The sequence below is a fragment of the Papio anubis genome, chromosome 5 (assembly GCF_008728515.1).
Source record: "Papio anubis isolate 15944 chromosome 5, Panubis1.0, whole genome shotgun sequence".
NCBI lineage: Eukaryota > Metazoa > Chordata > Mammalia > Primates > Cercopithecidae > Papio > Papio anubis.
In genome coordinates this window covers 166,506,355-166,638,661 of record NC_044980.1, presented here as the reverse complement: position 1 = coordinate 166,638,661, position 132,307 = coordinate 166,506,355, and the positions used below count along the sequence as shown (strand labels likewise).

Sequence of the window (132,307 nt, the reverse complement as noted above, 5' to 3'; positions counted from 1 at the left end):
AGAGAATTCTTAGAGACTATTTTCCTGTTAAATGATCCATTCATCTGTCTCTTCCAACAAAACGCTTCCTAGTTTGTGCTGTAAAACAAACCACAGTTGAATGGAAGGTTTTCAGTTACAGGACAGATTCCCCAAAAAGCGAGCTCTGGGAAGCTGAATACAGGATGTTGATTAGGGTGCAGTTCCAGGAAGAAGAAGGGAAGACAAGGAAGCAGGGTTGGTCAGAGGAAGATGGTGGGGCGTGATACAGCCTCAGTGAACTCCTCAGCTGACCCCACAAGTAGCTATGAAGCTGGGATGGCCCTTCTTATAGCCGCCTCATGTTGAGATGCAGGTGGGCCCTCTTCCCCAAGAAGGCATAACCCTGGGCAATATGGCTGTCTTCAGCGAAGGCCAATTCCCAGAGAGGGCTAATAGCTAAGGGTTGTCAGCTAGCAGCCGAGGGACAAAAGTCTTTCAGTCCCAAAGGGAGATCTGTCCCGGCTGCTCAGCATTCACTGCAGGCTCTGTCCTGGCTGTCCTCATGCCACACTCTCTCGCTCAGCACTCGCACCCCTGACTGCAAATACCATCACTATACAGATAGCTCCTAAATGTATACCTTCAGCACAGAGATTTCTTTAGGACTCCAGACCCATATATGCAACTATTTCCTTGATATCTTCACTTGATGTTTCAAGACACCTGAATCTCAGCATGTCCAAAACTGAAAGACACCTGAATCTCAGCATGTCTAAAACTGAATTCATGGTCTCTGTTACGAACTAAATGTTTGGGTCTCGCTGAAATTAATATGTTGAAATCTAACCCCCAAAGTGATGGTATTAGGAGGTAGGGCTCTCATGAATGGGACTAGTATCCTTATAAAAGGGACCGGAGAGCTGTCTACCTCATTTTTCCCCCACGTGACAAGGAGAAATCAGCCATCTGGAAAACCTGGAAGAGGGAATGCACCAGAACCTGACCGTGCTGGCACCCTGGTCTCTGACTTCTAACCTCTAGAGCCGTGAAAAATACATTCATGCTGTTTATCAGCCACCCAATCTGTGATGCTTTGTGGAAGTGGCCGGAACAGACTGAGGCAGCCTCTGCGCTCCAACCTGCTGCTCCTCCTGCCATGCCTGCTTCAGGAATCTGTCCCATCATCCACCCATTCACTGTTCCAGCCAGAAACCTGAGAAGAATTCCTGCCAACTCCTTCTTCCTCCTACATCCAATCACCAAGTCCTGGCAACTCTCCCTCCCAGATGTCATTTAAATCAGTCCACCCTCTGTCTCCACAACTCCACCCTGCTCTGCTCTGTCGCCTGATCGAATAGCTGTGCTTTCCTCCCCACCAATCCTACAGCCCACACAGTCTGTAAGATCACAGTCTCAAACCTAAAGTCAGCCCGCAAGGTGCTTTATGACTTGTTCTCTTCCTGCTCCTCTCTTCCCCATAAGCTTTCCTGGCCTCCCAAACACCCACTCCCTCCCAGCCCAGAGACTCTCCCCTGATGCTTCCTTTCATGGTTCCTCTTCAGGGAGCACTTTTCCCACTCCTTTAATTAATTCCTTGTGATTCTTGAGAGCCATTTAAATATTACTTCCTCAGAGAAGCCCCCTGAGGCCCTGGACTCAATCCAATTCCTTAGCACCCTGTTCATTGTTGAAATACCTTAATACATAAAACTACATAGTTAGTTGTGTAATTGTGACTTAATGAGAATGAGGACTGAGTTTTTACAATCTAAATATCAGTAAGCAGGGGTAGATGGGTAAATCTTGGTTCACTGCATATGATGAAATATTATGCAGTCATTAAAAATGATGACATAGTATACGGAATAACATGGGAAATGATTATGACATAATTTTGAGTAAAAAGAGGAATCAAAGTTGTATAGACATTATATAATCTCAACCTTGAGAAAAAATTAAGATTAAAAAAATACAAAAAACATTTATCAGATTTTTTTCTGGATGATGTTATAGGTGATTTCCACTATTTTTTAAATACCTTTTGTTCATGTCCCCAAATACATGCTTTTTTTTTTTTTTTTTTTTTTTTTTGAGACAGAGTCTCACTCTGTCACCCAGGCTGGAATACAGTGGTGTGACCTTGGCTCACTGCAACCTCTGCCTCCAGGGTTCAAGCAATTCTTCCACTTCAGCCTTCCAAGTAGCTGGGACTACAGGCGTGTGCTGCCACACCTGACTAATTTTTGTATTTTTAGTAGAGACGGGGTTTCACCATGTTGCCCAGGTGGGTCTCAGGCTCCTGACCTCAAGTGATCCACCCGCTTCGGCCTCCCAAAGTGCTGGGATTACAGGCATGAGCCACCATGCCAGCTACTACTTATTTTTAAACATGGGAAAACCATGAATAATTTTCTGCCAGAAAAAAATCCACTGAGGTCTAGAAAATATAATTTTTTAAAAAACAGTGCGTTTATCGCATACTAGGAAGCCAACATGATAAAACCAAATATTTGAGTATAAGTTTATTGGGTGTAATGAAAGAGTCCACGGAAAATTCCTTTTATGGGCCTGAAAGTCTCTGATAAACCAGAGAGGATTTGCAGAATGCAAATATCTATTGCTCTGAAACCAGGTGCAACAGGAACACGAGTGTCCCCTCCCAAAAGATGGACCATACCTCTCCACCAAAGAAAGACAACATGTAGTATTTTCAAATTCCTCATGAAAAGTTTCTCTTTGTAGAGAAGGTATGCTTTTTTATATTTATATTAAAGAATAAGGGGAAAACAATAATCCCTCACTGACTCATACAAGGTAAGATGGCCCTTGCCTAACAGTCGCCAAAATAGTTACATGTTAGTTGGCTCATGTAAATTCACTGCTTAAAACTCTCCAATAGTTTTTACATCTAACTGAAGAAAGGGAAAGTCCTCTAACTAGCCCAACATAACCCAATTTCTGTCACTCACGCTCCCGTCTTCCCTCTCCTTCTACTGGACTGCTGCTGCTGCTTTTCTTTTCTTTCTTTCTTTTTCTTCTTCTTCTTCCACCTCCTCCTCCTTCCTTCTCCTTCCTTCTTCCTTCCTTCCTCCTTCCTTCCTTATTCCTTCCTTCCTCCTTCCTTCTTCCTTCCTTCTCCTCCTTCTTTTTCCTGTTCTTCAGCCCCAGGACCCTGCCCTTGACCCCAGCTATCTGCATGTCTGGTTTGCTTACTTCTGGTTTTTATGTAAACATCACTTTCTATGTGAGGCCTTCCTTTGCCATTCTACTTAACACTGACTCCCCTGACACCCTCATCTCCTTCTCTCATATATTGCTTTAGTTCTCCATAGCGCTTATTTTTTTAAACATACTGTATACTTTAGTTATTTTGTTTATCACTTGTCTTTCCTTAAAGATTGATTTTTTTTATGTTTTGCTCACTTTTGCTCCCCTGGTACCTAGAAAATAATTTGGTACAGGATATAGACTCAATAAATATTACACGAATGCAGGAATGAAGGAATGAATGAGTAAGTGTCTCACTTGAACCTGACTCACATAAGTAGGAGCCTTGTGCATGGATGTCACCCCTCCTCCACAAGCTGTGCCCCTAGACCAGAACTGAAGACTCCCACCTTCAGGCAGGAGTGGGTAGTACATGTTTGTAACTACTTGGCATTGTCTTTTGTTGAGTTGAGGTAATTTCAGTTTTAAGTTGGTCTCTGCCTCTTGATCTCTGGAAGATTCAATTTCATAGAAATTTTTTAAAAGAAAAGAAAAATGTTCACACAAAAATCTGCACATGAATATTTATAGCAGCGTTATTTGTAGTAGACAACAATGGAAAACAACCCAAATGTCCTTTAATGGATGACTGAGGAAACAAACTGTGGTATCTCCATGGCATGGAATACTACCCATCAATACAAAGAAACCAACCGTTGATACATCCAACACGCCTGGATCTCAGGACTTATGCAGAGTGAGAAAGCCAATCCAAAAAGGTTATATAGTGCTTGATTCCATTGATATAGCATTCTTGAAATGGCAAAATTATAGAACTGTAGAACAGATGAGTGGTTGCCAGGGGTTAAGGAGAAGGTTGGGGACGGAGACAAGTGGTTCAGAAAGGAAATATCTCAGTCACGTCCAGCCTAGGCAACACAGCAAGAACCCGTCTTGGAAAGAGAAAGAAAGAAAGAGATGAAAAGAAAAATGAAAAAAGAAAAAAGAGAAAGAGAAATGAAAGAAAGAGGACAGGAGAGGAAAGAGAGACGGAGGGAAGGAGGGAGGGAGGGAGGAAATGTTCAGAATATGGCATATAGTAAATACTGAGACTAATGAAGTCACCCATAATCAAACTAGGCTATTCCCAGTTGTTAAAAAAAAAATTCACTAAACTTCATCAGATTCCAAGAATAATGGGGTCCAGTAAGAACACATTAAAGTCAGAGAAAGAACAACATGACACCTGACATTCTGGAAATCTTAGCCAGTGCACTAAAGCAAAGAAAATAAGTAAAAGGTATTTACAGGTTGGAAGGAAGAAATAAACATCTCATTTATAGATGAAATGATTGTAGAAATCCCAAAAAATTCTGTATACCAGCAATTAACAATGGAAAATTCAAGTTAAAAGTGCCATTCAGAATAGAACCAAAAATCACAAAATATTTGGTATACATTTTACAAACTATGTGCAAGATCTGTAGAGTGACACCACAACACATTCAAAACCTAACAAAATGTAAAAAGACCTAAATAAATGAAGACATATCCCACGTTCAGGAATCAAAAGATTCAACATTGTTACAATGACAATTTTTCCCAAACTGATCTATAGGTTTAATGCAATTAAATAAAAATCCCGAGTGTTTCTTGCAGAAATCGACAAGCTAATTCTGAAATTTATATAGAAAGGCAAAAAAACTAGAATAGCCAAAACAATTTTGGGGAAACACCTTATGCTGTAAGACATGATACTTAACTTCTAAAATTACTATAGCCAGTCATAGGCCAAACTACCCCAAAATTACTATTGCCTCAAGACAGTGTGGTATTGGAGAAAGAACAGATACCTAGATCAAAGGAACAGTATTAGAGCATCCAGAAATAAACCCACAGACATATGATCAATTGATCTTTTAAAGGAATCTTTGTTTATTATATATTATTATAATAAGTAATAACTTAGCCTAAGAATTAGGATACAGTTAATTTTTTTTAGATAACTGTAGATTCACAAGCAATTGTAAGGAATAATAGAGAGATCGTGTGTACTCTTTACTCAGTTTCTCCCAGTGAATATCCCAGATGTGATTTTGCAAGATGTCATTTACAAAACTACAGTGAAAAATCGCATCCAGGATACTGTGATTGATATGTGCAAGACACAGACCAGGGATCTCTCACGTTGCACTTACATAGCCACATGCACTTCTCTCCATCCCCAACCCTTTCCTTAACCCCTGGCAACCACTCATCTGTTCTACATTTCTATAATTTTGCCATTTCAAGAATGTTACATAAATGGAATCATATAGTATATAACCTTTTTGGATTGGCCTTCTCACTCTGCATAATTCTCTGGAGATCCAGGCATGTTGGATGTATCAACGGTTGGTTTCTTTGTATTGATGGGTAGTATTCCATGCTATGGAGATACTAGAGTTTGTTTCATCAGTCATCCATTAAAGGACATCTGAGTTGTTTTCCATTGTTGTCTACTACAAATAACACCACTATAAATATTCGTGTACAGATTTCTGTGTGAACATAAATTCATTTCTCTGGGATAAATGCCCAATTGTCGGGTTGTACAGTAGTTAAATGTTGCATTTTTTCAAAAATTGCCAAACTATTTCTCAAAGTGGTTGCAGCATTTTACGTTCCCACCAGCAATGTATGACAGCTCCAGCTGCTCTGTATCCTCACCAACTTTTGTTATAGTCAGTACTTTTTAAATTTCATCCATTCTAATAAGTGTATAGTGTTATTTCATCATGGTTTTAATTTGCATTCCCCTAACAACGCAAATTAGGGAATTTGCATTTGTTCCTCCTTAGATCTATGATCCATTTTGAATATTTCTTTTATATAAGATGTGAAAGCTGGGCATAGTGGCTAACACCTGTAATCCCAGCCCTTTAGGAGGCCAAGCCTGGCAATTGCTTGAACCCAGGAGTTCAAGACCAGCCTGGGCAGTATGGTGAAACCGTCTCTCTACAAAAAAACAAACAAACAAACAAACAAACATTGGCTGGTCATTGTGGCACATGCCTGCAGTCCCAGTTACTCGGCAGGCTGAAGTAGAGGATCGCTTGAGCCTGGGAGGTCAAGGCTGCGGTGAGCCATGATCACACCACTGCACTCCAGGCTAGGCCAGAGTGAGACCCTGTCTCAAAAAAAAAAAAAAAAAGTGAGGTTTAGGAAACGTTTACTTTTTCGCACATGGATATCCAATTGTTCCAACACCATGTATTGAAAAGACTACCCTTTCTTTACTGAATTGCATTTGTACATTTCCTTTATAAAATATCAGCTAAGACTTATGCTTCCAGGGAAATTCAGTAGACATACTTTTCCCTATTCCTGTCTCCAAGTATTAGAAACTAAAAACTTGGAACACTATATATAAAACAAACATAAGAACACTCTGAAAGCTATAGAGAACAGGCCAGTTAAGAACCTCAAAGCCCAGGGAACAACACAGGAGTGAGTTCTTAGGCTTTCTTTTTCTTTCATATATTCCAGACTTGAAGCTTAAGAAGCCAGGAACCTGGAAATGCCAAAAGGCATAGACAATTTAAAAAGGCCCAACAAAAACCAGCTCTCTCTATGTGAAGGACCAGGAAAGGAACAGCTGAGCAAGACAGAAAACTTTATGATGATAACCACTCAACTAGCCAAATACCACAGAAAAAACTGGGGCCCCAACCACCTTAACAGCAGTAAGGGCTTAGTAGGAAGCCCAGGCTTTCACACTCATGAAGCTGTGCCGATGTGCCCCAACACCCCCAGTGGGGTGAAGCCAGAAAAGGCAAATTAGAGGGCCCAGAAGTTTACCCCACTAACCAGTAATGAGTCTTCTTTTTCCTCTTCATTCTCCTACTCTCCCCACTGACCCAGTGTCAGTGGACACCACATGAGAAGCCAGAAGGCAGGAAAAAGAAAACAGAAAAACACAGACAAAAAATAACAAACAGAAAAAAACTAAAATAAAATGGAAAACTTAAGTACTAACATTAACTACATTAAATGTAAATGATCTAAATATATGCATACCAATAAAAGACTGACATTGGCAGAGTAGATTCAAACATGACCCAGCTATACGTTATCTATAAAAAACTCATTTCAAATATAATGATATAGGCAGGTTGAAAGTAAAACAATGGAAAAAGATATAATAAAATGAAAGCAGGAATATTTATGTTATTATCAGATAAAACAGACTTAAGAACAAAGAAAATTACCAGACAAAAAAGGGCATTATATAAAGGATCAATTACCAAGAAGATTTAGCAGTCCTAAATATGTATGCACCAAATAATAAAGCTGCAAAATATGTGATGTAAAAACTGTGAGAACCTAAAGAATAGAAAAACATATAACTGGAGACATCAACACACCTCTTTTAACAACTGTTAGAATAACTAGACAGGTAATCATCAAGGATACAGAAGAACTCAGCATCAACCAAGAGAATCTAATAGACATTTACTGAACATGTTGAACACTTACCAACAGTAGAATATATATTCTTTTCAAGTGCCCATGAAACCTATACCAAGATAGGCCATATCATTGGCCATCAAACAAACCTCAACAAATGTAAAGGAACCGAATTCATACAGTGTGTGTTCTCTGAGCACAATGGAATCATGCTAGATATCAATAAAGAATAACAGGAAAATCTCAACAATTAGAAAGTTGAAACAATGTATTTCTAGATAATCTACAAGTCAAAGAGGAAATTTCAAGGAAAATCAAAAAAGACATTTAAGTAAACCAAAATGGAAACACTTAGAATCTGAGCTATTCCATCAGGAAGAAAAAAAAGAAAACACAATGTATCAAAATCTGTGGGATACAGCTAAAGCAGTGCTGACAGAAAAACTTGTAACACCAAATGCATATAGTAGAAAAGATGAAAAGTCTCAAATTAATAATCTAGGCATTTCTTTTCAAGAATATAAAAAAGAAGAGCAAAATAAAACCAAAGCAAACACAAGAAGGGAAATAGTAAGTAGAAATGAAAGAAACTGAAAACAGAAAAACGAGAGTTCCTGGGTAAATGAAGGATGGCAAAATCATCTGGCCATCATTCTGTCTTCTTAATTGTCCATTGTCTCTCCAGGACACTGGAGGCTTTCTTTCTTTTTTTTTTTTTTTTTTAAGACATTCGAGTCTTGCTCTGCCACCCAGGCTGGAGTACAGTGGTGCAATCTCGGTTCACTGCAACCTCCAGGACACCGGAGGCTTTCTAGCGGGCATTTCTAGCTAGTGCAACCGAAGTGGATGATATGGGGATTAGACTACCTGCTCAAGTAACTTGCTTGTGCTCTCTGGTCCTGCTCAGTCTTCAATCCCAGATGCACTATTTCCATTTTATGATAGTCTACTGCTAGTACTTCAATTTTTTTACTTGATAAGTCTGATAGAATCCTATTTATAAAGTGAAGTCTCAGATCCATAGTCATTTGGTGCCTCAAGGCCAAGCAATCTGTCTCTACCAGAACCCAGAATCATGTCAGAAGCTGTTTTTCTTTTTCTTGTTTTCTTTTTTTTTGAGACGGAGTCACCCAGGCTGGAGTGCAGTGACGTGATCTCGGCTCACTGCCAGCTCCACCTCCAGGTTCACGCCATTCTCCTGCCTCAGCCTCCTGAGTAGCTGGGACTTACGCCCGGCTAATTTTTTGTATTTTTAGTAGAGATGGGGTTTCACTGTGTTAGCCAGGATGGTCTCCATCTCCTGACGTCGTGATCCGCCCACCTTGGCCTCACAAAATGCTGGGATTACAGGCTTGAGCCACCGCACCTGGCCCAGAAGCTGTTTTTCAAAAGGCATTTAATTCTATGCCATGGACTGCATGACCCTGATCCATAATCCCATTACAGGGCCCGTGTTAGGCTTTCCATAAGCAACATACTACATCTTTTCTCACTACTGACATCTCTAACATCATAAGGTCTTTCAGATAATATGACTCCAGCAGCAGGACTGCTTACAACACAGCCTGAACCTACTGCAGAGCTCTTTCCTGCACTGTGTCGCACTCACGCAAAGTTAACAACCTTCTGTGTCATATATTAGGTGTAATATATGCGCCAGATCAATATTCCTAGATGAGCAATATATTACTTACAGAAATACAAAGAGGCCTACCATGCATGTGCTTCAGTTTTTGTGGTGAGGGATTCAAGATGTGAGCAACGATTTTTACTCTGGAGGGTATATCCTAGCATACCCATGGCCATTGGACCCCTAAAAATATCACTCAAGCTGTCTACATCGGACTCCTAAAATCTTCACCGAAAATCCAGGCAGGTCCCTGAATCTTTGTAGCATTTATCTTCCACCCTTGGGAGCACACACGTCTTTTACCAAGGCCTCCAGTGTATGAGCCACCTGTTGCTTGTTCTGCTGATCAGCATAAAGTTACTAATGTAATGATCAGTATGAAATTCTGTGGGATGAAAAAACAGTACAGATCTCTTTGGACTACATTCTTATGAAAGGTAGAAGAGGGCTGGGTGCGGTGGCTCACGCCTGTAATCCCAGCACTATGGGAGGCTGAGACAGGAGGATCACCTGAGGTCAAGAGTTCGAGACCAGCCTGGCTAACACGGTGAAACTCCGTCTCTACTAAAAATACAAAAAAATTAGCCGAGTATGGTGGCACATGTCTGTAGTACCAGCTACTCAGGAGGCTGAGCAGCAGAATTGCTTGAACCCAGGGAGCAGAGGTTCCAGTGAGCCAAGATCGCATCACTGCACTCCAGCCTCAGCAACAGAGCGAGACTCTATCTCAAAAAAAAAAAAAAAAAAAAAGGTAGGAGAGTTAACATAGCCCTGAGGCAAAACCTTAAGTAAATATTGTCTGCCCCATGTGAATACAACTGTTTGACCTTTTCTGATTGAAATGGAAAAGCATGCATTTGCCGTATCAATTGCTATATACCATGCTACGGCTCTAACAATGGCATCTGTCTAGCAAAGCAGCTGTGTTCAGGGCTACTATTCAATTAACTCTGCAGTAGTCTACAGTCCTTCGGATCTTTAATGGTAGCAATAATCTATCACCCTCCTCCCATTCCACAGAATGTGATCTTGTTTTATTATTATTATTATTGTTATTATTATTATTATCTTGGCTGGAAGAAAGGAGGCAGTTTTAGGCACTTCTACTTGTCCTTCCTCACTGTGATAACTCTTACTCCACCAGACAAGCATCCAGTGTAGGAGTTACTCCAACTGCCAGGTATATCAATTCCAATTATATACACAGGGCCTGGGGAGATGGCTATTGGGTAGGTTTCTAAACCTGGTGGGCCCATTGTGAGCCAGACTCTAACCAGGATTCCATCTATTACCTGGTCCCTAGAAGCTTCCACTCTAAGAGGGGTGCCATTAGATATTTTGGTGCTCTAGGTATCAATGTGAACTTAGAATCTATGTCCAATAATCCTGAGTGTTCTATTTTCACAAGTTTCCCAAAAAAGTGCCCCCAAGTCTAGAAATCATTGATGATCTACAGTCTTATATTTTATCCCCTTTGATCAAGCACCTCACCTCAAAATCCAATATCTGATCAGACTGGCCAACCCCCTTGCTTATGCCAATATATGCTAATTCTTAGAGCTCTGTGTATTCGCTCTCTCCTTCCTTATCTGACCCAGGCACTTTTCCAGTTGGGTTACACTGGGATTTAATCTTAGTTGAATGCCTATTGGCCAGGAAAGGGGGTGAGGAAAGCTACTGAGGAGAGAAACGGTTGCCTTGAAGGTGGGAGGGCTTCCGCAGTACCTTCCAACACAGGAGAAGAGTGGGCCAACTCTGTGAACTTGAAGAGCTCATGGGAATCCATGCAGAAGTTACTTATTACACATTCCAGTCTCAGATTTCCCTAACCTGGGCCCTGATTTTGGCATAGCAGATGTGCCTTGACTGACCTTTTATACATCTCTGGAGCTCTGCAGCTCTATAAGATGTTCTATTTGCCACTCCTTAGGTCTGATCTCCCACTGCAGCTTCACTAGCAGAGTGGTTCTCCCATTTACGCTGTAACTGCTTGCTAATGGATATATTTTTTTTTACTATCCTCTCAGCAGCGTGTTAATACAACTTAGCAGTAGCTAGTGCAGTGAACTATCTTTGAAGGCATTATTCGCCCGTATTTTTCAAATGCCTACATAATCACACCTGCAAAAGCACTGCCCTCAACTAGGAAGTTTTTCCAAATCATGTCAGATGAAACCTTTAAAAACACGACTACCGCTATGTGCCAGGCACTATCCATACCACACAGGAAGGCGTCTCTGACAGCTGGATGGTGAATATGCCAAGTCAGTGTCCCATCTCACTGCCCATTATCTCAGACCATTCCTGACATTGCCTGTGTTAGTTTGGGTCCTCCAGAAGCCAAAACCAAGAAAGAATTAGATGCACAACATATTTACAGGGAAAATGTCTGTGAGGAAAACTGAGAGGGAGCCACGGGAGCCTGGGAGAGTCATCACACCATGATGAAGAACTAGACGCTTAGTAGAGAAGAGAAGGAAAGAGGGTTGGGTAAGAAAAGTCTCAGGCTATCTCTGGTGCAGTTCTAAGAAATTTTCAGGAAGACAAATGGAGAACCTTTGAGGCCTGTCTTGCAGAAACATACCTGCCTTAAAATCCTTACCATGCTTAATCACTGGCTTGGGAGCAACTTGTTGGGAAGAATGGCTTCATACAAATGTAGCAGAATTCACAATACAGCACAGCTGGGCTATCAGTCAACTATGCCCCTGTGGTGGGAAATCTGAGAAGCACATTTTCATGGTTGCCATAGGTACAGTCCATGAGTCAGGAACTGCAATACTACTGCAGCAGCATACCACCACCTAACCTGGCATTCTCCCTAAAATAAAACGCTGCACTAGTAGTGCTGTTCCCCCTCTACTCCCAGGCTGTCCAGCCACCCTACTCGCACAGACCCACTCCTCATCTCAAGACCATTATTTCACTATTTTATAAATTTACTCCCATAAGATTCCTAGATTACCCAAGACTTTTCCCAAATTGTAACATTTCCTCAGCTTATACTGGATGTAAAAATACCCTGAATTTAATTAGTTCCTATGCTTAAAGATTCCACTGTTTTTTGTTTTGTTTTGTTTTGTTTTCTCATGAAAGTTCACCTGAAATCTTTCAGGTGACCTGGAATAAATGGCTGAATGATATTTTGAAGTATTGACGTTTCTTCTCTATTCTGCACTCACCAAAATTTTTCATTTAAAACACGAGAAGATCTCTTTCCTCCCCTCCCTGCACAACTAAGCATGAAACAATCACTGCAGAACCCAAAACATAAGTTGCAAATATTAGACTACTGGGCTAAAATAAAATGCCTTTCATCTACACAGAGGAAGGAGTCAGATATAGATTTGGTGAGTGAATGTTTCAACTCATGAAAACTAGACAAATGACACTATGGGCTGGAGATGAAGACAAGGCAGGACCACAATGCAGTCTGAAGTCTTTAACGTAGTGGGGGTGGGTCATTAGCCCCTACCAAAATTATAGAACAGAAATAAGTTACACTATTGCAGCTAACGTTCAGTGATGTATCAGTAAAGTCTTATGTTTATTATCTATTTAACATAACAGATTGAACACATATTCACTAGAAATTCTTAAACAAAAATTAAAAGACTTAGAACAAATATTTAGAACATTCATTTCAGTGACAGTCTTCATTCCTCCATGGTTCTAGAATAGCAAAATAAACTGAGTTTGTATCCAGTGCTAGACTCTTATTTTAAATCTAATAAATAGTGATATACCTAATAAATTAAAACAGACTACTATGCCAAGTTGTATAAGTCACATAAATGTAAACATACATTGAAGCAAACCTAAAATCCTCATTCGCATTCACTACAAAACTTTATGCAGCATAAATTACAGTATAAACAGTGTAAATATGTCTCATTTTGCAATAGACTTCAGTTGCATAAGGTAAAACTTGAAGCTTCACCCAAGGATTTAGCAGCCTGAAATTTACCCAGCATAATATAAAGAAGTTGTGTTACCCTCCATGCAGGGAAACTTGAGAGCCCACATGGCAAAAAAAAAACCCTAGGCCATTTCCCCAAGCAATGTGTCCTTCCATCTGGAAACAGGTGGATTTGATAAGTAGTCACTAGAAGATCATGTTACCACAAATTATACACTGTTGTAGCCTCCTGAAGTAATTAAGTTATAACTATTAGAGGAAGAAACAAAACTATTAATTATTTTACAGTCCTTACAACTTGTACTATTTCCTGAGAATTTTGTATATTAACACTTTGTAATACCTTTGTAAATAATTTGGAAGCCCACCCTCTCAATGCCCCCCAAAAAGAATGGATGTCATCACTGTAATCATCCTGGATAAAAAAGCACCTGCCACTCCAGGGGGAAGAAGCAACTACAGCACACAGAATTTGATCATGAACAAGCCTCATTTTGTCTTTCCCTCCTAAGTTTCCAGTTCCACCTAGGCCTTTGATTCAATTCAGAGAGAGAGACCATACCAGCAAAAAAGCAGAAAAACTGGCGGAGGTGAAAGTTGATCACTACTTAACGTTGAGCAGAAAATAAGGACTTATTAAGCAATACTTCTAAATGATTTTCAGAATTCTAATCCTCTCATTCATTGACTTAAAAATAATGTATCTATTACTTAGGGGTCTGGCAAGGTAAAGGGCATCTCCTCTGATCTTTGCCCAAAAATTTTCCTAAAATACTCCATATTATAATATAGTCCATTATAATATATCCATATTATAAATGCATATATTTACTAACTTTCCTTAGGATGAAAAGATGGCTTAAATAATCATTCGCTTAGTTTTAACACTCAAAATAATGGTTGCTATGTAAATTCTAAGGTTTTTTCCCATAAAATAATAAAGAAGTTTACAGGAAGCCAAAAATAATTTAAATGAATCCAAGTTTAATTTAAAAGTTACATCTAAAAGAAGAGATGTACAAAGCAGCAGTTGTAGACTCATTAATAAAATGGAAAAGCTGGTAATTAGAAAATTCATGTAATTGCATCAATATGCTAATCTAAATTTTATGTATAAAGTTAATTTAAAGGTATGTAGAATAAGTATTAATTCTGACAATAACACTTGCATGCATATGGTAACAATATTTAACTAAAGGTATTATTAAATAGCAAAGAAATACTATTAATTTATAAAGAAGGTAGTTTTTCTATTCAACTACTAAAGTCCCAATTCTAATAAAACACATCAAAATTAACATACATTGAAGCAAACCTAAAATCCTCATTCACATTCACTACAAAACTTTATGCAGCATAAATTAAATAATTATGATTCATTTAATGTTTCATCTTTAGGTTCTTCATAATCTTCTTTGGGAAACATCCAAAGATAGGTTAATCTAAATTAAAAAATGACAAAATTGAATTCTTGTTAATATAAAATATCATCATCAGTAGTCACTGAAATTTTTTAGCATTTCTAAGGCTATAAAGCAACAGTTAGAAACTCCCTGTACTTAATTGTTTTAATGACTTTTACTTTCTCTAGTTGAACATAAAAAGTTTCCAACACACTCAGTGTGTAACTCATATTCTTCTTTTCAACTCCAACTCCTGCCAATACCTTTGGTGACTTCAACAGTCCCATTTACAAGAAATGTGTCACAGAAACATTGTATCACAGGCCTTCACCTCCAGGCCACTTACTCACAACCAAGGCCATTGCCTAGACAGTCATCACTGGAACCTGTGCTTTACCTCTAGGTGCTGAAACTTTTCAAATGTTCCTAGATAACATATTTTTATGCTCCTACCTTTTCAGACCCCTATACTCTCACTAAGCAAGGTCTCTGCCCTCCTTCGAACTCCCAATCCCGTGATCTTCTGCAAGTTTCATTTGTCTCCCTTCTCAGCCCCACAATAATCTCTCTCATTACTCCTGACTCCAAATAATCCCTGTAATCCCTATAATCCCTGACTCCAAAACCGAAAATTCCTCTTTATCCTCAGCATTGCCTGATACCCTGTACTCAGTCCTCTCCTCTCTCTTCATCTTCACATTAAAGTTTTCATCTACATCTACTGTTAGAACTACATATGACCTTTATGCACTGCAGATATCACACTACCTCCCTTACAACACTTTCAATAACTTGCTTAGCATTTTTGCCTGGGTACCTCACTATTACCTAAAATTCAACATGCCAAAAGTAAAACTCAGTACCTTCATGAAATGAGTCCTTTCTCCTGACTTCCTTATTTCTTATTCACTCTCAAAACTCAGTATCATCTTATCCCCATACCTGATCATTTGTCTTCTCTCTGCACCCTCTGCAACCCTCATTTAAGTGCATTTTACTTTTCACTTGCATGCTATTACAATCCCCAGATTTTCTTTTTCACCTCCTATTTCACCTCCATTCCAAATATTTCCACAAATGACATCATATTCTTTCTAAAATGCAAATCTCATAGCTCCACTGCTTTAAAATGTTCTTTATATTCATAAAGAAACAAGATATTTGCATACCCTTATTATCTTCCTATGAAATACTTATTAATTACAAAAGGAAAAATAGTAACTATAAATGGGTAACAACTTAACCAAGAGCTCAAAGTTAACATCATCAATAAGGGATCAGTGAAGATCACGTAACTCAAGATGCGATCCTTTGGAAAGTTATATTACATATACAACGTTCCAGCCAAAAAATGCATAACATGAATCAAATCATAAGTAGGCATCAGCAAGTCTTGAGAAATAGCCTGAAAAAATGACTGGCCTGTATTCTTCAAAAATATCAATATCAAAAAAGACAAAGAAAGCCTGAAAAACTGCTACAGATTACAGAAGACCAAAGAGACACGACATCTAAACACAATACATGATCCTGAACTGCATATCTAGTAGCAAAATTTTAAAAAAAATTCCTACTAAAGACACTATTAGGGGCAATAGGAAAAAAGTGAAATGTAGGTTATAAATTATGTTTCATATTGATGTTCAATTTCCTGAATTGGATAACTGTAGTGTGGTTACACAAAAAGATACCCCTGCTCTTAGGTTACACACACTGAAGTATTTATACACAGAGAGAGAAGAAGAATGAGCAAGCAAATGTGGCAAGATGTTAAAAAACCGCATATCTTAGTAAAGAGTATATTGGAGTGCTTTGTATTAGCCTAATAATCTTTCTGTAGATTCGAAATCATTTAGAATAAAAGATTAAGAAAATGGTCCATTTCTTCATTCCCTACTGAATGAAGTACAAATCCTCTGCCCAAAATTCAAGTTAGACTCTTAGAAATACTATCTCAGTATACTTTTATAACTTTCTTAGGTTACTGTGTCAAACAATCTTTAATCAAAGTGTACATTCCCTACACGTACATTCCCTAAACGTTTTCTTGACTCCATGAATTTGCTCATGTTCATGTCTAAAATATACTCTCAGCTGGACACAGTGGCTCATGTCTGCAATTCGAACACTTTGGAAAGCTGAGGCAGCAGGATTACTTGAGGCTAGGAGTTCTAGACCAACCTGGGCAACATAGCTAGATCCCCAACTATACAAAATAAAAATTTAACTAGCCAGGCATGGTGGTGCATACTTGCAGTCCTATCTACTTGGGAGGGAATGCTGAAGTGGGAGGATCACTTGAGCCCAGGAGTTAGAGGCAGTAGTGAGCTATGATCAAGTGACTATATTCCAGGCTGGGTACAGAGTGAAACCCTGTCTCTTTAAAATAAAAAAATTTTTAAAAAAGGATAACTGTGTGTAGATTTCAGTAGATCAGTAGAGGTGACAAAAAAGAAAGTAGTAGTAGACAGCCAAAAGAAAATCAGAGGTACATGACCAGAGGTCAAGGGTAGGATGGAGATTTAAGGGTAATATACCCAGGAAGAGTAGTTGAAGCTATAAAAATCTGTGAGTTATCTCAGAGTGAATATGTAAAGAGAGAATGGGGACAACAATTACTCCTAGGACAGCATTTGTTATTAGGTGGTAGCAAAGGTAAATATGGTAAGTGAGGCAGGACAAGGGCCATAACACAGCCTGCAGTGCAGGACACTAAGAAATAAAAAGGAGCAGTAGTAAGATAGCATGAAATACGACAATATACTCAAAGGAAAAGAGAACTAAGTAGAGGTATAAACAAAAAGAAGAAGATTCTGCCCTCAGAGGGTACAATAGGAAAAAAGAAAGAAGAAGGAAAAACATGGAGCATAACAGCATGACGGACATGGGGCCCAAATGAAGTTTTAAAGGTCAGGAAGTATTTTAACGAGCGCCTACTATGTGCCAAACATTGGATTTAAGAAAGGAAATTGGCTGGAATTAGCAACAGTTGGTTATACACTAATGTTTGGAGAAGGGAGAATATAGAAGGGAAGGGGAAAAAATCTATACTCTATAATTATTACCTAAATAGAGTCTTACCAGAAGATAAGAAGATTCATCTTGTATAATTTGAGCCTGCAAACAACATAAAGAATAAGGAAAATTTAAGATGGCCTCTAGCACTGGTTTTCCCATTAATAAATACATATTATGGAATACAAGTTATAATACATTTTTAAACATAATTATGAGTTTTATAAAGAAGTTCTGTAATCTAGTTTAACACTGTAATGTAAAATAATGAACTTGTTTGGAAGAGGCTATTTATGGAAAACACAGCATATCATTTTAAGTTGTTAAATAATCCTTACAAGATTACATTTAAGAGAAGGCCTCTTGCTGAGGCAGAAAAGAATCCAACAAGTTCACAGTTATGCAGTGATCTGAACCAGCACTCAGAAGCATGTCCAGGTTTTGTGCACACTGCTCTGCCTATTCAAACATCCTTTTCGTTTAAGACACCTCTGACTACTTTTCTTTTTCCTATCCACCCCCCACCTCATTCTCCTCCTTTCTGGATAAGAAAAGTGAAACACATTTTCACTAATCTGCCATTATTGCAAACAATTCATGCTACCACTGATGCAATATTATATGAACCGTAAGTTTCCACTGCTTGCAAAATGGCATTCTGTTTTCATGATTATCTTATGAAAATATTCTTCGTGAAATTAAATATTGCAGTTTTACTGACTATGAAACAGAAGTTGCCATAGAATGACTGTACTAAGAACTCACAGAAACATTCATGATAGCATGTGCAGGAAAGAAAGACATGTTAAGGAAAGAAATGTATGTCAAGGAAAGAAAATAACTTGTGATTTATCAATTCACATGGCATTATTAGTTACATAAATTTTATCCAACTTAATTTTTTGAAAATCCAGAACTACAAATTATTTTAATAAACACACCAGACTACATCTAATTTTGCTCTGACCACGATATCAACTCAATAGTGATGCAGCTTTAGAGCACGGTTTAATTCATGAGTTGTTTTCCAGGAATGAAATAATGACATCAAGGCCATAACTCAAGGGCAGATTTTGTAAAATGCATTAAGCAGGAGTGTAGCTTCCATGGATAGGAAATGACTTCACCAAGTGACACAATGTATAATTTTATATTGTAGTTAAAATGTTTTTCTTCATCAATACTGATGAGCTTTGTAATTTCTATTTTTTAATTGCCATTAAGATTCACATTTAACAGAAAAGTATGTTCCCTTTGCTAAGTAAATTCCAGTCATTCCTTCTACATTCCTCCACTCACTCCTATACCTGTGCTCTCTGCACTCACTGCTTCTAGGTACTCTATACTTGTAATTATGATGAACAGTGATAATATGCTAGTCTCATTTCTATAGTTCTGTATATTGAATGTGACAATTAAGAAAACTGCTGATCTCATGCGATCCCAGGATAACTAAACTGTTACAGAGGCCACTCTTTTTAACACAATAAAAATTATGTTAACTTACTTTCACTAGATAACCTTTGGCATTTCAGCCTGTGTCTATATTTTTCATTTTCTTCAAGCATTCTTGAAATGACTTTGTATACTCTATTCCATACTAAAACCTTAAAAAGATAAGCACAGTAAAAGAATGCTGAGCAGAAAAGTAGGAATATATTTTCATGGAGGCAACCAGGAATGACTCAATTGTGTTGTATGTCAATTGATATCATCATTATAAGGCTATATCAGCATTTAGAGAACTAAAACCTAAGTGTAATTGTTTACCCACAATCACTGAAATATCTGTTCTCTTCTTTGAAATTCCTAGAATTTCCCCCCTGTAGTATTTAAATTAACAGTCCTGGATGAAGTTGCCTTTCAAAGGCAATGACTATAAAGTCCAACCTAATTGATTCTAACACATTCCATTCTGAAAGGCAATTTTTAAAAATTGTGAATTTATATTCCCATGATTAAACCATTAGGCAATGATTTTATTTTTAAATGTATTTTATTCCAGTTAAGAACTAAGTATTTCTCCTAGGACACACCAAAGCAATAGGACTAGAGAACGTAAATATACTGGCAGAGAAAGAACAAGGATTATAGAATCAAACAAATACATCTAGGCTCAAATTCTGGCTTTGCCATTTTCCAGTTGCCTGACAATGGGAGAGTATTTTAATCTCATCTAGGAATAACTTCATACACTGGATTATAAGAATTAAGGAAAAAATATTTAATACATATGTAAAGCACTTACCCCAGTATCTGGCACACACTAATTAAAAGGAAGTATTGGTTATTGCTCTTTTCTCCTCACCTAAAAGGAACTGGTTCTCAGAAGAAACATCTCTTAGTACAGTAGGAAAATTAGATGCTCACTCAAAATATATTTGGTACAAGAGTTAGTAACCTCTAATGCTCTTTTATACCATACACAGATATCAAACAACTCAAAGCTCAGAAACAACACAACGTTATGTGTCACTATCAACCAATAATTTCTTTAAACTGAATATTAATGATGCTGTGAAGTATAAACATACAGTGGCAATCAAAGATTTGCAGAGCATCTGATCTTGAATATGTTCAAAACACTCAAGTTACCATGACATTTGGACAACTAGCAGCGAGAACAGTTCAGCAGCAGTGGATCATCCTTCTCAGATTGCCTGCTAGAAACCTATTACATATTCCTTGTCTTTAAAAAGACCACTACAGATACATTATTACTTTCTATGAAATCTGTGATTTTCTTCTTATACTACATTATCTGTCACAGTTTATTATCTTCTATGGAACATATATCATGCTTTGAAAAATCCTCCAATGGGGTTACATTTTGATTAAAATGTGTTTTATACCTTCACTGGTATAACACTGGAAGGACAATTCTTTATGGTTAATAAATATTTCCAAACCCAGTTCCATTTCTGCTGAATTACTTCTATTTCTCATTTCAGAAAATTAAATTATTCAAAAGATGGAACTATTTTCACTGTCTTGAATATCTTTACACATTTGTATTTAGCGAGGATGATCTAAAATTCAAATATTGCTCATTCTCCTTCATAGCAATATACCTTTTTCTTTTTCTTCATTATTTTGGAAGCTTCATTCAATGGTATGGGAAAATCAAACTTTTTAGCTGCATCCTTCTGGATTAAACCTAATATTTAAGAAGAAAGTGAAAAGGTCAACATATGTAAGGATTTACTATTTGAAAATAGAGACCATATAAATGTTTCCTGAGGTCTCTTTGAGGATTTTTATACTTGTTGGTACATTTCTGATCACCAGGTAATACTGGTTTACCAGTTCACTAACAACATGTTGAAAACAACCAAGAAAACTAGACATAATCTGGCAAGTACCTAGAAAATCATCCAGCTAGTTCAGTCTTCTTTTTCTGGTTTGTAAGGCTAGTCCCAAAAAGACCAACAACAGAATGAACAAATACCAGATAACACATCTTGCCCCAGTGTATCTCTACAGTCTCCATTCTTCTCAGTGCAACTCCAGACAGACACTACACGTCCAACTACACAATACTACACAATACCTTGTGGTTCCTCAAATGTATCTAATTCCTAAGACTTCCAGCGCGCGCGCGCACACACACACACACACACACACACCTCCCAGGCAAATTTCTACCTGTTCTTCAAGACTCAGCTCACACGTACCTCTTCTCTACAGCCTTCCCTCAAGCACACGCAGCTCAACACCCAGCACTAGCTCCCAGAACACCTTCTTCACAGCACTCAGCCCACCTTTTTATCATGCGTTTCCTCCACTAGGCTCTGACCTCCTGGAGGGCAGTGGTCATGTGTGTCTTACTCATCTTCCCACTCACACTACCACGCACACAGTAGTATAATAAGGGTTATCCAGAGTGAATGGGCTTCCTGAATACTCACTAAACCATGCTGCCTTCCCAAATGTTAACTGTTAGAAGAAAACCCAAGGGTTTGTTTTTCCAAAGACAAAATTATAAAATAATGAGCATGTGTTCCCCGAAAGCCTTTCTATTGGCTCTCATTTTGTCTAGAATATTCCCTCACCTCAACCCTTCCCCACCTTGTTCCTGCCCTACCACTGCTCTATATCTTACTTGCTTCTACTCATTCAATACTTAGCTTTCCAGGGAGCCTTCTCTGATCTGACAAAGCACCCTCTGCTCAGGTATCATAGTATTTATGACACCGTTTACTTGAGGAGTGTGTTTTATTCTTCACTGGAGATCCAGTATCCAATTCCATAGATATTGGCTATACAATAAGTATTCCATTTATTGAATAAACTAGAATATGTTCTAAAATGGCATTTCTGAATTTGTGAGAAACATGCCACTGATTTGGAGCAGGTCACAGACATACAGACATAGCACTAAGGAATATTAACTCGTGGTGAGAAACTCATTCCCTTTCCAGTTTTTTTCAATCTTCTGATTACCTTTGGGAGAAAGTCTAAGTTTGGTACCAGCATGTCATTAAGACTTCTCTAAGACTTGTTCGTCTCCCTTTGTGACCACGGACAGCTCTCAGGAGACAACCTACTTAGCTAGAATTTAATAATACTGTTTTGCCTTTATTATATTTGTTTCTAATTAATTTCTATTTATAGCAAATGGTACAGGTTTTCCACTGAAGTAATGATTTAAAGTGTTCTAAAAAGAAATTTAATTAAAAGGGAAAATGTACCTATTTAAATAAATATATTAAGTAAATAACAGTACAGATGATATGTAGGTATGCCATAGGAAAATAAGTTTGGGAAACTCTGCTCTCCACATACCCATATCTATCGTTCCCTCTAAATGCCTACAACCTTTGGAATACTATATTTGCATCATTCCCAAATGCTTCTTGTTTGTAAGCCTTACCCAACATAAACCTATACTCCTTGAGAAAGTACAGGAGTCATCAAGTCTACCTGTAATTACTTGGGGATCTAAAATACAACAAGTACAGAAGATATGAAAAAGAAAAAAGACATATTTCTTCACTCATTTTGTGTATTGTACTGAGACTAGCTCCATTGTATTTCATGGATTTCGTCCTGACTTATGTTTCAAATCTTTCTCTAGTCCTCTTTCCACCCACTCTGACCCAGTCATTCTTCCTAATCGCTGCCCATCACTGATCCATACTCAGCACTTTGTTCACATGTTTTCCCCACCTAATTCTCCTATCTCAGCCCCACGTGTAAATCTCATGGAGCTTCCACCACCATGAAGCCTTCCCTGATTCTCTCATTCCCCAAATTATTCACCACTTCCAAAGCATTCATTTGTACTTCCACAATAGCATTCATCATCTTCCATTATGTATAAATTATAAATGTAGCTTTCAAGTTCTGTAAGGACAGGGAACTGGCCTGATTTATTAGTCTTATTTGAAATGTTAGAAGAGTTGATTTGCCTACTTCTGAATCTCTAAACTTCAGTACATTTTCCAAACAGCTTATAGTTTATCTTCCAAAAGTGCAGCTGTCTCTGATAACTTTACTCCACCCCACCATTCAAAAATCTTCAGTGACGATAAAAATGACAGTCTTCAAGGTATTCCATAATGTGGTCCAAAACTTACTTTTCATTCATTCAATAAACAGTACATGTCCACTGTGTGCTAGACATGCTAATCACCATCTTCCCTTCAAGCCATCTCTGTTCAATGTGCCAGCATTTACTGGGCACTTATTCTGTGCCAAACACTGTGCTAGGCACTCTGCAGGTATTACTTCATTTAACCTTCACAGCAACCCTTTAAGGTAGGAACCATTACCCCCATTTTACAGATAAGGACACTGAGAATAATAGTGGTTAACTAACTTGGCCAATATTATCCTGCTGACAAATGACAGAACCAAGGATTATGTCTTTCTGACTTCAAAGCCAATGCTCTTGATAACCTCTACTGTCCCACTAGTGATTTCTCTATTCATGTCCCCTGATTTTCTGCATCTATGCCTCTTCTTTCCTTGAACTTGACTATCAAAGCTATTCTCAGCTCACTCTTACAACACTCATATCTACTAGTTTATATTCCCATTATTCATTAATAAGTCCCTTGAGAGCAGACTACTTGTCTGACACATCTGTGTCACTAACACCTGACCTAGGGCCCACAACATGGTAAGTTTTAAGTAAATGTTACTGAAAAAATAATTCATTTTTCCCCCATAGAGGGTGACACATTTAATTAATGTCTACTTAATATTAACATTAAGGGCTGGGTGTGGTGGTTCACACCTGTAATCCCAGCACTTTGGGAGGCCAAGGTGGGTAGATCACCTGAGGTCAAGAGTTCAAGACCAGCCTGGCCAACATGGTGAAATCCCGTCTCTACTAAAAATACAAAATTAGCCGGGCATGGTGGCATATGTCTGTGGTCCCAGCTACTTGGGAGGCTGAGTCAGGAGAATCACTTGAACCTGGGAGGCAGAGGTTGCAGCGAGCTGAGATCACACCACTGCACTTCATCCTGGGAGACAGTGCAAGACACTGTCTCAAAACAAAAACAAACATTAAGTACACCCAAGACTGAGTAAAACCTAAGCACTTAAGCACTTTCTGGCTTGGTTTAAACATAAGTCTACCCCAGGACCCCCTTCCCTTGACTATATCCTTGGCTTCGCAAGCAGAGCAGGGTGGTCACTGACGTTAGTAGCTCCATTATCCATCCAGTTGCCCAGCACAGAGACTTCAGACTCGACCACAATTCTTCCTTCTCTCTCAGTAAGCTATGCGATCCTGTCCATTCTGCCTCCACTGCCAATGCCTTAGTTCAGGCCTTCACTCTTTCCACTGGACTACCGTAACTGCCTCGTAACTGTTCTCTGGCCTCCAGTCTCTCCCACCCCCCAATTCCTTTGTGGCAGGGGTAACATGATCAGATCCAGAGGAAGGAGAACTAGGAGGCGGGAGTGGCTGGACCGAGAAGAAGCTCCAAAACACTTCCCAAAGCCAAACTTGCACCTAAAAAAGATCATGGTTACTGTTTGGTGGTCTGCTGCCAGTCAGATCCACTATAGCTTTCTGAATCCTGGCAAAACCATTACATCTGAGAAGTATGCTCAGCAAATCGACGAGATGCACCAAAAACTGCAATGCCTGGGGCAGCACTGGTCAACAGTAAGGGCCCAATTCTCCACAACGATGACAGACCATACACTGCACAACCAACGCTTCAAAAGTTGCACAAATTGGGCCACAAAGTTTTGCCTCATCCACCATATTTACCTGATCTCTTGCCAACGAAATACCGCTGCTTCAGGCATCTGGACAACTTTTTGCAGGGAAAACGCTTCCACAACCAGTAGAACACAGAAAATGCTTCCCCAGCGTTCATCAAATCCCGACGCGTGGACTTTTATACTACACGAATAAACACTTATTTCTTGTTGGCAAAACTGTGTTGATTGTAATGGTTCCTATTTTGATTAATAAAGATGTGTTTGAGCCTAGTTATAAAGACTTAAAAGTCAAGGTCCAAAACCACAATTACTTTTGCACCAACCTAACAAATTATCAAAGTAAATTTAGTTCTGAAAGAATAGCAAACAAAATATTTACATAGTTTTCAATTTGAGATTTTTTTTCAGTCTAACCTGCCTCTAAGTCAATCTCTCCTGTACAGCATGGACTAATAAATCTGACCCTATCACTTTTCTTTTTTTTTTTTTTTTTTTTTGAGACAAAGTCTTGCTTGTCACCCAGGCTAGAGTGCAGTGGCACGATCTCGGCTCACTGCAACCTCCGCCTCCTGGGTTCAAGCCATTCTCCTGCCTCAGCCTCCTCAGTAGCTAGGATAACATGCGCGTACCACCACACCTGGCTAATATTTTATTTTTAGGTTAGAGACGGGGTTTCACCATGTTGGCCAGGCTGGTCTCAAACTCCTGACCTCGTGATCTGCCCGCCTTGGCCTCCCAAAGTGTTGGGATTACAGGCTTGAGCCACCGTGCCCGGCTCCTATCACTTTTCTTATTCACAATCTTTTAATGCAGGGCTTCTGGGTAGCTGAAGACAACAGCAAGCAAAAACCACACCCTCAGCATTACTTTAAGACAAAGGATGTTGAAGCTGCAAAATAACTGTAAGTAAAATGAGAGAAAAACATTAAATTGCTGCTCTATGATCCCATATGCCCTAGACCTACAGGGGCTCTGGCCAGCGGGAAGAGAAACTAGAAACACTACAAAAATGCCTCAGAAGAGCTGAAGTGACCAATATTAAGATTACATGCATTCTAAATCTGAAAATACTCAAAAAATTACTAGGCAAATCAGAGTACAGACTATACGGAAGAAATTTAAAGAGACAGGCACAACACAGAATGCCAAGCATGCAATATAATGGACAGACTCAGTTTAAAGGGGCAAGCAAGATTTAAAGGAGCAGTCTTCCAATGGCATGGTTTCTGAGGTGAAAAGAACAAAAAGGATGATAAGTTAGGTCACAGAGAAAACACCAGTAACATCCATAAAATGAAGGCATCACAAACAATACTCTTGATCACAAAAACCTACCGTTTACTAGCAAAATTTAAAAATAAAACTCTGAGACGCTCTGAAAACTTAAAAATTTTAAATCTATTAAGTAACTCTATGGAAAAGAGTTAAAAATTACAGAATTTCTTTTAAAAATAGTGACAATGAAAACACTACATATTGGAAACTATGGGATGTATTTAAAGTAGTGGTTAGAAGAAAATTCATTGCACTAAACACTTAATAACAAGAATAAAAATAAATGAATTAAATGTCCTACTCACAAAAAAAGTATAAGAAGAACAAAGTAAACCCAAAGAAAGAACAAGAAATAATAATATTAAAAGCAGAAATTAATGAGAAAGAGACTAGAGAAACAAAATATCTAATTAATAAATCAGAACTTTGATTTTTCTTTTTTAGAGACAAGTTCTCACTCTGTCTCTCCAGGCTGAAGGCCATATCATAGCTCACTAAAGCCTTGAACTGCTGGCCTTAAGCAATTCTCCCGTCTCAGCCTCCCAAAGTGGTAAACTTAGAGGTGTGAGGCACTGTACCTGGCCAAAATCTTAGTTTAAAAAAAAATTTACAAAACAGTCAAAATGTTGTCTAATTTGATCACAAAAAAGGGAGAGTGCATGTATATACAGGAAAAGAAACGACAAGAGGGAAATAACCATTAAAACGCAAGAAAATGTTTAAACATCGTAAGACACTACTTTGTAGACATCTATGCAAACGAATTTGGAAACCCAGATGAAACAGATAATTCCTTAAGGAAATACAGGTTACTAAAATTGACCTATTAGAGTTAGGAAGCCTACAAAGGTCAATCTCCATAGAAAATATAGAGAAGGTTATTAAGGAATTATCCCACAAAAAGCACTAGGTCCTAATAGTTACAGAAGAATTCTACCTAAACTTCAAAGACAAGATAATCCCAACATTCTATAAATTATCCAAGAGTATAGAAAAGGAAAAATTCCTGATTCCTTTTATGAAGTAAACACAGCTCTGATACCTAAACCCGATAAAAGAGTACAAAGAAAAACTAAAGATCACTATCCCTTCTGAATACTGATGCAAAAATTATAAACAAATTAGCAGAGTCCAACACTATATTACGAAAATAACACACTAAAACCAAGTAGAATTTACTTCAGGAATGCAAGGTTGGTACAATAATCAGAAATCCATTTATATTACATTCCATATTAATGAATAAATCTAAAGAAAGAGAGTATCTCCATAGACCTGAGAAATCCTCTGACAAAAATCAACGCCCATTCATGATTAAAAAAAAAAAAACTGAAAAAATAAGTATTGAGGGATACTTTGTAATATTTGAAATATATAATCCTTAGACAGATAGCCAGTACCTTATTTAATGGGGAAACACTATAGGCATTTACCCTACGGTCAGGAACAAGGCTAAGGTGCCCGCTATCTCCAATAGTATTCAACATTGCCCTTGAGGTATTAGCAAATGCAATTAGACAAATCTATTGCAGGCAAAGAATGGGTGAAAAAGAAAATTACATCTCTTTACAAATAATATATACTGATACCTGGAAAATCCTGAGAATCAAGGATAAAACTAATAATAAAAGTGTCCAGTGAGTTAATAGGATCTAAAATTAGCATGCAAAAACCAATAGGCTAAGTGAAAGAAGCCAGTCACAAAAGCCCACATACTCTATGACTCAACATATATGAAATGTCCAAAATGGTTAAATCTATGGAGACAGAAAACAGATTAGTACTTGGTTAGGGCTGAGCTTATGCATAAAGGAGGGTAAATAGGGAGAATGGTGAGCAATGTTTAATGGATACAGGGGTTCTCTTGGGGTTAAAAATATTCTAAAATAGTGGTGATGGTTACACAACCATGAATATGTCAACTATGCATGCAAAATGGGTGAACTGTATGCACTGTGAACTATAGTTTAATAAAGTTGTTATTTTATAAGTACAGGTGATGGAAATGTTCTATATCTCGATTATGGTGGCAGTTACCAGGGTGTGTATAAATCTGGCAAACCTCTTCAAAACATATGTAAATTAATCCTCAGTAAAGTTGATTTAGAAAAACCAAGAGAGGGCTGGGCTTCGTGGCTCATGCCTGTAATTCCAACACTTTGGGAGGAGGCTGAGGCGGGTGGATCACCTGAGGTCAAGAGTTTGAGACCAGCCTGGTCAACATGGTGAAACCCATCCTACTAGGCCAGAAAAAAAAAAATTAGCAGGGCAGTGGCAGGTGCCTGTAATCCCAGCTACTTGGGAGGCTGAGGCAGAAGAACCACTTGAACTAGGAGAGTGGAGGTTGCAGTGAGCCAAGATCATGTCATTGCACTCTAGCCTGGGCAACAGGGCAAGACTCTGTCTCAAAAGCAAGGAAAAAGAAAAACCAAGAGAGGCCTGGCCCAGTGGCTCATGCATGTAATCCCAGGGCTGGGAGGCTGAGGCAGGAGGATCACTTGGGCCCAGGAGTTCAAGACCAGCCTGGGTAACATAGGGAGACCCCCATGTCCACAAAAGATAAAAAAGTAGCTGGGCATAGCGGTGCCCACCTGTGGTCCCAGCTACCCGGGAGGCTGAGGTCAAGGCTTCAGTGAGCCTGTGATTGGACCACCACACTCCAGTCTGAGTGACACAGCAGGAACCCGTCTCAAAAAAAATAAATTGGCTTCCTATACACAATAAGCATTTAGAGGGCATTACAGAAAAAGAAACTCCATTTACAACAGCAAAGAAGATTAAATATTTAGGAATAAATTGATCAAGACATATGCAAAACCTATGGGAGGCTACTTTTTGAATTTAAGACATTTCCTGATTTAAACGTAAAGCTCATGCTGTTTTTAGTCAGGCTGACTCAACAGCACCCAGAGTCAGTCCTCCAGGTGAGGGGGGTTCACGAAGTCAACCAATCTCCCTCTGCCAGAACGGCAACACGCAGGACAAAGCCTCCGTGAGGGGGCCGTAAAGGCTCCATTCAACGGCCTCTCCTCTTACGTCAGGTGCCCGTCCCGGCTACCGCTAGTCCTCTGAAGGGAATTACTGGGTTCACTTTGTCGCGCTTGCTGCGCCCAGCTCGGCCCGGTAGGGCGGCCCCGGCCTCCCACGTGCCGCAAGATGGCGCCCAACAGGTGACCCTGCCCTGCCCGCCCGCCCGCCCCTCCCCGCCCCGCCCCGCCGCGCCCCGCCGCGCCGGTCCCGCCAGATCGCGGCGACCCGTCCGCGCCCGCGCCCGTGCCGGTCCGCCCGCCCAGCCCGCCGTGCAGTCCGCCCGTCCCGCCCGCCCGCCGTGCCGGTCCGCCCGCCCGTCCGGCCCGCTTGGCGCCCGTCCACTGTGCCACCTGCACTGGCCGAGGGTCTGGTGCCGCTTCGCACGCTCGACGTCCGCAGCTGGGAGGAGGCAGGGCCGCGGCCTCCACACCAAGGGTCGTGGCGACCCTGGGCCGGGAACCAGAGGGCAACTCACTGCCACCCTGGACTCCATGCGCCGGCGGTGCTTCGCCGGCTACTCCTGGCGACGGCCAGCCCTGGACCCTGACCCCAAGGCCTTGGGCTCGGCACGCCCAGCTGCAGGGCCAGCCACGCTGAAGTCTGCGAGCGGCCAGCGTCACATAGACGAAGCGCGCAGAGTCCTGCCCCCGACCCCGGCCTGCCGCCGCCATCGCAGCCTCAGTCAACGGCTGCCCGGTCCTCAGCTAACACGATGCTCCAGGCGCCGGACGGCCCACTGTGCAGTCGAGGGGTGCGGGGAGCGGTTAGGGCCAGACCACCCTGCGGGGATTGCGGGGAGGGAGTTAGGGCCGGACCACCCTGCAAGGATGCGGGAGGGGGTTAGGACCAGACCACCTCGTGGGGATGGGGGAGGCACAGGGTTAGGGCCAGACCATGGCGCCGGGATGAGGGGGACAGGTTTAGGGCCGGACCACCCCGTAGGGATGCTGTGACGGGGTTAGGGCCAGACCACCGCATGGGGATGCGGGGGAGGAGGTTAAGGCTGGACCATCCCACAGGGATGGGGGGGATGGGGCTAGGGCAGGACCACCCACTAGGGATGGGGTGACGGGGTTAAGGCCAGATCACCACATGGGGGTGGCGGGGACCACCATGCAGGGTGGGGCAGGGAGGTTAGGGCCGGACCACTGCTGGGGGCTGGAGGGAGAAAGCTGGGCTTGAGGAGCGAGGGAGCCGGTCACTGTGTGGGCTGCAGGAGTCGGGGAAGGGCATGCTGCTGGGAAGTGAGAGGCCCAGGAGAGATGGAGAGAAATGGAAAGAGGGCGGGTGCTGGGTTGGGGACGATGATGAGGTACAGACCCCTCAGAGGAAATGAGCTACTCCAAGAACAGGGTGGGAGAAAGGGACCAGGTCAGTACTAGGGAGACACCCCCATGCTTGGATACAGGAGGATTTCAGAGTGAGGGACCCACACAGGACTTGAGCAGCCTGGAGCATCAGCCACGTGAATCTGGGAGCCTCGGGGAGAACACAGAGCCCTTGGCTGCTGGAAGGTTCCAGTATGCCCTTGGCCTGGCAGGTGGTGGTGATGGAGCCATGATCCCCAAGAGACACAGGGCTGAGGGGACAGGGATGTGAGGCCCAACCTCGTTAGGCACTGGCCAGCTGGGTTATTTGGGCAAGCCCTTTACCCTCTCTCTCTCCTTTTTCCCGTTTTTTTTTTTTTTGTTTTTTTTTTTTAGATGTAGTCTCCCTCTGTCACCCAGGCTGGAGTGCAGTGGTGCGATCTCGGCTCACTGTAACCTCCACGACCCAGGTTCAAGCGGTTCTCCTGCCTCAGCCTCCCGAGTAGCTGGGATTACAAGGATGAGCCACCACACCCCACTTATTTTTGTATTTTTAGTAGAGATCAGGTTTCACCATGTTGGCCAGGCTGGTCTTGAACTCCTAACCTCAGGTGATCCGCCGGCCTTGGCCTCCCAAAGTGCTGGGATTACAGGTGTGAGCCACCGCGCCCAGCCGCTTTCCTTTTCTGAGCCTCCAGTGTCTTCAGATGTAAACTCAGGAGAACTGAGTTGTGAGGATGAATCAAAATAAGGTGTATATTCAGCATCTGGCACACAGCGAGAGATAGTTGTCCATTCAGGACATAACCTGTGAGGTGCATATTGTAATTTCTTTACATTTAAACTACAAAATGAGTTTCCCACTAGCTGCTGTTCCCGCCCCCCACCCCTTTGTCAGGGAGTCTTGCTCTTGGGGCTGGAATCCAGTGGCAGGGCTGGAGTCCAGTGATGCAATCTTAGCTCATTGCAATCTCTGCCTCCCATGTTTAAGCGACTCACCTGCCTCAACCTCCGGAGACTGCAGGTGTGCACCACCACACCCAGCTAATTTTTGGCTTAGCTAATTTTTGTATTTTTAGTAGAAATAAGGTTTTGCTATGTTGGTCAAGCTGGTCTTGACCTCCTGGGCTCAAGCAATCTGCCAGCCTTGGCCTCCCAAAATGCTGAGATTAGAGGCGTGAACCACTGCGCCCACCTGACCATCTCTTTAAATTCATGTACCATTTTATGCCAGAGGAACTGGGACTCCAAAATGTGAAGTTACTTCCCCAAAGTAATAGGCAGTGACAGAGACATACTTTCTTAAACATTTGTTATTGAATTATATGCAGAAAGCTGCACAAATCATCACTATGGAGATGGCTGAATCTTTACACAGTGAATATACTTGTGTAAGATCCATCAAGGTTAAGAAATGGTGCACCGCAGAAACACCTCATGTCCTCACCCAGTCACCATCCTTTTCCTTTTTTTGGTTTCAGATGTCATCAGTGGCCAGATGCCAGTAATACCAGGACTTTGGGAGGCTGAGGAGGGCGCTTCAGCTATAGAGGTCAAGGCTGCAGTGAGCCCTGATCACACCACATCACTCCCCCCTGGGCGATGCAGCAAGACCCTTTCTCCAAAAAAAAAAAAAAAAAGTCGTCAGTTAGGTTTATCCATTTCATTTAGTTTTTTTTGTTTGTTTTTTTTTTTGAGACGGAGTCTCGCTGTCGCCCAAGCTGGAGTGCAGTGGCGCGATCTCGGCTCACTGCAACCTCCACCTCCCAGGTTCATGCCATTCTCCTGCCTCAGCCTCCTGAGTAGCTGGTACTGTAGGCACCTGCCACCACGCCCGGCTAATTTTTTGTATTTTTTAGTAGAGACAGGTTTCACCACGATAGCCAGGATGGTCTCCATCTCCTGACCTCATGATCCGCCTGCCTTAGCCTCCCAAAGTGCTGGGATTACAGTCGTGAGCCACCGCGCCTGGCCCTAATTTACTTTTTTCACTCAAGTTATGTCAGTGAGATACATGTTATTGTGAAACCGAGAGCTAACCTGAATAAACTCACAAAACTTAACCTGCCTTGCTTGCTTTACATTGCTTGCTTCTGGTTCTTAAAACGAGGTGGGCAGATCACTTGAGGTCAGGAGTTCAAGATCAGACTGGCCAACATGGTGAAACCCCATCTCTACTAAAAATACAAAAATTAGTCGGCGTGGTAGTGGGCACCTGTAATCCAAGCTACTCGGAAGGCCAAGGTGGGAGAATTGCTTAACCCCAGGAGGCAGAAGTTGCAGTGAGCCAAGATCATGCCACTGCACTCCAGCCTGAGTGACAGAGCAAGACTCTGTCTCAAAAAAGAACAACAACAACCAAAAAAAAAGAAAAACAAAAAAAAAACTAATGCTAGCTATGACCTGAGTCCATGGATGAGAAAGAAAAAAAAAAAAAATCCCACTATTAAGTCATGTAGCCAAACAATACATAACTAAACTCCTACAAGCTTCCTTATAGATAACATCTCTGGATGTTGGTCGCTATAGTAACAGGTGCTTAAAGGTTGTTTTTCAGGAACTGGAAGGTAGCTCTTGGTCATTTCCAGTAGGTTAAGACCACCAGCCCTTCAACTGGGCCTGCATGGATGCCCGAAGAATGACCTTTTGATGTCAGAGGCCCAAAAACCTCACCCTCAGATCACGCCAATGCAGCCATTTTCTGCACACGTGTGAAGAATGATGTAGCTTGATTACACTCTTGCAGAAACCCCAATTACCTCACCTTTCCTCCCTACCAATCATCTTTCCCCACACTTTAAACCACCCTGCTTTCTATTCCTTAAATACCCTCAAGCCCTGTATTTGGGGAGGTGGATTTCAGGTTTGTTCTCCTGTCTTCTCACACAGTAGCCTTGCAAATGAAATCTTTTCTCCCTTGCAAAACCCATCACCTCAGTGATTGGCTTGCTGCCTGAGGGCAGAATGAACTTGGTTAGTTAACAACTGTAGAAGTTTGCATATCATTTGACTGTGTCACCATTTTTTATCCTTTCCACTTATTGATGGACATTTAGTTGTTTCCAGTTTGGTTCATTATTAGTGTGGCTAAGAAGAATCTCATACATACCTTTTGTGGAAACAGGTTATAGGCTAGATATGTTAGTGTGGAGTTGCTTAGGGTGTTCATACGTCCAGCTATAGGTGCTGCTGACAAAACAGGTATCCAAAATGGTTGTACCAATTTACACTCCTCCAGCCAAGTATGAGGGTTCCACTTGCTCCGCTTGTTCACCCCCACTTGGCATTGTCGTCTTCATTTTAGCTATTCTCATGGATATGTGTATTAGGGTTTTCCAGAGAAGCAGAAGCAAAAGACTGTATGTGTGTGAGAGAGAGAGAGACTACAAGGTACATCAGCAAACTCAGAGATCTAGGGAAGAGTTGATGCTGCAGTTCCAGTCTAAAGGTCCTCTGCTGGCAGAATTCCCCCCTCTTCAAGTGAGCCCAGTCTTTTTCTTCCAGGCTGATATGGTTTGGCTGTGTCCCCACCCAGTCTCGTCTTGAATTGTTGTTCCCATGATCCCCATGTTGTGGGAGAGACCCAGTGGGAAGTAATTCAACTGTGGGGGAAGTTATCCCCATGTTGCTTTTCTCATGATAGTGAGTGAGTTCTCACAAGATCTGATGGTTTTATCAGGTCCTCTTCCACCTTCTGCTCAGCATTTCTCTTTGCTGCTGTAATGTGAAGAAGGACATGTTTGCTTCTGCTTCCACCATGATTGTAAGTTTTCTGAGGCCTCTCCAGCCGTGCCAAACGGTGAGTCAATTAAACCTCTTTCTTTTACAAATTACGCAGTCTTGGATATGTCTTTATGAGCAGTATGAGAATGGACTAATACACAGGCCTTCCAATGATTGGATGAGGCTCACACATATTATGGAGGGTAATCTGCTTTACTCCAAGTCTACTAGCTTAAATGTTAATCTCACTAAGAAAAAAGAAATACCTCACAGAAACACACATCACTGTCTCGTTAGGGTTGGTAACTGGCACTTTGCTTTGTCTGTCTGAGAAGGTCATGGTTCCCTGTTTGCTGTTGTTCGTTGTGGATGTGCATCCATGTCTTTGCATGAAAGGTTATATTTTCCAGTCTTCACATCCAGCTTGTTTTTGTCTTTCTAGGGTATGTTTGCTTAGAGATTCTTTGCAGTCCACCTGTTGAATCCCGTTTCCACTAGGACACTGCCGCCTTTTCCACACTAGATGGCCCCTTAAGCCCAGGTTTGCCTCACTTTCACAAGCATTAGTAGCGCTGCCAGACTTGGATGGAGGGTGATGGGTCCCAAATGAAACACCCCAGCCATGTGGGAAGGCTGGGAGGGGGTCGTGCCCAGGGACCTGTGGAGCATGCCTCTCACAGGGTGGTGCTGCTGGAGAGCCACTGAACTGCCATCCTCCCCTCTTAGTCTCAAGCTGCCCTCAAGGGTTTTTCTCCCTTCAGGCACTCATGCCACTTCCTATGGGTTGATGCAGGAACCCAGGATAATGTGAAAGCTGGCATCTACTTCACCAGTGGAGCAAAAGTTCATGATGTGAGTGTCCACATGCTGTTCGGTTCATCTGAGTGGCAGCTGCAGATTAATCCTGCCTTCTATCTGCCATTTTCCCCCAGTAGGTATTTTTCTATGTGTCCTATAATAATATTGACAATAACTCTGATCAACATATTCTACAAAATATTCTGAAGAAATTCTGAAAGAGAAAACAGCAAAATGATTCTCAGGGCAATTTTCTGTGTGGTGACTGGCAGCTTGGGGCACAGTCATCAAGGATAAAGAAGCCCATTTCTCTTACCCTCCAGTTGGAGGTTTCTTCACTTCTCTGTGGCCTTGGGGATCATTTCTGCTTCATGTTTGAGTTCTAGGATATTGTTGGTGATAACCTTTGCACGGATATTGGTTTTAATTTTCTGTGGGGCAGAGGGAAGCCAGATTGCTTCTACTCTGCCATTTTGGTGACTCGACTCTCAACTTTTCTTCCTTTCTATGTTTTATGTAAGCACATATAGAGTTTTTGGTAATTTTATAGTATATTCTAAGCATCATGAGACATCAGTATTACTACTGTTGTATACGGTCAGGCTTCATTTAGGTTTACTGATATATTTACTCTTTCCATTGCTTTTCATTCATTTTTTTTTTCATTTCATTCATTTTAAACTGTATATGTATGTGTGTGTGTGTATACATACATACATATATATATATATGTATATATATATATTTCTGCTGAGTATTGAACTCGTGTTGCCAAGTATTTTCTTTCAGCACTTTGAAGATATTCTGTTGTCTTCTTGTTTCTGGTATTGCTTTTGAGAAGTCAGCTATTAGTCATATTACTGCCCTTTTCAAAGTAATGTGTCTTTTTTCCTCTGCATATTTTTCAGATTTTCTTTTTTCATTGCTTTTCAACAGTTTCACCATGAAGTGACTAGGTGTGGAGTTTTTGTCTTTACTGTGTTTGGGTTTATTGGTGCTTCTTGAATATGCAACTTGATAGCACTTGTCAGCTTTGATAAATTCTAGGCCATTTTTCTTCAGCTATTGCCTCTGTTCCATTCTTTGTCTTCTTTTCTGAGACTCCACTACACATACGTTAAATATTTTTACTCTGCTTCATAGATGTCTTCTGCTCTTCTGTAGTTTCCACACTTCTTTCTCTTAATCTTCTGTCTGATTATTTTCTACTGATTTATATACCAGTTCACTAATCTTCTCTTCAGCACTATCTAATCTGCTATTAAACCCTCTATTAAGTTCTTTTGTTTTGTTATGTTTTTGAGACAGGGTCTCACTCTGTCTCCTAGGCTGGCATGATCATGGCTCACCACAACCTTGAACTCCTGGGCTCAAGTAACCCTCCAATCCTGCCTCCTGTGTAGTGGGACCACAGGCATGTGCCACCATACCTGGCTTAATTTTTGATTTTTTGTAGAAACAGGGTTTCACTTTGTTGCCAGGTTTGAACTCCTAGGCTCAAGTGGTCTCCTGCCTTTGCCTCCCAAAGTGCTGGGATTACAGGTGTGAGCCACCACACCTAGCCTAAGTTCTTAATTTCAGTTATATGTCCCACTGCTGGAATTTCCATTTCCATTTTGCTAAGTTTCTTTTTTTTTTTTTTTTTTTTTTTTTGAGACAGAGTCTCACTCTGTCGCCCAAGCTGGAGTGCAGTGGCACGATCTCAGCTCACTGCAAGCTCCACCTCCCGGGTTCATGCCATTCTCCTGTCTCAGCTTCCCCAACAGCTGGGACTACAGGCCCCCCGCCACCACGCCCAGCTAATTTTTTCGTATTTTTAGTAGAGATGGGGTTTCACCGTGTTAGCCAGGATGGTCTCAATCTCCTGACCTTGTGATTTGCCTGCCTCGGCCTCCCAAAGTGCTGGGATTACAGGCATGAGCCACCGTGCCTGGCCCACTTTGCTGAGTTTCTTATTCATAATTCCTTCAGAATATTTTCTAGAATATATTGATCAGAGTTATTGTCAATACTATTATGGGACACACAGAAGAAGACCTACTGGGGAAAAAATGACAAGTAGGAGGCAGAACTAACTTGCAGCTCCCACTTAGATGAACAGAGCAGCATGTGGAGACTCACATCATGAACTTTTGCTCCAAGAACTACTGCAGGAACATACCAGGAAAACAGAATTCACAGATCCTTTGAAAGAAGCGCTTGCTGCTGCAAACTCTGTGAGACGGCTGAAAAGCTGTGAGTGCCCAACGTGTGAGAGGGGGAAAGTCCACCTCCAGACACACATCCTCACCGGGAAACCTGGAAATCCAGATCTCAGGAAAAGGATATAACCTTACCTAGAGCTGGAATGAGTTTAGGGAGCTGAGCAAAACTTAAAAGTAGAAGCAGCAGCAGAAAGAGCCCTCAAGGTACTCCTGGTTCCCCGGGAAGCCATTTCTGACTTTCTCTCATGGGGTCCTTGGGGAGGGCTGCCAGTGGAATTGGGGAAGGACCACAGGGAGAAGGAAACTTCCAGCTGAACTTTGTTATACTTTCGACCAAGCATGAATTTTCCAGGGCAGAATCAAGCAGGGAGGAGGAGGGCGAATGGGAAGTGCAGATAGGAGCACAGAAGCTGCAGCAAGCAGAGAGGGGTAAAGCCTCAAAGCCCTGCTTGTTTTCTTAGCAGAGAGGCTTGCAGTCTGGGGTAAGATATCAGCCCTGCTCACTGGCCGCCTGGATATAAACTTTGTGTGTTGTTGGTGGGGCAGGCAGGGAGTGACACTGGCCTTGCTGACTGCATGGGAGCTGAGTGAGGCCTGTCATGGCCAGCTTTCCCTGACTTCCCTGGCAACCTGGATGATGCAGTGGAGGCAGCCATAATCCCCCTGGGAACATAACTCCATTGGCCTGAGACCTACACCCAATCCCCACAGCAGCCACAGCAAGCCCCTGCCCAAGAAGAGCTCAGACACGCAGGCCCTGCCCCCACCTGATCGTCTTTCTCTACTCACCCTGGTAGCTGAAGACAAAAGACCTTAACTTGTGGGATCTCTTTGACCCCGCCCATTGCCTGAGAAAGCCGAATACTTATCCAGGTGACTTGAGGGCAAGCTTGCATTCCCCTATGCCACCTCCTGGCTGGTAGTCAAGCAACTCATGCTGTTATGGCAACTCATAAAAACCCTTCTCCAAGAAGAGAGAAGACAACAGCTAATTCTACTGTCTGCAACATACTGGATAACCAGAGGTCTTGAGTCTGTCCATGTGACAACTTCACTGCTAATACAACCAGCATTCAAGAGGGCTAGCACACTAAACGAAACTACAGCTAAGGATCCTCACCAAGGACCCTCACCAGAGCAGGAGCTGGTATCCACAGCTGAGAGACCTGAAGACGGATCACATCACGGGACTCTTTGCAGACACTGAGCCTGGCAGCTCAGCTGAGTGGCTAGACCCAGAAGAGCAAAAACAATTACTGCAGTGTGGCTCTCGGAAAGCCCCATCCCTAGGGGAGAGAATACCACATTAAGGGCCCGTGGGACAGAAGAGTCTGAACAGCAGTCCTTGAACCCCATATCTTTCCTCTGACATAGTCTATCCAAGTAAGAAGGAACCAGAAAAACAATTCTGGTCATATGACAAAACAAGGTTTTTTAATGCCCCCCAAAGATCACACTAACTCACCTGCAATGGATCCAAACCAAGAAGAAATCTCTGAATTGCCAGAAAAAGAATTCAGAAGGTCAATTACTGAGCTACTCAAGGAGGCACCAAAGAAAGGTGAAAAATAACTTAAAATTTTTTTAAATAAATAATACAGGACATGGATTTTTAAAACTCCAGGGAAATAAACAGCATAAATAAAAAACAATCACAACGTCTGGAAATGAAAGACACAGAGAAATGCAAAATCCACTGGAAAGTCTCAACATAGAATCAAACAAGTAGGAGAAAGAACTTCAGAACTTGAAGACAGGGCTTTCAAATTAACCCAATCTGACAAAGAGAAAGAAAAAAGAATTTTTAAAAAATGGACAAAGCCTCCAAGAAGTTTGAGCTGATGTTAAATGACCAAATCTAAGAATAATTGGTGGTTCCAAGGAAGAAGAGTAATCTGCAAGTTTGGAAAACATGTTTGAGGGAATAATCAAGGAAAACTTCCCTGGCCTTGCCAGGGATCTAGACATCCAAATACAAGAAGCTTAAAGAACACTTGGGAAATTCATCACAAAAAGATCACATAGGCACATAATCATCAGGTTATCTAAAGTCATGATGAAGGAAATAATCTTAAGTGTTGTGAGGCAAAAAGCATCAGGTAGCCTACAAAGGGAAGCCTATCGGATTAACAGCAGATTTCTCAGCAGAAACCCTACAAGCTAGAAAGGATTGGGGTCCTTCCTATCTTTAGCCTCCTTAAACAAAACAAATATCAGCCAAGAATTTTGTATCCAGCAAAACTAAGCTTCATAAATGAAGGAAAAGTATTTCTCAGACAAACAAATGCAGGGAGAATTTGCTACTACCAAGCCAGCAGTACAAGAAATACAAAAAGGAGTTATAAATCTTGAAACAAAACCTCAAAATATGCCAAAATAGAACCTACTTAAAGCATAAATCTCACAGGGCCTATAAACAGTAACACAAAGAAAAACCAAGGTATTCAGGCAACAACTAGCATAATGAATAGAATAGTACCTCACACCCCCATATTAACATTGAATGTAAATGGCTTAAATGCTCCACTTAAAAGATACAAAATGGCAGAATGGGTAAGAATTCACCAACCAAGTATCTTCTGTCTTCAAGAGACTCACCTAATACATAAGGACTCATATAAACCTAAGGTAAAGGAGTGGAAAAAGATATTCCATGCAAATGGACACCAAAAGTGAGCAGGAGTAGCTATTCTTTTAGACAAAACAGACTTAAACAGTTAAAAAAGACAAAGAGGGAAATTATATACTAATAAAAGGACTAGTCCAAAAGGAAAATATCACAATTCTAGATATATATGCACCTAACACTGGAGCTCCCAAATTTATAAACAATTACTACTAGACCTAAGAAATGAGACAGACGGCAACACAACAATAGTGGGAGACTTGAATACTCCACTGACAGCACTAGACAGGTCATCAAGACAAAAAGTCACCAAAGAAACAACAGACTTAAACTATACCCTAGAACAAATGGACTTAACAGATATTTACAGAACATTCTTTCCAACAGCTGCAGAATATATATTATATTCATCAGCACATGGAACATTCTTCAGAATAGCCCATATGATTGCCCACAAAATGAGTCTCAATAAATTTAAGAAAGTCAAAATTATATCAAGTACTCTCTCAGACCACAGTGAAATAAAATTAGAAACTCCAAAGGGAACCCTCAAAACCATGCAAATACATGGAAATTAAATAATCTGCTCCTGAATGATCACTGAGTCAACAGTCAAATGAAGATAGAAATTAAACATTTTTTTGCACTGAATGCTAATAGTGACACAACCTATGAAATTGTCTGGGACTACAGCAAAAGTGGTGCTAAGAGGAAAGTTCTTAGCATTAAATGCCTACATCAAAAAGTCTGAAAGGGCACAAATAGACAATCTAAGGTCACCTCAAGGAACTATAGAAACAAGAACAAACTAAACCCAAACCCAGCAGAAGAAAAGAAATAACAAAAATCAGAGCACAACTACATGAAATTGAAACCAAAAAAATACAATAGATAAATGAAACAAAAAGCTGGTTCTTTGAAAAGATAAACAAAATTGATAGACCATTAGTGACATTAACCAAGAAGAGAGAAGATCCAGATAAGTTCAATTAGAAAAGAAGCAAATGATATTACAGCCTATACCACAGAAATACAAAAGATCATTCAAGGCTACTATGAACACCTTTACATGCACAAACTAGAAAACCTAGAGGAGATGGATAAATTCCTGGAATATACAACCCTACTAGATTAAACCAGGAGGAAATAAAAACTCTGAACAGGCCGGGCGCACTGGCTCATGCCTGTAATCCCTGCACTTTGAGAGGCCAAGTCAGGCGGATCACTTGAGGTCAGGAGTTCAAGACCAGCCTGGCCAACATGACTAAACCCTGTCTCTACTAAATATACAAAAAATAGCCAGGCATGGTGGCAGGTGCATGTAATCCTAGCTACTTGGGAGGCTGAGGCAGGAGAATCACTTGAACCTGGGAGGCAGAGGTTGCAGTGAGCCAAGATGGCACCACTGCACTCCAGCCCGGGGGACAGAGTGAGACTGTCTAAAACAAACAAACAAAAAAAATGAACAGACTAATAACAAGCAGAAAAATTGAAATGGTAATTTTAAAATGGCCAAGAAAAACAACAAAAAGTCCAGGAGCAGATAGTTTCACAGCTGAATTCTATCAGACATTCAAAGAAGAATTGGTACCAATACTATTGACACTTCCAAAACATAGAGAAAGAGGGAATGCTCCCTAAATCATTCTATGAGGCCAGTATTACCCTAACACCAAGACCAGAAAAGGACATAGTAAAAAAAGAAAACTACAGACCAATATTCCTGATAAGCATAAATGCAAAAATCCTCAACAAAATACTAGCTAACCAAATCCAACAACATATCAACATGATAATCCACCATGATCAAGTGGGTTTCATACCAGGGATGCAGGGATAGTTTAACATACACAAGTCAATAAATGTGATGCACCACATAAACAGAATTAAAAACAAAAATCACACCATCATCTCAATAGACACAGAAAAAGCATTTGACAAAATCCAGCATCACTTTGTGATTAAAACCCTCATCAACACTGACATAGAAGGGACATACCTTAAGGTAATAAAAGCCATCTATGACAAACTTACAGCCAACATTATACTGAATGGGGGGAAGTTGAAAGCATTCCCCCTAAGACCTGGAACAAGACAAGGATGCCCACTTTCACCACTTGTATTCAACATAGTACTAGAAGTCCTAGCCAGAGCAATCAGACAAGAGAAAGAAATAAAGGGCACACAAATTGGTAAAGAAGAAATCAAATTGTCACTGTTTGCTAATGATATGATCATATACCTAGAAAACCCTAAAGACTCATCCAACAAGAACCTAGATCTGATAAATGAATTCAGTAAAGTTTAAGGATATAAAACCAATGTACACAATTTAATAGCACCGCTATACACCAACAGCAACCAAGCTGAGAATCAGAACAAGAACTCAACCCCTTTTACAATTGCTGTAAAAAATAAGTAAAAAATACTTAGGAATACACCAAGGAGGCGAAAGACCTCTACGAGGAAAACTACAAAATGCTACTGAAAGAAATCATAGATGGCACAAACAAATGGAAACACATCACATGCTCATGGATGAGTAGAATCAATATTGTGAAAATGACCATACTGCCAAATTCAATGCAATTCCCATCAAAATACCATCATCATTCTTCACAGAACTAGAAAAAGCAATCCTAAAATTCATATGGGACAAAAAATATATATATATCTGGAGGCATCACATTACCCGACTTCAAGCTATACTATAAGCGTATCGTCACCAAAACAGTATGGTACTGGTAAAAAAAATAGGCACATAGACCAACAGAACAGAATAGAGAACTCAGAAATAAAGTCGAATACAGCCCAGCTGATCTTTGACAAAGCAAACAAAAACATAAAGTGGGGAAAGGACACCCTATTCAACAAATGATGCTGGGATAATTGGCAAGCCACATGTAGAAGAAGGAAACTGGATGCTCATCTCTCACCTTATGCAAAAATCAACTCAAGATGGATCAAGGACTTAAATCTAAGACCTGAAACCATAAATATTCTAGAAGATAACATTGGAAAAAACCCTGCTAGACATTAGCTTAAGCAAAGACTTCATGACCAAGAACCCTAAAACAAATGCATCAAAGATAAATAGATGGTACTTAAGTAAACTAAAAAGAAATAATCAGCAGAGTACACAGACAACCCACAGAGTGGCAGAAAATCTTTACAATCTATACTTCCAACAAAGGACTAATATCTGGAATCTACAAGCAACTCAATTCAGCAAGAAAAAATAAACAAATAATCCCATCAAAAAGTGGACTAAGGACATGAAGAAACAATTGTCAAAAGAAGATGCACAAATGGCCAACAAACATGAAAACATGCTCAACATCACTAGTGATCAGGGAACTGCAAATCAAAACCACAGTGCGATACCACTGTAGTCCTGCAAGAATGGCCATAATTTAAAAATAAATAATGTTGCTGTGGATGTGGTGAAAAGGAAACCGTTTTACATTGCTGATGGGAATGTGAACTAGTACAACCACTATGGAAAACAGTGTGGTGATTTCTTAAAGAACCAAAAGTAGATCTACCATTTGATCCAGCAATCCCACTACTGTATATTTTCCCAAAAGAAAAGAAGTCATTTTATTAAAAAAAAAAAAAAAAAAAAAGACACTTGCACATGCATGTTTATAGGCATACAATTTGCAACTGCAAAAATATGGAACCAGTCCAAATGTCCATTCAACAATGAGTGGATAAAGAAAATGTGGAATATATATATACCATGGAATGCTACTCAGCCATAAAAAGGAATAAAATAATGGCATTCACGGCAACCTGGATGGAGTTGGAGACCATTATTCTAAGTGAAGTAACTCAGGAATGGAAAACCAAACATTACATATTCTCACTTAGAAATTGGAGCTAAATTGTGAGGACGGAGGCATAACGATGATACAGTGCACTTTGGTAACTCAGGGGAAAGGGTGGGAGTGAGGGTGAGGGATAAACTACTACACATTGGGTAGTCTACTGCACTGCTCCGGGGGTAGCAGCAACAGTGTACACTGCTTGGGTGATGGATGCACCAAAATCTCAGAAATCACCACTAAAGCACTTATTCATGTAACCAAACACCACCTGTTCCCCAAAAAACTATTGAAATTTAAAAAATACCATTATGATAACTGAAGCCGTTTGTTTCTCTTATTTTTTAGTCATTGGATTTTGAATTCTGGTGTGCTGGAAAATTCTTTAAAATCAAATACCAGATGGTGTGTAATAAAAATTGTAGAGATTATTTGAAGCTCCAGATAATGTTACCGTTCTCCAGAGAGAATTTACTTTTGTTTCTAGTGGGCAGTTGAGGTAGAGGAAGTTCATCTTAATTCCCTATCTGGGATCAAGCTGATTTACAGCTGGGTTCAGACTTTACGAAGGCTAATGTATGTCTTGTTTGGTCTGACTCTCTAGACTCTAGCTCTTAAATGCCCCAATTTAAAGTCCAGGGTGTTTATCAGGGCCCTCTCTGGCCCTGGTCTTATTTTTGTCCCTCACACCCCATGAGGCCACCTGCAGCTCAGCGTCTTAGTCTCTAGGCTGCCACTCACAATCAGCCAATGTCTGGAGGAGAAGTCATGCTGAATATTGCATCACCCTGGTGCTTGTCTTCTGCCTAGACTTGTGCACCACCCGCCTCACGGTTTTACCACCTCAGTAGCTCTTCAGTCCTTTTGAGTATATATTTTTATAAATATAAAATATCTATTTTTTAATCTAGTGTTCTTTTTTATCTTGGTAGGAGAGACATCAAATCTGATATAACTCTTGGTAGGAGAGACATCAAATCTGATATAACTCTTTCCCTTTAGAAGAATAGGGAAGGAGGAGATGTAGGGAACAGAGGAAACTGAGGCTACTGTGCCTTAAAACCCTGTTCTGGCCTGTCCATGTGGAACAATCACAGCTGTCTCACCGTCCCTGTCACCTGGGGCCTTCCCTGTTCTCCAGTCAGCACGCGGGGCTGCTGTAACATCCCAGCAGGATGACGCAAGAGCCTCATGAGCTTGATGCACCCAGCTCACACCTTCTCACGATTCCGATCTCAGCCTAAAGGCCCCTCCTGGGAGCTGCCACCTTGGACCCGTCTCCAAAGCAGCTCTGTCCTCGCACCCTCCCTCACACATTGACTCTACCATGCTCTGAAATTCTCTCTTATTTACTGTTTACTTCTTTATTGTCACCTTGCCCCACCTCAGCCTCATATCAGCACCCGCCCCCCAACCACCAGCCTCTTGGGACTCAAGTGTTCTGGTAAGAGGGGGAGAGGACCGTGGCTCATCTCAACACTTAGACATCATCTCCAGCATCTCCTTCACCTACAGCAAGGGGCCAACCCTCAGTGCCAGGTGCGCCACCTCCACTGTTTCCCCGAAGTCTGCCCACTCCCCAGGTGGGACAGCTCCTGCGGCACTGAATCCCATCCCAGAATATGCTTATTACAAATTCTAATCACCTGTGTTCAGGTCTCCCTCCCCAAAGAGACCACGGGGGCAGGCACCAGCCTTTTCTATTCTTCATTCAGTGTTCATGCCTGTCTCCCTCACCTGATGAGGCGAGAAGGAATGTTTCTGCTCACTAGTTCTTCCCCCCACTCCCGCCCCCGTGGGCCGCAGAGCACCTGACACCAGCCAGAGGTTCCCGTGGCTCCAGGCTTCCCGCCCTGCTACCAGCCAACTTCTGAGCCTTGTCTCTGAGCCAGACCCGTGCTCGGTGTGTACGTGGAGTGCGTCATTCCACCCTTACGACCTAGGAGACAGGGACTGCCATTCTGTGAGCCGGGAGCCGTGAGCCTCATTTTACAGCTAAGAAGGTCCAGGCACAGGAGAGGTTAAGTCCCTCAGCCAAAGTCACTGCAGGGAAGTCCCGGGGCAGGGACTCAAACCCAGGCTGTGTGTGGCTGCAGCATCCACACCCGGAGCCCCTATTCGCGAGCGCGCCTATCACAGCATCCATGACGCTGTGTGTGGCTGTTTCTCTCTTTCCCTCCCCCGAGCCTCTCCTGAAATGCAGGACGGCTGATTGGAAGGAGGGCGCCTTTGTCTTGCTCAGCTGACATCGTCCAGCAGGTGGCAGTCACAGCTCCCGGATAAAGTCGTCCCCTTTCATTCCCCGCTTCCCCTTTAAGAAGCAAACCCTTTTTTTCCCCCGACGCCGCCTCCCTGAATTTTTATTATTACCAAGAAATGAAGTGAGTAGCCTCAATTCAAAACACGGCTCCCTGCCTGAGCTTTTTGAAAACAGCACTTGGAGAAGGTACGTCTCCAACCCCTTTGAGCCGCGGCACAAGCGGACCTTGCGGGTGTTTGGGGATGCGCAGCCCGGGAGCCCAGGATCCATGACGGGAGATGGAATTTCAGCCCACAAATGAGGTGACTGGCTCCTCCCTCGCGACCCCTCATCAGACAGCTGCAGGAGCCCAGAGTTAACCAAACGGTGCATATTCCTAGTCATGAAATGCATTTGGCCAGCAGCAGGTCTGGGACAAATGGTCGTCTGAGGACACCTCGGGGATGGCTGTCAGGAAAGGGCCTTCCCGCCTCATCTGCCTGAAATGCTGTTCCTTCACCCTCCGCTGGTTCTGCCACGGCTTCTGGCAGCTTCCAGTGTGTTCCCAAGAGTGGAAAGGGGGCTGATTCCGGGGGGGGGGGGGGGGGGGAGCTGGAACACACCTTGCTCCTAAGTCCCCCAGCTTGCAAAATGCTAACCCCAGGACTGCTCTGTGAAGGAAGGAGCCCCAGGCCAATTCCATGGGTTGAGGGGAAGAGAGATTTCCTTTCTTATAATAAAGAAATTGAGGGCCGGGCGCGGTGGCTCACGCCTCTAAATCCCGGCGCTCTGGGAGACCGAGGCAGGCGGATCACCTGAGGTCAAGAATTCGAGACCAGCCTGGCCAACATGGCGAAACTACGTCTCAACTAAAAATATAAAAATTAGCCAGGCATGGTGGCACACGCCTGTAATCCCACCTGCTCAGGAGCCTGGGGCGGGAGAATCGCTTGAACCTGGGAGGCAGAGGTTGCAGTGACCCGAGATGGTGCCACTGCATTCCAACCTGGGCGACAGAGCAAGGCTCCATCTCAAAACAAAAACAAAAACAAAAAAACCCAGAAATTGTGATATATTTTAAATGTGTATGTTAAACAAATAAATAAATGCTATTAAGCCTCAAAGTACAATGTAACATCATTGTGCTCTTCTTGAGGATTAGGGGAAGACCGGATTCTTTGTGGGTTACCGGAGAAGGTGTGATAATGGTACCGCGTTTAAAGGTGTTCAGGGCTCAATTCTATGACACTAGGCAGTGGAGCTCTATGGCTATTGTTTAATGCAGATAATGTCAGCTGTCTCCATTTTCAGTCCTTTGTAATGAAAAGACTCTGGGCCCAGGGGACCTGGTTCAACCCTGAAGCAATGGGAGGGCCCCACCCCTACGGGGAACTGAGATACAATTCTCTAGACCTGGTAGCCGGAAAACTGAGTGTTTCCTCCCTCCCCCTGCTGCCTCCACACCACTAAACCAACACAGACACACACCTTGGCTCCTGGGTTTTGCGCCCAGTCTCTAAATTAATTAAATTGCCTGCATCATCACTTCTATCTCATTTTCCTTCCAGAACCACCCGCCGCCCCCGCCACATTAGAGCAATGCTTGATCAGAATTAGAGTCTGTTTCATGCAACTCAGTGTGAATACCACTCCTTACTTGTTGAAGCAGGATCTCATACCCTTTCAGATAAGCAAAGAATTTCAATGAGACTTCAGAGGACAGGGAGGGAACTGGGGTAACAGTCTCCCTTTGTAATCGATACCTTCCTTTTGAAGGTTCTGTGTGTCTAGGCAGGATTAGAACTGGCCTTGTTTCCTTCCGACTTCATGAAGGTTTTGCCTTTGCTGAAGTGTTCCCAGGGAACGAGATGAGTAAGCGTTGTAAATCGTGTTTCCTCCCAAAATAGTAGGGCATGTGGGACTTTGCCAACTCTCAAGTCACGCGCACGTGTCTTCCTCACTGCCCACGTTCTCTCTGACAGGAAGAGCTAACTTGGCCCGGTTCTGCTGCCATCCCCCACTGACACCAGCGACACCAGCGCCACTGCTACCCCCTCCTGAGGGTTTCTCCTGCCCCACTCGGACTCCTTTACAATCTATTCTTCCCACAGTTGTCCCAGTGATCGCAAATCAGTCCTATCCCTCCCCTTGCAGCTACACTTCACTGACTCTCCCTCTATGTAATTAAAAATAAAATCTTAAGTCTCTACTGGGCTAACAAGGTCTTGTCTTGTGCAGCACCCCCCACCACCCCCCCCCCCCCCCCGCCCCTGACCTCTCTGAGCTCAGCTCCTGGCGCCCCCCTGGCTCACTGTGCTGGGGCCACACTGCTCTTCCCTGCACATTTATCAAGCTCAGTCTTGCCCCAGGACACTTGCACGTGCTATTTCCTCTGTCCAGAATACTTTCCCCTCACACTTCAGCACGGCTTGTGTTTTCTCATTATTCAGATCTGTTTAAATCTCACCTGTCAGGGAGGTCTCCTTTAATCCCCCAGTTAACATAGCCCCACTTCTTCCTAGTCTGCACTGTATTCGCTGTTTTAATTTCCTCAAGGCTTAGCACTAATATTTTCCTACTTACGTACGTGTTTACTTGGTAACCATCTGATGGGTTCCCTTTCCCAGGACATAAATGCCAAGGGAACAGGGACTTTGCTGGATTTGTCCCCACAACGTCCCCAGAGCCTGGGACAGTGCAGATACTTGTTGGATGAATGACTGAATGAATAAAGAAACTCCCTGATGCAATGCTCTTTTGCAGATCAACAACTTTGGGCAACAGTTATAAAGTTGGACATTCAGATGGGTGGTTCTATGCAGAACAGTAATGCCTTATCTTTTCAAGGCATTATTTCCGGAGATCTTCCCAATAACACCCATCACATTTCACTAAGGCCCCATTGCTGAAGCTGAAGTGACTCATCAAAATCAGATACAGCAACACACACACACATACACACACACACACACACATACACACACACACATACACACACACATACATACATATACACACACACACACATACACATACACACATACATATACATACACACATACACACACACATACACACACACACACACATACACACACATACACACACACATATCCCAGGGCTCAAATCCAGGCCTTTGTCTCCAGGACACAAATGCCAAGAGGACAGAGCCTTTGCCTGTCTTGTCCCCACAGCATCCTCGGGGCCTAAGAATAACAAATATTGATTGAAGAAATAAATAGATGAATGAATGAGCAAACTCCTGAATGGAATTCTTTGCCTGGGACTAAGGCAAATTCTAGAAAACAGATTCCAGCCTCATCCGGCTGGTCTGCTCAGGCATAGAGAGGAGCCAGCCCTTCCTTTGCTTTTGTCTTCCCTGCCCCTAGGGCCTGGGTCAGGCAGGAGGCCCACCCACAACCCACTCAGGCTCTGCTCTCCCGGCCCCTGCACTCATTCTGACCAACCATGCTACTCGGAGGTCTGAAAGTTCACGGCTTTCTCAAGAACTGACTTCTATGGAGAAGCAGTAGCATGGAGCCCACTGGACAGCTTGTCAGAGATGTAGTCTCAGGCCCCCAGCGCTACTGACTCAGAACCTGTGTTTTGACAAGATCCCCAGGTGAACTTTTTGCCTGTACTTCTCTGAGTGCTCCAAGCTACCTTTATCAGGTATTCTGATCTCCATTTTCCTTGGGAAACATCCAGCCTTGGGGCCCCATAAGCTGTGGGCCTCTACTCCTGAAGCACAAAATTGCCCTCCTCTTAATGGCCATTTTGAAAGCCGGCCTAAGAAAGAGAGCTCACATAGGGATCCTGTTAGTCACTCATTCAGCAAACATTTAGTAAGCGCTTACCAGGAGCAAGGCACATGATGGGCCCTGAGGACACAGGCAAGCTGGAGAATATGTGTCTCCTCCCCCGAGAAAGGCAAACAAATGATAGGCAGTGCAAGTACACGTAGTATTTAGTGCTGAGTCAGAAGGGGTGCTTCTGATAACAAATAAAAAGTGATGACCAGGAGGACTTCAGAGAGACCCAGGAAGTCCTCTCAGAGGGAGGAGGTGGTGGTAACGTGCCAGCTGACTGCAGAAGGAGAAGCGAGGAGCAAGGAAAGGGGAGAGCAGGAGCAGGCAGACACTTTCCTAGGAGGCAGGTGAGAAGACCCTGCACCAGGGAAGGGGACCTACGCTCCCAGAACGGTGGCCCAGGCAGAGTGGCAACCATCCACCATCAAGAAGGAGCAATAGAAGGGCAGGTTTTGAGCCAGAGCCAGATATTGCAAAGCCTTGGGGCAGATTTTATTTCCAGGGCAATGAGACGCTGCTGGGGGTGTTTCGCAAGGCAAGGGCAGAGGCAGTCAGGTTTCTGTTCCACCCTGGCTGCAGGGGGTGGAGGCTGGAGGCCGCATCTCCATCTCTCTGAGAGTGAGGGGACTTTCCTTAGGTACAACAATGGTCAGGTCTGGAGCAATAATGTTGATGATACTGGGGGCCCCTAATGATTATGACTGAAGCACATTTTTCATGAATACTTTGTTGAATCCTAACTTCAAACCAGTGATGAAGATATTATTTGTCCCTTCTAATGCATGGGAAAGCCGATTCTTAGAGGTCACCTAATGTGGTCAAGGTCACTGGGTCAGTCAGCGGTAGTCCAAGGATAGAAACCCTACTGGTGTCACCCCGAAGCCAAGCCCCTAACCACAATGCTTCCTGTCTTTGGCGTTTGAGCCCAGCTACGCCTAACTCCCAGACGCAAGTCAGGTCTACTATCCCACATGGTGTCTAGGCTCCCCCCACCCACCTTTTGCAGTTTATAAGGACAAAGGGGAAATAATCGCAGAACTAAAAATTCTGTTTCCTCAAAGGCAGTATCACTGAGTTATCGCTGAAGGACACAGGGCCTAATTTCCAACTCCTCTTCCCATCTCCTGATTCTTTCCCTAAAGGGAAAGATTTGGGGCTTATCCAAAGTTTCCAGAAGACCGGTCCCAGGACGCAGCCCCTCTGGAGTTTATGTCCAGTTTGGTAGCACACGTTCAACCCCCTCTGTTGCTGCTCATGACTCTCGGACATGGGAGGAATCCACCAGTTCCTAAGATGGAAAGAGGGGGACAGCGAGAGCTGGGCACTGCGGTAGCAGCAGGGCCTGGAGTCACAGAGCCTTCTCGGTCACCATGACAACTGTTGTAGGCTGGATGGGGTGGGAGCCGGAGAATCCACAGGAGGAAAGGAACGTGGGAGAGGGGCATCCCGGGGTTCCTACTCCCTGCACTGGGCAGTGACCCTGCCACCCACCTCTGCCCTCAACTCAGCACTGGGACTGGCACTTTGTAAGTGGATAGATAATAGTAGCAAACAACAATGATGATGAGTTAACACTTACTGAGTGCTTACTCTGTACTAAACACAGTGCTATGTGCTACCAGAATCAGATGATGGACCCTGACTTCCAACCATTATGGAGCTCCACTCTCCATGTAGAATTCAAAGGAAAGAATATGACAAAACGTGTATAAGGAAAGCCAAGAAAAAATTCCAGTTTTTCCCCATTATGGGTGATAACTGTGCTAATGTAAAATTGCCCCACCCTGGGGAGAGCGATGAGGGTGTGATCAGGAGTGTGGAAGGCCTTAGATCCCTAGTTATGGGCCGTGTGTGTAGAGGGTGCGGTTGCCTTCTGGACACAAAATTGCATGCAGTAGTTAAATTCTGCTCCTCTCTCTTCTTGACCTCCTAATTCTCCCTACTCTCTCCCTTAAACTCCCCGTCCTCCCCCTCCGACAGCCCTCACGGAGGGCTGCTGATCCTGACTTAAGTACCACACTTAGGAGACTAAATCTGATTTCCCAGGTGCATCCTCTCCAGCTTTAGAATTTCATGTTTGGTCTTTGTAGGAGTTGAACTTTGGGAAGGGGCAAAGAAAAAGGAAGTTGCTGATGACTGTATTTGACCATGGTCTTAACGTCTCCCTGAGAAGGGTGTTTGCTGCAAATCTAGGTTCAGAGATTCTAAGTTGATTCCTCCACGCTCTACAGCATCACATCTGCTCAAGAACAGCTGTTTAGGCTGCGGCAAGGATCAAAGCCATGCGTAATTCAAAGCTCCGGTGCGCTAAAAATGGCTGACACTGCCTCTCTTTACATATATATGCGTACACACACACACACATACACACACACATATATATAAAATTAGGAATATAAATTCTCCGTAGAAATCTATTTTGATGCTTCTGACATCCGAATCCAAAAGCAAAACGTTCAAGTGCTGTTTTGAAATTCACAAGGACACATCCCTAAGTCTCTCCCCCATTCCTTTGGATTTCAGGACTATTTTTGTGAGATTACATAGACTGTGCAGATATCAAAGGATCAGATGCATGAGAGGAGGCTTGATTTTCTATATAGAGCATGTTGGTCAATTATAGTTCTATAGAAAAAAGTAAAACCCTTTCTTCTTGGTGGGATTTTTCTTTGCATCTAAAAAATATATATCTGAGATGTATGTATATCTATATACACATAGATATGTAGATACACATATAGAGACCCTGTCTCTACAAGAAATAAAAAATTAGCTGGGTGTGGTGATGCTCGTCTGTGGTCCTAGCTACTCAGGAAGCTAAGGTGGGAGGATCACTTAAGCCCAGGAGGTCAAAGCTGCAGTGAGCCATGACGGTACCACTGCACTCCAGCCTGGGTGACAAAGTGAGACCCTGTCTCAAAAAAATATACATATATATATATATTTTTAAATATATATAAATATATATATTTATATATATTTTGTAAATATATATAAAATATATATATTTAATATATATTTTTAAATATAAAATATATATATCCCTCCATCCACCTATCTATCTATCTGTTCATCCATTTAGCAAGCTGGATAGCCTTCCTCGGCACCCATGTGATTTTGGTTAGTTGGGCCACATCTTAGTCCTTTGATTATTTGGGGATGGTATAACTACAGCACAGATTAGCTGTCACATTATTCCTTGGTGAGTTTTTAACCAATGCAGGGGGATAAATGAAATTTTAATAAAATTTCTCTTTAGGTTGGACATTTCTAAGGGCTGAGGTGAAACAGGCAGGACCTGTGTGCCTGGATTTGAATCCTGGCTTTGCAGATGAGTTAACATTTTTGAACCTTGGTCACCTTAAAATGAGCTACTGTATAATGACAGTATCTATGACATAGGATTGTGGGGAGGTAGAAAGGAGATCCCTATATCAAATGCCTCGCACTTGGAAAGCACTCCACCAGTGTTGTAGTTATTATTATTATTATTATTTTGAGATGGTGTCTTGCTCTGTCACCCAGGCTAGAGTGCAGTGGTGCGATCTCAGCTCACTGCAACCTCTGCCTCCTGGGTTCAAGAGATTCTCCTGCCTCAGCCTCCTGAGTAGCTGGGATTATAGGTGTATGCCACCACGCCCAGCTAATTTTTCATTTTTAGTAGACACGGGGTTTCACCATGTTGATCAGGCTGGTCTCGAACTCCTAACCTCGTGATCCACCCACCTTGGCCTCTCAAAGTGCTGGGATTACAGGTGTGAGCCATTGTCCCCAGCCTTATTATTATTATTATTATTATTATTATTCTCACTCCTAAAATCGTGTTTCTGGAATTCTTGGGTTTACAATACTAGAGAAAAGGGCCCTCCTTTTTCTTTGTTTCCTACCCCAAACTGATGCGTCTCTCTTGGTGGTTGGATCAAAGAGAAAGAATATGTACTAAGAAGCCTGTACTGTACTTCGTCAAAGTGAATAGAAATGTCATTTCAACTACCTTGTCCCTACTCCTAAAATGTCATACCCAGTTCTGGCCTCTGAGCCATACTCACGGGCTTAATGGAGGCCAGTAAGGCAGACAAGAACTGCAGAGGTAGGCCTGAGCCATCTGAGCCTCACAGAGCTCAAGGGCTTCCCTCTGGCCTCCTTATCCGCCTTCCTACTAACTAATTACACGACCTCAAGCAACTCTCTTAGCTGAGAGGAAATGGCCACATTTTAGGACTCCCAATCAAAACTCACATTTGCTCTTACAAAGTTTTTTATTTTTTAAATTAGAGACAGGGTCTTGCCATGCTGCCCAAACTCGTCTAGAACTCCTAGCCTCAAGGGATCCTCCCACCTTCCAAAGTTCTGGGATTACAGGCATGAGTCATTGTTCTCAGCCATTGTACAACTTTTGAGGTTTTTTTTGGTTTTCTTTTGTGGTGTTTTTGTTTTAGTTTTATCCCCCAAGACAGGGTCTCACTCTGTTGCTCAGGCTGGAGTGCCATGGTATGATCGTAGCTCACTGCAGCCTCAACCTGCAGCCTCAAGCGATCCTCCAGCAGCTGGAACTACAGGCGCACACCACCATGCCCAGCTACGTTTTTTGTTTGTTCGTTTGTGTTTTTGTAGAGACGTGGTTTTGCCATGTTGCCCAGGTTGGTCTTGAACTCCTGGGCTCAACTGATCCTCGCACCTAGGCCTCCTGGAGTGTTGGGATGACAGGCGTGAGCCACCGTGCCCGGCCATCTTACAACTTTTGTTTTATCATCCTATCTCTGTACTTTCAAATATGACACTTACATCCAGATTAGGTTTAGGAATGAAACTTCTGTTTTAAAAACAAAACCCAACTTAGATAAAAAGCCCTGATCCTGTTCATTGCTAATCCAGCGGCAAGAAGGTTTAAAGGAGAAGATTTGAGATTAGTAGATGAGAATTGGGACCTAGGCACATCCCAGCCTTGGTCAAATCACCCACCTTCTCCATGAGACAGTTCTATGATCTGTTCAATACCTCATGGAAGTGTTATCCTTGCTAATGTATGTAAGGCCTGATATATAACAGGTGATCAGCATTTACTAGTTTCTTCTGAACCAAATCTCATTCCGTCATTGTAGTCAGGAGTGCTGAGAGTCACGTGATGGATGTGACTATTCCACATTCCCACCACCCCAACCCCACCCCACCCCACCCCACCCTACCCCACCCTCCCTCACCCCACCCTCCCCTCACTCCACCCTACCCTCCCCTCACTCCACCCTACCCCACCCCCACCTCACCCCCCCCCACCCCACCCTCACCCCACCCCACGCAGCCTGCTGTTGGAACCAAACCTTCTATCACCAAACACGCAAGGGCCCACAGCACTTTTGCCCCAAACATGAAAGGGGAATTGTGCCTTTGAAGCGGCGTCGTTGTCTGGGGGAAATACCCGAGGTTCGTCATCTCACGCCAGGGAAATCAACAACGCGGACGTACAAGAAGTGAGTTTAACAGTGGAGGTTCGATAGGCAAAAGAGAATAGCTCGCTCTCTCACAAGCGAGAAGGGCTCCCGAGTGAAATGCGTGGGTTTTATACATGAGCTTGAGGAGGCGTGTCTGATTCACGTAGGGCCAGAGAGATTGGTCGGACCAGGTGTGACACTTGCATCAGGCACAAAGAAGCTGGCCATCCCACCCTAATCTTGTACTATGCAGATGGGGTCTCTGCCTGGCCAACGCCATGTTGCCTGCCTTTCTACCGCACACATAGCGACAAAGAAAAGGAAGAGGGAGCCTCCGCGTTGAACATGCCTGGCCCCCAGCTAGCCTTTTCCTGCTGGCACAGCTGCCGGCATTTACCTATGCCGGCTTCCAGCTTGCTTATTTATGTCTGCAGCTCGATTTTACAGGCTGCTCTTTGTTAGAAAAGAAACGATTTTGGGGCTGCGTTTTGTTAAAAGGGAAGCCTTACTGAGGACTCTCTTACCCTCACTCACCGCCTAAATAATTTCCTTTCAGCTCCGGTATCACCTTCATTCCTCCAAATAAGGAAGCGCCAGGTCTTTCCTGGATCCTACCGAAAACATTCTTTGCAGCCTCACATATTTATTTCACCACCACCCCTCCTGGATCTTTTCCTGGGTAACTTATTTCACGAGTTTAAAATGCTCTATTGCCTTTGGTGGGTTCTGGGGAGTCACTCCTAGGTCTCACAGGGAGGTGAGAGAAGAGTTGAAAATAATCTCTTTAAAATGGTGACATTTGCTTGATCACATTGACATTTTTATGGTATCAAAGCCGGGCTTCCTGAAATAGAACTCCGATGAAAAGGATAAAGAAAGCTCCAGCTTAGCTGCTGGCATTTGCATGCACTGATTCACCACCTCCAGCCCAGCTACCCACAGGCAGTTTTTCCCTGACACTGAATCAAATTACACGCAATACTAAAGGCTGGAGGTTTGCTCACATTCTGATTTGGGATGCTGCTGTTCATTTTTAACTTCCCTGAGACAATGTGTACTTTTCCAACTCTGGTCACCACGCTGAATCACAATAAGACACTTTTTCCAGACAGCCAACAATGACACCCAACTTGACTAGAGAAAGATAACTCAAAATATCCTGAGAAGACTCAAGGCACGGCAAAATAAAATGAGAACGACTGAATTGGTATTGCTAGATAAGAGTTCCGAGTGAGGCGCAAATGTTCATTTTCTAAATTCTTAGAATTTATTCTAAGCCAGTGGCCCCTATTCTCAAGAGAATCGGTGGGTGAGGGGTGCTGAGGGAAGTTTGCAGAAGAAAAATTTGAAGGAGGATATAGGAATAATGAGAAAGGGAGACACAGCAGATCATAGAATGGTAGATTCAAAGCACGAGCTGCTTGTCTGAAGTGGCATTTGAGGCACTCATGAGAAACAAGGGCTGGTCTCAGCCAGGGAAAAGCATAATCAAAATAGCTTTATTGTGCAAAGTAGCTTTTCTTTTTCTTTCTTCTGGGATGGGAGTAGAAGGAGGACAGAATTAGGAGGATGCACTGGAACTAGGACAGGGGTTAGAAGCTAGGCAAATACCTAGAACTCCAGTAAAGTATGTGTGGGCAATGAAAACAGCTCTGAATGTGGCTCGCAAGTGGCAGGGCCAAGCACCCTTCCAGAACACATGTATGGATGCCAAAAAACAAAATGGGGTTTCAAAGCTTCTTGAAACATACTAAAATGTTACAGTGGTATATCCCAAAGTATGTTCCAGGGGATCCTGTGTTACCTGTAAACAGAATCTGTAGTCAGAGAAATTGGGGTAAGGGGGACACTTTCAACAAATAGGTTTCTGGTTGGGCGCAGTGGCTCACTCCTGTAATCCCAGCACTTTGGGAGGCCAAGGCAGGCGGATCACCCGAGGTCGGGAGTTTGAGACCCGCCTGACCAACATGGAGAAACCCCGTCTTTACTAAAAATACAATAATAATTAGCTGGGCATGGTGGTGTATGCCTGTAATTCCAGCCACTTGGGAGACTGAGGCAGGAGAATGGCTTGAACCCGGGAAGCAGAGGTTGCAGTGAGCCGAGATCACACCATTGAACTCCAGCCTGGGCAACAAGAGCAAAACTCCATCTCAAAAACAAAAACAAACGAACAAAAAAGGTTTCTTCATTGTAGAACTTCTCAAAGTCTTAATAAGCTAACGTGCAAATGTGCATTATTTTGACTTTGCAAGATACAAGGTGACCATTTTCTAAGTGTATGTAATGGTAAAACTTCTTATTTTTTGTCTTTTTCTTGTGGCAAGGACTATCCTAGTCCTCCGAAGATCACAGTCTGAAATATTAGAGTTTCATCTTGTTTATTATTTGGTTATTACACATTTCAGAAAATAATTACTCCTTAAAATTTCTAACTCACTTCATTGACACCTTCAATATTCTTCAATTTTTAAAATCAGAGATTACTTTCCCCATGACCTTTGATCAAACTGAGTATTTCCCAAACTTAAAAAAAAAAAAAAAAAAAATCCCTAGACAAATTACTTTCTGACCTAGCTATGGACACAAACCCATTACCAAAAGGGGTTATGAAATAACTTGATTGTTAAGAATGTGGTAGAGAATTTCCATTGTTTATTCATCTGGTTAGATGGTAAAAATAAAAAGAATTTTCCTTGTTGGGTAGGTTTAGGCAATCAGTGAATAAAGAAATATAGCCCAGAAAGCCTCTTACACCCTTTCCAGATGCACCATTCTGTGATTTAAAACACCCAACGCAATGCACCTATAGAATTTCAAGATAGAGTTGTTATATCAAGCATCATTGATATCTCACTTACCTGAAATAAACATTTCCTAAAATAAATATGCTTGGGCTTTTTTTTTTCTTAAAATAGTGAAACCATCCCAGAATGCCTAGGAATATTATAGACGTGGTAACCAAATGCCACCCATATCTCCAGTGTCCCATCCCTGGGGTTTCCTCAAGGCCCTTCATCGAATGCTCAACATAAGGTTTGGGAATTGCCGGATAAGAGAAAGAGGAAGTTGTCCAGCCTGCCCTTTCCCTCAGTAATCTCTACAGTTGGAAGAGCTGCATGTTGGGAAAGACAATTTAGAAGCAAAAGATCTCAGAGTCCATTTCTCTCAGGACAAGAACCTCTTCTAGTCTTGAGAATACTATACTCAAGAAAGAACAGATACCAAATTTGACAAAACAGGATATTCTCAGTGTTATATTTTGTTACAATAAATCCTCATGTTAAAAGTTTGGGAATGCAGTTTAAAATATAAACACTAACACATTATAGTACTTGGTAGTCCACATGATTAATGGGTCAAATCAAAGATAATATTTTCAATTGACATGCCATAGAGATGATAATCCCACACACCGTATCCTATGACACTAAAGTCTGGGGAGGAAATGGGAATTAGAAGTCAAAAGAGATGTGTTTTCAAGCCCTTTGGTAGTCTGGCCACAAATCAAGATTCATTGACAAAGACTCAAAACTGAACCTCCCGGATACGGACTTTCGTTATTAACTAAACATTGGGTTTTTCACTTTTGTTGGGCATTTGGCCTTCAACTGACGACTGAATGCTGAGATCCTGGGCTTACAGCCCGTATACATATTGAAGGCTACAAATAAAAAGAACTCTGCGGGGCAGGCAGCAGGTGCACTAACAGTACAGGCCAAAGACACAACCACCCACTGACACTTATAGGCTTACATAAGAATGCACAGTGGCCACAGTACTTATATGACTGAAGATTTTTTCATATTGGTTTGTGCTGCATTAGCGCAACAGTATAGTCCTACTATTTTAAAATGTTAATATTCCCAATCAAGAAAGCATAATCTACTTGTGTTAAAAAGAAATAAGTATATTAAAAGAAATCTGAGTTAAAAGTTTTATTCATTCAACATCTCACATTACAAATATTTAAAAATTATATGCATACTGGTATAAATAGTCATTTGCAAACTATTTAATAACATTAATTTTCCACTAGCACTTCAACAAATGAATTCTTTTAAAAAAGGAACTGTGTTATATAACTTAAGAGTAGAACATACAAAAATAGGAACTTAACGTGAAAATGACTTTAATAAAAAATGAATTACCCTTATTTAAAATGCTATAATAAATACTACAACCTCCCCATACACAGTAAAAACTATATGGAAATTCAGCCAAGTAGTACAATTAACTGACATACTTAAATAACTTTTCCTTCTGATAATATGAGCAATACACTGGAAAAAAAAATTAGGGATTAGTAAAAACTAGACAACCACTTGCTAAAAGTTTCACTTCCAAAAAATATAACAAAAATCTGATGAAAATTATAAAAACTAATTATACTTTAAATTTTAAAAATATAAAAAATAAAACAGTTGAATACAATATTGTCCCGATTCTTACAATGCTATCAATCACAGTAGCTTTAAAATAATAAAATAAAGCAAATGACCAAAACCTCTTTTATTCCATTTTTAAAAATAATCTCAAATTTACATTAGTAGAAAGATTGATTTCTGATTCTTTTCTTTAGAAACACCAGCAAGAAAGAGGATTACTCTTAACAGTAGAAAATGACATTTTTAAATGTCTGCAATTAAAAACAAAGAATTACACTGCAAAGATCTTTCAAAAGTTTGAAATAAGTATTGCACATAACTTGAAGTTAACTTGCCACAATTCATCACATTCAAGTTTTAAATCACCTTTTAACAGAAGATTCAACTCTTCAAAACAAAAGGGGTGAATTATCAAGTCTTTCCAACAGCACTCTCATAAAATGCTAAATTCATTCACTGCAAGTTTTATTTTGCATTCTGCAGAGGTCTGTGTATGGAGAAGTATATATATTATACCAAAGCGCGGGGACCAGAGGGGAAAGGAGAGGGTTCCTTTACATAGAAAATAATCAGAAACACTTTATTTTACATTGCAAAAATAACCATGTAATTACTCTGTAACTACATTGTAAGTACATGGCTGGTGCCATGCTAGTGCGCTAGAACTACATGCTTGGTGAATTGAAGTGATGCCCTAAAATCTGTAAACTAATTACATGTTAATTATGTTTGAGTTACATGGTAACTCCCAACTACAATCCCATGTAATCTGAAGAACATGTAATCAATAAAGTTCAGAGTAATAGATAATCATTGTTTATGCCCTGTAAATTGAAGTGTAACCAAATAATCTGTAAACACGCTTGTCACACAATCACAAGTAAATATTAGTAGAATAACAATTTCTTACATTAATCATGCATACTAACATTACAGACCTGTCCCAAGGCAGGCTATTTTTTTTTTTTTCCTTATATATAATTTAAAAGAGCAGACATCTCTGAATCAAACACTTAACATCAATTTATTAATATTAAAAATGGCTAAACATTCACCAAAAATGTCTGCATTTTATGAATAATTTTAAAAACTTAGTAAGAAGCTGTAGACAATTTTGTTATTTTAAATTTCTACCCTATGCTTATGCATTTAGTTTTTTTTTTTTTTTTTTAGGAACTACAGTGTTATCTGTCATTTTCATGCGAATTTTTTTTCATTAATTTGTGACTTTACATAGACTATTTCTTAAATTATAGGTACACCAATAGCTGGTGCTGGGGAAGGATGTTTAAGCAACATGCTTTCTCTTCTCTGCAGACTCTAAAATAGCATTGCCAGTGCACGACATTCATAATTTAAAATGTATGCAGAGCACTGAAATGTATAAAAAGCAGAATATAAGAAAATAAAATTTATTAAAATTATTTATATTAAAAAATGAAGTATATGAAGATCTCTCAGTAATAAAAGTACAAAAAGCTACTCTTTGCAATATGAAAAATTGAGGTATTGCATAAAGAGATATCCCGTCAGTGAAAAGTGTGCCTAAAAATGTTCACTGTTGGAAAAACAAGATATACAAAAGTAGTGCATAACAAATATACATTATGTGCATGACAAAATAAGTTAGCTACAAAAACACTGTACCGAAATTCAGCAGGTCATGTACAAAGGGAAAAATTATTATTCAAAGCTAGTTCTCAAACAGTGTTATTTCTTGTTAACTCATCACACCTGTTTACTGAGTAGGAACAGCACGATAGCACACCCCAAGCCACCTACAAGCATTTAAAAGAGTAAAAAGAGGCAAATGAACATTCCAATTAGAATCATGTAGTTCAGGAGAAAAGAAAAAAAAGTCCCTGACCAGCTACACAAGAGCACCCTCCATTCGCATGACTGCTTTCAGTATTTGCAGGGAATTCTTTAAAAGCAGCTCCCTTTCTATGTTTGAATATTAGACAGCAAATGCCTCCATTTTGACCTTTGGAACTTAACAGGTATAGTTCATTAAAGCCTGTATTAAAAATAAAGGGCTGCTTTTCCTAAAGATCGTCCATAGGGGTCATAAGCCAGGTGGTTCCACAGCAGTGCTGGGGCAAGTCTTTGGTTTTGAAGGATCCAAGATGGTACTGTTAGGTAGCACAACTAGCAAGATTGCCATTCGATCATTTTATTTCATGTTTTGCCCACTGATAATAATCCTTTTAATGATGGATAGGGCATTTAATAAGAGAATGTCAATTAAAATAAAAGTTACTTCCATGACTAGGGCTTCAAGAGACTATTTTAAATTTACCCCTGAAGCATACTGTTCAACACATAACGCCTTTCAAAGCTAGAATTTTACTTATAATAAAGCATGCATTACTTGATGAAGTTGGCACTTCAAACACTGACTATGTCCCATGCTAAATTCTGAAACTGTATTGTTATTTTAGTTTATAGGAAGAGTAAGATAAACATACGTACCTTTGCACAGATTTACACAGTTACTTAGTTCAACAGTGCAAAACACTTTGCAACTACTTTTTTTAAACTTTTTTTTTTTTTCATTTTCTATGTTACAACTAAATTACAGGATACCCAAAGTAACTTTAAATCTAAAAGTAGGCCAATCAGCAGCCAAATTATATATTGGTTTTGTCTTCCAGTTTTGGCTACAAGTGTACTGTAACACAAAATCAAAAATTATATCCTTGAGGTATCTCTAGATCTGTTGTTTTTTAACGTCAAAATGGAGAGCAAAGGCTGACACCTGATGAGTGTTAGTAAATTAGGATATAGAGTTTATATATAAACATCAAAAATAAAATTTATACATTTGTTCTTCAGGAGAGGAAATGCTAGGTTTCCCACCAGTTGTCATTAATTCTAGCTTTGGTAGGTTTCCTGGGGCTTTGACCAGATAAGTAAATTAAATAAATAAGTGCACTCCTCTCAGTAGTAAATTTGCCCAATTTTTACATTCTGAATTTTAAAAATTGTTTAAGAGAAAATAAACCTAGCTCTGCCTACTTTACTTTTTTTGTTGTTGTTGTTGTTTATTTTTTCTGATGTGGTGGTAATTTTTTGAGGGATAATGAAATTATGTTCAGCCTCAAAACCCTGAAAATTAATTATAATGCTGCTCAATCTTGCTTATGCATTTGTTTGCTCTAACATGCTCTTTCCATTAAAAATTGTTAACTTCCTCTATTGCTGTTAAAAAAATTAAAAAGGGATGGAAAAAAGAGAGAGACAAAAAAGATGAAAAAAAAAAAAGAAAGAAAGAAAAAGGCAAAAGCACTTCCCTGGGGGAAAAACTGTCAGATAGACCGATAGTGTTATTGTTGCATGGTTATTTTAATAAAAGTATTCTTATATGTTATATTATTAACAATAATTTAATTAAAAACCCAAAATACTCTATTGTTTCATTTCTCTTTTAATATTTCTCTCTCTCCTCTAAGAAAATGTTGCAGGAAGTTTGGATCCTCTTGGTCTCCAGCAAAACAAGAGAATAAAACTTCCATGCAATCCGATGGCAATACGAAAAAGGAGTTCATATTGTTTGCAGTGACACAAGAATCTACAAAACACCTATATTATAGGTCATTCTTTTCATTATACTATAGTTAAGTTACAGACTGCTACAAAAGGACATGCCAGCGTGAAGAGGTTGAGGAAGGGGTCAGAATTAACAGAAGAGTGCACTTATTCTGAGGCCTGAAAATGAGCACTGTAGTTATCCTTTAGTTCCAGCGGAATGAAATATGCCGAGGGCGGTCACCTCCTTCCTTCACCAGGGGCTTGTGGAATTCCCTGCCAGCGCGAGAATGGATAGCAGCCCAGCAATATTCACAGTAATACTGCAGACAGGTAACATTAGCACAGAAAAATGGAGCAAATTTTCCCCCACAACGGGCCCCCTGACATTCATCACACAGCTGATCATCCAAGACATATGGCTTAACTTCCACCTGCAATCAAAAATAGGAGTTTACATTTTTCAGTGACGAGACTAGCAATGCTTACCACACATGTACATTTCCACCCACTATTTGAATGAGTCTGTTAGAAGGTGCCCAAAAGAGGAAGGACCAATTATCCATTTACTGAAATATGGATAGTTCATCTTTTAAGAACCTAGTAAGGCTTTTATTATCTATCATTTTATATTTTTTTCTTATTAAATAAACATCCTTCAAAGGAAAAAGGATTTCAGCAGACATCATGAAGTGAAGCCAACTGTTGAGACTAGAACGTTATGAGATTAAACCCACAGGAGATTTTTCATAGACACAAACCCTCATTTTAATTAGTGGATCTGGATTTTTGTCATATGTGGAATCATAATTTAAACAAAATCAACTAAGAGGATCCAAGTTCCACACAATTGCACTTCAATATTCAAGTTGGTGGGAAGACGCCTGACTACTGCGTCACAAGATTCTGAGCTGTCGTAAAGCCTGGCTCGTGGTTTCTATTTATAGTGTACACATGTTGGGTTATAATCACAAATCTGGAACTCTGTTAAAAAAAAAAAAGATGCAGCCATAGGATTCACAGTCTAAAACCCTGCTTTGTTCTTTCTCAGTAAGAATATGGTTCACCTGAGTCTAAAAGTCAGAGGTCAATTTCTAAAACTGGGCCTGTTCCAGCGTTCTGTCGGCCAACCTGTCATGTGAACCTTTCAAGCATTAACAGTCACCTGGTTATTAATTCATCAGCTAGAAAAGAGCTGGTTATTTTTAGTCTGGAGAGATTCATGGCTGAAACTCCCTTACAGCAGGCTGTCACCACCACTGGTGGCATCCAGCTCTGACAAGGAATCCCGACCAAGATTAGCCATGAACAAAAGGAGAAGAACATGCAGTGAGTCATGAGTGTGCCTCTGTGCTCCAGCCTGGGTGACAGAGTGAGACCCTGCCTCTAAAAAAATATTTTTAACTAAAAAAATAAAAGTACAAAAGAAGAAGAGTGCCATGAAGTCCAGGAAGAGCAGGCATAAGGACAGCACTGGGCTTCTGGCCTCCAGGCTGCTCCATAATGTCTACAGAGTGACAAGAACCCTGGGCAAAGGATTTCATTGCAGAGGAACACAAATTCAGTCTGAATTTCTAATGACCACCCCCACAGCTCTGAAACTTATGTTGGAATGAGGCAGTGAGATGTAGGTATTTTTTAGTGTGCATAAAAAACCAAGTAGGCCGGGAGTGGTGGGTGGCTCATACCTGTAATCCCAGCACTTTGGGAAACCGAGGCAGGCAGATCCATTGAGGTCAGGAGTTCGAAACCAGCCTGACCAACATGGTGAAACCCTGTCTCTACTAAAAATACAAAAATTTGGTGGGCATGGTGGTGTGTGCCTGTAATCCCATCTACTCGGAAGGCTAAGACAGGAGAATCACTTGAACCTGGAAGGCAGAGGTTGGAGTGAGTCGAGATTGTACCACTCCACTTCAGCCTGGGTGACGGAGAGAGACTCCATCTCAAAAAACAAACAAACAAACAAAGTTGGTATGTTAACATACTAACCTTGTCCCTCCCCAATGCTTATAATAGAATAGCTACTTTTCTCTTTAATATATTCACAGTTTGTAGGATGACCACCACTATCTTAAATTTTTTTACTGCCAATGAAGTAGACTATACATGACATGAAACATAAAAAGCAGAAACCACTACTGACTTGATCATTTTTACATCTTGAATTGAGAACAACACGATCAAATCAATCTATTTTAGCACAATGCCTCAGAGTGTTGGATATCAAAGTCAGCGTGCATGAAAGTGCCAGTGTGCCATGAAATAAAAAGGAGACACCAAAATAAAAAGCAATATATTGCTTCCCTCATCAATAAAGGCTTTCTATGAAAAAAAATTGCCAGCTGGACCAAACATTGTGCCCAGTAATGTAGCTGATTACACATTCTGGTCTAAATTCCTATCTCACTACAAACTAAGTTTGCAGACTGGCGTTCAGTCCACAGGCCACACTTTGAGTAGTAAGGGCAAGTGATATAGTTCTATCTTCTAGGAAATAAACTCATGAGGACAGGAACTTCTTGCCCTAAGCACTAAAACATTTGTTGAATGCATGAAACACCAAGCTAAGAAATAAATCAGTGAGAGATGGCGGCTGTGGAAAAAGAAAAAAAAAAAAAAGAGAGAGAAATCTGTGAGTGCAATTCATTGAGAAACAGGGGCTTGCTGAGGTCTTCGCTATGTCCCAGGATTAAAAAACAAACAAAAAAAGGGCAGGAAACCTCAAGGGCATTCCTGTTTGTATACCTGATATAACACAGTACAAAGGATTCCCTAAATATTTATTGAATGAATGACAAACTATGTGAATGAATGGATGCATGGATTGAGACTGAATGGAAGCTACAGTTTAGAGAAGATTAAATTAACTCAGGTAAATTATAGTGTTCTGATTAGGCTACTCAAAAAACTAAAAGATAAAAGAAATTCATAGGAAATTATTCCATGTATTATAGAGCATAACTAACTCTATAGGCAAAATTGTCAGCTGTCACTTTACTGTCATAAAATTCTCTCATTCTAATATTGGTAATCGCACATTTAGAGGACCATTTCTAGAATTTTCCAAAATGTAGTATAAGGCTTACCCGTTTATCTATCTCTCCATGCTGCAGCTGAACAAAGCGGGCACTGATAGCAGCTATGTAACTCTGTTGATTAGAGAATGCAACTCTCCCAGCTCCTTTTGGGTATTTTAGCTCAGGGTCAGTATCAATCCCAGCGTAGCACACACCTCCATATAGCCGATCCATTATCATCGCAAGCTCCACTAATTAAGAAAGGAGCAAAGAGGATATTTAAAATTAGGAAAATTCATCTGGCTCACCAACTGTTTCATCAAAAGCAATTCATCTGTACTCTCAGCTCACATCATTATAATAATTATTAAAATGAAACATTACTACAACCAGTCATCCATTGTGTTAAGCCTTAATCTTTTAATTGTGGGCAAGGGGTTGCTAGGTGTTTTCTAGTATGTTCTCTCTATTATTCTCACAACTCTATGAAGTAGGCAGTAATTTCCCGAGGAAATTGAGGCGCTGAGGGGCGATCCATCTGTCCAAGGTCACAGGTCATTAAGTGATAGTACTCCCATGTTTGCCTGCTCTATGCCATGTTGCTGCCATAGATTTACCAGTTAATAATGGATTGATTAATGTAATAATTACTTGAACACGAGAAAACTAACTGGTAGATTCTTTGGGGGCCCTCCTGGCTTATTTCCATTAAAACCCTTTCCCCCACAGTCGGTTCACCAATTTTTCATTTAAAAAATCCTTGAAGTAATGACTGCATTTTCTTCTTTATGAAGTGTTAAAATCGTGCAGCTACATTCCTGTTCATGTTATGTTTCTTTTAATCTCATTTATGCTATTAAACCTCAAATTACTTGAAGTTAGGAATTTAATTTGTTCTGTAAGTACTACTCTAAAAATACGATGCATTGCTGAGAAGTCTATTATATCCCAGGGCTCAGTCAGTGGCTGCTGAGCAAATGAGGATGTGGGAAACAAATACTGACAATCTCAATACAGAGTCTATTCTTGAAGGGCTTTTTTTCTTTTCAGACAATGATGAGAGTAATAATTAGCATTATGCAGCACTAGACTAAGTACTTTGCACTGGTCATCTCATTCAACCCTCAAAATAACACTAGGAAACACTTTTCATCCTGGGGAAGAAAAGTGTTTCGTCCCTACCTGACAGAGGAGGAAACTGGGAATTAGAAAAGCCATGGAATTTGTCCAAGGTCACTTAACTATTAGAGCACATGAATTTAAACCCCGATACTTTGATTCTAGAACTCTCACTTTTGGATGTTAACTCAAATTCTTAGGAAAAATTTCTCCTGAAGATCTTTATATTTCTGTGCTATGGGATAGAGAGTTTGTTGTCTGTTTCATCATACCAGCTCGTAATGGCCGAGGAACACCACCAACAAATATAGTTTTTCGTGGGTCAAGTGGCTGTGAACCATCCATCACAAAGTCACTGTCACTGAGATTCCAAGGCCGAATCTGGACCTAGGGAATGTGCAAACCAAAACGTCTCATTCTCAATACAGACAATTCATGGGCAAAAAAGTTAAAAATTATTACAAATTATTTTATTTCTAAAAGCAATAATCCTATCATTACAAGTCAATAAAGCTGGGAAACTAGAAGATTTAAAAATCGTGTATCCCAACCCATCATTTTATTTTTAGGAATAAACTAAACCAAGGTGGAAAGTTCAATTTGATTCTCTATTATAAGCCAAATTACTTAACATGTCCATAATTATTTGTAAGTTAAATCACTGTTTTTTAGCTTATTTGGGCCTTTAGTCTGTCCAGTGCCCCAGTATCTACATAATTTAAATGTTTAGCATGGTATCCAATGCCAATCAATATACAATGCTAAGTAAACTCGAATTGTGTGTCCAATCAGTGTATGTCCAGGAAATGCAAACTACTCCTGATACTATCAAATCTGATGCATTATTTCAAAATGGTTTTGAAAGTAAAAATACTGATGATATTTGCAATATATTTTTTTATATGACAAATACTTCAGTGTATCCATTAGATTGGTCAATCAAGAATCATGTACCTCATTTAAAACTGTTCACATTTTCTAACTATCACAAATGCCCACGCCAACGGCTATGGGTTGACAGCGGTGTATACCCAAATACACACACCAATAGAGTCCTAGGTCAAAGGTCCCAAATTCAAATACGGATGGGGATTGGCAGGGAACATAAACAAGTCAAGCAGCAAGAGTCCAGACCACAGGAACTCTTAGAAAGTTTCTGACCTAGACAACCACAAGACATCAAGAGAAGCTCCACAAATGTTATTTGCTTAAGCTGGGCCCACTGAGAAGTCCTTTCTGCACTGTATCCCATCATTCATTGGGTGCTGGCTGAGTGATAATAATCTGCTGCTTTGCCAGATTCATCAAAACATGCCAGTTGCTCCCCTTCCTAAAGGCTAAATTTTATGATAAACTTTTCCAAAAAGAAAAAACAGTATGCTATGCAATGTATCTGTACACGTATATACACGATTCACTCTACTTTGGAGAGTACCATATATAAAGTTAAGGACAATATTGGGTAAAATCTTTATCAAAGTGAGGAAAAAGCTAGAAAGACACACATATAGTATTTGTGATTTGAGTTCTGTTATTCAGAGGCAATTCAGCTATTTTATTAAATGCATTATCAAGTAAAGTCTTTATTTTATTTTATTTTTTTTTTTTTTGAGAAAGAGTCTCGCTCTTCACCCAGGCTGGAGTTGCTGACAATCTCAATACAGAGTCTATTCTTGAAGCAGCGGTGTGATCTCTGCTCACTGCAGTCTCTGTCTCCTGGGTTCAGGTGATTGTCGTGCCTCAGCCTCCCAAGTAGCTGGGACTACAGGAAAAATTAGCCTGGCTAATTTTTGTATTTTCAGTAGAGACTGCATTTCACCATGTTGGCCAGGCTGGTCTCGAACTCCTGACCTCATGTGATCCACCTGCTTCGGCCTCCCAAAGTGCTGGGGTAACAGGTGTGAGCCACCACGCCCAGCCGTGAAGTCTTTTAAAAATAAAGATTTACCAATTACATTTCAACTAACCAAAAATTAAATGTCAAATTGATATGTGCAAATACACAGAATGTCAATGTTAAGAATTTCACAAGACTTTACTTAGTCTGCTTACAAACGTGTCAATTAAGTACCCGAAACACATCAAGTTGTCCATGGGTTTTTCACACAGAATAGATGAATGGAGCAAAAACAAGGAGCTATTTTATGCTAAACTATACTTACTGGCTTATCCTTGATGGTGGGACTTGATACACAAAGGTAGAGTTTTCCATCTTCTTCAATGCATGCATCAATGAGAGCCTGCACAGAGCTTTCATCTTGAAAAAGCAGAAATGCATAGCCTGAAAAAAAGGGGGAAAGAAGGCTTACATGTCTTCCTATCTTTTGGTAATTCTTCAGGGGAAAGGAATCATGCACTAAAACTAAAGAAAGGAAAAGGGAATAGGGAAAAAAATTAAAACAATATGTATACCAAAAGTCTGATAACATCAACATACAGTTCCTTTTGGTAGTATCTTGAAACATCTTTTAGAGTAAAATTAAATTTGAATTAAAAGAATATTAGGTTGAAATTTTAAAGAGCATTTGGGAAAATGCAAGTTTAACAATGAAACATTTCACAGTGAAGGTGAACATTTATGAAAAGGCTACACATTAAACAATGTACGAATAAATTACATAAGTATAATGAATCTTGAGAATTACCTTTAGGAGGAAAATACGATTTGCTCTCGGCTTTATGAGGCCAATCCACAATCAAAGGGCCAAAGCGACGAAAACTGGCTGTGATCTCATCTAATAACAAAGCAAAACAGTAGATTTAAATGTTTTTATGATCATTTTTTGAAAGTTTTTTTTAAGTTTCACATCTACTATTTACAAGAACAGTAAAAAGAACTCCTTTATCCCCTTCATCTAGATTCTCCAACTGTTAATAATTTGCACATCTGCCTTCACCCTCTTTCTTCTCTCTTCCTCTTTCTCCCTCTATCTGTACATAGAAATCAATCTTGCCATCCAGCCAGCATCTTTTTCTGAAATGGTGCCCTGTAATCCCAAACATAACTACTGGTATCTGTTCAAAGCAAGGCCACTCCCTTATATAACGATTTTGATATCACACTATTAGTGATTCACAGACTTCATTTAAATTTCAAAATCCTTTCTGATCCACACTGCTATCCAGAACATAGGTCGTACTTAATTATCATATCCTCAGAGCATCAGTCTTTTTCCGCTTTGGAACAGCTCCATGTGCTTTCTTGTCTTTCATAGTCATTCTATAGAATGACTGCTATGGTCTAAACATTTATGTTCCCTCAAAATTCATAAGTTGAAACCTGTTCCCCAGTGTGAGGGTATTTGGAGCTGGGGTCTTTGGTAGGTGATTAGGTCACGGGGGTGGAATCTTTCAGTGGGGTTACTGCCCTTATAAAAGAGGCTCCGGAGAGACCCTTCACTCCTTCTGCCATGTGAGGGTACAATGAGAAGATTATTCTCTATTGAGAAGCAGGCCCTCAGCAGACACTGAATTTGCTGGCGCCTTGATCTTGGAATTCCCAGCCTCCAGAATGGTGAGAAATAAAAATTTCAGTTGTTTATAAGCCACTAAGTCTATGGTATTTTTTTATAGCAACCTGAACAGATTTAAGATAGTGACCCTCAACCTGGGTCTGTGCTCTGCCTCCTATGACCAGAATCATGCTATGTATTCCAAACTGGAATATCACCCTAATGGTGCAATGCCATCCTGTCCTACCATGTGCATGTTAATCTTTTTTCCCCCCAAGATAAGGGCTCACTATGTTGCCCAGGCTGGTCTTGAACTTAAATGATCCTGCCGCCTCAACTTCCCAAGTAGCTGGGACTACAGGTGCATACCATCACACCTGGAGGGCGTGTTAATCTTGATCGCCTGGTTTCTCTACCACAAGGAAACCTTTTCTCCTTTTGTACTCAATTAGTGTTTTACAAGAGTATATTGTGTTGCTCACCAATATCCTGTTCCTTCATGAGCCTTGGCATCCATTGAAGACTCCTGCCTATATTGACTACCACAATAATGGTTGCCAAATAATGATTATCTGTTTCCATCATTCCTTCTACATGTATTAGTTAGTATTGTGCAGTAGGGAAGAGTTTTCTATCTGTCCCATTGATTTATTCATTTATTGATATCAGTTTGGGTCTATCTTATTCAATGGGTTGTGATCCAATTCACTCATTTATTTTGATGCTCAATTTGTCCCAAAAATTGTCCCTGATTTGGCTCTAATTGTCAAACTGTCAGGGACAATTTCTCCCCGCTTGTCCCATAGGCATGGGAGGCTCCTAGGTCCTTCGTACTTCTTGCCACCATTCTTAAGCACTTTCATGCTTTCTGGCCTAAGAAGATACTCCAGGCTCATATTATTCTTTCCCTTTCCCAGCCCAAGAATCAGTCTTTTTTTTTCAAGATGTATTGATCATCTTAGTGGCAAAAGATATTTAGAAACTAAGATACAGGTGCTCTATATGCTCACTGCTAGTGAGTATTCATTATTTCTAAGTCTTCACAGTGAATGAAGCTAGGAAATAAATAAATACATACACAAACACGCATTTATAACTATTTCCGTATCTGTGAATGTACTTACAAAAACTAATGAGTTCATATTGATATTTTCAATATGACTCCAACATCTCATGGCTTTTCTGAGCCTTCCGCCTTTCTATTTTTATATTCTCTTTTTGCAGGGAGAAACTTAGCTCCCAATACCTGTAAAGACATTTACTAATTTGCTCAATGTAACCAATCTTTCCCCTAACCTGCTAGCCTCCTCTACCTTCTACCTTTGTGCCTTGGGTCTTCTCGCCCTTATTTCTTGGATACTATACGTGCTGCTGCTCAGTCCTCTGAGCAAGCCTCCTCCACATACATGTATACACATCCCTCCTCCTGAGACCTCTTCCCTGTCACCAGTCCACTTCCTTGACAGCAATATCTCAGCCTTAGAGGAAGGGAGAGGAAAAAGGGATGAATGGGAAAAAATGATAGACAAGGAAGGCCTGACCATATTTTGCTATTAATTTAAATGATACAAATTATGCTACATTATACATTTGGACACTAATGAGATTACGGAAAGATACATTTCAAAGAGACTTCTAGAAAGAGTAGGTAAGCATGTGTAGATAAGACATGATAATAGGGCAGGGTAAAGGAACAGAAAAGAAAGATGAGGAGTATGTCTAAATTCCAGTCTGATAGAGCTGTTTTCATCTTCCCCAGACTGTGAAACAGTCTAATCTGCTCTGCTACGATATCTGTTTCTATGGTAAGTTTAGTTTGTGTGAGTCTAGTAAACAGGGAACAATGTCAGTATAACATGGAAGTTGTACTGGTTCATAAATGATTTTTCCTAGGCAAGGTGAGCTAGCATAGTTTGAGGAAAGAACTATAAACTTCACCAGGAAAGGAAAAAGCCCCCCCACTTGTCTGATGTACAGGTACAAACCCTCCCAGCTCTGTTATAAGAAAATTAAAAATAAGTGCAGCAACCAGAATTCTCTTGTCAGAGAGCTATGCCCCTAACCTTGCGGGGCTCTTATCTCCTGACAGTTTAGTTTGTGCTTCCTCAGGTGTTCAAAGGTCGGTTTCCATCCGCATTGTCTCCATGCTTGCAAGCCAACATTTCTGCTTTACTGGTTTTGTACATTTTCAATATTCCCTGAAGCAGCCCCAAGCATGTTGAGCTACCTGCCTGAATTGTCCAAGTTATCTCCAAGGTACTAATTCTCTTCTTGTTAGTGCTTTAGGTACCAAGTTCATTAGGTTTTAAATGATTTGTCTTTAACCTTATTTTCCCCCATAAACCCTGTAATTTTTAGTGCACAATTCTGCAGAACACAATATTCTTCAAGCTATGCTGAGAGCAGGATGGAGACTGATTCAGACAACCCTGAAATTTCAGCATAGCTTCCACCAAGACATTTTATTGTAGACAAAAAGAAGAAGCAAAAAGCTCAGTTTATTTCGATCTTTGACTTTTTAGAACCACTTGTGTCTCAACCTTCCAAAGGATAAATCATCTTAAAGAAAATGAAGTGACTTGATAAGTTTGATCCCAATCTAAATGTGAAGATACTAAACCTTATTATTTATTAGATCTTATACATGTGTAAAGAAATCTATTCTATTCTCCATAACATGATTTAGTGGATTTCCATTTTCACTCAGGAAATGAAGACAAAAGAAATTAGGAAAGCAACCAAGAATATGTGATTGGTATAAGGTCTGCTACTCTGATTTTTATCAGGGTCACTCAGACCCATGGAGGAATAGCATATTCCTGAACAAGTCCCTCTAAGTCTTTGCATGGCTGGCTCCTTATTCAGGTCTCAGCTTAAATATCAATTCCTCAAAGAGGCTTTTCTTATCCACCTAATTTTAAAAAACTCCCTGTGTCACTATTTTACATCATCCTGCTGTGTGCTTTTCAACATTTGCTTTCTAGTATTTTCTGGCATATTTATACATTGTTTATGGGCCTTCTCCCAATAAAATGTAACCTCTATGTAAGCAGGGACCTTCCATCTTGTATGCTACCTCAAATAAGATTATCTTTGTAGTACAACTGTAGCCTCTATTTTTCAAAAGTTCATGCTTAGTCTAAGATTTTAAACAATGAGCTACACATTTGTGGAGCACTCATAAAAGGTGGGGAAAACAAAGGAAAATACATCACTGAATTTGTCCAAAGTTAGCACACACAGACAAAAAGGGAGTTAGTACCCATGTATGCACCCAACAATCAAATCCCTTGGAAGCTTTCCCAGTGATGTTTACTCCTTTTCATATAGTCCAGTCCCTTGCTTTAGTGGGTTAGCACAGCTCTGCTCCCCTCCCTTCTATGAATTAATCTTATATGCCATGATAGGAGAATAGGACAAGAGAATAATGCAATCAGGGCTAACGACTGGAACCAGATAAGACTGTTATTGTAACACTATCTATGAGTTTCCTACTATGTGCCACCATCTGGGCATCCTGCTATAAACAGTTCTAAATATACCTTCATCAATGTCTGGAGGCAATCCGCCCACAAACACCTTGCGAGAATATCGTTCCACTCTTTCCCCATTCTGGTGACTGAAACAGTGAGGTGAACCCAGGCCACTATGAAGAGGTTGATCCCCACGGCCATCATCCAAGAATCCATCTTCCATTGGAAACAGTGAAGACTGACCTGGAATAGAAAGCAGGGAAAAAACGGTAACAGAAAACGTTCCTTGTCACTGATTATAATGCACAAGAAACAAGGAAACAGCAGATTCAATAAAACTGCTGCTTTTGTTTTCTCACTGAATAATAGAAACACTTAGCTATACTCTTGAATTCCCACCAACTTAAAGTCCCAACTGAGTCAGAGAGAAAGCACATGGTTAAATATTAATAGAGGGCGACTCAAGTATCCCACTGGGATCCAGAAACTTCAGTGAAGTGAACTGAAGTACAGGAGGAGAGAGCACGCTTTAGCAAGCAGTCGGCAGCAGACTGTACTCCCTTGGCAGGGCCCCATGGCTATTGGCAACCTAGACATGTACACTAAGTATTAAATTTGGCTATAAGACATTGAATCACTTACATTTCTTTAAAAAATCAAACAATATAGCCTGCACGATTTCCTCTATGAATGTGCTTTAAATGAACAGGTAGATTTTTTTTTTTTTTTTTCCTGAGACAGCGTCTCGTTGTTTTACCCAGGCTGGAGTACAGTGGTATAATCATAGCTCACTGCAGCCTCAAACTCTTGTGCTCAAGTGATCCTCCCACCTCAACCTCCCAAGTAGCTGGGGCTAGAGGCACATGCCATGACATGTGGCTAACATAACAGGTAGATTTTTAAAGTGACCACTCATTTTTGTTTACCTTAACTAATGGGATATAATCAAAACCCACTTAATGTTACATTCCAACTTCATTGTGTAGTCTTATGGAATTTCAGATTATTAGGCATGCTAAAGATATATTTATTATTAGCTGGGTTATTATCAGCTTGCTAAGGGTATTATCTATTTCTAAAAACTAGTCATTAAATTTGCTATTTGAAAATCTTATCATCCAGAATATATATGCAGGAAACACCAGAGATGCCAATATGTGTAACAGTCCTTCCATATTTACCTGAGAGCAAAATATAAACTTTTAAACCATAAGGAAAACACAGAGCTACAAACAGCTGCACAATCTCCCAAGCACTGTTTTATCACTTTTCTGGCTGCCAATTTACTTCTAGGTACTACTTGAGGAATTTGTTAATGGATCCTCTAGAAATGTATCTCAAGTGCTCTTACTTTAATAGAAACATTCTAGGTTTTGCCATACTTGTCTTCAATTTCTATTACTAAACACAAATAATAACAGTATATTTTTTATAAATTTATCCTATAATAGCATATGTCAAGTGAAGACACGAGCTGATTATAAAACTGGTGCTTATTTCGTGAACGATCTTAAAAAATCACTTATCCTTTAAATCTAAGCTATTTAACTGTCTTACTTTCTTATAAAAAGACAAAATATAGGTGCCAAGAATAAGTTATTCAGGTACCTCTAGGAAATGATTCTTTAGAATTACCTAAAATTTCTAGAGCTTTTCCCCCAAATGTTTGAAATGTATAGGATTAGTCATTTATTTAGCTCATCTCATTTTAAACCACATGTATTGTTTACTTAGTACAAAAGAAAAAAGAAGTCGACATAAGGCATGTAAGTATAATTAAACCTCCAAGATAATGAGGTATTTTGGGACTAGTGTGACTGTATTTTTCTTTTTAAAGATTCTTAATTTTTTTCTAAGAAATTCCTTTTAGAAAGGAAAAAAAGCAAATCTTTAGATATAAGTTGAGTTTCTAATGTAACACAGGGAAATCATTTTGATTCAAATCCAAATGCCACCATTCTGATAAATTTCTTTAGAGCTCCTTAACTCCTTCAAATTATGTCTAAAATGTTAACTGTAACACAAAAATTAGGATCAAAGCTATGCTTAATTTCCCCTCTCCCCTTCCCCACAAAGGTTAGAAATTAAACAAGCTTGGGTCGTCTCGAAATACAAGTGATACATTTAAAAGTTAAAAACAATGTTACCTCTCCTTCGCCCATATGTCCTTGCTGCATGTCAAATGAGAAAAAAACAAAAACAAAAAAAACAAAACAACCTTTCAAACATTGTCAAAAGAATCAACTGTGATTTCATCTACCAGCTTTTGAAAATGAAAAACTGTGACTACATTCTTCATTTCCTGGTAAATGTCTGAAAAAACAAGGAACTGGATGGTAAGAGGTCAATTTTGTGCATTTTTAAAATTTCTTCAGGGACACTGTAAAACTTTATTGAATCTTATTTGTTTTAGGGGAAGCTTTTTGCTGTAATTGTTGCCCAAGGTTCAAACTATTATGAAACGAAGGCAGTATACAACATGATCAGAACCAACTATTACCATATTAATAACGTTTTCTCTCAGAATTCCCTGCTAACTAGCAATTTAGTAGATATACCCATATTTAATTCATGACTTTTTCACCACCAGAAGAGAAATAACAATTTTACAGTATTCCTCAGTTAATCCTTTATAAGAGAAAATCATAACAAATGAAATCTTTAAGCAATTCATCAACTTCCTTTTAGCCAACAGTTCCCTATGCCTAATTAAGTCTTCTACCAAGTCCTAAATGTTGAAAAGTAAAAGGTTTGGTATTTTTATTGCCAAGTAGGTTGTAGCCAAGTGGCAAAGTAAAGGTAATTAATAATCCACTGGAATACTCAGGAAACGACAGTATAAACTTTAAATCAGAAAACCTTTGAGAAAATGTCTTCCCTGAAACAAATTGGCACTTATAAGCCCAGCCTGTCCAAACACCTCAATTCTATCCAACAAACATTTCTTGAATGCCCGATCTTGTGGATAAATAGTAAATAGAGCATGTCCCTGACCTCCAGAACTAGCAGCTTTTAATGCCAGAAGGCCACATAAGCAAACAACAGTGTGGCATGCCTATTGTTATGCTAGTTACGTGGTAGGCATAACAGGAATAGAGGAGGAAGAACTGGCTCTGATGAAAAAGTTGGGGGTGGGGGTAGGGAATTTGAGGTGGTCCTTAAAGGAAAAACAGAGGAAGGGCTCCAGGCTCAGCAGGGTTACAGGCAGGGGTGCTGCTGTAGCATTCAGGGAAAGGTGGCCAGAACAAAAGCATGTAGAACAAGTGGGGACTTGGCTGGGGATGAGGTTTCAACAGGAAACTGGGATGGGTTTTTTCTTTTTGGAGACAGAATCTAGCTCTCTCACCCAGGCTGCAGTAGTGTGATCTCAGCTCACTGCGGCCTCTGCCTCCCGGGTTCAAGTGATTCTCGTGCCTCAGCCTTCCCAATACCTGGGACCACAGGGACGTGCTACCATGCCCAGCTAATTTTTGTATGTTTTCGGCAGAGATGGGGTTTCACCATGTTGGCAAGATTGGTCTCGAACTCCTGATCTTAAGTGATCTGCCCACCTCAGCCTCCCAAAGTCCCGGGGTTACTGCCTGGGATAGGTTTTTGAGTTAGAAAGTATAGCTCCTTTAAGAAATCACTACCCAGACTCACAAACTAGTCAAGGTTTTTATTCTTACTCTTCTAGATAAATGCTAAATAAGTATAACTCAGAAATATTATGTGATTATCTTCCAAAGTGAAATTATATCTCAAACCAAAATACATTTCTGCCACACTTAGATAGCCCCAGATTTCACCAAAGTATTTGAGCAAATGGATTCACACAACATACAATCTCCCACAAGCAGCAGTGCTTTCACTTTAATAGGTCTTAAGTTTAGGGGGTTGGGGAGAGGTAGGTATTTTCTGACTTAATCAGACAGAGGTTAGAAAGACAAACAGCATCACAAAAGCAGATGCTTGTTTAAGAACATTCTATTCGGCCGGGCGCGGTGGTTCATGCCTGTAATCCCAGCACTTTGGGAGGCCAAGGCGGGTGGATCACGAGGTCAGGAGATCGAGACCATCCTGGCTAACACGGTGAGACCCCGTCTCTACTAAAAATACAAAAAATTAGCCGGGTGTGGTGGCAGGCGCCTGTAGTCCCAGCCACTTGGGAGGCTGAGGCAGGAGAATGGCGTGAACCCAGGAGGCGGAACTTGCAGTGAGCCGAGATCTCGCCACTGCACTCCAGCCTGGGAGACAGAGTGAGACTCCCGTCTCAAAAAAAAAAAAGAACATTCTATTCATACAACTGCTTCAAAGATAAGGGAGTCTGGGGAAACAAAGTAATGATTTGAAAATCTTAGTGCTGTCAATCTTAAAAAGTTGATTGATGCTGCTTGGATTTCTGAGAAAACAGATATTTGAAAAGAATAAGCTTTTATAATATAGCTACAAAATTAACATGAAAACTCTCATGGCTTCCATTATTTCAAAAATAAATAATTGCCAGAATAGTAAGGGCTGTGGATCAAAAGTTACAATCAAATACTCTTGAAATCTTCAAATGTATACTCTCAAACTTTGATTATATACTGTAAAATTAAACTGGTCAATATAAAATAATTCATGGTTAAATTCCGAGATTAAATTCTGAAAGCTACATAGACATTTTCTCATATTAAGGGAAAACAGGTTATAAGTGAACAATGTTTACAACTATAAAAGTTGCCCAATCAAATCAGGAAATTAATGTAAATTAATACTGAAGAAATAAAAACAATGACATTCTGGAACATTCAAAACGAGCATGTGTCCTTATACATTATTTTTCATGTAAATTTTGACATAAGATACATACACAAAAATAAACAAATCATAATAAGTTCAATGAATTTTCTACAAATTGAACAGATCTATGTAACCGGAACCCAGACATTAATATAATGCTAAATAATGTCACTTTATCTTACATAAAAAAGATGTACTAAGCACTTTTCCTCACTTATTTCAAAGTATATTGGCACACACTTTATGATGAAATTCTTGCAACATAGAACCTCTCTGCTTTCCTGAGGAAAATGTCAGACGGATTTCCAATTTCATGACCAGCAAGTGTTGCTCGTTATTTGATGTTTCTCAAATGTCCGAGGAAGTGTAAGTTAAGAAATGACTTTAATTATGTTCAAAGAAATCTACATTTTGGAAAAGTTCTAAGTCAGCAAAACTAACTCTGTTAGTTACCAAAAAGTAGACTCTTAAAAGATTTTTTAGATGCATGCCATTACCACTGAATAAAAATCTCCCGGTCCCACCAAAGTTTTAATGAATACTATTTATATGTTTATCCACTTTTATTATTTCTTAGTTTTGATTTATTTTATTTTTATTTTTGGAGATGGAGTCTTGCCCAGGCTGGAGTGCAGTGGTGCGATCTCGGCTCACTGCAACCTCTGCCTCCCAGATTCAAGCAATTCTTCTGCCTCAGTCTCCCTGGGACTACAGGTGTATGTCACCACACCCAGCTTTTTTTTTTTTTTTTTTTGTATTTTAGTAGAGACGTGGTTTCACCCTGTTGAACAGGCTGGTCTCAAACTCCTGAGCTCAGGCAGTCTGCCCACTTCAGCCTCCCAAAGTGCTAGGATTACAGGCGTAAGCCACCGTGCCCAGCCTAGTTTTGATTTATAAAGTCCTCAATAATTTAATGTTCAGAACTAACAGGATTCAAGAATGTTAAAAAAAAAAAAAAGGCTCAAAATATTATGGCCATAAATTTTTATAACTTCTGGATACCTGCTATTAGATCTGTTGATATACTTTATTTCTAAAACATCTTTATAGGATTGCTTACAAATGCTTCCTTTCTTTGTTATTATCCTTATATACAGAATCAAATTCCCTCTAGCAAAATATTCCATTAATCTGTAATGCCAGACTTACGAAGAAGGTACAGAAAGACTTGTCAGGGCTCCCCCGACTTTCTCCCTCCCCACATACTTTATTATAAAAATAAATTATTATTTATCCCATAAAAAGTACTTTTTTCTCATTTGTTGCAACATTTGTAATAATCAAAAAGAAACCAAGTACCCACACATTCAAAAGAAGAAACATCTAGTATGTGGCATTTTTTATTTTATGTATGTACATATATATGTATGCATTTATTTCAAAGGAGCAACCCTATTAACTGAGCATGTGGCATTTTTAAATGTGGCTCATGTTCATGTACCTAAAGCTCTCTAAGATGTCGGCCTGCATGTAGTGTCTAAGTGTGTATTGTAGAATCCTTATTGTGTACATTTAAGAATAAAGAAAATATAAACAGATATGTAGGAACATGCATAAAATTTTTACTTTTTATTTTATTTTTATTTTTATAGAGATGGGGTTTTGCCATGTTGCCCAGGCTGGTCTCAACACCTGGGCTCAAGCAATCCACCCACCTGGGTCTCCCCAAGTGCTAGGATTGCAGGCATGAGCCATTGTGACTGGCCATGAAATATTTTTTCTAGAAATAACCACAAGAACCTTTGGAGACAGAAACTTCTAGAAAGAGGAAAGAAGGCATTCACTTCACTTCTTGTTTTATCCCTTTCTGTACCATTTGAATTTATTATTATTGCATATGCTATATTGCTATATTTGTTAATGAACCCTTTTTGGTTTTCTCCTTGGCACTAATATTAAAAATGAACAAATGACATTATTGCTTTCATACAAAAGCATACTTTGCTACATGAGAGGACCTAATCAAATCAATTCTGTCACGAATAGGACTTTAGGCCATGAAGGATCAGATATTACTATGTTTTAGTGGACAATGAAACAATGGATCCTATTTGGGTTACGCTGATCTACCTTAGGCTCTCCATCTGTGCACCTCTCAACGCCCCACGGTGAGAAGACAAATAGCAATGCTATTTGGAAAAAAAGGGGAGGGGTGTAACTCAGATGATAAGATGTTATCAAATAACTGACTTCTGGCTAGGCATGGTGGCTCACACCTATAACCCCAGCACTTTGGGAGGTTGAGGTAGGCGGATCATTTGAGGTCAGGAGTTCAAGACCAGCCTGGTCAATATGATAAAACCTCATCTCTACTAAAAATATAAAAATTAGCTGGGTGTGGTGGTGCACGCCTGTAATTGCGGCTACTTGGTAGGCTAAGGCAGGAGAACTGCTTCAACCCGGGAGGTAAAGGTTGCAGTGAGCTGAGACTGACCACTGCACTCCAGCCTGAGCAACAGAGTGAGACTCGGTCTCCAAACAATACAAAACAAAACAAAACAACCTGACTTTTCCAGGAGGACTAAAAGAAAAATATGGGGAGAGGGGTGGGGAAATTAGCCAAATTAGTAAATCAGTTGAAAATATATAAATCAAAGGTTTGAAGCTAAAAGGAATTAATCTGTGAACAAAAGAATAAAGATGGTAGAACCAAAAAGCAGACAGAATCATTACAAAGATCAAAGTATACAATTCAACAAAGATGCAAAGAAACATTTTAAATGATTTTATAAATTAATACCTAATTTAATAGGCTCACTGCCACAAAATTAATTTACATTTGCTTTATGGTTAGAAATTCCTATCACTTTGGCTTATGTCTACATTAGTTTGTTGGCACAACAACATTCAAAGAATGCTCCCAAGATCTGATACAGACACTATTATTTGTAAGGCCTACCTTAGAAAAGAGCAGAGAATGCAACTCTAGTTTCCTTATGTCCCTAACCCTCAGTTTCTTTATTTATAAAAATGGGGAGCAAATGAGAGAATAATGAAAAACACAATGTGTATATGTAGTGGTCAGTCACATACTCAATAAATAATCTCCTCCCTTTCCCAAAAGTAAACTCATATGCATATATTCTTAGTATCATCTCTTCAACAATTAGCTTTTCATTAGCATTTTAAGGTTAACAATTGTAGAGCACTTTAGAGTTTACAATTTGTTTTCATATTATCTTTTCAACGAAGGGATCTTTCAACATGCTTATTATTGTAGCAACTAGAACCATATTACATACATTTTAGGTAAGTGATCATCATCTACATTTCTCTTGAGTAAATTATACCTTCCTTTTTGATAGATTTCTTCCCCCTCCCAAGCAAACAATCTTCTTCCTTTCATTCCAAAAAACTATAATTAAGAGATGTTGGGCCAGGTGCGGTGGCTCACGCCTGTAATCCCAGCACTTTGGGAGGCCAAGGCAGGCCGATCACTTGAGGTCAGGAGTTCGAGACCAGCCTGGCCAATATAGTGAAACCCCATCTCTGCTAAAAATACTAAAATTAGCTGGGCATGGTGGCAGGTGCCTGTAATCTCAGCTACTTGGGAAGGTGAGGCAGGAGAATCGCTTGAACCTGGGAGGTGGAGGCTACAGTGAGCCGAGATGGAGCCACTGCACTCCAGCCTGGATGACAGAGCAGACTTCATCTCAAAAGAAAAAAAAGAAAGAAAGAAAGAAAGAAAGAAAGAAGTGTTGTTCTGTGCTACCCTTAATAGATCCCTTATTAATCTCTTCCTCAAAGGAAAGAAAATACATGAGTTGTTAAAACTTAACAGGTTTTTTTTGCTCTATAACTTTCTCCTGCCACAAGGTTCATTTTTGAAGTAGCTAATCCTGAGGGCTAGAGCAGTGGAATGAAAGGTTAGAGAAAAAAAAAGGTATAATGCACAAGCATTTCTATACAGAGGTGGTGGTGGTTTCTTGGGTAAAATAAAACTTCAAGCTGGGTTAGAGGAAAATTAATCTTTTAATCCAATGTCTATCTCAGAGCTAAGCCAAGATACTCCAGAGGAATTTGGGGTAACTGGCCTATGTTTAGCACTTCTTGTCACTTAACTGGGAAACTAAGTTTTAGGCTTGCTTCTCATAACCATAAAATGGGCATTTTAACTGTATCCCTACTACATGAAATTTACTAGTAAAAGGCATCTATTACGGGTGGAATTGTGTGGTCACCCTCTACCCCCACCCTCCTGTCCAAATTCATCTGTTGAAGTCCTAACCTCCAGTACCTCAGAATGTGACTATATCTGGAGACAGGGTCTTTACAAAGGTAATTAAGGTTAAATGAGGTCAGTGGGGTGGGCCCTAATCCAATATGACTGGTGTCTTTATAAGGAGAGCTTAGGACATGGACGTGCACAGAGGGAAAACCATGCGGTGACACAGCTATCTATAAGCCACAGAGAGATGCCTCAGAAGAAATGAACCCTGATGACACCTTGCTTTGTACTTTAGCCTCCAGAACTGTGATGAAATAAATTTCTGTTTAAGCCAGTAGTCAGCAGTACTTATTATAGCAGCCCTAGCAAACTAATGCAGCACCCAAAAAGTAGCTTTAGGGAGTTTGGTTTTAAAAATACACTGAAAATCCAAGAACTCTCCCCAAGATAGCCCCTCAAAAAAATCTCTACAACTATTAACACAGCAATAAATTGAGAAATTCCCTAGAGTATGAACTGTAACATTCTTAACACAATTACCAATCATTGTTGAATTATATTGGCACTGCCTTTTAACATGAGTGGTACATGAAAGTCACTGTATGAAACTGTAGGAAATTGATGATCGAGCAGGGCAAAAAAATAATTTGATCCATGGATGAATACAACCTATTTATCTTTGTAAAGGCAAATTACAACCTTAGTCCAATATAAGCCACTGAAAACTGGTTGGTGACTCTGACTTTTTTTCTTTTAATTATTGTTATTATTTTTCCAATAAGAGGCTGGTTAGGGGATTTTCTTTTTATTTATTGAGGATTTAAACCTCTTTCTAAAAGCATTGAGGGTGCTCGAAAATTTCAAAATAAAGCATAAAATAAAAATCAGATAGTCAAAATTCAAACATTCATGTGAGAAAGAGAATAAACAGCTGCTCTACATTTTTAGCGAAATAAAACAAGAAAGGGCTTTCAACAGATACTTGGAAGAAAAAGCTCTGAAAGTTACCATTGAAACAAAGCAGAGAGGCTATATAATCACCTTATTAAAGGTTTTTAGAAGCCTGAATAGATAATGGTGGACAAGGAAGAACTGTTCCTTACAGCACCTTTCAGTCTTAAAATTAAACAATGACTATAAAGTGACATAATAAATAAATTACGCTTTTATTTTCAGTTTTAAGAAAAGGCTGTATGGACACAAGACATGAAGGGAATGCATTTGAAAGTGCATAGTTTTAGATTATTTACCTTAATGACAGACAACGAAAGCATGTTCAACTTTCAACAGTTTTTACAAACTCATATTAATCCTTTGTTCTATATTTTTTTCCTTATATATTTTCAGCTATTAAGAATCAACACATGAATGAGATTAATTCCTAACCAAAAATATTGCTTATTCTAATTCTCTTATTTTGACTTACTATGTGCCAGGTGCTATGCTAAGTGACTTCCACACATCTTCACCACAACAAAATGTGATGGGTAGTATTTGTAATTCTTTAATTAATCTTCACTAAGCACGATTCATTATGCCAGATTTGCAATACAGGTACCCCCAAAACCTGAGCTAAAGTGAGAGCAAAACTACTAAGAATGAATACATCAATGAGATTAATTTGTCTACAGATGTGATCCACTCTAGAAGATATTTTACAAACATGACTGACAGAATGGACAATGTGCATATCTTGATCAAGGTCACTAAAAAATTGTCTCAACACCTCTCCTCCCTACCTAGATCTAATTTCATGACTTTCAAGCAATCTTCTGCTCTAATCCGGACATTGCTACTGCAGAGGGAATACGTCAGTCGAGCAGTCATCCCCGGTATCTGGTCTACCTGGAAGTTTTATGCTTCATTATAAATGAATAAATTGGCATCTGGTCCTAACTGGTTGGTTACTAAAAACTAATCCTTCATCAAATCTGACAAAATCAAGTTTTGGGGCCTCATGAAGCTCAATACCAGACCCGAGACCATGGCAATCGTAGCCCCACGCTCCTGGGTCTTGCTTAAGGAGCCAGCAAGAGATGTTTCTTAAAAGAAAGACATCTCTCTTTGTCCTTTATCTTCATGTCTTTCAGTTTGAGGCAATGTTAACCCAAGTCAGTATGTCTTTATAATAAACAAAATTTCCATGTATGCAACATTAAAAACTATTTAGTTTTCTCTTAGAGTTCACAGACCAGTAAAATTTGAAAACATAAATATTCTGGGAAAAAGTTACTTTTATTTTTTCACTGACAAGATCACTAAAAATAATCTATCTAAGAAAGAAAGGATAGTAATGAAGAAAAAAGGAAAGGCAATCTCATAATAGTATACTTTTTTTCTTTTTTTGAGACAGGGTGTCACTCTCACTCCGGCTGGAGTGCAGTGGTGCAATCATGGCTCACTGCACCCTTGACCTCCCCATCCCAAGCAATCCTCCCACCTCAGCCTCCCAAGTAGTTGGGACTACAAGCATGTGCCAACACACCTCGTGAGTTTTTAAAAATCATTTGTAGAGACAAGGTTTCCCCATGTTGCCCAGGCTGCTCTTGAATTCCTGGGCTCAAGGAATCCTCCTGCTTCAACCTCCCAAAGTGCTGACTTTTTTTCCTAGTTAAGTGAATTTAGCTTTAAGGAAAACCCACTAGAGAGAGCTTATTTTTCTTGACAACCCTCAACAAAGATGGGCCCCAGAGGCAACTAACTAATCCAACAGGAACACCTTCATAAGGAAACTGGGACAAAGAAGAGTTGATCACTTTGCCTAAGATGACACAGCAATACCCCAAATCTTGTTTCACTACAATTTCCAGTACCTGGAACTGACTCGAACTAGTTCCAAAGGAAAAGGTAAACTCTTCTACATGTATATATATCCCTTATGTTCTCCTTATCCTGATGCCACTGTCACCACTGGGTTTGGTTTTTGGCCTAATACATTTATGCTAGAACACTATATTATGGTATTATTTCTGGCACTGTAGCATGAAAAGACCTACATCTGAGGACCAAGTAAGATTTTATAAGCTATTTAGTCTCCAGAAGATCTGATGTACCCAGCAATTTCTAAGTTCTACAACATATTGATTTCAAACACTAGTCAAAAAGGAGATCCAGTGATAAAAATATTTTTTAACTCCTTATTCACAACATACTAAAATCAAGGAATGGAAGAATTTTAAATTTTATTTGTTTTGGGAATGATGAGAATACAGCTATTTAGTCCATAACACTTGTTAGGGGTTGTGGAACTTAAAATGAGCTTTGACAAATGGAAGGCATTTTCTACACACAGAAATTTGAAATCCACATTCCAAAGTAAATTAGTAGAAAGTAAGTAAACAAGACCTCTGTATTTCATCCAATTGTTTTAGACCATGATACTAAAAAAACAGACACTAAAATTCTTGTGAGTGGATGTTCCCTCCTCCTGGTGAAACTTAGCTTGCTTCACTATGCACGTAAAAAGAGAACTCAACAGAACATTAGCACAGGAAAGGAGAATCTAATGAAGGCAATGGAAAGCCAACAAAACTTCATTTTTCTTGTTTTTGTTAGACAGCAAACAGCAAATGACCTTGTCCTATGCAATGTCAAGTACTGTGGTTTTAGGCTGCCTTTTTCTGGTTTTAGATCTCTGCTTATCCTTTCCTCTTGGAACATTTTTCCAGCCACGTGGAAATGGCTTTTATGTTAACATTTCAAAGGATACTCTACAGAAGCTAACATTAGACAAAGCCAGTCTTTAGGTATCATTATGGGATTTTCATTTATTCTGATTGTCACCAAGTTCAAGACAGGGAATCAGTTGGCCCTCAAATTAAAAAGAAAAGTTTCTGCCACAATTTTGAGGTAAAAGAATTATTCTTAAAATAGCTGATAGTTTAATAGCAACTTACAGTTATCATTACGGAACAAACTAATGTCATTTCTCCACTGCTGAAGCACAACTACTGTATCAGCTTTGTGCACTTCACTAGGGTAAATCGATTATCACTTACCATTAATAAGCAGAGAGCTATCGGATCCTGGATATGAATAGTTTAGACGACCTGAAGGTAAAAGAAGGCCGTTACTAAATTTACTGTTTTCATAGATGGTTTAAACTTATTCAATAACAGAGCTAATTGACTTGCTTTCAAATAGGCAAGGTATTTGAATCAGAGGATATATCAATCAGTATGTTCATCAATATTCAAAAAGGAAAAGTTTGAAAGTAGGAAAAGAAAATATTTCTCATATTTAACTAGGTCCTTCTAATTTGCAAATCCTCATCCAAGGTAATTTTCTTTATACCATTATGTAATAGCAACTCATTATGACAATCTTCACATTTCTGCCCCAATAAATGTGAAAATTTTTCTTCATTTGTGTAGTGTTTTGTTACTTTTGAAAGTATGTAATTGGCAGTAATATTTTCCTATGTGACTCATAAGAAAAGTGCCACGCTTATGCCTACATGTGGAGACAGGCTAACGGGTTTAATTTCAGGTTTGGCGAAATATTCTCAGAGGGAAGAAGAACATTTCACTGAACTCACATATGATGAAAAACATCAAAAGCCCAGGGCACAGCAGGCACTCACTAAATGCTGGGTTACTTTCCTCTGAATTTTGAAGTGTGTCAAAATCTACTTTTGAAACTAAAATGGGCACCCAAGATATCTCTCAAAAAAGAATTTGTGAAGGTACTAAAATTTTTGTCAGATGAACTGTCTTCCAAATTGGTAGCCACAAATAACACATGAGGGGGAATGGCACTGGGATTTCTCTATCTTGAAGGAATTACATTTCTGTTTTGGAAGAGTTTCAACATGTAAGTTGAGTTATCTACACTACAAATCCTTACTGAGTACACATATGGACCTAGTTCTAAACTATAAGTTATAAAATAAGAATCATCATGTAACACTTTTAAGTGTCCAAACCTCATATGCCATCTGCACCCACCTTGAGAAGAATGACTGAAGAACCCTCAACAGGCCTTCCTCATCTAAGGAATGGATAGGGGAACCTGGCTGGTAGTTCTCTACGATAGTTCCGCCCTCTATAAATCAGGATTTAGAACAGGAATTTTAAAGTGACTCAGAACTACAAACATTCCTTTAGGAAACAGCAGTCTGAATTTTGACCCCACAGAACCATGACTCTCAAAGGCTAAGGAAAAACGGATACACATAGGTTCTCCGATGACTTGGGGCTGGGGCAGGCCTTCCAGGATGCCTGCAAGGACTCCACCTAGTTCCACTGAACACTCTGAGAACCAGAGCTAACATGGGGTCCCATCAATCCAACAGCTACATATTAACAACTCTTTAGAAAGGAACTTAAGGTCTTCAATGTTTTAAAATGCTGCTTTTTTGAAATAGTCTCATAGTAATGAACTCATGTAATGAAAAGAGGAGACTATTCTCTATTGCCAACAGCTTTAATTAATCCATATCCAAAACTTGAAGTCTGGATAAACTCTAAATTTTATAATTTTCCTACAATTTTAAAACCAAATGAAAGGATTTAAAAGAAATTAAGTTGGTAATTGTTCCATTTAAATTTCAGCTTGTTCCTATATAGGGAGTGGAGGTAGGAATGGAGATGGAAGAAAAAAAGGTAAAAATTAATTTTGATATTTCAGTTTATTCCTAAAAATTAGTTTCATTATTTAATGCTAATGTACATAGCCAAGCACCCAAATCTACTGAATTCTATCTAGGCTGCTTTTTAACTAAAGCCTGGATCTATGGCCTGTCACAAATATATATTTTTAAAAGGATAAACTTGAGATGTTAGGAGCAAGAACATGACCCTGTTAAAAACTTGGGGGATGGAGGGCCAGGTGAAGTGGCTCATGCCTGTAATCCCAGCACTTTGAGAGGCCAAGGTGGGCAGATCACCTGAGGTCAGGAGCTCGAGACCAGCCTGGTCAAGGTGGTGAAACCCCGTCTCTACTAAAAATACAAAAATTAGCCAGGCATGGTGGTGCACGTTTGCAATCATTTCCAGCTACCGGGGAGGCTGAGGCAGGAGAATCGCTTGAACCCGGGAGGTGGGGGTTGCAGTGAGCTGAGATCTCGCTATTGCTCTCCAGCCTGGATGACAAAGACAAAACTCCGTCTCAAAACAAACAAACAAACAAACAAACAAACAAACAAAAACTTGGGAGGTGGGAACAGAGTACTGTTTCTGAATTACAACTAAAAGTAGCAGCTGATTTTCTGTAATGGAACATATATACAGATTTTATACTTCTAAAACTCTCTAGTAAATGAATAAGAGCTATCACACACTTTCATTTATCATAAAACATTTTCAGAAGAAAGACTAAATCAATATAGAGACAAAAATATATGATAACATTTGTTGAAATATTAAGAGGAAAAGTCTTATTATCTTCAAGAAGATATTCTAATTATTTAATGCTAACATTGCAATAGAAACTAAGGCTGTTCTATATGAACGATAATGCCTCTTATTTGATGCCAAGAAAGGATTATTATTATGATTATGATTATTATTATTATTATTTTAATTTTTGAGACAGGGTCTTACTCCGTCTCCCAGGCTGGAGTGCAGTGTGGTGCTATCTCAGTTCCAGCCTTGACCTCCCAGGCTCAAGTGATCCTGCCATCTCGAGTCTCCCAAGTAACTGGGACGACAGATGCATGCCACCACGCCTGGCTAATTTTTTATTTTTTGTAGAGATGGGGGTCTCCCTATGTTACCCAGGCTGGTCTTGAACTTTTGGGCTCAAGCAATCCTCCCACCTCAGCCTCTTAAAGTGCTGGGTTTACAGGAATGAGCCACCTCACCCAGCCCTAAGGGAGGATAATGAACAATGAGAATCCAAAAGACAATTACTAAACAGGCTGGTTTCACAATGAAGTTTCACAAATGAAGTTCCACTTTATCACAAACTCATGTTTTGGGTACCTTTTAAAAAGAAAATTTCAACTTGACAGTAACAAAACGGTCCTTTAACTCAATTATGAGATTAACTCATCACATATCTCCTGGAGAGACCTCCCGCAACCAAAGTAGTGACCTTTAACACTTTCGCTGTCCCTTGGCCTTATAAGTTACAGTCATTCTACCCTCCAGCTAAGACACAATGCGACAATGAAGAATTACTGGCAAAGTTCATAGCTGAACTCTGAAAGTGATACTTGTTTTTAATTTTTTTGATCCGGCCTTGTGATATGATTCCTGTTGTCAGGTTAGAATCAATTGTGGGCTCTAGTAGCAAACACACCTGTGACATTCTGTTAAACAATCAGCTATTCTTTCTACTTAAATTTTAACATATAGGCAGTGACATTAAGAAACTGTTTCTTTTTTTAACTTTCATAATGCTTGCCTAACCTGTGTGCCCTACTCTTCTGTAAATTCTCTCCACAACTAAAATATCTACAGAGCTGTCCATAATCTATTATGGATAACACATATCATTTCCTTTCTGGGTATCTTTCAAAAGCTCCTATTAAAAGTGCCATGGGAATTTGGTTATCTACAACCTTTTTGCACTCTCCTTGTACTCTTTCCTTTATTTCTGTTCTAATATCCTTTCTGCTGCATTGGTGTAAATTTCTATGGATTTTCTATTCCATGGCTAGCTAGTTGATAATCCCCTCCCATGCCTGAGACAGTGGCCCTCACTCCATGTTCCCAATGAAGGGTGTGTATGTAGTTTATATATAAATATATATTTTTATGTTGATACATAAATGTGTGTTTATATATAAGCATATTTGCATACTTATAAATAAATATATACATGTTATTTTTTAGAGCATTTTAGGTTCACAGAAGAATGGAGAGGAAGATACAGAGATTTCTGATATTCCCCTGCCCCCACATATGCATAGCTTTACCCCATTATCAACATCCCCACCAGAGTGGTATAGGTTGATGGCAAAAACTGCAATTACTTTTGCACCAACCTATACATTTGTTACACCCAAAGTTCATAGTTTACATGAGGGTTCACTCTTGGTGTTCATTCTGTGGGTTTGGACAAATGTATAATGACACGTGTCCACCCATTATGGTATCACACAAAGTAGTTTCATCCCTCTTTGCCAGCCCCCAACCCCTAGCATTTTTATTGTCTCACAGACTTGCCTTTTCCAGACTATCATGCAGTTGGAATCATAAAGTATGCAGCCTTCCAGATTGCCATCTTTCACTTAGTCATATGCATTTAAGGTTCCTCCACATCTTTTCATGGTTTCATAGCTCATTTCTTTGTAGTGCTTGATAACAGTCCATTGTTTGGATGGATCACAGTTTACTAATCTATATGCACCTACTGAAGGGTATCTTGGTTTTTCCAAGTTTTCACAATTATGAATAAAGCTTCCGTAAACATCTATGGGCATGCAGGCTTTTGCGTAGGCATAAATTTTCTCAAGGATTTTTTCAAATGTATTTTTTTTTCAGATTCACCTTTTTCCAAAACAGCTTTCCCAACGAGGAAACATCTTTTTTTTTTTTTTTTTTTTGAGACACAGTCTCACTCTGTTGCCCAGGCTGCAGCACAGTAGCGCGATCTTGGCTTACTGCAACCTCTGCCTCCTGGGTTCAAGCGATTCTTCTGCCTCAGCCTCCTGAGTAGCTGGGACTACAGGCACGCGCCACCACACCCAGCTAATTTTTCTATTTTCAGTAGAGACAGGGTTTCACCATATTGGCCAGGCTGGTCTTGAACTCCTGACCTTGTGATCCTCCCGCCTCGGCCTCCCAAAGTGCTAGGATTACAGGTGTGAGCCACCATGCCTGGCCGGAAACATATTTTTAACGAACTCACCAAATTTTATTTGTAGCTACAAAGCAACAACTAACTTGCTTACCTAATCATTTCAGCTTCTGGCTAACCTTCTTATCTCTTTTACATTAAAGCCCCCTTTGGAATTAGAGCTTTTAATACCTAGGCATCTTGAGTTTCCTGTTTGGGTACCAGGTGAGCATTTGATGAGTTAATTCCACTGAACTCAAAACATCAGTATTTCATAAATAAAGTATAATAAAATAAAAATTGAGATGTCTGAATATTAATATAACCCAGTACCTGCCTGCTGTTTTGTTTGGTTGGATTTTTGAGAACTCATCTTTATTTTATTTTATTTTTTCAGATGGAGTCTCGCTCTGTCTCCCAGGCTGCAATGCAATGGCGTGATCTTGGCTCACTGCAACCTCCGCCTCCCAGGTTCAAGTGATTCTCCCACCTCGGCCTCCTGAGTAGCTGGGATTACTGGCACCCGCCATCGTGCCCGGGTAATTTTTTTTTGTATTTTTGTAGAGACGGGATTTCACCATGTTGGCCAGGCTGATCTTGAACTTCTGACCTCAGGTGATGCCCCTGCCTTGGCCTCCCAAAGTGCTGGGATTACAGGCATGAGCCATGGCGCCTGGCCAAGAACTCATCTATCTTTAATCATTATCCAGGTTTGGGCACATTCAGAATTAATTTCTCAAGGGTGAAGGAAAGGATTCGGATTTCAGCATGTGAACCTATTTGATAGGCAAAATTCAATCTTTGAAAGCTCTTGGTATTGACTGTGTTATAAATATAAAAAATACCGCCTGGTCAGCAGCCCTAATCTTAAGGAACATTATGACAGGAAAAGTAGTAGTCTCTGGAGGCCAGCTGCAGAATTTGGAACCAGAAGCCTGGCATACATCATGCCGAAGGCATAGGCTATATTTGGTGACATGACTCAACCTAGCCAAATATAGGCAACAGATACAGAGTGACTCTGGGGATCTACACTACCAAATCCTACAACCTAGAAAAGATCCATACGTCAACTAGGCAATTCTATGCTAAGCATTTGCCAGTTGGAAGAACCAATATTTACCAACAGACTGACTGAGAATAGGTTGGGGGAGGAGGTGCTAAAAAGAACAGTATGTAGTATCACATCCTTTTAAGACACTAACTAAAGTAACCAAGTCAAAAAATAAAAGGAGAAAAGACTAGAGGAAATCCTCCTTTACATTAGCAGTATATATAAGTATTACTTTAATTAATTAGGTAAAATAAGTTATTTTCTAAAGAATAATCCAGATATTACCACTACCGATAATTCAACAGGAAATAATAAAATAAATGCTGCCATTTCAAACACACAAACACCGAAAAGTACCAAATGTATCTGCAGCGCAATTAGATTTCACGCTATCTATAACCTTTTCTTTTCCACAGTCATGACAACAGTGTTGACAACATGGTACAGGCCAAGGAAGGATAATAGGAAATAACTCTGCAAGGTTCTCCAAAACATACAGACAGTACTATAAAGTGACAAGTGGCATAAAAATTTTAAGGATCAACTTTTGATTGATTCACCCTATAAAAATGTGGATACTCCAAAGAAAAGCAGGGTGTTTGCAGAGGAGTCTTCAGTGAGCACCATTAAAAATTTCTAATAAATATACACACACATACATGTGTTGTTGTTGACTACCTAACTAGAAGTGCTGCTCCCGCCTCTGCTCCTGCTACTTTTGTTTAGCTCACATCTAAGTGAATCAAAACTATACTGTCATAAGTAATATTTTAAAGGAGGTAGTCCTCCTAGCCCTGCACATCTTCTGTTTTTACAAACCCCACTTGAGGCTTGAAGCAAGATGGTGCTGTGGGGACCTGGACACTGGACAGCAAAGCTCAAGAAATGTGTAATAAATCCACTGGTTATGAATGTCAACTTTATACTTACACAAATGCAAAAGACATATCAGTATGAACAAAACAGCATTCAATATGTTCTATAACTTAATGGTATAAATTTAATTTTTAATAATTTAGTCTATTGACACAAAAATAACTCCCCAAATCAAAATCAGTAAGCTTATTCTACCCCCTTATCTATCTGTGCTACAACCAACTCCAACAAAGACATTCCCATGCAAAATCACAAAGAAGGAACTGGCTGAAACTGTTATCAACTGAAGAGTCTTGTCCCCTCCCAAAGAGCCACTTAAAATTCACTAAACACACACAGAGTTTAGGCTAAACAAAACCCTTCTCTGCTACAGATTTGGCTTTCAGCTCAAAAGCCAGTGCTTACAAAAATCTTTGAATGAATGGCTTTCTTAACTCTCCACACTGCCATTTCGCTTCCCACATCAGGCACTCCAGCCATTCAGAACTGCTGGCCTGTAACTTCAACTTCTGGGTTACTCCCTCTACCTAGAATGCCCTCCTCTCTCTCTCTGCCCCTCAATGTCTTACCACTCAAGCCTCCACACTTTTGTCCAGGCAGTTCCCCTATTAGGCCTCACATCTTATGAGAAGCCTTCCCTGCCCTACATCATCCTTGCTGTGATTCAGATAACCCTCTGTACTCCTTTCAGTATTCTTCACACTTATTACACTGTATTTACATTACTTGTTTTAATCTCTTGCTGTAGGGCAATGAGATCTTTATGGATTTTGGGTCTGATATCCCAGAGCCTGGAGCAGAGAAAGGTGCTCAATAAACAGCTGTGGACAACGAATGAAGCAAAGTCAGCAGCTGATGGTCTCTCTGCCATGGAAGATGCAGTGTAACGGGTAGAGTCAAGCTGTATCATCTTGTGACCTAGGTCAAATTATTTAGCTTTGTTGAACCTCAGGAAAACAGAGATAATTCCATCGACTTCACAAAGCTGTTGTGAGACAGTCTTGAGATAATGTTTGCAGAATGCCAAGAAAAGTCTCTCGATATGCAGTAGGTACTTAACCAAATTAATTCCTTTCCCTTCCCCAGTAATAAGCCGAAGATAACCAACAGTTTTCCACTTGTAAGAGAAAGGACAGGGAGGATTTCTTTTGGCCAAAAAGTTCCAAACCGGCACCTTGGAGAAGGGAGTGGCAAATCTATGGGATATTTCAGCTTCAGAGAAATGAGAATTTGCTAGTATCCTTGGTTAAAAACAGGGATATAAGTCTTCTCAGGAAGAGAGAAAAGAACAAAACCTAACCCCTTACTTTTATCAAAGCCAAACTGGCAAAGATACAAAAGAATTTTAATAAAAACTTCAAAAATTCAACCTAAATTTTTTCTTTTCAATAAAACCAGGAAAGATCTTCATTTTGAACCAAAACCCCAAATTTAATGTTTCAGTTGTGGTATGATGATTGTAATAGTGGCAAAATAAAATAACACTTATGTGTAAGATGGGTGAGGTCAATGGAGTATGTTTCTACAGATGGGAGGAAGGTTTCATATGAAGGAAGGACTGCTTTGACTACAACTCGGGGCAGGTGTGAAGCTGCAAGATCTAAAAGCATCTAAGAATTTCAGGCAGGAGGGGATGTCTAGAGAGAAACTAGTAAGAAGCTGACCCAATTAAGGAATTCAAAAGATTTCCTACTGCCAGTAAAGCTAACAACAAACCAGCAAGCAGGAAGACTATTTTTATCCTTGCCAGAAGCCTTCTGACTCTAGATGCTACATTTAGAGGACAGAGCAACAAGATAACTTGCCTTAAGAGGATGTTATGATACCAGTGATTAATGGCAATTTTTTAAGCTCTTAAAAACTCAGCAAAACTAGGTGTAGTTTTTGTCCAAACTAAGCCAGCCAAAGTCAGTTGGAAAAAAAGGGTGAAAAAAATATAATGGAAAGAAAAGTGGAAAAACAGACCGAGTAGTAGAAAAAAATTAAAGCAATCCAGAAAAAAAGCCAAGGCAGTAAATTAAAATTCTCCTACCTTGCAAAAAGTTTGATTAAAAGAAGCGCATGTTACAAGATACATATATTAAAAGAACCAATAAACAAACATAAAGAACTGGCCCCAAGGTGAAAATAATTTTGACAAATGGCTCTCTGTACTGACATGAACATAAAAAAAACACCAAGATAAACTTATGAAGTCTCTAGGGACCACAAGGTAAGTCAGTGTAAATGACTGAGAACTTTAGAGATAAGAGAGAGAAGCCACAAGAAATCTAATTAGACTTTTCTCTGACTACAGAAACTAAAAAGAATTAAGACTGTTTCTTATTTATAACCATTATTTTATAAAATAGAATACTACTATACTGATAAAAAGCTGCCTTAAAACTGTTTACTGAAGTCCAAACCCCAAAAAGCAATCTGTAAAGTCACTAGTTGGCTTTCTGCATACAGAACTATCATTAACTCTAGTCACGTCACTTACTTAACAGGAATTCTGACAACTTTTCTGAACCTTAATGAAGAATGGACTTGCATTTTATATTTGATACAAGAATTTCACCTTTTGTTATTTTTCAGAAGGCCCACTACCTATTTTCTCCTATCAATACTCAGCGTTCTTACTTTTCCTCTTATTAATCTTCTAAATTAAATAATAAACAGGATATTCAAAGATGTCTGGTAATTATTTGGAAAACAAGCTGGAACCTTTGTTTTTAGTTAGTCCCTGATATATCCCAACAACCATAGTGCCTGGTGCACAGTAGATGCCTGATGTATATTTGTTATATGAATGACCTCAGACAGCTTTTGACTTTACGTATACATCCAAAGTGGCGCAAAAGTGGGGGTGGGAAGGGAAGAAGTATATCTGAATCACATGAAGAACACACATGCTTAAGTCCCATGGCAAATCTGGTGAATCAGAATCAGGGAAGAGAACAAGTCAACTTGGAAAAGTTTCCACTCCCAAAAAGGTGCACTTCAGTATGAAACCAGCCAAATGTGAGGTCTGAATCTTTCATAGATTATGATAAAATACAGATTTTTAAATTTTGTACAATCTCCTAAATTGAAATTAAGAAATCTTGGCCAGGCATGATGGCTCATGTCTGTAATCCCAGCACTTTGGGAGGCCAAGGTGGGTGAATTGCTTGAGCCCAGGAGTTTGAGACCAGCCTAGGCAACATGGCAAAGCCCCATTTCTGCAAAAAATACAAAAATTATCCAGGTGCTGGCAGGCACCTGTAGTACCAGCTACTTGGGAGGCTGAAGTGGGAGGAGCATTTGAGCCAGGAAGTGGAGGCTGCAGTGAGCCAAGATTGTGCCACTGCACTCCAGGATGGACAACAGAGCTAGACCCTGTCTCAAAAAAGAAAGAAAGAAAGAAAAAGAGGAAAAAAAAAATTGAATGCCTACCCTCTGTCAAAGCATACTAGACAAAAATGTTTACGTTTTCTTATGTTTGTTTCCTTCTCAGAGGCTACACAATAAATACTCAGGCCATTGAACCAGGAGCCAGAAGCTGTGTGTTCCTCCTATATTGACCCTTGGAGGTACCAGGAATCTGAGTGACTTTACAGAAGCTGTTGTATCTCTGGGATCTCCAATTTTTTTCAACTATAAAATGAAGACCACAAAACTCACATAAAAGTTTACTATAAGGATCTGGGTAAGAAATCATTCTCAGAAGGGTCACTGAATAAAAGAGAAATGGTATCAGAAGTAAGCAGCCTTTCACTTGATACTGGTTGTTAACGCTGCTTCCCATACAGAAGGTCCAAGTCTACCTTGAAAAGGAAAAACGCAGCCCAGCATCAAAATTATCCTTCAACCCACCTGACACATCGAATATGTTCAAATATTTGTGCAGGTGGAGTATAAGCAGAAGCTAAAATATAAGACTCTTCCAAACCACGTGGCTTAAAGAGGCTTTAGGAGCACCTGCTTTCCCCGCCTAACAAGAGCTGCCATGTTATACTACGTGAAGTGCACCCATCTCGTCAGATGGCTCCCTCTACCCCCGGCATCATGGAGGATAGAGCCTCAGCAGCCCATATTCTTAACCCTGCCACAAAGGAATAAAGATGGCTTCAGATGTCAGGAAGCTTCAAAATGCTACTTGGTGGAGAGGACAATCTGGGAGAGGGTAAGTAGCCTCCTCACTCCTCCCTGTCCTCCTCCTCCTCACCAATTCCTCTGTTAAATTCCTTTTTTATGTTATGTTCTTTTTTGTAAAAAGGAGCATTCTAATGGCAGGAGTACAAAGCAGAAAAATTAGGGAAGTTCTCTAGAGCAGTATTTCATAATCTGTTATAACAACTATTAAAATCTACTTTGATCAAAATATTTCAGAGAGGCTTTCCTCCATAATAATAACTGAAGACTCCTACCCCTACCTCTACCCTAATGAATGCTACAAGTAAAACAGAACAACAAAAAAAATCTTAATATCAGAAGGCTACTATGAATTCAGCAACACCTTTAAATGTATTTTAATTGCATTACATCAGCATCCACATGCTTTTGGAAGATAATCATGCATACATCAGTGACATCTATCATCTAACTGGAATGCCTGGTCACTAATGGGTTCACAGGCTCTATCAAATAATTCCCATGGCTGAAGAGGCACATGGTTCACAAATGGAGAACAAAAACATTTCATGAGGCCAAGTTTAAACAACTGTTTTCTAAACATAATATTTTTAGGTCTATCTCAAAAAGAAAAGATGTAGTTTAGACCCAAAGCCTTCACACAACCAACTAAATCTGATTTCTGATTATATCCCTTACACAAACTACTCCATATGAAATACTGCCACACCCAGACTCACATGATATTCATGGGCTACTTTCAGTCATTACACCATAAAAACCTTCAGTTTTAAAATGTAAAACTGTACCTTCAGTTTTGTAATGTAAGACTGAATTGCTGATGGTAATGTAAAGATTATTAAGTTCAACCCCTCTGTTTACAGGTGAGGAAATTGAGGTCTAGAGAGAAGTGACCAACCTAAGGCACTACTAGTGGCCAAACCAGGTTTGAATACAACCCTAAACACTTCTCCTTTTATTTCATAACATTTGGAAAAGTCTGTTACATGCTAACAACTTCGGATCCTTACAATAAAGAAATCAGGCAGCTGGTTTAAATACCTCTATTTAGTCAACCATGCCAGACATTTATTATTTGGAACATTATAGCCAGCAGAAGTTAGATTTTTAAAAAGTTATTTATATTTCAATTAATCACGGCTGCTCTTCAGAATTAAGACTTGCTCTTTATCGTTGGTTTCTCAGGGCACTAAAAGGGAGCCCTAATTGGTTGATTCCTCCTTCTCTTTTCCAATATACAGCAACTGGCATCAGCCCAACTGGATTCCAAAGAGATTATGGAACTGCTTTCCCTTCAGAGTTCCACTAATGTTCTTAATTGACTGGTTACCAGGTAATACCCAGAATAAAACAAAGCCTTGCTTTTAGAACTGAGTGCACTGGTGCAGGACTGAATTTAGAATCAGTGAGTTAGACAAAATAATGACGCCCAGAGGCAGCCTGACCATCTCAATGTCTGATTTGAAAAGTAGTAACTAGTTTAAACCTTCTTAAAAAGTATTCCTTTTACAAATTGTATGACTAATTGTACAGGGCTAGCAAGAACAATTTCAGAGTCTTCTCTCTCCCCCTTTTTAGTTTTGGTAGTGAGGATAATGGGAATGTGAGGGGGAAAACAAGAAATTCACAATTCAGGCACATACAGCTGATAAATGAATCAACTGCATACAATATTCAGGTAGAAAGTCCATGCAGGAGTTTTGGGAAGTAATAATTCTGTGGCACAATTGTGAACTGTTCCCTCCTTCCTGTTGCTAAACTAAATGCAGAGAATCTTGGATATTTTTATGACAACTATGAATCAGGCGGCATTTCTTCCCCTCCCCCAAAGTCAGCAAATAACATAGTCATGGATTATATAACAGGATCAAGGAAAGCCTTAAGACCTTCATAGAAAACGAAGGGCTTTTTTATTAAGCAGATATTTGGGCTGTTTTTGTAGCTGTCAGGAAATGAGACAGCAAGCGTCACCTCTACAGAATTTTACTATAGAAGGAAAACATAGAAAAACAAAGTGACATTATTAAAGGTGCACAATACACTCTATTAATTGAGATGTGGCACATGAATGGCAAGGATCACCATAAATGTTGTGGGCCCCCTTCTCTTTTTTACAGTAGGAAGGTCCCTAATATTTATCATTGACAAACTGTGGACAAAGTCTGATAATCTTACTACTTAATTGTCATTCTGACTTCATTTCTGAGTGGAGATTACTATTTTTGCCTGTCCAGATGGTAAAACATAAGCTTAAATTGTACACAAAACTTAACATGACAAAGTAAAACATTAAAGAAAAGTACTTGTTAATTTGTTACCTGATTGTTGCTTGTTTTCTGATTTATCTCTAAGTTTTTAACTACCACACGTAGTTAAATCCCTGCCCTGAATGGATGTCAAACAATATTAAGTCATAATAACCATAGAATAAGAGAGCTTTACTACAACTGAAAAGAAAAAATAATGTTAATGGGTTAAAAAATCTTTTAAATGTGTGTTTAACCTTCTAATAACATAAAAAGTTTACTATAATACTTCCCCCACCCACCCACCGTTACCCTCACCTCTCACTCAGGTAACAAAGAATAAAACGATAACCAATTGTCATGGCCTCAAGATAGGATTCCTTATGTTCAATGCTCAGGATTAAGATAAAGGGGCTGCTTAAGTAATTACGGACCCACATCATGAATGACATAAGACAAACTCCCCCTTTGTGGCAACTGCTTATTTGATTTTCAGACCAAATAAAAACAAGGGTTAAATATTCAGTCACAAACGTGTAGCAGGTAGAGGGCAAAGGATCACTATTTTCGATGGACTAGTATGTGTTATGTAAGTAAACGGGGCAGATGAGGATCTGGCCCACACACAAGATGCATTTAGTTTGAACCGAGTTGATTTCCATTCAGAGGCTAGAGCGAGGAAGACTTCAGTCCGATCCTATGACCATGTCGGCATTCACATACATCACATGATTTTCTTTCCTAGGCATTTCCCCTTCCCCTCCTCCGCTTATAAAAACCCAAAAGACAAAAACAACAGCAACCCCAAATCCGAAAGGGGGTAATCACACTGCTCAAAATCCACATCTTTGTAAGCTCAACCTACACAGTACAGTGAGGAATCCAACAAATCCGGATCAAAAGTAAAACAGAAAGCAGGCAGTTGTTCAAAATTAAGAATAGACCCTTCACTTTTCATACAAAAAAATCATGCCACACAACTTCGCCCTCTTCTTCCTCACAATAGAAGTTACCTCAACACAGAAGCCCAGGTCCCATCCTACAGCACAGCTAAGCCAAGGCAAGAGAAAGACTGTTTAGGATGTTCCATTTCCACAGTCAAGAGAGGGAGAGTACGGGAGGAGAGGAAACACACTTCATTCCTATATAGCCACACACGCAATTAATTGTAGACCAGTGTAAATTATACTCTTTGCTATTTAACGTCCTACATTACTTATGAGGCTTTGAGAAGTAAGGCAACTTTTTAATTCTTAAGAGACTTAAGTCACTCCCCTGTTACGCTACTTTGAATTACTTGGTATCATCCAAACCGAGCGAGAAAGAGCCAGCCAGGTTCAGGAAAGCTTCAGCCAGACAGGCAGGCAGCTGCCGGCCAACTCTGAATCCTAAAGACTTAATGATATTTAAAGATCCCTCGATTCGCCAGACACATTTGGTACCACATACTAATAATTTACTTGGAAGGAGAAATTTGATTATAAATCCAAGTAAAATTAACCGGTTTGCATTATCCATTTCTTCATTTCTTTGAGATGGAGTTTCACTCTTGTTGCCCAGGCTGGAGTGCAATGGCTTGATCTTGGCTCACTGCAACCTTCGCCTGCCAGGTTCAAGCGGTTCTCCTGCCTCAGCCTCCCAAGTAGCTGGGATTACAGGCGCCCGCCACTGCGCCCAGCTAATTTTTACATTTTTAGTAGAGACGGGCTTCACCATGTTGGCCAGGCTGGTCTTGAACTCCTGACCTCAGGTGATCCACCTGCTTTGGCTTCCCAAAGCCCTGGGATTACAGGTGTAAGCCACCATGCCTGGCCTATCCATTTCTTCCTTATGGTACTTTGAATCATGCCCCATTAAATGTCCCTTAAAGGAAAATGTCCATCTAATCCTTTAAAAAAGTTGGAGGTTAGGGTACCAGTAATCTGTTCTTATTTTGCCATAGGCAAACCAATTTAAATAGAAAAAGGTTAAATACTGTAAGAAATTATAGACCCTCCCCACCATTCCTACCTGAAATAAATCATTCTAATATTAAAGCAACAGAACCTATTTTAGTAGGACTTCCTTTTGTTTTGAAAAAATTGTACTTATTCCCAAATTACTTCAAATTTATAACATATGAAATAAATAAGTGACAACATTTAGCAACTCTCATAGCAGGTTTCTAGAGCTATTTCAGCCTGCATCAAGTCAGTATCTGTATAAAATACTTGTTCTAATGTCTCTGTACCAGTGTACAACATGTGTTCTCTAAGTCAACTAAGTGACTGCAATTTGGAATATAGGAATATTAGTAAAATGGTGTATCAAAAGAAAAGTTAAGGTTTCCTATTATTTATTACATATTTTTAAGTAGCACTAAATTAATTCTACCCCAACTGTAAAGATACAGAATTTAAATAATCCCAACAGCCACTCTCTTAAAATGATATAAAAAAAAAACTTTTATAAAACTGATGAAACAAGCTTTGTGTACTAAACTTTCAACTTGAGTTTCATGATCTTCTTCTAGAAAGGCTATTATAAATTCTTTTGCTTAGCAACAAAGAAAAGAAGCACAGATGGAATCATCACTTGCCCACTCATTCAAGCATTTGTTTCAAACAAATTTACAGCAATGAAAAATAGTCAGCGAAGGGTCTCTAAATTTAACATGTAGATAAAGCAAGAAAAAATATGAAAGTGTTTTAAAATGCAAGGTCACACCACCTTTGGCAGTCAGGAATTAAATACATAGCATTTCTGGAGCAGATCCACAGCTCTTAAAGCAATGCATGAAACACATGAGGCAGTGATGTATAACATGCTTCCACTACTTACTCTACATATGCAATAGGTTTCCTGGGCACCATGGGGATATGTAAAAGACTGGCACTTTAAACAACTTGCATTTCTGAATGCAATCATTATTGCTTACATTCAAATGAAGTACTTGAAATGTCTGAAACTCAGAGGAATTGCAGTGGATATGTTGAGCCTTCCCTTTCAAAAACGGAAAGCAAGATACATTCTACAACAATATGAAGAGAAAAAGACTCCATTTTCGCACTATTCAAAGGAATAATATGATATCTGAGTCATAATTTAATATCTGAAGAACAACTATAATGTTTTGACAGTCTGTAGATTGCCTTTGTTCTCTCAATAATTTTGCTGTCTCGTTTTGGCTTTCTAGTGAAATGAAGCAAATTGAGTATTATGTTGTTTTCATATATTGGATATAAAATACTCAACCACTATCATGAAACTGTGGATTGTTATATTCTGTGTGACATCTGATAATTTTTAAGCACTATTTTTGTCTCTTTATTCCCTTCACACACAGAAAAGAAAAAAGGCTCCCTAAATTTCAGAGTTCTCTCTATACACTGAATGTAACACTGCCTCATGAATCTTTATTTCACTATATCCAACCTGTGCTTCAGAAGGCTGAAAACAGATGTACTCGCATGTGGTTTTAATCTGTTTCATGCTGCTCCATTTCTAAGTAACAAGTACCAATTTCACAAGCGAGAAAAAACACGAATAACAATAAGATACAATATTCCCCAAATAATCATCTAGGCATCTACAGTAGTAAAAAGTTTTTCTGTCCAGGTGAAGAAAAAACTTGATAAGCCTAATAATATTGTAGCAATGCACAAGCTGCCACCTGGGGGATCAAAATTCAAAATCAGCCTGTAGCTCAGGCTCTAGGCTTATGAGACTGGGTGTGCAGTAAAGAAAATGAATTCGGTCTCTAGGGAAGAGGATTGTCACTGGTGTTGGTTATGGAGAAGGCAATACACAATTTCGTGGATAAAAATAACATCCAGACTTGCCAGCTGACCAGAGAAAGGACAGGGAGATAAGGAATGAGGAGAACCGTTTCCCCCAGCACAAAGAGCTAAATCCCTGTACATAGAAAAAATCGTAGTAGCCTCAAAATTCTTAGAAAAGCAATTAAAAATAAATTATAAGAAAACCTAATTGAATTATGAAAGCTAGGTACTCCTTTGAACATTTGTTTAAAAAAAGTAAGTTTTCCAACAAAGCAGTTGGAATCAATAACACATTCATAAAGAAATTCAAAAGCTGCACTTGAAGGTTCCTAGGCCTGTTAAGCATTTTGTTGATAGTAAAAATAAAATTTTTTAACTCCATTACAGCAAGGGAGATTTTTTGTTCCCAAATGAAAAATACAAATTAAGTTTTCTAGCTCTTTTGAAAATTTAAGTTAATAATAGCCACACCAATAGATTCAACTTGTAGTTCCCGTAGCAATTTTAGGCGTTATTATTTAAACATACACACACAAACTGCATACCTACGAGGAACTAGAAATGAAAGAGAAAAACAAATGAGGTCATTCATAATTTATGAAATTATTTTTAAGATTATTAAAGTTGTCTTTGAATTGTGAAGTCTTTAAAACAATCAAATCTTTTTTTTTTTTTTCTGAGAGGTATATTGTTCTTTACTAATCTCAGAATTAATACGAATTTTCTTTTCTTTTCTTTTGGGGGGGCGGTGACAGAGTCTCTCTCTTCTGCACCCAGGTTGGAGTGCAGTGGTCCGATCTCGACTCATTGCAACCTCTGCCTGCCAGATTCAAGCAATTCTCCTGCCTCAGCCCCTGGAGTAGCTGGGACTACAGGTGCACACCACTACACCCGGATAATTTTTCTATTTTTAGTAGAGATGGGGTTTTGCCATATTGGCCAGGCTGGTCTCGAACTCCTGACCTCAGGTGATCCACCTACCTCAGCCTCCCAAAGTGCTAGGGTTACAGGTGTACGCTACCACACCTGGCTAATGTCAATTTTCTATTTTCTGTTTCTAAGGAAGCAGACCACTGGAAAAGTATTTTATTTATTTTCAAAATGAATTGGTAGGTGTTAGACACCTATTTCAAAATGATAATTTTTTTGGTTATTCAAATTTTATTATTTTTATTACCTTTAAACAAAATTTCACAATAGAATGAACCACTGTTAAAATCAAGCATAGTATTCCTAAAATAGCTATCTAAATCAGAAGGTAGTTCGACAAGAAATGAAATGCTGCCCTGAGCAAAAACAATGTCTTGGCAGTGATAGGCTATGGTGATACAAAGGTCGTGATCTTCTTTGAAAAAGAAAACAAGCATAACTATAATCTGGCATTTTAGGTCCATGCACTCATCTGTGAATTCTTCACTGCTCTTTGTAGGAAAAAACACACAAGGTTCCTGTAATATACTCAAGTCAGACTGGCACCTAAACTTAAACTGAAGCTGGCTTTTTTCATGAGCATGAAAGCAGACTTAGACGTTTAGTAATAATACATGTAATTTCTTTAGTGTCTTCTATGAACTAGGCAATATGCTGAAATCTATAGCTGCATCATATCATGTCATCCTCACAACCACCAGAGACTGTAGTGACAGGTGGCAGTTTAACCAGATCTGATTCCAAAACCCACTGTCTTTCTATTCCGTCATGCTGCAGTCCATAAATCACTATTTTACAAAATCTGTATGTTCCCAGATTGTCAATCAGACTTAATTTATTCTGTCATCAGACCTAACTTTTGATTGTCCCTATAATATCAGCTTAAAGAAACTTAACTTAGTAAAAATTGGTAAGGAGAACTTAAAAAGAGAATATAGAAAAAAGACAGAACTCTAAACAATTACCCGTTGAGCAAACTAGAAGAAAAAAATCTGATAGAGATGTCCTGGCTAAAACTGATGGCCAAGGAAATTCTATTGTCAATCGTATCAGAATACTGTGTGCTGGCCGGGCACAGTGGCTCACGTCTGTAATCCCAGCACTTTGAGAGGCCAAGGTGGGTGGATCACCTGAAGTTAGGAGTTCAAGACCAGCCCAACCAACAAGGTGAAACTCCATCTCTACTAAAAATACAAAAATTAGCCAGGCGTGGTGGCAGGCGCCTGTAGTCCCAGCTACTCAGGAGGCTGAGACAGGAGAATTGCTTGAACCCAGGAGGCAGAGGTTGCAGTGAGCTGACATCGCGCCACTGCACTCCAGCCTGCGCAACAGACCAAGACTCTGTCTCAAAAAATAAAATAAAATAAAATAATAATAATAATAATGTGTGCCAACTCTTTTATCTAACCTAAGTATTAGTTAGAGGCTTGCTTCTTAAAATGTCACATAACAAGTTGTTTCTATCCACTGCTGTTTGCAGCCTATGTTTTCTGTGATAAAAAACATAGGCACTTAGAAAATGATTTCTAATTACTTATTATCTGTAGTACCTAGTGTATGGGAAGCTCTTTTAAAATTTGCTGAAAGAATTAAACACATTAAGAATATACAAATGTTCTTTAACCACTTTTTCCATATTTTTTTTTTTGAGACAGGGTCTTGAAGAGCAGGAACACAGCTCACTGCAGCCTCAACCTTCCCGGCCCAAGTGATCCTCCTGCCTCAGCATCCCATGTAACTGGGAACATAGATGTGGGTTGCCACAACTGGCTAATTTTTTATTTTTATTTTTTTAATGTTTGTAGCGACCAGGTCTCACCATCTTGCCCAGGCTGGTCTTGAACTCCTGGGCTCCAGCCACCCTCCACCTTGGCCTCCCAAAGTGCTGGGATTACAAGTGTGAGCGACCACACCAGACCTTAACTTTAAAAAAAAAAAAAAATTACTTTATTATATAAAGACAGGGTCTCACCATGTTTTCTCCTTTTTCAAATTACTTTATTATATAGAGACAGGGTCTTGTCATGTTGCCCAGGCTGGTCTCGAACTCCTGGGCTCAAGTGATTCTCCCTCCTTTCCCTCCCAAAGTGCTATAGATTCACAGCAAGTTGGAAAAGTAGTACAGAGAAAGCCTCATGTACCCTTTATCCAGTGTTCTCAAAAGGTAACATTTTACATAACTATAATACAAAACCAGGAAATTGACATTGGTACAACCCACAGACCTTATTCATATTTTTCCTTTAGCTATTTTTTAAGAGTGTACAATTTTTCTGGTGCTAGAAATAGCACCTTAGACTCTCCGTTTTTCTGAAGAGAAAACAAAGGGTCCAAGAGGCTGAAGACTACCCAAAGTCAGAGTGCTAAAAAGTAGCAAAAATAAAGCCAATTCTGAGTGAGAGATCATCTCTCCACAGCTATTTAGCATGCATCTGCACTAGAGTCATCCACCAGAATTCCATGAGAAATTCAGTAAAGACCTTCCAAATAATTCTTATTTCAAAGGTATCACATCAGATGGATGCCTACTTTTTACACATTATTTTATTTTCCCTCTCTCCAGACACCTAAAAGCTTTCCTCATTAAAAAAAATTGTCACCATTGGTCTACTGAAAAATACATAAAATGTTTTTCTGCATCAGTAACATGATAAGCCAAACTCAAAGGGAAACTAGGCTAAGCGGGTCACCAGTTGAAACAACAGGCTGCCTTGTCACCTTTGACCTCAGTGCAAAGTTCTATGTCTGGCACAAAGCAGTGTCATAAACATTGAATCACTGAATGAATGAATCAGCCAACAACTTAAGTGGGATGACCAAATAAACCAAACATTCTCAGTTTCTTAAAAAAACAAAACAAAACAAAACACCTGCTTTCTAATAAACTGATATTTTTATCCAGAAAAATGTTTTGTGAGATACTTTTCCCAACGTCAGAGGAAAGGCCCTTAGGAAATATCTAGTCTTGTAATTTTCATTCCTGGCTAGACATTAGCATCACCTAAGATATTAAAAAAATACCATGCCAAGCCCGCACCCCATGTATGGAATGGGGTCCAGACATCTACATTTTATTTTTAAAGTACCCGAGGTAACTCTATGTCTTTACAAAGATGAAGAAATTGAGGCCTAGTCAAACAGAATGTCTTATTCAAGGTAACACAACTTGTCAGTAACATGAGACCAGAATCCATGCAGAAATAGTACTTTTTTTTAACATAATACATAGAAAAAAATTCTGAGAACTACGAAACTTCATTTTAACTTTGAAACTATTGGTTATTTTTTAAAATATGAAACTAGGCAAAAATTCTACCAACATGTGAACTCTTCCTGGGATATAATCACTGTCATAAGTAGGTAGACATAAACAATTGAGGCACTGAGAAGTTATTGCCTGAGATATTAAAAAAATAATAATAATAAGGGATGTGGTTGGTATCTTTGAGCTAATTGCCCATTCTTGGCAATTAGTATGCATGTAGTACTCTTAACTGCTATCACGATGGCTCCACTGTAGAGGTTCATCAAATATGTTGGATATTTTAACAAAAAGAGGTATATGTGTAAAATTGATAGAACTTACTGCATACAAAGTGACTCCATAATATTTGCCATACTGTGTATCAGATTAAATAGTTAATACACATTTAAAGCTATTGTCTAAAATCAATTGGGTATATTTCTAAACTTACCTTTAATGGTATCATTTTCAGCTCTCATTATGTCAATGAGTGAACTCTCCAGTGAGTGCATGTCGAATGTCCTGGGGCGATCCTGTAGACACAAACAGCCACAAACCACTTTTTAAAATAGCATTTAAATATAAAACAGGACAGTAAGTTTCATTAGATGGGACACAGATCACAAAGTAGCAATTTTACTCTCTATATAAGGCACATTATTACTAAATGTTATTATTAACACCAAACATCAAAAACCACAAAAGTGCATGCACAGGGCTCAGCAAAGAGTGATTTGATTTCTAATAATAATTTCAACAAAAGCATCACGTTTATTCAGAAAGCCAAAACCATTAAAACTATTTTCTGTATTAGTTAAGAATACTACATAAATGTAAAAAGAAAAAAAAATCATTATTCTTTCCCATCACTTAAGATTGCAAAAACGTGGCAAAGCTTTCCAAACTTGTCCCATTAGTTATCTACTAGACTGGTACCTATATGTGCCGTTCAAAATAGCTATATTTTCTTATAAGGCAAGGTTTAAAAACAGTCATCAAATGATTGTAAGACTACTAAATGGTAAAGTATACAAAAACAAATGAGAGAAATCTTTTTTTTTTTTTTTTTTTGGTTAAAGACAGAGTTTCACGCTGTTCTGGGCTGGAGTATTGTGGTGCGATCTCAGCTCACTACAACCTCTGCCTCCCAGGTTCAAGTGATTCTTGTGCCTCAGCCTCCAGAGCAGCTGGGATTACCGGCACCCGCCATCATGCCCAGCTAATTTTTTGTATTTTTAGTAGAGATGGGGTTTCATCATGTTGGCCAGGCTGGTCTTGAACTCCTGACCTCAAGGGATCCACCTGCCTCAGCCTCCCAAAGTGCTAGGATTACAGGCATGAGCCACTGGATCCAGCCAAGATAAATTATATACTTATTTTATGAAAATAAAAATATTGATTTATCCATCTCTATGTATTATCAAAGTTGTTCTTGACTATTAATGATTTGCCTTCTCTGAAGATTTGTTTTTAAAACTAATAATGTATATAGAAAGTTGGAAAAAAACCTCCTTCCTTCCAAAAAACATGTAAAAAAAATTTTTGGTAGACTCTCCCTTCCCCCAACATAAAAATAAATCTGGAATAATGAAGCACAGAAGCTGCTCTCATTACTGTCACGAGGCTTTCTCTAAGGAGAAGGATGAGAATAGCAATAGAGAACTGCTGAAGCATGTTCTGTCCCTCCCTGCCCCCAATGCAACATGTTATTAGGTCCCCAAACAACCCAGTCATTACTTTTGGTAAATAAAGGATAAAAGGATCAGAGTTAGAATTAGAGTTAGAACCTAGATGAGAAAGCAAAACAAAACAAAACAAAATCTCCATTCTTATTTACTCTCAACTTGCAAAATTAGGCTTGATTTTGTTGCCATTAAAATTAAAAGGAAGGAAGAGTGTGGGGTACATTGCTGACCTAAACCCCTGGCTTAACCAAGTGCATTTCGAGAGTGGGAATGGAATCCTAAAATATACAACATCCCAAGTGCTCTGACATTCCTCAGGATGAAGAGTACTAGAGACAACTAAAATTAAGGTTTAGCTTGGTAAATTAGAAGTAGGAGATGAAAACATTTTAAAATTAAACTGAGACGAAGCAATAATACATGTTCTGACCCACCTTAAGGATACTGTACATAAACACACAAAGGCCGCTGCAAGAATATTAAAGAAAAAGGGGATCCCAAAGGAACCTGCAAGGAGATTTCTAAAAGCTTCTATTCAATTATGTTTCCTTTTACATTACTATTTAAATTCAAAGCTTTGACTTTTCTTTAAAAAAAATCACCTCCTAATTGTATCCCCTTCATTTTTCTACTTTCCTAGCTAACTTCTAGAACCTCTAAGCTGACAGAGGATGTCCTCCACTTGAGAGCATTTTTATTCTTTTTGGATGGACCTAACATTTCTCCTCTGTGCTTTTATAACACATCTTACCCACAGGATTATTCTGCTTCCCTGAAATAGGGACCAATCCTCCTGATCCCATCTCATCATGCAGATATTCAGTAATGTGCACTGAGTGGTTTTATAATACAACTGCAACTTGAGGAGTCCAAGGACAGTATATTTAGGTAGAATCCAATATTACAGGTAAGAGACAGTATTTCAAGTTCTCCCCCAGGGGTTGGAAGGTTAGGGTGAGGATGAGGATGGGGAAGAGTGAACAGGTGCCTTACCATCCTATACTGCTCTAAACTGGTATGACTCCCTCCAGAACATCTTTGCCTCACCTCTTCCACCAGATTCTTTCCTCATTATCCTCATCTCCTGAACAAGATCTATCTAACGAGAGGCAGGAGTACACATGGCCAGGATCAGACTAAGGGTTAGTATTCCCAAAAGAGAGAAGCTGTTCTGTGTTTACACTTCCTCATCTCAAGCACTAAATTAAATCAAAACCTGCATATTCTTTCAGAAGCCAAGTAGACTTGAGGCATAATTTGAGGTTTAGAAGTTAATATAAAATTACACTATCTCATTCTGTAGTTGCTGGATATGTTCTCTTTCAGCGATGAACCACACCTTTAAAAGGACCATCCATTTCCATCTCCAATACAAACCGGTCTTGGAGGCAATAATTCCTGGTGTCCGTTCACTGACTGTGAGCTTCCCAAGAACAGGAACTATGTCTCACATCAAATATTTCCAGTGTGCCTACCACAGCGGGGTGATGGTGTGCCAAGTCAGTCATGTCCTAAGCCCACGAGACTACCCAAAAGATCCTGAGGTGGCAGGAGCTTCCTGGCAGATGATCTCTGTTTAAAAATTATCGTTTTCTATGTGTGTCATGCTGTAAAACAGGTTAAGAGGCACTGTCCTGTATTTCTGTATCACTCTGCCTCACATAGGTCTTGGCAGGTAGAAAGCACGCAAATGTTTGCTAAATCAATGAATGGATGTATTCCTTCATGTAATTTCTAAACATTTAAAATCTTTATTCTCTGCTACTTCCTTAAGATTTGTCTTTATATTTCCTCCTTTCCCTCTAAAGAGCTGTCTGTTTTCTTTTGGGGGAGGGGAGGAATTAAGTTTAGTGTTGTTTTTCATGCAACTAACAGAGTAAGCAACCTAATGAATTTCTGAAACATGCATTTTGTCAATCACTGAATGACAAGAGCACTGAAAAGAAGCAATTGATAAAAAATATAACACAGACTATTTTTGTTTGGTTTGCTTTATAAGAACTATTTCCAGTAAGTTAAGAAGCCTCCATTTTACCTGTAAGTTTTTGTTTTTGTTTTTTTACCTATAGGGTTTTTTTTTGGTTTTTTTTGTTGTTTTTTTTTTGAGACAGAGTCTCGCTCTGTCGCCAGGCTGGAGTGCAGTGACATGATCTCGCTCACTGCAACCTCCGTCTCTCGGGTTCAAGCGATACTCCTGCCTCAGCCTCCTGAGTAGCTGGGACTAAAGGTGTGTGCCACCATGTTCAGGTAATTTCTATATTTTTTAGTAGAGATGGGGTTTCACCATGTTGGCCAGCATGGTCTTGATCTCTTGACCTCGTGATCCGCCTACCTTGGCCAAAGTGCTGGGATTGCAGGTGTAAGCCACTGCACCTGGCAACCTACAGGTTTTTAAACGTGGTATTATGAATGGAATTTAGTAAACGATTCCACACCTTCCTCCCACTAGCCTGCCCCACGGGCACCCCAAGCATATTGCGGGAAACAAAGATTTTTGCTGACCTCTAACTGGTAAAGTACATTAAAACTAAAATCCTGAATTAAATTTTAAATTTTCAGTAATGTTTTATGAAATGAAAAAAAAATTTATTCACCCTTTTTACACTAACTTTTAGTAATGATACTAATTTTTTCCTATAATTTGTTACAATACAGGGACGACAAGTAAATACAAATACATAAAGTTTGTTCAATTGGTACTGACTATTAGATGCAAGGTGTTTTGAGAAGGATTCTCAGACTCCACAGGGACTCAGAAGGAAACTGCCTCCACAGACTGCTACAAGGTAGAAGGTCCAACGGCACAAGTACTTCATTCTTGCCAAATCTAGTCTAATATGTATTCTTCCCCACGACCCAAACTTATTAGCAAGTATAGCTACTATAAACATTTTGTTTATGACGCTTTGGTAATTCAAAGAGTGCAAAAGCCACATATTTTGTCAAGTAAGCATTCTGTTCTCAGAGCAGGTTTTAAGGTTGTCATTCTTGATTTACTCCGTCACTGATCTTTTCTGTCCATTTTTAACATCTAATTTAAAAAATCCTAAAATGTGTCTGTACCATTAGGAAATAGGTAAGGGGGACGCAGATAAATAAACCCAAAGTATAAGAACAGTACAAACAATGCTGGTTTTCCTACGCAACAATTAAAGAGTCAAATCAAAAGTGTAAGAGTGCTTTGATTTCCATATTTCATTCTTCGATTTTGCCTTTTTAAACTGTTAATTGGATCAAATATAACCACTGACCTATTTTCTAGGCTCCATTTCCCAAAGATTCCAAAGATTAAACTAACTGTAAAATAGAAACGTTGTTAGGTGATGCTCTTCTTGATTGAACTTGAGCTAATGACCAAAACATGAACATTAGCATAAATGAGTGGAATGGGCATTAGACACTAGGAAGCTTCAACTCTGCCTGTCGTATTATATGAGCTTGGGCACTTTCGTCCTTTAGACCTCTTTCCTGGTCCATAAAAGGAGTGGTTTGATTGGATCTCTAATGTCCCTGTCCTAATTCCAAAATACATTTGTATTCTAGCTTTTTGATATCCTAACATATCTTGCTCTTTCAAGATTTACAGTTTAAATTATGACAATTATGGCAGGAACCAAAAATAAGGATGAGAATTTATTAATCAAAGTCCATCACTTTTGTCCACAAAAAGGCAAGGGTCAGTGATCAATTAGCAAGAAAATGATCACTTAGAGTCTTAAAAGGACAATCATGGCCAGGTGCGGTGGCTCACACCTGTAATCCCAGCACTTTGGGAGGCCGAGGCGGGCAGATCACGAGGTCTGGAGTTCGAGACCAGCCTGCCTAACATGGTGAAAAAATACAAAAATTAGCTGGGCTTGGTGGCAGGCACCTGTAATCCCAGCTACTTGGGAGGCTGAGGCAGGAGAATCATTTGAACCTGGGAGGTGGAGGTTGTAGTGAGCTGAGATCACACCATTGCACTCCAGCCTGGTGACAGAGCAAGACTCTGCCCCAAAAAAAAAAAGAAAAAAAAAAAAGGACAATCATGGCATTTTAATTACGCTACACAAAACATAAAATAAGCTTCTCTCAAAAAAAAAAAATCTACTTAAAAAATTCGCTGGGGAAAGTTAAGTGTGGTTTCAGATAGATGATTAAGAATCTCTTATAAAACAAAAGATACTGACAACTCAGTTTGCTTCAACCCCACTGCCAGTTTCTCCTGGCACCCTAAAGGGAGAAATTAGAAAAGCAGATCCACCTTTTATTGAGCATCTACTAAGCACTTTATTAATACTGTCTTAATTAATCCTCAAACCTCCTAAGTTACATTATTATTATTATTCCTTTTTTTTTTTTGAGACAGGGTCTCACTCTGTCGCCCAAGCTGGAGTGCAGTGGCACAATCACAGCTCACCACAGCATCAAACTCCTGGGCTCCAGTGATCCTCTGGCCTCAGCCTCCCAAGTAGCTGGCATGACAGGCATGAGCTACTGCACCCAGCCTATTATTCCTATTTTAATAATAAAAACTGAGACTAAAGAAAACTCACACAATTTACTACACAGATTCGTTACTGCATAGTTTAGTGGCATAGTCAGGATTCAAACCCAAGTCTTACTATAAACCAAGTGATCCTTCCTTGGGTAGGGTAATGATCATGGCAGTCAAAGAACCACACTAATTAAGACATACATTTGAATAAAGGAGGCACTCTAAGGGTTCTGAGGGTATGAACATGCTGGCTAGTGCCTGGCAAACAGTAGGCACTCAAATGTTACTTATATTTTACTTATACAAATGTTACCTTTTATATTTTACCTATACAAATGATATATATCAGAGGTACTAAAACCATAAGAAGAGAAAGAGAAACCTTATCTTCCTTCTCCCCACTGAGATGACAGAGTGGCACACAAATTAGAAATCTATCATAAATGCATCTCTGGGTTATCTATTAACCACAGTAGTACTGGTGGTAGTAACAGTAATAATAGGATTGCTATCAGTAGCTGACATTATGGGTTACATTCATAAGCTCATTTATTCCTCACAAAACCCTGATACAATTAGGTATGTTCAGTTATTATCCCACTTCACAGATGAAGAAACTGAAGCTTCGAGTAATTAAATAATTCCATCAATGTCAGGTAAGTGGAGGCAGAATGTGCACCCAGGCCTTCTGACTCTAGAACATGTGAGCTTAGTAATCATGAAGGAAAATATAAGATCACCAATGATTTTCAAAGCTAAGCAAAGCAAACTTTATCACAATGCTTAAACCTTATCTTATTTTGTAGTCTTAATTATTATATTTAATATACTGAGTTGAATGTCAGTAACTGGTTAGTTTCAGTTTCTGTCATCCTTACTTCACAGGACAATTTCTAAAAGAAAAGCCTTATGATACCACTATGAAAATCAAAGTTGATAAAAACAAACTTCTGACAAAACAAAATTAACGTTTCAGAGAGGACCCTTGTTTTTAGTATACACCTGAATGATACTGCCTGCCAGGGCAAAATGGGAAGACCTACATCAGTACATAGCTAATGACAACGCTTTTCATAACATTCCAGAAGCTGCCACAAGCAGCACGTGAACCTGCTGGTCTGTCCTATCGGGAAAAACAACTAAATTGTAATTATACCACAGACCAAAATAATCATTTGTGGCCATTTTTTTTTTTTTTAACATCCAGATGGTTGATCTAAGCCAGCATTTCTCATACTTGAGAGTACGTCAGAATCACCTGGAGGTCTTGTTAAAATACAGATGACTGGGTCCATCCCCACAGTCTCATTCAGCATGGGTCGGGTTCAAGGTTTCGCATTTCTGACAAGTTTCCAAATGACACCAGGGATTACTCTTTGAGAACCACTGAGTTAAGCAAATCCATTCAACAGGTTAACTTCATTAGATCGTTAGGGGTGTGCTTTATAGCTTGTATCCTAGTTGGCCAGCTATGATGTAGTCCAGTTTAAATATTCTACAGGAACTATTTTAAGATTTCCTTATGAAGAGAAGGGCTTTGCTCTCAAAACCTGAAACAGCTCTTTCAAGTTCTGAGGTCCATACCTTTGGAAAGATTAAAATAAAGTTCAATTTCACCAAAACAAAATTCCTTGAGAAAAAGCATCAAGAGGTGAGTGGCTCACCATTAAGAACAAACAAAATACAAATTTGGTGCTTGAATTTTCACAATAATGGGGTATCTGGCATTCATATACCCCATATCTTAAGAATATAGCCTTTTTATTTTTCATTCAGCGACATGGAATACTTGCCCTTAAGGTATTTACTACTGACAGGTCTTCTCTCTCTCACAACTGGTCAAATGCCCTATAAGCCAAGATAAACAGTCTAAACAAAGGACATGCTAATTACTCATTCCTTCAGATTCAAACTATTTATCAAGTCACATCATCAGAAAATACATAGTATATACTGGTCCCTTTTGACTTGCTTTTATAGAACTATGGCTTAACAGCGTGATCTCAGATTTTAATAAGCAGAAAATATTAGTAACTGCCATTTGTTAAACATCTATGAATTTTCTCGTAAAATTTGTCAGCAACAGAAAAATTCATTGTCTGTCACTGCCCCATGATTAGAAACCTGCGAGGCAAATTTCTCTCAAAACTATTTCACTCTTGTTTAAAAGTATGCTTATTTTCATTAGAGAATGAGATTTACATCACCCATCATGTTACATTTTTCTCTTGGATGCTGGGATGTTCACAGTTAGGTTATGTGCTCAGAGGCAATAACTGTACTGAGCTTAAATGTTCTCATCTAAATATAACCCATGCTACCCACCACCACCACCCTATTATTGCTTCTTTTTATACTTGAGCTAGTATGTTTTGGCATTACTAGACTGAGTCTAAAACACAAAATGTAATTAACTGAATGTAACCACATTATTAAGAACCGAAGCCAAAATTCAGCTATCCCTTGACTCATTCTATTTCTATAAAAACATCTATTACTGTGATCATCACTTCTCAGACTGCTACATATCTGTACCAGGCTATGGAAGTTTCTCTTTCTGGCTTAAACTTTCCCTGGTAAAGAAGGGAGGGAAAATATTTTGGTTTGAAAGGAAAGTGTACGCCAGTGTGTCAGCTGCCAAAATAAATAGAAATTTTGAGATGCCAGTAGAGCCCATAATTAATCAAAGGTAACTATGGGAGTTTCAGTTCAAGGTTTGCCAAAATGTAAATATTCCTCTTGAATTAAATAATATGTAAATTCACAGATTATCAAGAGTGGACTATCCAGTCAGGTTTCAAGTTTCCACTTCCAAATGACCCTCACATCCCTACGCAGGCAGCAAATCCCTTTTCCCTTATGTCTCCCTAGCATTCTGACATCCCACAAGATAGTGATAAGCTCTGTTGTACAGAGCTTATCGCTATCACCACGCACCATGAGCTTCACTCATTTTCATATCCACAGCTTGTAGCATGCCATAAAGCCATCATCACCGATATAGAAAGCGGCTAATATGTTCCTCCTAGCTCTGTGTTGTGCATCTTACATGAATTACATAACATTTACATATATTCGTTCCTCACAACCATCATGTGAAGTCAGTACTGTCATTTATTATCCCCATTGTAGGCAAATGAAGCTAGGAGAAGTTAACTAATTACCCTACAAAGTCACACAGTAAGTGGTAGAGTCTGACTTCAGAGCAGATGCTCAGCAAAAGTGGTTTAAGTGAAGTTTTGTTTGGGCCTAGAATTTTTGCTCTATTGTTACCTGCAAGGTATGAAATCCTTCACTATATATACGTGGCCTGAATGAAGACAACGAGCATCAGAGATTAAAGTTAAAGCAGTAATTATCTGAAGCAGCAGGGACCACATTTAACAGCATCTCATATTTCTTAGCAAGTTCCCTCTTCAATCAGTACTTTTTCATTATGACTCCTGTAATGAAGGTAGAGTCTAACAGATCTTAGGTTACCACATGTTCCCTAATAGAATTATAATCTATAACTAAATGAACGAATGTCTTCAGTATATTACCTTGGATCAACAGCTCCATTTGGTTGCCATGTGAATTGACAAATAAGCTCTCTACAGAAAGCCTCTGAGAACATTTTTTATTGCACCTTCACTAAATAAATCACATTCATTTTGAGCATTATAAATCCTTAAAATGATAAACATTTCTTGTCATCACTTATTTGTATTAAAAAACCAAATGACCATTGTAGGCTTGATTAGTCAGTTCCTGAATCAACAGACCTTTTCTTCTTCTTGACAATTTGTTCATACTAATCTTGCCTAGCAGAGAGAAATAATTAAAATCTATCACAAGCTTTGATACTTGTGATACTAAGTATCAAACATACTAAACAAGTGATCTTGATGCTGCAACATCATTGAACCTTAATTTCATCAGCAAAATGAGGATAACAGCACCTCCCTTATAAAACTGTGGTGAAAAGCCAATGAGATAAGGTATAAGGGCAGCAGGAGCACAAGGCATGGCAGTTGGTGAACTCATTCAATAAACATTTCTCTGCCCCTTCTCTCTATGGTGCAATGAAAAAAGCAGGAAACTCACATTTTAAATTAGATATCAGTTGTATCCGAATAAGTCAGCCATTCTGTGCTATTTTCTATAACCTCTTTTCATAGAGATAATCAAAATAAATTCAAACCTATGACCCCAAAACTATCAGTATAAGACTTCTTCTCTCTAATAAGCTATTCAGGGCAAGAAGTCATTAGTTCAAGGAAAGCAGGCAAGCAGGTAAACAATATTAACACTCAGCCTTGAGGAATGAAGTCATTTGACCTCAACTGGCTGTTAGAGTTCCTCTTCTCCATGTCTGCTAGGCCTGAGCAAGGTACAGAGTCAGCAGGCAGAAGAGTCCACCCTAATGCACAACCTTTTTTTTTTTTTTTTTTGAGACAGAGTTTTGCTGTTGTTGTCAAGGCTGGAGTGCAGTGGCGCAACCTCGGCTCACCGCAACCTCTGTCTCCTGGGTTCAAGTGATTCTTCTGCTCAGTCTCCCGAGTAGCTGAAACTACAGGCGCCCGCCACCACACCAGGCTAATTTTGTATTTTTAGTAGACACGGGGTTTCTACATTTTGGTCAGGTTGGTCTCTAACTCCCGACCTCAGGTGATCCGCCCACCTTGGCCTCTTGAAGTGCTGGGATGACAGGTGTGAGCCACGCCTGGCCAATGCACAATCTGTATTCCTAAATTGAAGCTTATGTCTTGTAACCCTCGGCATCTCTTCTCTTTTGTGAGCCTTGACAGTGATCTCAAAAAGCATCCTGTGCCCAGCCTCCACATTTCCAGACTCTCACAACCGCCCCCCCGACCCCCATCTATAGTTCTCCAGAATCTCCTGGGCAGAAGGCACTCCCCAACACTCAGGCACAAAGAGGAGGTCACCGGCCGGTACACTTCCGGAGCAGAAGGATCACGTTTGCCATAGTTAAGTATCCTCAGCCCATGGCCCTTCAAAAGCATCAAACATTTGTGCACTGAAAGCAAACAAGAAATTTAAAAAGTTGACTCAGTCTAAAAGTCTGCAAAGGACCCCAAACCTCTACATTCCTCTTAAAAAAACAGAAAAAAAAGACAACAACCATAAAAGCTCAGTCCTGTCCTGTTCTCTCTCTCATCTTTCCTTTCAGAGGTCTTACCCACAAGTCCACAGAAGTGTGAACCTAGAGAAAGGGTAAGATGAAGGGAGGAAAACGGTATACTCTCCTCCCAAATTTCGAATCACCAGGTGGTATTTGGGTGCTTTACCTGGATCTCCTATTTTTCTATGTTACAGAAGGAGGAGATGAAGCCAATAGTGGTCCACCACTGTTGGCAGCAGGTCGAGCAGTGAAACAGGCTGAGCAGGTACAACAGAAACGTGGGCCTTGCTTCATTTTCTCACTACCCTTCTTTAAAAAAACAACTTGAAAAAATCGTTAATGTTTTCTTTTAAAGACTCCTTCTACAGACACATACTAAATCATTTACAGATGAAATAATACATGAGGCAACTGCTTCAAAATAATACAAAAGGGGAGAGAGAAGGTTAAGGGTATAGATGAAACAGGATTGTCCAGGAGCTGATAATTGTTGAAGCCAGGTGACATGTACATGGGAGTTCACTAGACTATTCTATCTACCATGGAATATGTTTAAATTTTTCCATAATAAAAATTTAAGAAGACATGGGTCAGGGGGTGCTTTACCAACAGAGAAAAAAAGATATCACCAGTTGGTCACTTTCAGCAGTGTTCAAGAAAATCAGTGTGTCATCTTGCCTCAGTCCTACCATTATTTAAGTATAGTGACTTTAGGAATTGTATTTTATTTTTTTAAAATTAAGTTCAGGCCAGATGCAGTGGCTCACGCCTATAATCCCAGCACTTCCAGAGGCCAAAGCGAGTGGATCACCTGAGGTCAAGAGTTCGAGACCAGCCTCGCCAACATGGTGAACTAAAAAGTACAAAAATTAGATGGGCCTGGTGGCACATGCCTGTAGTTCCAGCTACTGGAGAGGCTGAGGAACGAGAATTGCTTGAACCTGGGAGGTGGTGGTTGCAGTGAACCAAGATCGCGCTACTGTACTCCAGTCTGAGTGACAGAATGAGACCTTGTCTCAAAAAATAAAATTAAGTTCAAATTATCACACACCAGTTATACATGGGTTTTCAGATTTTAAGAAATTGTGCTATACTTTGAATAAAACTGTGACTTAATATTTCTGTTTGACGACTTGCTTTCTTAAAACAATAGAATCTTCTAGAAGTCAAACATTAGACATATCTCATTTTATCCTCAAAAATACCAGACAAAAGAAATGAGAAAATAAAGTACCCGGAAGGTGGTGTAGCTTGCCTAGGTCACATAGCTAATGAGTGGCCGAGCCATACCTGGAACCCAGATCTGACTTCCATTAACTAAGATATTTTTCTAATAACATTTTTTTCAGAGTATATGAACGTTCTGAGTCACGTTCTTATATTGAGTTTTATTTTTTTAAGGTCTCATAGACAATAAAATGGCGGCAACTATTTTACTGACTAGTACCATGATCCTATTGACTAGATGCATTCCTCAAGAATACCTGGAAGAATTATTATTTAAATTGTTACACGGTATTTTTAAATAAATATAGACTTAAAATATATAATACTGAGAAACTAATTATAACTTAGTTTTGGTCTACTAAAAAATGATTGGAATATATCTGATAAATCTTCAGCAAATAGAAATTGCCCAACCAAAATACCTACAATATAAAATGTGCTTGTACAGCTTAGAGCTTTGAACTTGAATAATTCCATTTGTAAACATGAATAAGCACCTATAGATAGCCGATGGAGTTTTTCTTTGGCATGTAATGGGACCAGAATTCTGCTATCCAAGTTAAAGTTTGCCTTTTGTAGTACCATTTTGTCATAGAATGTAAATAAGCACATGTTATATATAAATATACAGGTAACTTATACAAGTGTGTATTTGTAATTGATAATTACACTTTCCAAATATTTTTCCAAAAAAATTATAAATTTTCTAAAAATTTAAAATTTCCAAATATAAGCATACATTTATAAACACATTAATGACTACGTTAATAAAAGTGTTTGGAAATGCCATTTATACAATTTTTTGTTATAGCTAAAATTGAATCTGTTATTTTGCCTTAAAGATTAAACAACTTATAGATTAAAATGAAATGAAACTATTGGGCTAGTTGATAATTTGTTTATAATGAGAAAAAAATGCATGTTCAGTCTTACTCAAAGATTAGCACAGGTCAAAAACACATTACAAACCATGTTACTAATTTATTTTTTATGACAGTCCTGTGCCTAGTCTATAACATAGTAGGTGCTCCAATAAATGTGTGCTAAATACATTACAATATTTTTTTTTAACTCTTGATTCCAGGATAAAAGCCAAACTATTCTCGATTCAAAACTATGGCACCCTTTCATATCTCTTACTGAAAAATCATAAATTCTCCATTAAAATGTAGTCTCCTCTAATGTATGCAAAAGCAATCACATGTTCTAAAGTTCTTAATAAAACAACTGTAGCCAAAATCTTTCAAAATACTGAAAGAAACAGGCTGTCAATGCTAATCAAAGTTTAAGCTTATATTGAATTAGAAAACTTCTCTTCAAGAAAATCGACAATTCTGCTAAATATTTTATCTGTCTGGGGTTGTATCTATAGCTTATTCAATAAAGCATATACAGCAAGATAAGCATGACTAAAATATTTCACAGTAACACAGCTATATTTGTAACTAATTTCATAACTTTATTCAATATTAGAAAGCCATATTTTAAATTTAAAAAGTTAACCAACCTAATATGGCCACATACATAAGGGGCCTCACATTACCTTTCACTGTTAGGTATTATTATATTTTAGAAAAAGTATTTGTATTTTTTGTAGAGACGGGGTCTGACCATGTTGCCCAGGCCTGGTCTCAAATTCCTGGGCTCAAGTGATCCGCCCACCTCAGCCTCCCAAAGTGCTAGGATTACAGGTGTGAGCCACCATGCCTGGTCAGGTATTATTTTCTTGATACTGTATTTTCTTCTGGAATTTAAAAGATTTACTCAAGGTCACACTGCTCATTAGAGCTCAGAGACAAATTTTTAAAGCTTTATATATGCATTTTGTTTATTTTTACAACAGCTTCATACAGTAAATAATTATATTCAAATTCAGAGTCAAATTTAAGTCTGAGTCCACAGCCTATGCTTCACTCTACATTTTTGGGCTCACAAAATTGCCTTTCTCAATAATTATTCACTTTTCACCTTCAGAAATTGATCGAAAATAGTATCAACACCTTTATCTTTCTATCTACTAAGTATTTTTTAAAAACTTAAAGGTGGAACTCATTCTGTTTCAATAAGATAAAATGTGATGAGAAAAAAATGGATGGGAATCTACAATAAAATCGAATTTTAAAAAATATACTGCTCTAAATTTATCATGGTAAAATGTACTTTTAATTTCTGCAAGGCAGTTTTGAACAATTAAACATAAAATAAAATGAATTTTGTCACAAAAAGTTAAAATGCTCACATTATAGGTTCTCTGCCTTAAAGAGAAACACATTATTCACATTATCTTATGTGTGATGAGACCAAAAACTGAGGTACAATACAGCACTGAAGAAATACGACAGTGAATTATCAAGCTTATTTTCCTCCTAGCAAAACAGAGAAAAAGTCATAAGGAAAATAAACTGAGACTGTCAAATCCCAACTGAGGCATATATTAATTTAAAAACTACGTTCCCCATTTCTTTCTTATGAACACCAACAAGGATGACTTTCAAAAACTTAAACTCATGAAGTAAGTAGCATCTTTCTAGTTGCAATTAGCAACAACCACATTCATTAGGCTTGCAATAAACAGGTTTTTCCTGAAAGGTGTTGGAACAATGTGCTGCTCATATGCCATGCTTCTCTGAACATAAAAAAAATAAAAAAACTCTACCCTGGAATTAGTTTTAATTTCATCAGAAAAGCTATCTAACCTAGTTAAACAGCCTTCTACAAAGAGGAAGATTTTTCCAATATGTCAATTCTGCTAGATCTAGAACATCCGACCCATAATTTACTGTGAAAAAATTGGTTTCTCCCTTTCTAAGTCAAAGAAAATGTTTCCTATGCAAAGATCCCTCTTGGAACGATACTGTATTAAGAAACAAGAAAATGTAATGAGGTTGCACATTACACAATTTTAATAATCCACCATGACTTTCAGAACTGAAGCACTGCAGCAGTGTTCCGTTTGCAAATATAAGATGCAGTATATAAGTCTGAGGATCTATACACTTGTTTCCCTATCAAACAAATTTTAGGATAGTCTTTGCGACATACAGATTTTGTCTTTTTCCTTCCTACCTGACTCTTAGCTAATGAAAGTGGCAACATAATTGAGCTGCAGTTAAGAGGATGTCAGCACATATACTAAGTAATTCTCCTTTACTTTCCTGTAAGGACAGAAGATCTAGGCACCCCTCCAAAGAAATGCTATATTCAAATATAATTACTGGCAGGTGCCCCAATATATTATCTGCTTTGGATGTCAGAATTCTAAGATATGTTTGGTAAGACAGGATTTTTTTTTTCTGCTTACGGTAAGGGTCAAATCATGCCTGTAGTCGCATGAATATAGACCTTCATTTTGAAATTGGAACAATAAAACCACATGTCACAGGGCTGAGAAATCCTACATAGGAAGTGAAATAACATATTTGAAAGCACCTAGCCCAGTGCCTGGTATATAACATGTGCTCAAAATGTAAAACAAAAGCATTGATCTAAATATTATCTAAGTTTAACATTTAAAGCTGATAAACAAGTATACTCAATTATTTTCCGCTTTCAATACCCTATCTACAATCAGCCTTTGATCATCATGTATCACTGTAAAATCTTTCCTCTCATCTTACATGCATCTGGGAGGCACTCTCCCTTCCGGTCCCACCTGCACCCACTATCCCCCTGCGATATTATCATTATGTGAAGAGGCCCTGTAGTGTAATGATTAACAGCCAAATCTTGTCTGTGAATAAAAATAATAATTTCTGCTCCATAGGATTGTTGAACGAATTAAATGAATCAATACACGTAAAACATTTAGAACACAGGAGGCATGTTAGATTTTTTTTTTTTTTTCGAGATGGAGTCTCACTCTGTCCCCTAGGCTAGGGAGCAGTGGCATGATCTCAGCTCACTGCAACCTCTGCCTCCAGGGATCAAGTGATTCTGCCTCAGCCTCTGGAGTAGCTGGGATTACAGGCAACCACCACGACGCCCAGCTAACTTTTGTATTTTCAGTAGAGACAGGGTTTCACCATGTTGGCCAAGCCGGTCTTGAACTCTTGACCTCAAGTGATCTGCCCACCTCAGCCTCCCAAAGTGCTGGGATTACAGGCGTGAGCTACCACACCCGGCCACATGTTAGCTATTATTATATACATATTACTTTAGCTGTGTCTAAAAACAGGATTTCGGCCAGGCACAGTGGCTCACACCTGTAATCTCAGCACGGCAAGTGGGTTGCTTGAGCTCAGGAGTTTGAAACCAGCCTGGACAACATGGTGAAACCCTGTCTCTAAATACAAAAAGTAGCCAGACATAGTAGTGTGTGCCTATAGTCCCAGCTACTGGGGAAGCTGAGGTGGGAGGATCTCTTGAGCCCAGGGAGGTCAAGGCTGCAGTGAGCTGTGATTATGCCACTGCACTCTAGCCTGAGTGACAAAGCGAGACCCTGTCTCAAAAAAACAAACAAAATCAGGATTTGAGGGATGCCCTCTGAATTCATGTAATGAAGCTTTAAGCTAAGCAAAAATAACTTAGAAACACATTTTAATATACAAAAATCCTCCAAATAAAATGTCTTCCCCTATCAGTTATTGGGAGGGGGGGATTATGAATTTAAAAGGTTATTAATTTTAATTTATTATATATGCCCAAACTGCAGTAAACAAATGTAAAAATCATTCTGGTTCATCTCAAATTAAAATAAACATTGCCTACTATCGGTTACACTTCAGGTAAATTATTTCCTTTTAATATAACAATAACGTGCTGGCCTCTGATTGAATACCATTATTATAATGTACTCATGTGAGCACTATCCTTTAATGTCTGTGGTAAGTTTCAAGATTTCTCTATCACACCTAAGGAATTCTTTTTATTCTTTTTTTTCCCTATGAGAAATATTGCAGAAGAAAGGAATTCTTTTTAATAGTAATTAAATTGAAGTGGTAATATCTATAAAATTTCTTTCCTAAAATTGGTAGTGTTTAAGTTATAAATTATTTACTTTTTTGAGACAGGGGTCTCACTATGTTGCCCAGGTTGGTCCCAAACTCCTGGGCTCATGTAATCCTCCTGCCTCAGCCTCCCAAGCAGCTGGGATTACTTACAGGCATGTGCCTATAAGTTATAAATTTAAATAAGACAAATTTAACCAAGTTACTTATACCAACTGAAAATGATACTTTTTCTTAAAAATAACTAATTCAGAAGAATTATTGGTTTTTAAAAAGCAAAATGAACAGCATTCATTTAAGTAAGAATCACAGTAGTCAGTTTACTTACTTCTTTAGACTTTTTCAAAACCCTATTAGGAGTTTCTTGTCATATTTTTTTCAAACCACTTATTTCTCTTGTGACTTTCAAATCACCCCACTGCTAGCTCTCTCTCCTCAAACGTGTGTGCATGCACTCTGTCTCTCTCTCTCTCTCTCTCCCACACACACACACACACACACACAGCTACAAATGGTGGGGATGGGGAGCAGAATTAACAATTTATTTTTGAATCTTACCATATTTGAAAGTCAGGTACACTGACCCATCCTTTTCCCATAATCAATATAAAAGACAGCAATTCTAAGGGAAGAGTTAGTTTCTAACAATATATTTAGTATCAATCTTAGTCTAACTATTATTTCATAAATCAACGTAATCTCCAAAGAAACTGTTCAAAAAGATTTCACACATAACACACACTCTATTAGCCCAACAGAAAAAAATATTAATGTGCATACATGTATATTTTATTCATTGTCTGAACTTTTCATTTTTCCTAAAGCAATCTTTATCAAAAGTCAGTAAGCTGAGAATGGGAACCAAACCGTGAGGCCACATAAATTCACTGTGCCAGCATATGGCAGCAAAATAAGAAAAAAAGGTGTATTTTTTCTTATTTTGATTTTGAGTCAAATCTTAATCCAGTTAAAATGTATTGAGTGTTAACTTACATTTTTTAAAATTAGCAGTATAAGAATAATTCATAAAACTTACCTTTGCATTAAATTTTCTTTAAATTTACGTTCAAAGGAATATCAAAGACAACTTTTTAAAAATGGACTTCTTAAACAGCCTTTTTACCTGACCACTAAAGCACAGTAATTGATCTTTGGTTTTAACAACCGAAACTCTTTAAAGCAAATGCCAATAGCTTTTTGATAGGAAAAAAAAACATCATTTTTAAAAGTCAAAAACTAAATATACCCACATATTTTAAGATGCACTGCACCTGAATCCTCAGGGAAGGAATGATATAGGGTTCTCTTAGCAAACTTCCCCTGCCTCTCAGCCAATTATTAATTAAAACAAATAATTCTGCTAGGGCTAACATCATATTTGGGAACAGTGCAATGATTCTGTAATCTGTTTTAGCCTTTGCAGAGATATTTCTAAAGCAACCCTCTAGCTACAGCACATGTGTATGTGCACACATGTATGTATACATATTTTCAATCCTTGTCTTTTTTTTTAACTTAGAATTTGTACTCTGACCAGCTGTGTACCCTTGGCTAAGTTATTATATATTTCTCATATTCAATTTCTGCATCTGTAAAATTGGAATAATAACAGAATTCACCCTGTGAGGTTGCTGGGAAAACTAGATTCAATGCTAGATTCTTACTCCTTATAAATTTCCTAAACACATACAATCATACCCTCAAAGTATACACATTTAGTGGAGCATCTGACATTCAACCACCTATGAAATTCCCTTTATCTTGTTCATATCAACCTAACTTGCTGCTCAGTAATTCAAAAACAACAATGACTCTTGCCAGAATAAAGATATTCTGGTAGCAAGAAAGACAAATGATCTTTGCCTGGATCTATTTTTAGGAATGGTTTAATTATCTATACCACCAATGTTAACATTGGAAAATAAGCAAATGGGTGAAAGGCATAAAGAGTCACTCTGAGATGAACAGTTTCACAGTGTTCAAAAATAAATGGGGATGAAGAAAACATTTAGATAATTTCTCTCACTAGATAGTCCTTACTCATGCAAGGTAGGCCAAAATTTGAAGAGGTTTAAGAGGAATTGCCAAATCCATCAATTCAGGCTGTTCAGACCTACAAGGTTCAGAGAGTTTCCAGTTTTAAAATGCAACCAACCAGAGAGAAAACTGTAATTCAATAGCTGGTTGTCAGTGAGTCACTACCTTACAGTGTCAAAAGAAATTTGTTTAGTTATATAGTTACTTCAGAAAACATTCATTAGTTTCTGCAATAAAATATATTTATATCTACATATTATTTATTCTCATCTAAATAAGTAGGGAAAAAACTGACCCTGATTCTCATGTCAGGCAAGAAAGGTATTAGAGTTAATAATTATTACATCACCAGCTACTAGGTATTCATAATTATCTATGACAAGATTAAGGCTGCAATTTAGAAAACTGCCAAAGAAACAGCTGAATATTTTGTTCCAATTACACTCCTGCTAAAATAAAGTCTGGTGACTGAATCCTTTTCGATCTAAGAAAAGCTCTGATGTGAATACGGGCACTTCAAACTCTAGTTACACAGATATCACACCATGCTATTTCCTTATTCATCCTAATCTATTAACGGAACATAATCTTACCGGAAAAGGAAAAATGTTGTCAGCCCTGTTCAAGCTATCTTCCATCCAGGATTTAGGTGCAAAGGCAGAGCTGGGGCGAGCATACTTCTGGAGCTGAATATGATTGCTTGCAAAATTTTTCTTCAAAGGCGAGATGGAGTTCAGGGGCGTTATTCCACCATTCAGCCCTCTGCGGTGATCTCGGCCTTGGGAACCTCCCCAGCCACCATATCCACCACCGCCCGGGCTCCAGGAAGAGGAGGGTGTTGGTGACGGACTCTGGTAGCTGCTCCATGGAGAGGGGGGTTTGTTAAGATTATTCGCCAAATGAGGCAGCTGGTTAAAAGCAGCATTTCTATGTGTGAAGGGTGGGGGATGGGGACTGGCAGGAGACCTCCTTTGCTGCTGATGCTGGCTGTGATGATGCTGGAAATGAGGGTGATGTGGGTGGTGCTGTGAGAGAGGCCCGATCTGAGGAGAGAAGCTGCCTCCAAAGCCAGGGCTGACATGATGGGGAAAATTTTGAAACAACAGAGCACCGTTATTAGCCGAAGCAGCAGGGACCCCTCCCTGGTGAAAGAAACTTGCATCTTCATTGATTATTGTAGAGGAGGAAGGCGCTATCGCTGCTGACCAGTTGCTGAAACCAGTAAGAGACGATGCACTAGATGTCAAGGGTTGGGTTGAAGTACCCAGCCCAGTGGCTTCTTGATAGTCAAACCCTGTCAACACTGGAGATTCGATTCTTATTTTCTCCTTCCCATTGCCATTTTCCGAAGAATTGTCCCCTTGATTTTCTTCTGATTTTGCCTTCTCGGTTTCAGGCAGTATTCCAGCTTCCTGACCTGGACTGGGGGAAAGCTGCTGCTTTTCTAAAGGGTCTTGCTGTTCCTGTTGCTGACTTTTTGCTTTTTCTGACCCCAAGATCTCATCCTGAATGTTATGGGTAGCTGGAGCAGGAAAAAGCCACGCTGACCCAGCACTGCTGCCATTGGCAGCTGTGTTATTATTTATAAAAGCAGCAGGGCTGGGGGTGGCATTTTGGTGATGGTGTGGAGGCTGCAGATGTGGATGGAATCTGACTGGAAAAGCAGATTTATTCCCAGTATTGCTTTGCACTAGCACTCCAAACCCGTAATCCCCCATTTATTATTTTTGGGAGCAGAATCTCACAATAAAAAATGACAACCTGATGCCTCACGCCTTTTTTTCCTCTACCCAAAATTTAAGTTGTTTGCTTGCCTGCTTGAAATGTCTTATTTATAGCTAGCTCAAAGATCGCAGCTTATCACCTTAAATTGTTCTGATTTGGAATTCTGGTCTCTGACAGAAAAAAACAACTCAAAAAAATCTCTTAAAACATTGACATGGATCCAATTGGGCTTATTTTTAGGAGGGAATAAAAATGAAGAGGGTAAAAATCAAGTCTTTGGTTAGTAAAATAGGCGCTTTCTTTTTCCAAAGGAAAATGTACATGAATGACAAAAACAGAGCTTCTCAAGCATCTATGGATGTAGAAGAATAAGCCTTGCGCGGAGTAAAAATATAGATATATATAATTTAACAATCACATATGGTTTTCCTCAGCAGTTTAGATTCACTCACATAAAAATTAGAATAGGGCTAAGAGGGGAATACGTTCTTTTCTTGGCAGCTTGGTTAAAAAAAATCAGGAATAATTTAAGAACATTATATATTATATATTTATATATATAGATTATATTAGGTTATCTGGGGTGGGAAGTGAATTCCTGGTTTCGGGAGAGGAAATCAGCATTGACTAATGGAAAGATGATCGCAGGGAGGTTTTTGCTGTTCCTGGTCCTGTTTTCTGCTCTTTCGCAGGGTGCAGTTTTGGCCTCTGGGGCTGTTCCTGAGGCTCCGGGTGCAGATCTTGCTGCGGTCGCTGTTCCTGGGCTCCCCGCGGCTTCCTCTCCCCCATGAAAGGGGTTGGAAACACCCGTTTCTCCCTCTTGTGGGGGTCGCGATCAGGAGGGGTTAGCGAGACTCGACGAGGGGGAGCGGGCGGCCCGGGGGTGCGGGGACCGAGGGGGCGACCTGGAAGGTCCTGCGGTTTCTGCCTCTTCCCCTCTCTGCGGCTCCGGGGTTTTTTTCCCTCATGGGACCCAGGGGCGGTTTGTTCAGTTCCCTCAGTTCGATTCTCCGCAGAGAGGGAAAAAAGAGGAAAAAAAGGAAAAACCCACTACCGTAGTTATTTTAAAGGAGAAGGGCCTCCCCCCTCGGCTTTCTCTCTCTTTCTCCCAGAATTTTTTTTAAACTATAATTTAGAAGGCTTTTGTTTCTCCTCACGGTTGCTGGGCCGTCGCCGCCGTCGCCGCTTTACCCTGGTCCCGCAGTCCCCGCTGTCGTTGTTGAGGACTCCTCCTGGTTCTTCTTTTTCTTTCCTTCTTCCTCCTCTTCCTCCTCTGCTGTCGCCGCTGCTGCTGCTGCCGCCGCCGCCGCCACCGCCTCCCGGTGCCCGGGTCCCGCAGCCGCGGCTGAGTCCTTCTCCTCAGGACCGAGCCGAGTGAAATGACAACCAGCTGGAAAGACCCAGAGACACTTCCGGTTCGAAGAGAGAGGGGTGGGGTAGCGCGCATACCCCACCTACCTGCCGGAAGACCAATCATCTGTTAGAACTCAGACTAGACCACGCCCCCTCGCTTCAGAGCTACTCCCAGGAAGGTCGAAAAGTTACCTCCAGAGACGCCTCTTCCGTCTGCGCCTCGCCTAGTGAGGCCGGGCGCCTGGAACCCGCTCTCCCCACCCAGAGTGAGCGCAGCAGGTCGCCATCTTTTGTGTGGGCAAGGGACTTCTTTGATATTTCTCTTCCCTAACTGGGCTTTGCAGGAGGAGGAATAGGGACGTGTCAAGGAGAACGGATTCCTCGCTCACGAAGGCATACGGTCAAGGTGTTGGAGATCGAAGTGGTGGCCCGTGAAACCGCGGATGAATGAGAAGAGTGCCCACAGTAAAGGTGGTGCTCCAAGCATCACGTGCTCTGGCCCGAGCTCCGCCCCAGAGGGATCTGGAAGGGGAGGCGGGTCTTCCCAGCAGCTGTGCGGTGCCTAGAACTGCGTTTGCCCTTGCCCAGAATGTAGACCTCAGGAGGGACTCTCCCTTAACCTTCCAAGCACTCACCTGCACCTCCCACTCTCCCATTCAGCTAGGCTCGCATGTGGTGCCGTCTCCCAGGCACAGAGATGCAGCTGAGGCGTCTGTGGCTAAGACCCGGTATCATCTCGTTCTAGTACACCTTACACGCAATACCAAAGGGAAAATTCCAAAACTAAAATTTTATCTTGGCCCTCATATGCTCCTATTTCTTCTATGGTTGCCCATTATTTCGAAGATAAAGGCCAAACTTGTTAGTCTGGTATTCAAGTCTTTCTACCTAATGGGTAATATATCTTAGTGCCTCATCCCCCTCCAAACACACTCTCAATGCCTTTTTACATGCCTTTTCCACTCTTCTCCTTTGGTAATTTCCTATTTATTTTTAGGAATCAGTTCAAAAGCCACCAACAGTATCTTCTGAATTCTCTCTTATAAGCATCCACGGCCCTGTTTAGGTCTCGTGCTTATTTCTCACACTACATTGTGATGGTTTATGTCTTCCAGACCTGTGCTGGACTGTGGGCTCTTTGAGGAGCAGACACTGTAGATAGGAGACATCAGTGAATGAATCCTGAAAATGTGAATGAACAAACCAGCAACAATGAAGTCTTTCCTGGTGACAGTCCCCCACCCCACCACCACGCCTTCCACCCATCACCCATCCCCCACCCCTCACCCCTGTTTCCAAGTCTGAATTAATTATTTCCTTACTTTTGCCATTTGGTTTGGAGCTCACATATCAGACTTTTCATTATTTGTTTGCTACTCAAGGGCTTTAATGTCTTGTTTATCTTTGTACATTTCCAATGCTATGACCACCATCAGGGCTTAGGATAATACTTTGCTCTCAGCACAGCTTTAAAGATGTTAATAAGTATTTTCCTTTAGCAGGAAGGAAAATGAACAAAGAAATCAGGGTAGAGCCAGAAGTAACTGGCAAAACTAGAGGGAAAAGTAAGATACCAAGATTAATGAAGAATAGTGTGAACAAAGGTGGCTTCCATTTCATTTTCCATAGCCTTCCTCTAATGGTCTCAACTTCTGCCTCAGTCTGTCAATCCTCCATCACTTCCATGTAGAACACCTGAGGGCCTTCAATTGGTGATTTTATTCTCTTTCATTGTGTCATGAGCATGAGTCGTGTCTCTGTAACTCTTCTATGGATTCTTTGAGCATACGGATTGGGTCTTACCTGCTGTTTATTCCCTACAACTGGACATGC

General features: G+C 39.7%; 2 protein-coding genes across 5 annotated transcripts; both read right to left on the bottom strand.

Moving 5' to 3' along the window:
* Positions 1-14,130: 14,130 nt before the first annotated feature.
* C5H5orf47 (chromosome 5 C5orf47 homolog) lies at positions 14,131-29,935 on the bottom strand. Its single transcript, XM_003900538.5, is given in 6 exon segments — positions 14,131-14,608; positions 17,651-17,686; positions 19,092-19,191; positions 20,656-20,741; positions 29,425-29,487; positions 29,490-29,935. Coding segments are annotated over 5 exon segments (525 nt in total). The 5' UTR covers positions 29,746-29,935; the 3' UTR covers positions 14,131-14,608; positions 17,651-17,666.
* A 29,024-nt stretch (positions 29,936-58,959) lies between these two features.
* Positions 58,960-130,557, bottom strand: CPEB4 (cytoplasmic polyadenylation element binding protein 4). Of its 4 annotated transcripts, XM_003900535.4 has the most exons (10): positions 127,990-130,557; positions 108,351-108,432; positions 86,947-86,997; positions 76,164-76,187; positions 74,086-74,259; positions 69,737-69,826; positions 69,254-69,372; positions 67,364-67,478; positions 66,042-66,223; positions 58,960-63,386 (listed from the first exon to the last, which is right to left on the bottom strand). In XM_003900535.4, exons 1-10 carry the CDS (start codon positions 129,112-129,114, stop codon positions 63,159-63,161), a joined length of 2,190 nt encoding a protein of 729 aa, XP_003900584.1. In that variant the 5' UTR covers positions 129,115-130,557; the 3' UTR covers positions 58,960-63,158. The 4 variants fall into 4 exon arrangements, with proteins under 4 accessions (XP_003900584.1, XP_009207850.1, XP_003900586.1 ...); XM_009209586.3 differs by lacking the exon at positions 76,164-76,187; XM_003900537.4 differs by lacking the exon at positions 86,947-86,997.
* Between the last annotated feature and the right edge of the window lie 1,750 nt (positions 130,558-132,307).

What these genes read in the sequence shown, in the direction of transcription:
- CPEB4 (XM_003900535.4), bottom strand. Translation starts at nt 129,114, where the DNA reads ATGGGGGATTACGGGTTTGGAGTGCTAGTGCAAAGCAATACTGGGAAT. An exon ending in GACATATGGGCGAAGGAGAG is followed by an intron (nt 74,260 to 76,163) that starts GTAACATTGTTT and finishes TTTCTATTCCAG; the next exon opens with GTCAGTCTTCACTGTTTCCA. An exon ending in CCACCATCAAGGATAAGCCA is followed by an intron (nt 67,479 to 69,253) that starts GTAAGTATAGTT and finishes CACATTCCCTAG; the next exon opens with GTCCAGATTCGGCCTTGGAA.